The sequence below is a fragment of the Sceloporus occidentalis genome, unplaced genomic scaffold (genome assembly GCF_023333645.1).
Source record: "Sceloporus occidentalis isolate IW3139 unplaced genomic scaffold, rSceOcc1.0.p SCAF_7, whole genome shotgun sequence".
Lineage (NCBI taxonomy): Eukaryota > Metazoa > Chordata > Lepidosauria > Squamata > Phrynosomatidae > Sceloporus > Sceloporus occidentalis.
This window is the reverse complement of record NW_028316987.1, coordinates 95,564,881-95,677,519: the sequence shown is the minus strand read 5'-3', so window position 1 is coordinate 95,677,519 and position 112,639 is coordinate 95,564,881. Positions and strand designations below refer to the sequence as shown.

Sequence of the window (112,639 nt, the reverse complement as noted above, 5' to 3'; positions counted from 1 at the left end):
TCCCTTTGGGAGCTCGAATCCTTATCATGGGCAGAATCCTTTCTGGAGCTTGAGTCCTTGTGCTTAGTCTTGTCCTTTTTGGAGGCCTTGGACTTTGTCTGGCGTGCTCCTTTGGACCCAGCATCCCTTCCAGGGACAGAAACGCCGGTGGCCTTTGGCTCAGTGGCCACAGAAGCCATAGGTACCGACTCCAAGGCAGCGAGAGGCTGGTGGAGGCAAGAGAGCCTGTTGGTACAAGGCAGCCTTCAGGCGAGAGTGGCGGTTCTTCCTTGCCTGGGGAGTCAGAGACTTCCTGTCCGGGGATCTTACCACCGCAGACGTTGCGCTTCTTGAACGGAGCTGGAGACATCATAAGCCGAATCTTTCATGCATATTTTTGACTTAAGCTACACATATAAATGTGTGTGTACAGTATATAATGTTATTATCATTTTTGTTGTATTTATTTCTATCACTGATTGTTGCGGTTTCTCGTCCTCTTTCGCACTTCGTCCTAAGCTTCCTTCCATTGCAAACCCTCTAATCATTATCCCAATTAACCCTTTTAAAAGCAATCAAGAAAGTGGGAAGAGGAAGGATTAATTGGGAGAAATAGCGGGTTTGCAGTGGAAGGAAGCTGAGGACGAAGGAGGAAGAAGAAAGAGAAACTGGGGCATTCTTAAAAGCAGCTGAGAAAGTAGTAAGTTTTAGAGGGTTCAAAGAGAAAACACAGCAAAGTGCATGAACACACAAGTTACTATTTAACATAAGGGTTTATTATTAGAAAATTCATTAAAGCAAAGGTTCAGTAATAACGGCTATAACAAAAGGCTAGCAGTGAATGACACAGTCTAAACATTAAACGTTACACTAATTAAAAATGCTACTATACCATACAGATGCAATAATAATAATCACAACAATAATAAAAGACAGACCAATACAGTAATGCAATACTTCAAATATGGTAATAACTTTAAAAACAATAACAGCAGTAAGCTTCCTGGGCTCTGCTGCCTCCTCTTCCTCCTCCTCCATTCATGGAAGCCTGGCCTGGTTTTGCTGGCCTTGTCCCGCTGGGAGCTGGTTCCAGCCATTCTCTGCAGAAGGCCAGGCGGAAGGAAGGAAGGAAGGAAGGAAGGAAGGAAGGAAGGGAAAGGACATTTCCTCTGGAGGCTGTGGCTGCCTGGGCAGAGAGGAGGAGTGTGTGCCATGCCAGCCTCAGGCAGCAGCATCAGCATCAGAAGGGCAGCAGAGACACCCCCATAGCTTTGCCTGTGGCTCCCAGAGTCCTGGGTCTGGGGTCTGCCTCTTCCATGAGAAAGACATGGGGATGAAGGGACAGGGAAGGAGGAAGGGAAGAGGAGGGGAGGGGAAGGGGAAGAAGGGAAGGGGAAGGGGGAAGGGGAAGAGGGAAAGGAGAACAGGGGAAGGAAAGAGGGGAAGGGGAAGAGGGAAACGAGAAGAAGGGAAGGAAAGAGGGGAAGGAGAAGAAGGGGGAAGGAGAATGGAGGGAGGATGGAAAGAAGGAAAGGAAGGAGGAAGGAAGGAAGGGGAGGAAGGAAAGAAAGAGGGAAGGAATGATGGAAAGAAGGAAGGAAGAGAAAGAGGGAAGCATGGAAGGAGGGAAGGAAGGAAGGAAGGGGGAGGGAAGCATCAAGGAAGGAGGGAGAGAAGGAAAGAAAAAAGGGAATGAAGGAAGGAAGCAAGAAGTAAGGGAGGAAGGAAGGAGGGAAGGAAGGAAGGAAGGAAGGAAGGTGGTAGAAAGGGAGGGAGGGAGAATGGAAGAGGGAAGGGAGGAAGGAAGGAAGACAAGGAAAGAAAGAAAGATAGAGAAGAGGGAGGGAAGAAAGAAAGAAAGAAAGAAGAGAGAAGCAAGGAAAGGAAGAAAGGAGGGAACAGGGAAGGAAGGGAGGAAGGAAGGAAGCGAGGGAGGGATGAAGGTAGAAAGGAAGGGAGGGAGGGAGGATGGGAAGAAGGAAGGAAGGAAAGAAAGAAAGAAAGAGGGAAGGGACAGAGGGAGGGAGGACAGAGAGAAGCAAGGAAAGGAAGGAAGGAGGGAGGTTGGTAAGAAGTAAAAGAGGGAGGAAGGAAGCGAGGGAGGGAGGGAGGAAAAAGGGGGAGGAAGGAAGGAAAGAGGGAAGGAACGATGAAAAGAAAGAAGGAATGAAGGGAAGGAGGGAAGGTGGTAGAAAGGAAGGGACGGAGGGAGGGAAGAGGGAAGGAAGGAAGGAAGGGAGGTTGGGGAGGAAGGAAGGAGTGAAGACAGGAAGTAAAAAAGGAAGGGAGGGAGGGAGGGATTGAGAGAGAAGAAGGAGAAAAAAGAAGGAAGGAGGATAGGAAGGAAGGAAGGAAGGAAGGAAGGAAGGAAGGAAGGAAAGAAAGTAAGAGATAAGGAAGGGAAGAAGGAAGGAAGGAAGGAAGGAAGGAAGGAAGGGGGAAGGAAGGCAGTAGAAAGGAAGGGAGGGAGGGAAGATGGGAAGAGAGGAGGAAGGAAAGAAGAAGGGAAGGAAGGAAGGAAAAAAGAAAGCAAGCCAGGAAGGAAGAACTAAGAGAGGGAAGGAGAGAGGGAGGGAAGAGAGAAGCAAGGAAAGCGGAAGGAAGGGAGGGAGGGAGGGAGGGAGGGAGGGAGGGAGGGAGGAAGGAAGGAAGGAAGGAAGGAAGGAAGGAAGGAAGGCAGGCAGGCAGGCAGGCAGGCAGGCAGGCAGGCAGGCAGGCAGGCAGGCAGGATGGGTAGAGGGAAGGGAGGAAGGAAGGAGGTTGAAAGGAAGGAAAGGAAAGAAAGAAGGAAGGAAGGAGGGAAAGAAGGCAGTAGAAAGGAAGGGAGGGAGGATGGAAAAGGAAGGAAGGGAGGAAAGAGGGAAGGGAGAAAGGAAGGGAGGAAAGAAAGAAGCAAGGGAAGTAAGCAAGGAAGAGAAGAAGGAAGGAAGGAAGGAAGGTGCTAGAAAGGGAGGGAGGGAGGGAAGAGGGAAAGTACGGAAAGAAAGAAAGAAAGAAAGAGGGAAGGAGGAAAGGGAAGGAAGGAACAAAGGGATAGGAAGGAGGGAAGGAATGATAGAAAGAAGGAAGCAAGGAAGAGAGGGAGGAAGGTGGTAGAAATGGAGAAAAGGAGGGAAGAGGAAAGGGAGGAAGGAAAGAAAGATAGAAGAAAGGAAGGGAAGAAAGGAAGGAGAGAAGGAAGAAGGAAGGACGGAAGAGAGGAAGGAAAGGAGGGAAGGTGGTAGAAAGGAATGGAAGGAGGGAGGGAGGGAAAAGGGAAGGAGGGGAGGAAGGAAAGGAAGGGAGGAAGGAAGGAAGGAAGGAGTGAAGGCAGGCAGGAAGTAAAAAGGTAGTAATGAGGGAAGGAAGGGAGGGATGGAGAGAGAGAGAGGAAGAAGAAAGAAAGAAAGAAAGAAAGAAAGAAAGAAAGAGATAAGGAAGGAAAGAAGAAGGGAATGAAAGAAAGAAAGAGAAAGGAAATAAAGAGGTAAGAAAAGAATGAATGAAAGAAAAGAATGAGGGAAGGAGGGAAAAAAGAAAGGAAAGAGAGCAAAGGAATGAAAGAAAGAGGAAAGGAAAGAGGAAGGAAGGAAGGAAGGAAGGAAGGAAGGAAGGAAAGAAAAAGAGGAAATGAAGGAGGAAGGAAGGTGAAATAAAGAGAAGGGAAAGAAAGAGAAGGAAGAAAGGAGGGAAGAAAGGGGTGAAGGAAAGCAAAAGGGAATGAGGAAAAGGCAGGAAGGAGGAATAAGGGGAGGAAAGAGGGAATGGAAAGGAGGGGGAGGAAAGAGGGAAAAGAAAGGAAGGAGGGGAAGGGAGGAAGGAGGGGAAGGAAGAGGGGGAAGAGGAGGAAGGAAGGGAAGGAAGAGGGGGAAGGGGAGGAAGGAGGGGCTTTGGGGAGCCTGGCTGACTGACCAGCAGTGGCAGGAAGGGGATGTTGGGCGGGGGCTGCTGGGACATGTACTCATCTCTTCCTTCCTCACTCCCTCTCTCTGGCTTCCTTCCTTGGTAGAGCAGAGATTTGAACCCAGCCAGCGCTCAGAGCACCCGGCTGGATTCTGGGAGTTGAAGTCCCAGAGCTCCATCCAGATGGGGCTTTGGCTGCTAGCGCTCACTGTCACTGGAACCTGGAACAGGCGGCTCGACGTGGATGGGACATTTTAACCCTGGGGAGAACTGGGATTGTCCCGCCCCAAATGGGGAAATGGCTGCACTCAGTGTCCGAGTGGCGGCAGCATGGGAAGGCCACGCGATGGCATCCTTGCCTTCGCCCGGAGCAGCAGGGAATGCGGAGGGGAGTCTTCTGGGGAGTTTTCAGATCTCGGCTGGAGGCTGGGGATGGAGGTCCTTTCGGTCAGAGCCACGGTGCAGGTAGAAGCGACGGCCGTTCAGTCCTGCAGGGGGAAGGAGAGATGGAGGGAAACCAGACTTTTGAAGGGAAGGCCATACCCCAAAGAGAGAGAGGGAGGGAGGGAGATGGAGGGAAACCAGACTCACCGCATTCATATGTGGTGCATGCTGGACTTCATGCTGTGCACCAGGTCCAGCCTCTGGAGCAGGATCGCCAAGATATCAATTGCTTCCCTGCAGGAAAAAGAGAGGGAACAGAAAAAAGGGTTGGTTCAGGGCTGGTTTGTATCCCTGGGTCTGGCCCCACTGGCCACTCCTGCCCCAGCCCTGCCTCGCAGCCAACTGACCCTGGCACCAGGTACGTTTTGGCCTTCCCGTTGGACCCCTGCTCCTTGGGTTGGAACTGGCTGACCAAGACGTTGGACAGGGTCACCAAGTGGTACTGCAGCCACTCCTTCAGGCTCTGGATGTTGCTGTGGTCCTTTACAATGGTCCTGATCCCTTTGAGTGCCTTTACCTGAGGAGAGAAGCAGGTTTTCTGGTGAACAAGCCGGAAGGAGGGAGGGTCACCCACAGATGGGGAACGACCTTGGGTTTCCTGCCTTGTGGATGGGCCACGCGAGGGTCAGTCCCTTACCTTGGCCAAAGGCAGTTCTTTGCTGTCCTGAATCTGACTTGCATTCAGCTCCCTGATGAACTCATCCAGGCAGATGTTGCGGCTGCACTTGGGTGAAGCCAAGACTTCATACATGAGCTCATCGCAGGCCCTAGAGAAAGGGAAGGAGAGCCAATGGCATCCCTGCCGGACCCCCATGTCAGGAAAAAGCCACATGGGATATATAGTCACAAGAAATATAATATGTATATGAATGTATTTGAAAGTAACATGACACAGCAAAAGTTATTGAATTGTCACACAGGTGTTGTAAGTAATGTAATTAGAAGGTCCTGAAAGCCAAGGACATATGAGGCAATGACAAAGTGAAAAGGTGCAAATTGATATCACCTGAGAGTCATTGAGTGGACAGTAATGTATGATGCAATGTGAGGTCTAGATTGAGCCAAGTATGGTATGTCAATCATAATGTATGTACACGCCCAGGAGGTAGCAACTGTATAATGAATAGAGAGACAAATGTCTATATAAACAATAATGTATGGCAATACTTTTTGTGGGTATTGAGGAGTATAGTAGTGTGGGTATTGAGGAGTATAGTAGTGTGGGTATTGAGGAGTATAGTAGTGAGAGTTTTGTGAGTAGTGAATTGTTTTGTGCATAGTGTATATAGTAGAATAAAAGTAGATCTTTTTAAGAAGACTACTGTGTTGACTGGTGTCTTGAGAGCTGAACAAGAACCAGCAGACTCCAGAGAAGATTGGAAGACATCTTCAGCCAATTCTCAGAGCTACTGGTCAAACTGGTTGTTCTTCCGCTGACCAAGGGGGTGAGAGTGAAAGCCAGGAGAAGAGCTGCAACTCCCATCATCCCTAACAAGGGTTATGGGCCCAGCGCCAGTTACTGGAACACCCAGCATCCACAGAAGCTGAACTTTCCTGGAAGAGAAAGAAAGTTTTGTGGACGACCGATCAGAGCAAGCTGTGTACGCTGCACTGGTAAGCTCGTGAGTGAAGTGTTTTGTGTTTTGGAAAAGCCCGAGACGAGGCAGCTGTGCAAACTCAGGAAGGACTTTGCCAAATTGAGTCACTGCACAAGATAAGATGGAAGTGTTGAAGTTTAGCAAGTTAAACTCCCACAATTACTCCACCTGGAAAGTTTATGCACAGTCACTACTGATTAAAGAAGGTTTATGGGCCACAGTCGAGACGGGGCTAACAGCCGATGCAAATGCAGCCGCCAAAGAAAGAGATAGCAAGGCAAAAGCATGCTTGTATTTGATGCTCGAGGAGGACATGATAAACGATGTGAGAGATAAGGGCTCCGCAAAAGAAGTTTGGGAGACTCTTGAAAGGCTACATACTCCAACTACAGCTTTTGCCAAAATGCTTTGGTCTAAAAGAATCTATAGACAAAAGATGACTAAGGGACAGTGTGTGGTTGAACATTTAAAGAAAATGCAAAACCTGTTTGTGGAGGCAGAATTAAGAGGTGTCCAAATAAACAAAGAACAGCAATGTTACATCCTAATAGAGTCTTTAGACAGTTCATGGGACTCCATCACTAACAGTCTTCAGAATCTGCCTGAGGCTGAACTAAGCAGAGACTTAATAGTAGCAAGAATTTTGGAGGAAAATCAGAGAAGATTGTCTGAAAAAGAAGACTCACAGAAATCAGCACCAAGACTGCACCAGGCTCCTGAGTTAAGAGAACACCAAGCAGCAGCTCCCGTGAGAGAAAAACGACGTTGTTACCACTGTGGAAAGGCAGGACATTTGCAAAGAAACTGTCAACAATTGGCTGCTGACCAGTACAGACAGAGAGATAACAGACCGCAGACGCGGAACTTTCAGCAACAGAGACAGAACAAGCCGACATTTTTCAGGGGCAGTTACAACAAGAAGGAACGTGCAACAATGATAAAAGAGAAACATAGAAAAGATTCTAAATGGTTAATAGATTCTGGTGCAACTAGTAATATGTGTAATGACATTGAGTTGATTGAAAATAGGAAATCTGCCAATATTAATGCAGTAATTCTAGCTAATGGCAATGAAGTAAGTTCAGTAAAAGAAATGGGATCTGTTTACATTCCGGGGTTAAAACAAGAATTTAATAATGTGCTACATGTGAGAGAGTTGGAAAACAATTTATTATCAGTCAGTAGATTAACAGACCAGGACTACACTGTAATTTTTGAAAAGAATTTTTGCAAGATAAAGTTAAATGGTGAGCTTTGCGGAATAGGGCTAAAGAAAGATAAGCTTTATTTTCTAGAGGAAAATGTTGATCATTACAAAGTAGAGAATGTAAACAATGTTGATAATGTTCCGTTACACAAGGATTGTATACATGAGTTACATAGAAAATTTGGTCATGCAAGCTTTAAATGCTTAAAGAACCTAATCAGTATGTGCCCTGATCTGAGAGTGGCAGACTGTAAAAATCATTTGGATTGTACCATTTGTAGTCAAGTGAAAATTAAGTCATATCCTGTAGCAAAAAAGACAAAAAGAATTGCACGAAGACCTTTTGAATTTGTACATGCTGACGTTGCCCACGCAAACTGTTTATCTATAGGAGGTTGCAAGTATTATTTGGTAATTGTGGACAGATACACTAGATTTACATTTGTCAGAATACTGAAAAATAAGTCAGACGCTGGGCAAAGCTTAAAATCTTGGATAAGAATGGTTGAAAGAAAATTTGATTTCAGAGTAGACACAATTATAACTGATAAAGGCGGGGAATTTTTATCTAATGAATTGTTTTATTGGTTTCAAAAGGTTGGCATAACACACCACACAACAAATCCTGCATGTCCTAGTGAGGATGGGCTTGCAGAGAGAAAGATTCAAGAAATCAAAAAGTTAACTGCTTGTATGATGGCTGACGCGGGTGTAAGTGATAATTTTTGGGGTGAAGCTGTTTTGACAGCTGTACACATAACCAATAGACTCTATCATTCAGTAATAGATGATATTCCTTATAGAGTTCTATATGGTAGAATTCCTAATTTTAAATACCTAAGAATCTTTGGTCAATATGCATATGTGTACACACCTGCATGCTTTAGAAACAAAGGTGAACCCAAGAGTAGAAGAATGATGTTTTTGGGGTATTCTGGAAACAGTTACAAATTCTATTTAGGAGGAAAAGAAGTGAGACATTCGAGATCTGCCAATTTTGAAAGATATGCTGGTTGGGAAAAACTCCATGCAAATAAGGAAGTGTTTGTGAAGTTAGGCAACTCAAGTGAGGCAGAGACTCAGACCCAAAGCCAAGCATCTCCAGGAAATGGAGGGGTTATAGTAAAACCAGAAGAACCATCCACGAGTAGCAGTGATAGCTCCTCAGATAGTGAAATGTCCAGACCAAAAACCACACGCATGACAGAGGACAAGAGATTCAGTAAGAAAGCCACAACTTCCAGTGTAGACAGAGATGAGGAAGAGAGAGGCAGAACAACAGAGTTAGTACCTAGACGTAGTCAAAGAACTAGAAAATCTCCTGACAGATTTGTGGTGACCAATGCAAAAGCTTGTTTGGTTTTTGAAGAACCAGAAAGTTTTGCTGAAATAGAAAATTTTCCTAAAGAGGAACAGGAGAAGTGGTGTGAAGCAATGGAGTGTGAATTTGATTGCTTAGAAAGGAAAGATGTTTTTGAAATAGTAGGAAGACCCAAGGATAAAAAAGTCATTGGTTGCAAGTGGGTTTATAAAAGGAAAGACATGCCTGATGGTAGTGTGAAATATAAGGCAAGGTTGGTAGCAAAAGGCTTTTCACAGGAACAGTTTGAAAATTATGACAAAACTTTTTCTCCAACCGCAAAAGCAGAGAGTTTAAGAATGGTATTAGCAGTTGCAGGAAAGAGAGATCTGTTAGTAAAGCATTTTGATTTTGAAACGGCTTATTTAAATGCCAATTTAGAAGAAGAAATTTTCATGGAGCAACCTCAAGGTTTTGAAGTAGGTGGTAGTCAGAATGTATACAGGTTGAAGAAAGCATTGTACGGTCTCAAGCAAAGTGCAAGAGCTTGGAATATATGCATCAATGATGAATTGGAGAAGTTAGGTTACAAGAGAAGTGTTGCAGATGCTTGTGTATACACAAAAGGAGATGTAATTTTGTTGATCTATGTGGATGATTTGTGCGTTGCAGCCAAATCAAAGAAAGAAATTGAGTTGGTGAAAAATGAATTGTCAAAGAAATTTGTGTTGAAAGATTTAGGTATGTTGAAGTCTTACTTAGGGATAAATGTAGAATGGACTGAAGAAGGGCATTGTTTGCTGAGTCAAAGCAAGAAAATTGAAAGGTTAATTGAGAAATGTGGTTTACATAGTGCAAAGGTTGTGAAAACTCCGATGACTACAAGTTTTGTGTCAGAGGAAGTTACAAGAGCTTTTGAGGATAAAAGATTGTTTAGAAGTGTTGTTGGATCTTTACAGTTTATTTCTAGCCATACCAGACCAGACATCTCGTACGCGGTTCATGTTTTGGCCAGAAGAGTAAACGACCCGAGAATTGAGGATTGGACAGCAGTGAAACAGTTGATTAGGTATCTGAAAGGAACCATAGACAAGAGGTTGATAATTAGAAAAAGCAATGCTGATTTGGATTGTTATGTAGATAGTTCATTTGCTTCGGAATCAGGGGACAAAAAGTCAGTGACTGGAATGATTATAAGATACAGCGAAAGTCCCATTGTGTGGAGAAGTAGAAAACAGACAAACGTAGCATTGAGCACTAGTGAGGCTGAGTTCGCAGCTTTGAATGAAGTCACAAATGAGGTACAGTGGATAGAACAATTATTGATTGATTTGAATGAAAGCTTTAAAATTCCTGTAGAAATTCATGAAGATTCGCAGTCCTGTATAGCAATGGCAGAAACAGAAAGTCTGAAAAACAGAACAAAGTACGTAGGTGTAAGATACCAGAACGTAAGAGAAATGGTCCAGAAAGGAGAAATAGAGTTAAAGTACATAGAGACACAACACAACATAGCAGACATTTTTACAAAGGCTTTGACAGTTGAAAAACACGAGAGATTGTCTCAGTTGATTGGAATGACAATATAATTCACATACAATATTCTATTTCGGAGGGGATTGTCAGGAAAAAGCCACATGGGATATATAGTCACAAGAAATATAATATGTATATGAATGTATTTGAAAGTAACATGACACAGCAAAAGTTATTGAATTGTCACACAGGTGTTGTAAGTAATGTAATTAGAAGGTCCTGAAAGCCAAGGACATATGAGGCAATGACAAAGTGAAAAGGTGCAAATTGATATCACCTGAGAGTCATTGAGTGGACAGTAATGTATGATGCAATGTGAGGTCTAGATTGAGCCAAGTATGGTATGTCAATCATAATGTATGTACACGCCCAGGAGGTGGCAACTGTATAATGAATAGAGAGACAAATGTCTATATAAACAATAATGTATGGCAATACTTTTTGTGGGTATTGAGGAGTATAGTAGTGTGGGTATTGAGGAGTATAGTAGTGTGGGTATTGAGGAGTATAGTAGTGAGAGTTTTGTGAGTAGTGAATTGTTTTGTGCATAGTGTATATAGTAGAATAAAAGTAGATCTTTTTAAGAAGACTACTGTGTTGACTGGTGTCTTGAGAGCTGAACAAGAACCAGCAGACTCCAGAGAAGATTGGAAGACATCTTCAGCCAATTCTCAGAGCTACTGGTCAAACTGGTTGTTCTTCCGCTGACCAAGGGGGTGAGAGTGAAAGCCAGGAGAAGAGCTGCAACTCCCATCATCCCTAACACCCCAGACCCCCCGGGAGGGAAAATGGAGTGCTCCTGGGAGGAGGAAGCCACCTACGTTTCTTCCGTTTTCAGGAAATGCTCCAGAATCAGGAACAAATGCTTGGATGCAACGGTGTCTGCAAACTTCCACTTCTCTTCTTTGGATAATTCGGGGAACATCTTGCATTGCAGATGTAGGGTTTCCTTTGACTGTCAGGAGGAGAAAAGACAGCAGGAAAAATGAGGCGACAAAATCCAAAACAGAGAGGAATATAGCTGAAGAGGGGGTCATCTGTCCCTGGTTTCCTTACAGACAGTTAGCAGAGAGATTCAGAATGGACCTGAAATTAGAGGGTTTTGAAGAGACAAGTTTGGCATTTGAAGATTTAACAACAACAGGATATAAAAATATAATAGCCAGAGTATATAAAATTTTACTAAAATTAGAGCAAGAGCAGGAAGGAATAAAAGATAACATGAACAAATGGACTCAAAACATTGGACATACTATTAAACTTGAAGATTGGGAAAGACTAGGGAATAAATCTCTATAATTTACAAATAGGTGTACATTAAAAGAAAAATGTTATAAGCTATATTTTAGGTTCCACCCAAAGAATTGCTAAAATGTCAAAAAATACAAAAGATACATGTTGGAAACGTGATCTTTCTTGCCATTACACTAACACTCTTAAGCTAGTTATTGTTGTGGTTTTTAATGTTTGTAATGTTTATCTTGTTTTTAAAATGTGATGTATTTTTATGAGATTTTATAATGTAGATACTGTTGTAAATTGTACATTGTTTAATACCCTTGTTGTAACCCGCTTTGATCTGCTTGGAAAAGCGGGCTATTATTATTAAACAGTACTATTATTATTATTATTATTATTATCATTATTATACCATACACAGACACATATGGTGGCAATGTGTGACAACTAAAAAATTCTGGAAAGAAGTAGACAAAAGCAATGAATTGATCTCCAATATCAGTTTCCCCATGAACCCAGGACTATATTGCCTGAATATGAGACAGGGAGAAGAAAGGCAATTTGGGAAGAAACCTTGGAGAATCGGCCGCAAGATTAATCATAGCGAAAAACTAGGCACAAAAAGATAACCTTCAAATAAAGGATTGGCAGATAAAACTTTGAGAGATGTATGAGATGGAAAACCTAGAAGCTCTTGGCAAGAAGATTGGAAGGAGGCAGTCCAGGATTGGGAGGGAAACTGGACAATTGTAATAATAGTAATAATGATAATAATAATAATGGACTAATGATGAAGAAGGGAAACATGAAGAAGGGAAATCTAGGAAAGAGGAACGAAGGACATGCAAAACAGGATAGAAGATGGGATGAATATATTCTAGTATGGGGAGAGTAGAGAAGAGAAGAGGGGAAAGAAGGGAAAAGGAAAGGGGAAGAGGAAGAGAAGAGAAGGAGATCAAGGGAGCAGGAGGGTGGAAGGGAGAGAAATGAAGGAGAGAGACTGAAGGAGAGAGAAAGGATCTTGAGAGAGAAATAAGAACAAAGAGAGAGAGTTTGATAGGGAGAGGTGAGGAAGTATGTGAGAGTGTGAGAAGGTAGGAAGGTAAAAAGGGAGAAGGATCTGAGTAAGTATGAAAAGGGTGTGGAAAATATGAGAAGAAGGCCAGAGGAAGTAGGAAAGAGCTTTTAAGAAGGATATAAAAGTAAGTGTAGAGTTTAGAAAGATTGAGGAGATGAATTAAGGAAGGAGAACGAAGGGGAAGGAGAGGGAAGAGATGAGCGGCAGAAGAACAGGGGAGATGGAATGTGGGCAGAAGGAAGAAAGTAGTGGAAAGGATATGGAATGGGAGGAAAAGAAGAGAAGAGGAAAAGGTGGGTAATTCATGGGAGGAAGACCCCCCAATAAAACAACCAGACATTGCCCCTCACCTCTCTCCATCTCTATCTCTGTGTCTTTCATTTTTGTCTTCTCCTCCCCCCCCCCCTTTTACACGAAAGGCTTTCTATGTTCCTAGAAAGCATAGAACGTTATTTTTGAACGGTAACTTTTAATTTTAGGCTTTTTGTTTATATATACACACACATAAAATAATAGACAAAGTAATATTAGTAGAAACGTGGGACAGGAATGTATAGAAAAGAGAAAAGAGAAAGAAACAAAAGAAGAAGGAAAAGAAAGAAGACAGAAAAGAGTAAGGAGAACACAGAGGAAGAAGAAATCCAAGAGAGGACAAGGCATTGTATTAGAGAGGTGTCCTGACATTCGGATGTATGAGATTGTCAACACAAGGATAACTAAGGGGTGTGTGTGCAGACAATGAAATAAGCCAATGTTTCTTTAAGGGTCTCCTTTCTTCCTTCCTTACCAGGGGAGGGTTACTAGGATTCCCATGAAAGTCCTGACCAGTCGGCTGTTCATCAGAGGTTCTCTCCTGAGGTTCTGGGACCCTGAAAAGGAGCAGGAAAAGGCCATGAGACAAATGCACTGCTGGTCATTCGGCCCTTTGGACAGAAGAACTTACCTGTCTGCTCTGGGCCCAGGATCAGCCTCTGGGGGACAAGGGCCGGCGTTTGAATCCTGGAAACAAACAGAAGGGGGAGAGAAGTGAGAGGGAGAACATGGGGTACAAGGGGGTCTTCTTGGGGTGGCCCTTTTGTTACCTATTTATAGGATTTGCTAATTAGCTTACTTGCTGTTCACCGCTATGATCTTTGGAATAGCGGTATATATAAAACAAAAACAAAACAAAAAAAACCAACCTATGAGTTCTTCAGAGTTCTTTAGCGTGGAACAATGAAATGCACAAATATAGAATCATAGACTCATAGAATCATAGAGTTGGAAGAGACCCCAAGAAGGGCCCTGATCAAGTCCAACACCATTCTGCCATGCAGGAAATGCAAATCAAGGCATCCCTGAAAGATGGCCATCCAGCTTCTGCTTAAAGACCTCCAAGGAAGGAGACTCCACCACAATCGGCGAGGAAGGAGTGTGTTCCACTATCAAACAGCCCTTATTCTCAGGAAGTTTCTCCTGATGTTGAGCTGGAATCCCTTTTCCTGTAGTTTGCATCCATTGTTCTGTGTTCTAGTCTCTGGAGCAGCAGAAAACAAGCTTGCTCCCTCTTCAAGATGACATCCCTTCAAATATTTAAATAGGATGGGAAACACCTGGCTTAAGGAGACTTATACCTGTGAAATGGATCTAGGAATTCTAGATTAGACCACAAGTTGAATGTGAGTCTACAGTGCGATGCAGCAGCTAAAAAGGCCAATGCAATTTTAGGCTGCATCAATAGAAGTATAGTCTCTAGATCAAGAGAAGTCATAATGCCACTCTATTCTGCTTCGGTCAAGCCCCACCTGGAATAGCACTGTGTCCAGTTCTGGGCAAAATAATTCAAGAAGGACATTGAGAAATTGGAGCCATGTGTCCAAAGGAGGGCGAGTGAAATGGTGATGGGTCTGGAAACCATGAAGCCCTCTGAGGAGAGACTTAAGGTGCTGGGGATGTTTAGCCTGGAGAAGAGCAGGTTAAGAGGTGATATGACAGTCCTGTTTAAATATTAAAGGGATGCCCTATTGAAGAGGGTGCAAGCTTATTTTCTGCTGCTCCAGAGAATAGGACCCAATGGAGCAATGGAGGCAAGGTACAGGAAAAGGGATTCCAGCTCAACATTAGGAGTAGTAAGGGCTGTTTGACAGTGGAACACACTCCTTCCTCAGAGATTGTGGTGAAGTCTCCTTCCTTAGAGGTCTTTAAACAGAGGCTGCATGGCCATCTATCTGTCAATGGGCCTGCTTTGATAGAGAGTTCCTGCATGGCAGAAGAAGGGGGTTGGACTGGATCAAGGCCCTTGGGTTCTATGACTCCCCTGCTCCCCATCTTTTTCTTTCCCTGCGGCCCCCATTGGGGCTTCCTTAACTTCATGGTCATCGTATTAAGATGAAAGAAGAATAGATTTGGACAGAATTTGGACAGAAAAGGGGGGGGAAGGGGGGACTCTTTAATTACCATCAAAGAGGAAAGGCTCTCTAGTACAAGCGTCTCAGGGATGGTGTCCTCTGCATGGGTCACCTGTGGTTGTGGCGAACTGAAATAGGGACAGGAAAAGCATATCATCATCATCATCATCATCATCATCATCATCATCATCATCCCTCAGTCACAGTAAGAAGGAAGGAAGGAAAGAAAGAAAGAGGGCAGGAAGGAAGGAAGAAGGAGAGAAGGGGAAAGAGAGAGAAAGAGAAGGAAGCAGGGAAGAAGGAAGAAAGGAGGGTGGGAGAGAGAGAAGGGTTCAAGGAAAAGAAAGGAAGGGAAGGGGAAAAGGAAGAAAAATAAGGGAGAGAGGGAGGAAAGAGGTGGAAAAGAAAGGGAGGGGAAAAGAAGGAAGGAAAGAGGGAGGGAGGAATGAAAGGAAGGAGTGAAGTAAAAAAGGAAGGAAAAGAGGAAGGAGGGGAAGGAAAGGGAAAGGAAGGAAGGAAGGAAACAAGGAAAGTAAGAAAAAGGAAGCAAAGAAAGAAGGAAGGAAAGAAGGAGGGGATGGGGAATGATAGAAGGGAAGGGAAGGAAGGAAGGAAGGAAGGAAGGGAAAAAAACATGAAATAACTGGGGCCAGAATGATGCTCTGGAAAGGCAACTTGTGGGGACATAAGAAGTTACCTGTCCGAAGCAGGCCCAGGATTAGGTTCTGCCTGCGCAGGACAGGGATCATGGCTGCCCAAATCCTATAAATAAAGAGAAGTGAAAGAGAGAACATGGGACACAAGAGATGGCTTTGGGGTGGCCATGGCCCTAAAAGCCTCCCCCCCCCCCAGTTTTGCCCTTTTGTTATCCATGAGCCCAAAGAGTTATTCACCTTCTCTTCATCTTTTCCTTTCCCTGCGGCTTCCTTCTCTTCCTATCAAGGGAAAAGAAGAATGAGTTTGGACAGTACTCCAATAAAGAGGGAAAAGAGGGAAAGGACTTTATTACATTACCATCACAGAGGGAAGGCTCTCTGCCATAAGCATCTCAGGGAACCCCTCCAAACTGAAATACAGACAGGAATATGATATCATCATCACCATCATCGTCGTCATCATTGTCATCACCCTCTCAGTCCCAGTAGGAAGAAAGAGGGAAAGAAGGAAGGGAAGGGAAGGGAGAAGGATGGAAGGGAAAGGGAAAGAAACAAGGAAAGAAGGAAAGAAACTATGAAATAACTGGGGCCAGAATGATGCTCTGGAAAGGCTGCTTGCGGGGACATAAGAAGTTACCTGTCCGAAGCGGGCCCAGGATTAGGTTCTGCCTGCGCAGGATAGGGATCATGGCTGCCCAAATCCTATAAATAAAGAGAAGTGAAAGAGAGACCATGGGCCACAAGGGATGGCCTTGGGGTGGCTCTGACCCTAAAAGGCTCCCCCCCAGTTTCGCCATTTTGTTATCCATGAGCCCAAAGAGTTATTCACATTCTCCTCATCTTTTCCTTTCCCTGCGGCTTCCTTCTCTTCCTATCAAGGGAAAAGAAGAATGAGTTTGGACAGTCCTCCAATAAAGAGGGAAAAGGGGGAAAGGACTTTATTACATTACCATCAAAGAGGGAAGGCTCTCTGCCTCAAGCATTTCAGGGATCCCCTCCAAACTGAAACACAGACAGGAATATGATATCATCATCATCATCATCATCATCATCATCATCATCATCATCATCATCATCACCCTCTCAGTCCCAGTAGGAAGAAAGAGGGAAAGAAGGAAGGAAGGGAAGGGAAGGGAGAAGGATGGAAGGGAAAGGGAAAGAAACAAGAAAGGAAGGACAGACAGAAAAAACAAAGTAAAAAAGGAAGGAAGGAAAGAAAGAAAGAAAGAAAGAAAGACAGGAAAAGGCCATGGAACAAAGTGGAAAGACCACTTGCAGAGACTTCTTCATGCGCCTGTCATTCCGTCCCCATCCAGGACCCAAACGGAGAAGACCGTACCTGTCTGACCTGGGCCCAAGATCAGCCTCTGCAGGACAGCCATCGCTTTCCGAATCCTACAAAAGAAGGAGAGAAGTGAAGGACAGTCCATGGGCCACAAAGGGATGCTCTTGGGTTGGCCTTGAGCCTAAAAGTCTTTATTTAAAAAGGGGGAGAAGGGAGATGCGTCCGCCAACAGTTTTGCCCTTTTGTTACCCATGAGTTGAAAGGTCTATTCACCTGCTATCCTATGAAGATAAAAGAAGAATGAATTTGGACAGACTTTGGGCAGGAAAGGTGAGGAAAAGGGGGGGGGGTTGCCTGTATTTCCTTACCGTTAAAGAGATACAACTCCGCGATGCAAGTGACTCAGGGATGTCCTCGTCAATATAGCTGATCTTGACTTCTGGGAGACTGAGAGAGGGACAGGAGAAGGAGATTATTATTGACCATAAGGATATTATTATTTTCTTGCCAATACAGAAACCATTCTTGCCCATAGAGAATCACTGGTAAATATTTGCCCATTGGGAATCACTGGGGAACACCTAGCCATAAAGAAACCATACTGGCCCATAGGGAGTCATTGGGAGATATTTTCCCTGATAGGGAAACCATACTTGGCCACAGAGAATCATTGAAGAGTAGTTGCGATGGGCAAGTATATTGTAACAGTTCTCTATGGCAGGATGGTTTCTCTCTGGGAAAATACAGTGCACTCATTTGTTTTAGTATGCCCCAAAAGGAAGGAAGGAAGGTAAGAACAAGAAAGAAAGAAAGACAGAAAGACAGAGGACAGGAAGCAAGCGAGCAAGGAAGGAAACGGGGCCTTACTCTGGACAATCGTCCTCATTCTTTTGGCGCTTTAAGCATGGCAACATCGAAAGGAAAGGTTTCACAGCGGCCTGGAAGCAAAGGAAAGAAATGATGAAGGAGAGCCAGGGAGGAAGAAGAAGGGGCGCCCTGGCTGTCCTCCCACCACTTGGCCTCTGCCCTTGGGCCCTCACTCACTCTGACAAAGCCCTTGGGGTCAGGCTTCATCCATGTAGGACGCTTGATGCATTCCTTGATGGTCTGGAAGCAAAGGAAAGAGGCGATGAAGGAGAGCCAGGGGAGAAGAAGAAGGGGCGCCCTGACTGTCCTCCCACCACTTAGCCTCTGCCCTTCAGCCGTCACTCACTTTGAAGCAGCCCTTGGACTCAGGCTTGGTCTGTGTAGGAGGCTTGATATGTTCCCCGGTGGCCTGGAAGCAAAGGAGAGAGGCAATGAAGGAGAGCCAGGGGAGAAGAAGAAGGGGCGCCCTGGCTGTCCTCCCACCGCTTGGCCTCTGCCCTTCGGCCCTCACTCACTTCCAAGCAGCCCTTGGGGTCAGGCTTGGTCCGTTTGGGAGGCTTGAAATGTTCCTTGATGGCCTGGAAGCAAAGGAGAGATAAGATGAAGGAGACCAGGGGAGAAGAAGAAGGGGCGCCCTGACTGTCCTCCCACCGCTTGGCCTCTGCCCTTTAGCCCTCACTCACTTTCATGCGGTCCTTGAAGCCAGGCATGGTCAATGGAGGAGGCCTGAGACCTGAGTCCAGGCCAAGGAGCCTCACAGAAAGCAGCCACTGGTCTCCAACGGCCGGGTTCCAGAATGGAGTCAAGCAGGTTCCAGAGCAGATACGGAACCTTTGTGAGGGAAAGCAAGGCTAGATAGAGGGTTCTCTGGGCTTTGCTGCCTAGAAGCCCTGAACATGCTCCAGATATAACAATATTCCCTGCAAAGATAGTGATATTCCCTCCATAATAAGCCTCCCTGAGGCCTCAATGCCCTTCAATGGAGGCATTAACTGAGTATTTGGTGAGGAGGAGAGGCAGCGCTGGCTGTTGGGGCCTTGATAGCATTTGGAAGGGGTTCTGAGGCCGTCCGTCATCAACATTTAAAATAATGTTTACATTTATATTAAATGCCAGAATTATAAAGTTTTAATACAATTAAATACACCCTGGGAGTGTAGTGGCGCCTCCTTCCTTGGAGGTCTTTAAGCAGAGGCTAGATGGCCATCTGCTGGGGATGCTTTGATTGGGAGTTCCTGCATGGCAGGCCCTTGCGGTCTCTTCCAACTCTTCTGATTCTGATTCTATGAACATTTATTTTGAAGTGTATATTAAATTTCAACTGTCTACATTTTTTAAACGTAAGGGAAGCCTTCTGACTCGCCTCTTGAGAGACGCTATGATTTTAATTTCTTGGCTTTGCTTTTAGGCTGCAAAGGCAGGCTTTTGCTGGGAATTTGGGTTGCTTCACTTTGTAAAGAGCAGTGTAAGGTTTCAGGGAGCAGCCTTGCAGGGCTGTTGTTTTCTGAGGGTGGGACCTTTGGGGAAATTGCTTGCCATTCTCTTTTTAAAATGGAGGGAGAAGGCCTGAAAGTGCTCCTCTCTTCGAGGCTGGATGGGAAAGGAGAGTCCATTTGGAGAAGGAAGAGCCAAGCCAGATTCCTGGGAGAAGAGGGGGGGAAAGAGGGCAAAAGGGGGAAATGGGATTTTCCCTCTTCCCATCATGCTCAGCGAGGACTCATTTGCATGGCCACGCCCCCTGCGAGTCTGCTTGGCTGCTTTATTCTCCCTCTCCCCGCCCCAGCGGAGAGCCGCGTTGCTAGGGGCAACGGGGCCGGTACATCGCACTTGGAGTCCGGTGACGTCATCAGGAGGCGCCCGAGAGTTTCCCGCGTGGCTAAAAGGCCCCAAGGAGGGCTGTCCTTCTAGCTGCCAGAGTCGCCGTCCCCAAGTCATTTCTTTCCCCTTTTTACAAAAAGGGCCCATTCCGAGCTGGGGCCACAAGAGTTAACACTGTGGGGACTACCACTCCCAGCAGGCCAGGTTTGGGGAATTCTGAGAGTTATAGTCCCAGACAAAGGGCGCCTACGTTGAGGTCTGGCTCCTTTTTGAGCAGAACTGGGTTGGGGCGGGATGGAAAGAAAACGTTACTTTTTAAGGGGGGGAACTATAAATCACAGAATGCGGCTCGTGGAGGTTCTGGCAAATGTAGACCCTCCAAAGGAATTTTTTCAAGCTCCAAGGTAGTCTGAATTGGGGGGGGGGGGGAGGTTCTGTGAATTGTAGTTCCAAAAAAGGGGGGGCTCTAAAGTAAGCAGAGCAACGGGGGGAAGTTACTTTTGAGGGAGGGACAATGAACCCCAGAATCCCCTTCCTCAGGAAGGCTGCAGGTGGTTCTGGGACTTGTAAAGGTCCTTCCCCTCAAAGTAACTTTTCTAAGCCCAGGGAAAGCCAATTTGATAGACTGAGGGATTCTGGGTGTTGTAGTCCCCCAAAGTGTGTTGGCCTTAGCAGAGCAAAGAGGAAAACCTATGGTCTAGTTGAGGGGGGACTGCAGGTCCCAGAATCCACCCCTCCTCCTACGGTTCTTGGAGGTTCTGGCAAATGTAGACCCTCCAAAGTAATTTTTTCAAGCTCCAAGGTAGTCTGAATTTGGGGGGGGGGGGGGAGGTTCTGAGAGTTGTAGTTCAAAAAAAGGGGGGGCGCTCTAAAGTAAGCAGAGCAACGGGGGGAAGTTACTTTTGAGGGGGGGACAATGAACTCCAGAATCCCCTTCCTCAGGAAGGCTGCAGGTGGTTCTGGGACTTGTAAAGGTCCTTCCCCTCAAAGTAACTTTTCTAAGCCCTAGGAAAGCCCATTTGATATACTGAGGGATTCTGGGTGTTGTAGTCCCCCAAAGTGTGTTGGCCTTAGCAGAGCAAAGAGGAAAACCTATGGTCTAGTTGAGGGGGGACTGCAGGTCCCAGAATCCACCCCTCCTCCTACGGTTCTTGGAGGTTCTGGGAAACATGAGCCCAGAAAAGTAACTTTTCCAAGCTGTGGGCTGAACCCTCCACCAGGGAGTTATAATGTCTTTAGACGTAGGATTGCATGATGCAAAGGTTTGGGACCTCTAAGCAAACATTACTTTTAAAAGGCTTTACCTAATTCAAGGTCCAAGACACACTGCAGGAATGATCCAGTTTGAGACTGCTTTAACTGCCATGTCTCAGTGCTAGGGAATCCTGGGAATTGTATTGCTAGCACTGAGCCAGGGCAGTTAAAGCGGTCTCAAACTGGATTATTTCTGCAGTGTGATTTGGACCCTTGTTGAATAAAGAGGTGGGAGAGGAGAGGAAAGGGAATTTCACCCTTCCCAGTAGGTAGAGGTAAAAGCAAACTGCTGCAGCCTCTGCTAGGCTGTGTCTTCTTCCTTGTTCCTGCCATCTTAATTTAATTAATTTGTTTTATTTATATACCGCTATTCCAAAGATCATAGCGGTGAACAGCAAGTAAGCTAATTTGCCCCCAACAGTCTGGGTACTCATTTTAGCTCCCTCCTCGGAAGGATGCAAGCCTGAGTCGAGCTTGGGCCCTTTTGCTGGTCTTGAACTCGCAACCTTGTGGTTTTGAATGAATGGCTGCAGTACAGGCTTTTAACCACTGCGCCACCAGGGCTCCATCTTGACCACATTCTGATATTGCTGGTCACACGTGTCTTGGTTTTCAAATGTTAGAAGTTATAAACATGGTGAAAAGCCCATGCAAAACTTGGGGCAAACAATTTCTTTATTGCATGGGAGATTTGTGGCAGGAGTATGGTGCTCCAAGTCTCATGAGGGGGGGGGGGGGCTAAGGCAGCCTCCTGGCTTCCAAAAGACCACCCAATTGAGAACAATGCAAGCCTCCAAGGATGACCCAAGGTGGAGCTGTGACAGTTCAAATGGGGAGAAACACAGCCATGTAGCACAAGTACAAGCCAGGGACGTAGCCAAGTGGGGGGGGGGGTGTCTGTGGTGTCTGGACCCCCCCCTTCCGTTAGATACAATGAATGGTGCGTGTTGCCACACCGCCGCACCCAAGCCCCATTATAATGGTGGCACTTAGTCTGGACCCCCCCCCCCCCCGCTTCCCAAAATCCTGGCTACATTCCTGCACAAGCTGATGCAACTCCATACTTGTGACCAGGCAACATCAAACTGTGGTCAAGCTAATAGAATCTTCATCCTGGAGAGAAGTGACCAGTGGGATGTCCAGTGGGGTTCTGTCCTGGGCCCAATGCTATTCAACATCTTGATCAATGCCTTGAATGAAGGAATAGAAGGTATGCTTATCAAATTTGCAGATGACACCAAATCAGGAGGAGTAACTAATACGCCAGAGGAGAGGATCAAAATTCAAAATGACGTCAATACAATAGATTAGAAAAATGGGCCAAAACTAACAAAACAAACTTCAACACAGAGAAAGATAAAGTACTGCCCTTAGGTAGAAAATTTGAAATGCATAAATAAAGGATGCGGGACACCTGGCATAAGGAGACTACGTGTGAAAGGGATCTAGGAGTCCAAGTGGACCACAAGCTGAACATGAGTCAACAGTGGGATGTGGCAGCTAAAAAAGACAATGTGATTCTAGGCTGCATCAATAGAAGTATAGTGTCTAGATCAAGAGAAGAAATAGTGCCACTATATTCTGCTTTGTTTTAGTTCTCATTTGGAATAATCCTGTGTCCAGTTCTGGGCATCACAATTCAAAAAGGATGTTGAGAAGCTGGAGCATGTTTTGCCTGGAGAAGAGATAGTTAAGGAGGGGACATGTTATCCATACTTAAATATTTGAAGGGATGCCATACTGAGGATGCAGCAAGCTTATTTTCTGCTGTTCCAGAAAACAGGACACAATGGAGCAATGGATTCAAGGTACAGGAAAAGAGATTCCACCAAAACATTAGGAGGAATTTCATGATGGTAAGATGTGTTTGACAGTGGAACACACTCCCTTGGATTACATTGGAGTCTCCTTCTTTGGAGGCTGTTTTTAAACAGAGGCTGGATGGCCATCTGTTGGGGCTCCTTTGGTTGTGAGTTCCTGCATGGCAGAATAGAGGTGAACTGGATGACCTTTGTAGTCTCTTCCAGTTCTATGATTCTATGAAAGCGCTCCTTGTGACTGATGGCCATTCGGTCTCTGTCTAAACACCTCCAAAGAAGGAGACTCCACCGCTCTCCTGAGCATCCGTAAAGTGAACCTGAATCCAAATACAATGGAGGTTCATGTTGAAGATGTAACCATCCTTGGTGAAGTAACAGTTGGAGTGGAAAGGGGTAGTAGAGTGTCATCGGCATATTGATGACACCGCATCCCAGTAATCCGGATTACTTTTCCCAGCGGTTTCATGTATATGTGAAACAGCATTGAGGACAGCACAGACCCCTGAGGGACCCTCACAGGTCAATGGCCAGGGGGTTGAAGAGAGTCCCCCAGTATCACCTTCTGGGTTCGCCCCTCCAGGAAGGAACGGAGCCACTGTAGAACAGTACCTCCAAGCCCCATCCCAGAGAGGCAGTCCAGAAGGCTACCATGATCGATGGTATCAAAAGCCGCTGAGAGTTCCAGGAGAACCAACAGGGACACACTCCCTCTGTCCAAATCCCTGCGTAGGTCATCCACCAAGGCAATCAAGGCTGTCTCTGTTCCATAGCCAGGCCTGAAACCAGATTGAAATGGATCTAGATAATCTGTTTCATCCAGAAACCCCTGGAGTTGGCAAGCCACCACCCATTGAACAGAATGCTAGAGTTGGAAGAGACTGCAAGGGCCATCTAGTCCCTTTTAGGAAAGGTGATCGAGAGAGCGGTTGCCTCCCAGCTGCAGGGGATCTTGGAGGATACGGATTTTCTAGACCCATTTCAAACCGGCTTCCAGGCGGGCTATGGGGTTGAGACTGCCAGGGTCGCCTTAGTCGATGATCTCCGTCTGGGCATGGACAGGGGTAGCGTGTCCCTGTTAGTGCTTTTGGACATTTCAGCGGCTTTCGATACCATCGACCATGGTATCCTTCTGGATCGCCTGGGGGAGTTGGGTATCGGGGGCACTGCTTTGCAGTGGTTCCGTTCCTACCTCTCAGGTAGATTCCAGATGGTGGAGCTGGGGGACTGTCGCTCCGATAAGAGGGCCCTCACATCTGGGGTCCCTCAGGGAGCGATTTTGTCCCCTATGCTATTTAACATTTACATGAAGCCGCTGGGAGAGATCATCCGGAGACACGGGGCGCGGTGTTATCAGTATGCTGATGACACCCAAATAATTTTCTCTGTGTCTCCGACTGATGCAGTAACTAAGGATGGCATCTCTCCTCTAGATGCCTGCTTGGCGTCGGTAATGGGCTGGATGAGGGAGAACAAACTCAGTGTGAATCCAGGGAAAACGGAAGTACTGGTGATAGGTCCCTCGGTTCCGGGTGGTGAGATTTGTCAGCCTGTCCTGAATGGGGTCACGCTCCCCTTGAGGGACTCGGTGCGCAGCTTGGGAGTACTCCTTGATTCGTCGCTTCATCTGACATCTCAGGTGGACGCGACGATCAGGAGTGCGTGTTATCAGCTTCGGCTGATACGCCAGCTGCGCCCCTACCTGGGCCGTCGGGACCTTGAAACTGTTGTACATGCTTTGGTAACCTCTCGATTGGATTTCTGCAATGCGCTCTACATAGGGCAACCCTTGTACCAAACCCGGAAGCTTCAATTGGTGCAGAATATGGCAGCCAGACTGGTCGCTGGTAGTTCCAGGACAGACCACATAACACCTATTTTAAAAGATCTCCACTGGCTACCCATTCGCTTCCGAGCTCAATACAAGGTGTTGGTTTTGACCTATAAAGCCCTAAATGGCTTGGGCCCAGGGTACTTGGAGGACCGCCTCTCCCCATACAATCCGCCCCGCACACTCAGAACATCTGGGACCAATTTGTTAGAGGTCCCTAAATCCCATTTGGTGAGGACCTCACAGAGGGCTTTCACTATCGCCGCCCCCTCATTGTGGAATAAGCTCCCTGTAGAGCTCCGTTCCTCTGCATCTTTAGTTTCTTTTAAGAAACAATTAAAAACGCATCTATTCCAGTTGGCTTTTTCACTTTAGGTAATAGTGTTTTTTCTCTGCTCCTTGCCCTCTGTTTTTCGACCCCGGATTAGTGCAATATATTGTCTTTTTCTTGCCCCTAGTGAATTGTGATTTGTATAGATTCCCATTCCTACCCCTAGTAATGATGTTTTTAAACTTTTTATATTGTGATGTTTTACTTGTATTTTATCGTTTTTTGTCTTGTAAGCCGCCTTGATCATGCAATTGGAAAGGCGGGATATAAATAAAAATTATTATTATTATTATTATTATTATTATTATTATTATTATTATCCGGAGACACGGGGCGCGGTGTTATCAGTACGCTGATGACACCCAAATAGTCTTCTCTGTGTCTCCGACTGATGCAGTGACTAGGGATGGCATCTCTCCACTCAATGCCTGTCTGGAGTCGGTAATGGGCTGGATGAGGAAAAACAGACTCAGCCTGAATCCAGAGAAAACGGAAGTACTTGTGATAGGTTCCCCTGGTCCGGGGATGGAAATTTTTCCACCTGTCCTAAATGGGGTCACGCTCCCCGTGAAGGACACAGTTCGCAGCCTGGGGGTGCTTCTGGACTCGTCGCTTCACCTGACTCCTCAGGTGGATGCGACAGTTAGAAGTGCCTGTTATCAGCTTCAGCTGATACGCCAGCTGCGACCCTTCCTGGGCCGGGGGGACCTTGAAACAGTGGTACATGCTCTGGTAACCTGTCGACTCGACTTCTGTAATGCACTCTACATGGGGCAACCCTTGTACCAAACTCGGAAGCTACAATTGGTCCAGAATATGGCAGCTAGGCTGGTCACTGGCAACTCCAGAGCCAGCCATATAACACCGGTATTGAAAGATCTTCATTGGCTGCCAATCCGCTTTCGGGCGCAATACAAGGTGTTGGTTATTACCTATAAAGCCCTAAATGGCTTGGGCCCAGGGTACTTGGAGGACTGCCTCTCTCCATATAATCTGCCCCGTACACTCAGGTCGGGCGGGAAACAACTTTTGAGAGTCCCTGATACAAGATATGTGCACATAGGGCTTTTTCTGCTTCGGCCCCGCAGACCTGGAACTCTCTGCCGGATGAGCTCTGCTCAGCCCCCTCCCTGGAGTCTTTCAGGAAAAATCTAAAGACTCGCCTCTTTCGTCAAGCTTTCCCCCATGTTCCCTAATTCCATTCTTCTCTCCTTGTGTTGTTGTATTGTATTGGATGTAATTGGTGCTTTGGTTTTTAACTGTTTTTAACTGTGATTGAATGATGGATATTTTTATTGCTGTACTGTATTGTTTAATGTGGGGGGGATTTCTTTCTATTGGATTTTGTAGTTTCGGTATGTTTTTATTACTGTTGTAAACCGCTGTGATCATGGGAATAGTGGTATACAAATAAAGATTCATTCATTCATTCATTCATTCTGCCATGCAGGAAATCTCAATCAAAGCACTCCTGACAGATGGCCATCCAGCCTCTATTTGAAGACCTCCAAGGAGGGAGACCCCACCACTCTCCATTGAGGGAGTGTGTTCTACAGTCAAACAGCTCTTACTCTCAGGAAGTTCCTCCTAATGTTGAGCTGGAATCTCTTTTCCTGGAGCTTGCATCCATTGCTGCTCCATTGTGCCCTAGTCTCTGGAGCAGCTGAAATCAAGTCAGCTCCCTCCTCAGAATGACATCCCTTCAAATATTGACACAGGGCTATCATCATATCACCTCTTAGCCTTTTCTTCTCCAGGCTAAACATCCTCCCTAAGTCTTTTCTCATAGGGCTTCATGGTTTCCAGGCCCTTCACCATTTTAGCCACACTACAGTTTCCCCCAGAACTCCCTAGCCCTGAGCCAGGGCAGTTAAATAGGTCTCAGAATTGGATTATTTTCCCAGTGTGGGGTTTTTTTGGGGGGGGCACCTTGAAAGCTGGAACCAAACCCTCTGTAAATCTGGAGTGGAGGGAGGGGGCATCCTACAAGTGTCTCCTTTGCAAAAATATACAAAGGTAAAGGGGAGGCTAGGGGTGGGATGGATGGGGCTCATGGGAGGATCCCTTTCCTAGAGCATCATCATCATCATCATCATCAGCAGCAGCAGCAGCAGCAGCCTTCCTCCTCTTCCTCCTCTTTCCCCTGGTGGGACTACATTTCCCAGCATGCACTGCTCCCCAGGCCAGAGCGAGCGAGCGCCGAGTGAAGTCGTTTGCTCCTCCTCGGGCATCGACTGCTTCGGCCTGGCTGAGGAGGAGTGCAGGGAGCCTAAGAAGCCCCCTCAAACCCCAAAGCCAGCTCCAGCTCCAGCTGCTGCAGCCAGCCTTTGTTCCTCCCTGGCCTTGGCCTCCATGGCTTTCCCTGCTGCCCAGGTAAGGAAGGAAGCATCTCCCCAAGGAAAGAAAGGGTCCCCCCTCTTTGCAATCAGATCATGGGAGGCGGAGGGAAAGACCCCCCCAAAAAGGGTGCCTCTGAGCACATGCAGAGGGCAGCCCTCCCCTTGCCCCCTCTTTCATGGGTGTGTGTGCAGGGAGCACACCCCCTTTGGGCACCCTATGGAGTGTCTCTGTGTCTGTGTTGCACTCTGCACATGCTCAGAGGCACCTTTCCTGGTGGTACTTTGAAGGTGGTTAACAACAGCAACAATAACCACAACAACACGAGGGAGAAGTACCACCTGTGTGTGTGTGTGTGTGTGTGTGTTGCACTCTGTGTATGCTCAGAGGCACCTTTCTAGGCAGTATTTTGAAGCCGAAGTGGAAAGTAATCCGGGGGCAAAAGGAAACATAGGAGAGACGTGGCCCTCTCATATTTGTTGCTGTTGTGTGTTTGTTTTGTTGTGTGTTTCTTAATGTTGTTGTTGTGTGTCTTCCTGAAGTCATTTCCAAATTAATGGCAACCCTAAGGCAAGCCTTTGTTGTTGTTGTTGTTGTGTGCCTCCAAGGGATCTTTTGATTTGTGGTGACCCTAACATAGGGCTTTCTTGGCAGGTTTCTTCAGAGGAGCTTCGCTGGCAGAGGCTGAGAGAGTGCAGCCGGACCAAGGCCACTCATCCATGGCCAAGCCAGGATTCGAACCCTGGTCTCCAGAGTCTCAAACCACTATGCCACCCATAGTCTTTCTTGGCAGGGGAATTGCCACGGATATCCTCTGAGGCCAAAAGTGTGACTTGCCAATGGGTTTCCATGGCTGAACGGGGATTCGAACCCTGGTCTCCAGAGTTGCAGTCCAACGCTCCAACGCTGGCTCTACAAATCCTCAACACACTTTTGATTGCCTTCCACCTCCTGTTGGAAATGTGACAGTATTTGGCATCTTTTTGCATTTCAAAGTGCCTCTATTTGCATCCAAATACCTTGGAAATGGGTCCCAAGCCTAAAGACAACATTCATTTATGCTTCATAGGCTGCAAATGGCGGTCTACAGGCACCTGTTTTTACTCCGGAGGGACACCGCGCACCATCACTCCGGAGTAAAAAGAGCCTGGGAAAACCTGGTTCTTTTTGCGCCGCCATAGTTATGTAGCAAGTGTGCCAATGGCGTACTCATGACATAACTGGTGTGGCGCAACGTGTGGACGCTATGCATCTGTTACGTCATAATGGCGGCACCTGTGTACACAGGACACCACCATTATTGTGCTGCTGACAGGTATTATGGTTAGGGACCATGTGTTTGCCGCGTGGTCCCTAACATTAAAATGGGCACCGGCATGGCGCATTTGGGCCGTCTGTTTCAGCCCATAGACACCTTTTTAGAGCCAGCGCAGTGTAGCGGATTGAGTGCTGGACTCTGACTCTGAAGACCAGGGTTCGATTCCCTGTTCAGCCGTGGAAACCCACTGGGAGACCCTGGTCAAGGCACACTCTCTCAGCCTCAGAGGAAGGCAAAGGACAAACCCCTTCTGAACACATCTGGCCAAGAAAACCCTGCAATAGGTTGGCCTTAGAGCCACAGTACTGTATTGGTTTGAGTGTTGGACTACAGCTGTAGAGATCTGGGTTCGGTTCCTCGCTCAGCCATGTAAACCCACTGGGTGAACTTGGGAGAGTCACACTCTCTCAGCCTCAGAAAACCCTGCTATAGCTCTGCCTTAGGTCCCTGTAGTGGTTTGAGTTAGAATATTATTGTTACGGTTTATATATATACTGTATATCATATTATTATTATTTAATGTTAATAACATTATTATGTTATTTATTATTATTATTTATGTAATATTATTATTATTATTTAAATAATAAAAATAAATATAATATAAAATATAATTTATATACTAATATATTATTATTATTTAATAATAACAATAATAATAATAATAATATTATAATAATTTATTTGTATCTTGCTTTTCCTCCAAACATTTGGGATCAAAGTGGCTTACTGTCTAAAATCACAGCACACTAGGACACCTTGAGACCAGAGTTCAAATCCCAGCTCAACCGTGGAAATCCATTCTATGACCTTGGCCAAGTCACACTCTCTCAGCCTCAAACCCCCTCTGAACAAATCTTGCCAAGAAAAACCCATAAGTCAGAAAAACATTGCTGCACTGTGGAAGGCACACAGTGCAGCAATGCTCCGCCTGTGCGCATAGCCCAAGGGTAATTTTATACAACATTTCTAATAACTTTGTGCATGAAACAAAGTTTTTGTGTATATCTGAAAGCAAAAGTATCACTGTCTCAGCCGCTCAGGAAAAAGGCTTCATGTTTCTCTGAGTGAATAGGAAGAATGAAGGATAGTTTTTTGGATGCAACAGTAGCTGTTTCTATTTCTTGGGAAGAGCAGTTGTCTTGTGGCTTGTTATAAAAGACTGGAGGAGAATGACTTTTTTCTGGACTACACCTCCCAGAATCCACCAGCCAGCCTGAGCTAGGCTTTGGGTCTAGCACCCTCCTGTGGGTACCAAAATCTGGGGATGCTTAAGTCCCATTAAATACAATGGCATAGTAAAATGGTAGAGCCACCTTGGCATAGTGGTTTGAGTGTTGGGTTACGACTTTGGAGACCAGGGTTCGAATCTGGATCAGACATGGAACCCACTGGGTGACTTTGGGCAAGTCACACTCTCTCAGCCTCCTCAGGGGAAGGAAGGCAAAGGCAACCTCCTCCAAATGTATAGCACCGCATCCAGGAACCACCTCCCTAAACACCGATAGACTGTCTCTTCTCTTGTTGGCTTTGAATCCAAATTAAAGACTTCGTTGTTCTCCAAAGGATTTGGAACTTCATTTTTTAATATTGTTTTATAACTTAGGTTTGATTATCTGTATTACCAGTTTTTACCATTTTGTATTACAGTCGTATAATTTGCTTAATTACTGTATGGTCTTAGACTCTGTGGTTTTTAGACTGTACGCCATTGGCAGGTTTTAATGTTGGAATTGATGGTGTCTGTAAAGTGCCATGTAAATAAACATTAATCTTATTATTATGTTTATCCCACCTTCCTCCCAGTACAGGGACTCAAGTCTAAAACGGTCCAAGTTAAAACACTATAAAACATGCAAAATACAATTTGAAGAAACAATTAAAACGTTACGTGATTCAAATTTAAAGTTTAAAAACTCTTAAAAGCAAAAGCGCACCCATGGCATGTGAAAGCCTGGCGGCATAAAACATTATAATGGTAATAATAATAGTAGCAACAAATCTTGCCAAGAAAACTCTGTGATCGGTCTTTTCTGCCAAAGCCATTGGTGTTTATAGGAAGATTGCCGAAGTGCATGCGTTTCTCTTGGCTTTGGTTTTGAACAGAACGACTTGAAAGAAATAAAATCTCTCTTGAAATAAAAAGCTTTAGCTGATAACTGAACAAGGAAACCTGACTAGTGCAAGAAAGCAGCAGCGTTCGTATCCATCTTATAAAAATCTGGGGCGGATATAGATTAAAACTGAGCCCTTCAGCTTCCCGACTATCCTTTAAGCCGTCCTGAGGAATTTAATTGGAATGGCGAATTGTGCAATTACGTCACGCATGGAAAAGGCAGATCCTGAAGGATAAGGGCTCCTATTTGGGGCAGGCAAAGCCTTTCTGCAAAGCATTTTGCAAGCATTAGCAACATTGGTGTCTGCTGGGCACTCAGCATTTTCAGCTGACTGCCATCCCCAGAGAATGTAAGGAGTCTGAACCCATTGTCCCCAAACGATTAAACTAGGTCCCATGAAAATTCAGTTGTATGATGTTCGCCGGAGAAAATGGAGGAGTTTAATTACGGAAGGCTTTGTGCAGAGAGACTGGGGAGAGAGATTTAATACTCTCTTCTTACTGTTTTGCAGGGAAAGCAATTATTGAACTCTTTACAGATGGCATCGATTGCCTTTCATTTGGAAGACGGGGCTGTCTCAAAAACGTACTCGATGCCGCTCCAAAAACCCAATAACGTCGAGAGCGGTTCTTAACGTTCTTCCTTAATGGTCTTTTTGGCAAAAAGCCACCCATGTTCTGAGAAATATGGTTTCTCCAATCTGCTGCAAAGGCCCTGCGGGCATTAACTTCCATGACATGGTTTTCAGATTCCTTTTAGTTGTTTTATTAAAATATCGTATAATGCTGCTTTTATGGTTATATTAATTTTTTTCTTACCAATTTCTCAGCCATTTAAATGTCTCCTTCAGAGCCCAATTAGTCTTCCTTCAGCTTTTTGAAGTCCTGCTCTCTAGGAAGAGTTTATACTACGCTTTCAAAGGGGTTGCCTAAGACCATCGGAAAACGCATATTTTATATTATTATATTAATAACTGTATGGTTGGAGGTCACCGCAGCATTAGCTGTATTAAAAAGTTGCGGCATTAGGAAGGTTACGAACCACTGGTTGATAGTATGTATAGTATATCATAGGCACAGCCTAAATGTATTTGCATGTACATGGTCTCTTGCGGTTAAAGAGTCTAATTTGGTAAGATGTGATTTTTAAAAAGCATTTCCTTCCACTGAGCCTCATCCCATTCATCCCATCTTTTCCATTGAGCTCCGCAGTTTTAAAGGGATGCAAGTGAAAACCTCAGACCCTTTCTGCCAAAAGACAGATGTTTGGGGAGCAGTGGTTTCACCTGGTGTGGTCCCTACTCCCCACATCCCCTATTAACACTATTTATTATTATTATTCTTATTATTCTTATTATTATTATTTACCCGCCTCTTCCCTTCCATGGGGCAGTGGATAGCAACAATTAACATACAAACAGCGTCAGTTAAAACACACATCAATTTAAAAGGACAAATCAGATGTACACATATTAAAACAATCCCCATCTAACATTCACCATTTGAAATTCTCAATTCACAGGCGGCACTGAGATTGCATCTGCATCTGTTAAGTCTTGGGAAAAGACAGAAATCCCTTCTCTTGAAGAATGGCTGGTGAAACTGAGAGAAAAGATGAGAATGGACATTCTAACTGCGTTAATGCAGGATAGATCAATAGATTTGATAGAGGAAGAAGAGTGGAATAAAAAGTAGCAAACCGTAGAGAGAATTGTTTAATAGGGAAACATTAAAGAAAGGATTAATTGGATAAAGTAGAGGAAGATTAAGAACTAAATTGGAAATATAGGTTATAGATACAAATCAAAAAGAGTAAAGTGGATAATGATATTTGGTAGGAAATAAAAATTATGTATAAGAGGTAGTAAATAGGAAGAATAAGAAGATATAGCAGCCCCCCTTGAAATGTTCTGTTAGAAAGAGACAAATAAATACATGGTAAAAATATTAAGGTGGACTCTACCGGGAAGGAAACATCAATGTGATTTTTCAGTTTATTAGTGGCTAGTTGAAAATAATGTACGTATTGTATTGTATTGTATGTATGTATTGTGATAGGTTTGTTGTCTGTGGTTTATGTTTGGTAATATATTTTAAATTTGTAAATAAAGTTGAAAAAAATATTAAAATAATACGTCAAAGACCTCTGGCTGACGGTTGCCAACCCAGGATACTCTGTCCTTTCTTAATGATTGTGTCCCCCAGCGATGGAGCAAACCCTTGCAAAACGAGGCTGGAAGACGTTTCTTGCACTTTGGGAAGGTCAGCCAAGATCCTGATTCATTTTATTGTTTCCATAGGTGATGTTTGAGGACGTGGCGGTCTATTTTTCCCCAGCCGAGTGGGCAGAACTGGCAGAATGGCAGAAGGACCTGTACCGAGCTGTTATGGTGGAGAACTACGAGGCAGTGGCCTCCTTGGGTAAGCGTCTCTTTCCGTCCGTCTCTTGGAGGGCTTTCCTGGTTCAAAAAAAGCCCCTTGGACGCATTGGGTCGAAGGATGGAGGACAGGGGCAATCCCTCGGAGATGCTCAGGGCTGGATCTGTGTTGCAGAAATAATCCCGTTTGACACCGCTATAACTGCCGTGGCTCATTGCTGTGGAACCTTAGAATTTGTAGTTTGTCGTGACACCAGAGCTCTCTCGTTTATCTATATGGTGCCATCTATGTGCATGGTGCTTTACAAAGAGAATAAGACTATTTAAGTAATATAAAATACTAAAACACAATACTGAAATGCAATGCAAAAACACACACACACACACAAAGACGCAAAATGCAGAATAAAACAATAGTCAGTACAATTTCAGTAAAAAATATAAAGCATTAATCTGAAATTCCTAAACCTTCAAAACATGGATTTCAGAGAAACAAGTCATGCCAGACAAATCTAATCTCTTTCTTTGATAAAATTACCAGCTTGGTAGATGAAGGGAATGCTGTGGATATAGTATATCTTGATTTCAGTAAGGCCTTTGACAAGGTTTCCCATGACATTCTTGCAAACAAGCTTGTAAAATGTGTGCTAGACAAAGGAACTGTTACATGGATCTGTAATTGGTTGACCGGCCGAACGCAAGGGGTGTTCAACAATGGCTCCTTTTCATCCTGGAGAGAAGTGACCAGTGGGGTCCCACAGGGCTCTGTCCTGGGCCCAGTGCTATTCAACATCTTTATCAGTGACTTGGAGGACAGAATTGGGGGAATACTTATCAAATTTGCAGATGACACCAAATTAGGAGGAATAGCTAATACCCCAGAGGACAGGATCAACATTCAAAATGGTCTGAATAGACTAGAAAGCTGGGCCAAAGCTAACAAAATGAAATTCAACACAGAGAAATGTAAGGTACTGCACTTAGGGCGGAAAAATGAAATGCACAGATATAGGATGGGAGACACATGGCTGAATGAAAGTACATGTGAAAGGGATCTGGGAGTCCAAATAGACCACAAATTGAACATGAGTCAACAGTGCGATGCGGCAGCTAAAAAGGCCAATGCAATTTTAGACTGCATCAATAGAAGTATAGTGTCTAGATCAAGAGAAGTAATAGTGCCACTGTATTCTGCTTTGGTCAGACCCCACCTAGAATATTGTGTCCAGTTCTGGGCGCCACACTTCAAAAAGGACATTGAGAAACTGGAGTGTGTCCAAAGGAGGGCGACTGAAATGGTGAAGGGTCTGGAAACCATGTCCTATGAGGAACGACTCAGGGAGCTGGGGATGTTTAGCCTGGAGAAGAGAAGGTTAAGAGGTGATATGATAGCCCTGTTTAAACATTTGAAAGGATGTCATATTGAGGAGGGAGCAAGCTTGTTTTCTGCTGCTCCGGAGAACAGGACCCTGATAAATGGATGCAAGCTCCAGGAAAAGAGATTCCAGCTCAACATTAGGAAGAACTTCCTGACAGTAAGGGCTGTTCGACAGTGGAACACACTCCTTCCGCAGAGATTATAGTGGAGTCTCCTTCTTTGGAGGTCTTTAAGCAGAGGCTGGATCTGTCAATGGGGATACTTTGATTTAGATTTCCTGCATGGCAGGAGGTTGGACTGGATGGCCCTTGTGGTCTCTTCCAACTCTATGATTCTATGATTTGAGATATCTTGCAAAACTATAAATCCCAGGATTCCATAGGGCTGAGCCATGAAAAGTAAAGCAGTGCCAAACTGCATTATTTCTGCAGTTCAGATGCTGTCCAGGTTGAAGGGATGAGGAACTCTTTCAAATTATGAGTTAACAAAAAGGTGTCACGCCTTTAAACAGAAAATTTGTCACCAGCGGCAGAAATAACCTGGAAAGAATAGGGAGATTTACTCTCTCCTTTTCTGTCAGTTCTGCTCATTGTATATGCTCAGTAAGGGATTCTGGTCCAATCCACACTGCAGAAATAATCCAGTTTGAGACCGCTTTAACTACCCTGGCTCAATGTTAGTGAATTTTGCTTTGATCCCTTGGGAGAGGTGGAAAAATAGAAATAAAACCTATTATTATTATTATTATTATTATTATTATTATTAAATCTGGGAATTTTGCCTTCTCTGTCAGAGAGCTCTGGTGCCACAGTAAGCCAAATTCCCAGGATTCCTTTGCACTGAGCAAGGGGCAGTTAAAGTGGTCTCAAACTGGATTATTTCTGCAGTATGGACTGGCCCTCTGCTGAAGTCTGTTCTGTCTGTTGTGGGCAGGTACACACATTTAGAGCAGGGTCGAGGAGAATCCCACTCTTTCCCAGCTTGAGCTTTATTGCGTTGTTTCCGGTAGACACACACTGTTGCAAACCAACCGTAAACACCTGTGCTTCTCTGGGCCTTCTTCACAATCCTCTGAATGCTGATGCTGCTGAAAAACATCCAGCCAGATGGAGGAGATGGTGGGGAAAGGGAGCACCCCACACCGGGTGACACCTTCACTGGTGATGCCACACTGGCCAGGAGGTGGCCCCCAGAAGGTGGCCAACCTGAGAAGTTCTGGGGAGGGATATAGGGCCAGAAGATGGGAGGAAAGGGGGCAACGTGCCTTGGATGGGCGCAAAGGTGTTGCTTCATGTTCTCTCCTTCTTCTCCCTTCCCTGGCAGGGCATCTGGCTGCCAAACCGGAGCTCATCTTCAAGATTGAGCAAGAAGACGACCCATGCCTTCTGGAGACCCCAGAGACCCACAAGTGGAGGAGGCCCCCCAGCCCCTGGCTGGGTGAGTAGGTGGGGGGCATTTTGGGGGACCAGAACCAGCAATGGGGAGTTGGGGGCAGTGCATGACAATGTTGAAAGACCATTTTAGTTCCCCCAAAGTCCTGTAACTACCAAACTGTGTGTGTATCTCTGATTAAAAACTGGAGCGTTCCTGGGGAAGACTTTCCTTATGGTGCTTTCATTATGGTGGCAATTTAAAATTATTATATAATAGCTGTATATTATTATAGTGAGAGCCAGCACAGAACAGTGGTTTGAGTGTTTGGTTTAGGATTCTGGGAGACCAGGATTCGAATCCCTACTCAGCTGTAGAGACTCCCTGGATGAACCTGGGCAAAGTCACACACTCTCAGCCTCAAGAGAAGGACATTGCAAACCCTCTCTGAACAAATCTTGCCAAGGAAACCCTATGACAGGGTCACCATAAGTTAAAGTTAAGTGAAAGGCACACAGTAAATAATTACTACAACTTATAGTATTGCTACATAAATGTATAATATATTATATATATATATAATATTTTATATACAATACATACATATATATGTGTTTGTGTGTGTATAAATGTATAAAACACATATATATTTATAATAATGTATGCTTTATAAAGATAATATAAATAAATATTTGTAAAAATAATGTATAATATATAAAGATATATACATAGATAACTCTATCTCTACCCAGAAGGACGAAGTTCGCAGTTTAGGAGTACTTCTGGACTCGTCTCTGCAGTTGACATCTCAAATAGATGCAACGGTCAGAAGTGCTTGCTATCAACTTCGGTTGATACGCCAACTGCGACCCTATCTGGGCCAAAGGGACCTTGAAACTGTGGTAAACGCTCTGGTAACCTCTCGTCTAGATTTCTGTAATGCGCTCTACATGAGGCTACCCTTGTACCAAGCCCGGAAGCTTCAGCTAGTACAGAATACTGCAGCCAGATTGATCACCAGAGCATCCAGGTTTGACCATATAACACCTATTCTGAAAGATCTCCACTGGCTGCCTATTGGCTTCCGAGCGCAATACAAGGTGTTGGTTATCACCTATAAAGCCCTATATGGCTTGGGCCCGAGTTACTTGAGGGACCGCATCTCCCCATATAATCCGCCCCACACACTTAGGACATCCGGGAAGAACCTGTTGGAAATTCCATCTTCCAAATACGTTGTTACATCCCAGATGGCCTTTTCAGTGGTGGCCCCACAAATCTGGAATGGTCTTTCCGAGGAACTCCGTCTTGTGACCCCCCTGGAAACATTTAAAAAGAGGCTCAAAACCTTCCTCTTCTGTCTAGCCTTCCCCGCTGAAAAATGAAGTTGTGCACTCCGAATCCCATTGACTCTCTGCCTTACTCTCTTGAATGATTGTTTTTTAGATTTTATATAATTTGTATTTTGCATTTTATCTATTTTATGAGATGTTGTAACGGTTTTATTGGTCTGTTAACCGCTTTGATCTATGGAAAAGCGGTATACAAATAAAATTTATTATTATTATTATTATTGCCAACACACACACATACATCTATATATATATATATATGCATATAATAATGTATAATAATTATACATTATATAATAAATAAAATGATGTAATACAAGTTGCTATGAGCCAGTGTGGCGTAGCAGTTTAAGCATAGGACTAGGATTCTGGTGACTGGGGTTCGAGTCCCCACTCAGCCATGGAAACCCACTGTGACCTTGAGTAAGTCACCCCTCTCAGCCCCAGAATACTTGTGATAGGGTTGCGATAAGTTGCAAATGACCTGAAGACACACAGCAACAAAAACAACAAGTACAGGTTGAGTATCTCTTATCCAAAATGCTCAGGAACAGGTGTGTTTTGGTATTTGGAGGTTGCTGGGACTAAATTTCCATTTCATTTTAACTTGGCCACGGCACCTCTATGAAGAGTGTGGGTGGCCCTGCAGGTTGTAAATCCCACCTCCTCTCACTTTAATGTCCCTGTCTTACGTGTGCCAGATCCTACCTCTGCTCTTTCAACCCTTTTTGACGACCCACTCTTTTGTTCTAAATTAGAACTAGAACCCATTAATTCTATACCCATTAAACCTATTAAAACTGTACCCAGGTTCTGGGTATAGTTTAGAGCAGTTGGAAGAGTGGGTCATCAAAAAGCACATCATTGAAAAGCAAGGGGCATCTGTTGTCAAAAAAAAAGGAAATTTTCCAATCTGTGGATTGGGCTGTTTGCTCTGGAAGATACTTTTAGTCTCTGAGGGTCTTTTCCAATCCGTGATAGTGGGATTCTCTTTCTTTCTCTCGTTCCCTTCCTTTCCAGCAGGAGATGGGATCAGGATGGAAGATGAAGAAGAAAGCGAAGGGCCAGGAATGAAACAGCTGCCTATAGCACACCGAAAGAGGGGGAGGAAGTCCCGCCCTTCCGGAACGGAGAAGCCTGTGACACGTGCCACAAATGCCATTCCCAAACCTCAGGACACTAGCCTCCCACGGATGCCGCTGAAGGCAAACCCACCCAAATGCCCCGAGTGCGGGAAGAGCTTCTTAAGCAACGTGGCCATGACCATCCACATCCGGACCCACACAGGCGAGCGCCCCTTCAAGTGCCACCTCTGCCCCAAGGGTTTTCCCTCCATGGGAGACCTCAAGCGCCACATCAAGACCCACTTGCGCAAGAAGGACCTCCCGCCAAGCAGTGCCAGCCCCAAGACCAAGAAATGCCTCACCGCCAAGTTGCAGCTTCTGCGCCAGTTGGGGGCTGCCCCAGGCCCCAAGAAGCCGCACATCTGCGACCAGTGCGGGAAGAGCTTCAGCAAGAAGCGGGACTTGCGGAAACACCACGGGATCCACTCAACGGAGAGGCCCTTCTCCTGCCTGGAGTGTGGAAGAAGTTTCCGGCTGAAGCAGATCCTGGTGGCCCACATGAAGGTCCATGCTGGGGAGCGGCCTTTCTCCTGCGATCAGTGCGGGAAGCGCTTCATCCAGAAGCACCACGTGGAGAGCCACCAGCGGGTCCACACAGGCGAGAAGCCCTTTGCCTGCACCACCTGCGGGAAGCGCTATGCCCAGAAACAGCCCCTCATCAGCCACTTGCGGGTCCACACCGGAGAGCGGCCCTATGCCTGTGGCGAGTGCGGGAAGACCTTCCGGAACCAGCCGACCTTGACCATCCATAACCGGATGCACACTGGCGAGCGGCCCTACCGCTGCTTGCTGTGCGGCAAGACCTGCAGCCAGATGCAGCATCTGAAGAGCCACCAGCGGGTCCACCGCGGAGAACAACATCTCCTGGTATCTGGTGACATGAAAGCCCTGGCCTTGAAGAAAGCCCGGGAGATGCAGGAGAAACCCTACCAGTGTCCCAAGTGCGAGAAACGCTTCCGGGACAAGATGATCATGCAGACCCACCTGCAAACCCACGAGGAAAAGACTCCACTGAGATGTGGGCCCATTTCAAGCAAAACAGGTCCTGGACTGAACATGCCTCTTTCTGTCCAGACATTAATGCCCCTATCACTAGACTCAAAATCCTCTGGCAAAGGGACGGGTGCGAGACAGAAGCATCATCAGAAGCAGGTGTAACAGAGATGCTGCATTGGGCAAATGTTCTGTCAACTGCACTGACTGCAGCTGGAAATTCACACAGGTGATATATCTCACCCTGCATCAGAGGAGCCATACATGAGAGGACCCTGCTTCTGTTGGTGGAGAAGGACATAGTGGTGCATTTAAGGAAATCCTTGTAGCCCTGGCATTTTGTGTAGAGCTAAGTAAGTCCTCAAGTGCATGATGCAACGTTTCAGGTTACACAACTATCTTAGAATCGTAGAATCATAGAGGTGGAAGAGACTCAAGGGCCATCTTCTTCTGATGAGGTGCAGAAAAGCCTTTATATCCATTGCTGGGAAGAGAAAAGTACAGTCGGCCCTCCATATCCACAAATTCTGCATCCATAAATTCCATCATCCACGGCTTGAAAATATTCTGGGGGTTTTGGCCCAAGAAAGTAACCTTTCCAAGAACTATGTCCGCTCTTTGTCTACAGTGGAGTCAGTCCACAAGGTTTGAAGAGGCATGTTGTGGCCTCCAGTCTAATACAGATGGCCCTCCATATCCACGCATTTATCATCCATGGATTCAAGCATCCACATATTGAAAATATTGCAAAAAGTATAAATTCCAAAAAGCAAGCATTGATTTTGCTATTTTATGTAAGGGACACCATTTTACTATGCCACTGTATTTAATTGAACCTGACTATCCACAGATTTTAGTATCCATGGAGGGTCCTGGGACCAAACTGCAGCGGACTGAATGTTTTGACCTAGGGCTTATAAACTTATTTTTCAAATTTATTTCCAAATAAACACACATACATACTCATATAAAACCCTTCATCCTGTGTTGGGATTCCAGTTGATCCAAACTCAATAGATTGACACCTTTTCTCTCCTCCTTCCACTCTTTTAAAATTCTCTGGATCTGGTATGGTTACTATGAACAGGGAAATCTTCTAAGCTCTGGAACTAGCAGGGTTTCATCCAGCAATCCTGAATTACTCTTACAAAAGGGTTTTTATCGCAGACTGTCTTACATGGAGAAATGCCCTGCAGGAACAGAAAACATGTATGTTTGGTAGGAAAGAACATGTATGGAAAGAAAGAAGAGCAGCATCCAGCTAGGTAGACTTTCTAGCCAAGAAACTGGGAATTTGTGGCCTGGTGGTATGGCTCCCAGCATCCCCCCATTGGCTAGGGCTGATGGGAGCTGCAGTCCCTCACCTATACCTGCTTTAGCCTCACTGAAATGTATTTTAAGAGGGCCATTGGGTAGCTGAAGGCCTTACCCTCCAAAGACCCTGTAGTCAATTGGCTTTTTAAATTCCATGTGGAAGTTGATCATTTGCAAGTGTGTCAGAGAGGCTTTTGTGATATTATAATCTGTGATTATATAAAACCTTCTCTTTGCAATGCTTCAAGGAAGTTTTGTCTTATACTGCGATATGACCATGCCTCCAAGATGCCCAGGGTTTACATTTTTCCAAAGGATAATTCGAGCAAATCAGCACCCATTAGTTCACATTTTCTACAGCAAGGGAGGACAAAGTGTGGCCCCCAGGGAATAATCCCCCCCAAAAAAAACTAATTTGCCCCAAATTCCTTCTCTAGGGGATGATAGCATTTTTATCACACTTTGTGGCTCTCTAGGACTACATCTGCACTGGAGAAATAATGCAGTTTGACACTGCTTTAATTGAAAATTTCTCAGTGCTATAGATTTCTGGGATCTGTGGTTAATGAAGAAGAAAATACTAACTAGGAGAGGCTGCAGCATTTTGCTTTTGCTTGACCCTGCTGGGAAAGGCAAGGCCCCACTTACTCCTTTCCCCCTTGCTGGGTAAAGTGAGTGCAAAGCGCTGTGCTTTTTGTGTTTTAAACTCAGTTTGCAGCCATTGAGAAAAGCCAAGAGAAATTGAGAAAGTTGGAGGAGAAAGTAGGACATTTTAAAAGCATTTTTAAAAGTGGGAAGACAAAAGATTACCCAGGTCTGTTCCTGCCAAATCAGGTCACTTGGTGGGTATATATTTCCCATTTTTTTGCAGCTTCTTTCAGCTCAGAGACACTGGGAAGAAGAACACAATTCTGCAGTCAAACATGGATACACAGACACAGACACACACACCTCTGATAGCTCTCTTATCTATAATTTGGAAGGAATGCATTACAGAGAATGTAGTTAACTGTAGCATTTTGGGTCATGAGAGTTTAATGAAGTTACATTTCAAGTGTAAAATAATAAAAGCAGAATTGCTTTATTGCTCTCAAAAATATGTTTACAGCCTTGGTTTAAACTGAGCGTTCTTTTTAAAGCTTTTACATGATGGTAAAATATCCTCTTGGACCTAATAAAGCTATCTGAACTTGCCGTTGCAATTGTGGTGCATTGTTTTTTCAGTCTGAAGATTTAAAAGCAAAGCAAGAAAAATGCAAAGGATTCTTGGTAGGAAACTTTACCAGTTTATTGGCTCTCAGTGGCCTTGGAGCTCAGAGATGAATTGGTTTATAGACTCCGTGGGAGACGGAAAATTCAGAAAATATGGCAGGTAGGTATCTTGGACCTCTTCCCAGTATGTTTTCCTTTCCACTTTGAAACCATGCGATTCTTGCTGTTGTCTGTCTGTGATGAGATATTTTGGGTTTTATTGCCAGTGGCATACCTAGAATATTTGACACTTGGGGCAATTGCTTTTAGCACACACTCCTCCTCTCTTCAACAGCTTTTTCCCTGTCTGGTGAAGCTGCTGGCCAGGCAGCAAAGGCAGGAGATGCGCTTTCCCACCTGGACAGCAGGAAGCCAAACACAGAAGGCAGCCCTCAATCTTTCACACCAGCATGGTCCACACTCCCCAAATAACACCCTTGCCTTTAGCTTGGTTCCTACCATTGGCTCCTGTAAGAAAGAAGGTTCAGATTTGTGACCAGCAGGAATGTATCTAAGAGATGTAGGGGATTATTATTATTATTATTATTATTATTATTATTATTATTAAACTTTATTTCTAAAGCGCTGTAATTATACACATATGAGAATCATAGGATCATAGAGTTGGAAGAGACCCTCAAGGGGCCATCCAGTCCAACCCCCTTTTGCTATGCAGGAAGACACAAAGCATCCCCAAGAGATGGCCATCCAGCCTCTGTTTAAAGACCTTCAAAGAAGGAGACTCCACCACTCTCCAAGGGAGTGTCTTCCGTTTTCCAAACAGCTCTTACTGTCAGATAGTTCCTCCTAATGTTGAGTTGGAATCTCTTTTCCTGGAGCTTGCATCCATTGTTCATTATTCTCTGGAGCCACAGAAAACAAGGTTGCTCCCTCCTCAGTATGACATCCCTTCAAGTATTTAAACAGGGCTATCCTATTACCCTAAGGGTAACCTTCTCTTCTCCAGGCTAAACATTCCCAGCTCCCTAAGTCGTTTATGGTTTCCAGACCCTTCACCATTTTAGTTGCCCTCCTTTGGACACGCTCCATCTTCTCAACATCCAGGACTGGACACAGTATTCCAGGTGAGGCCTGACCAAAGCAGAATAGAGGGGCAGTATTACTTCCCTCCATCTAGATACTATGCTCCTATTGATGCAACTTAAAATTGCATTGGCTTTCTTAGCTGCCGCATTACACTGTTGGCTCATGTTGAAAGATTTCCCTTTTGGTCACCTTCCTCTGGACATCCAGCAGCTTCTCAACATCCTTTGTGAATTGTGGTGCCCAGAACTGGTAATAGTATCCCATTGCTCTTCAAATGAAAATTCTTGTTCCCCAATTAAATTTCCCTACAGTCTGCAAACATCTAGTATTGCAAAGTGTGAAACATTGAAACCCATTCACCCAAAAAGTCTTAAGTTTGCTGTGTTTGCCTTCCTTTATTTACTTTGCCCAGCCCTTTTCTTTGGATGCCTAAACATTGCCCAAAATCCCATTAGGGACTTGCATCTTTGAAATTGGACTTCTATCTACACAGACTAGGAGTGAACAGTTTTACAATATCTGTATGCAGCAAGAGGTTGCTGTTATGTTACTATGTAGGGGAGCCAGTAAAGTGACCAATGTGCATTGGAACACAACTAGGGAGTACCAATGTGCAAGAGTAGAGCCCAATGTACATTGGAGCACTCCTGCCAGTGTCTCACTATGCATTTTCACAATTTGCTGAGATTCCCTAGCATTTCTGCTACATAGCTAAGTGAACCAGAGCAGGAGGGGGTTCCAGAGCCATACGTCTCAGACAGAGCAATGCAGGAAAGGCTCTGGCAGAGAGTCCTGCTGCCCATCCAGATACAGAAGACCCCTTACCCCTATCTACCTTCACCAAGCGGAGACACAAAGGGAGGGCTTGAGGAGGTCTCAGAGGATTTGTAGGAAGCAGCAATTAATTCTGCTGATCTATACATTCTCAGCCATGTCCTCAAGGAGTTGTTGGAGATTATTGGACCTCCCTGGCTCCCCATCATGGTCCTGAACTCTCTGCTTGACCTGGACTGCGGAGGATATTTGGGCCGACTGGCTACAACTCTTTATTTGCTATAAACTTTCAAGGAGCAGCACGGGTCCATCAACCACGACTTAGAGAGTATAAGGAGATCATTGTTTGTGAGAGTAAACAGTCCATCACCAATCTAGATTTTTAAACCAGTGCTTTTGGTGAGTTAACTAATACGCTGTGTTCTTCCCACAGTAGAAGAAGCTATGACAAAGGTGTGTCTGCACTCTGTATGTGCAATTTATCACTTTAACTGCGATGGCTCCATCCTACAAAATCCTGGGATTAGTAGTTTTGTCAGGCTCCAGCACTCTTTGGGAAGGCAAAAAAACTTTGTAAAACTATAAATCCCAGGTTTCTTTAGGATGAAGCTTCAGCACTTGGAAGTGTCCAACTGCGTCATTTTGACAGTGTAGATCAGTGATTCCCAAACTTTGGTCTTCCAGGTGTTTTGGACTTCAACTCCCAGGAGACCCAGACACCTTGGCCAACAGTCAGGAGTTCTGGGAGCTGAAGTCCAAAACACCTGCATATGTTGAACCAGGATGCTATTCGTCTAAAGTTTTTTGGGATTTAAGGTTTGTATTTACTAAAGCAAAGTAAGTGCTCAGCCGTAAACTTTTCTGTGACTGCGCTTGTATCAGCTGCGTAGCAATCAGTCTTTGGCTGTCTTTGGGACAGATGCGTTCCTCCCAAAGCAATTCCAACATGCAGGCAGCCACATGGCATCAATGGCCATGATTCTGCTTCTCTGCCTCGCTATTCCCAAGCAGACTGTTTTTCTTTTCTTTTTTTCAGTTTATTTTCTTTTATTTAATGGATTGCCATAATTGCACAATTGTGCTAAAAGTAAAAATAAATAAAAATACAGACTGAAAGGCATGCAAGGAAGGGCATAGGGCAGGGAAGCAGGGCTATGGAGGGCAGTGGGTGGAACAGAAGCTGCACCGTGGCAATTTGGAAGAGATGCGCAATATAATGACCATTCCCAACCCAGTATGTTTGCATTGCCTAGACTAACATGGTTATGGCCCTTTATGTGTGATAAAGTCCGTAGAGGGCAATGCCCCTATTTTGCCCCCTTCCTGGTGTCCAGTGCACATCTCAGCTGTTGAAAATCCATTGGGAGTGTGAACAAAATATGCATCAGCCATAAAACAAAATAGAACACTATAGTATTTGGAAGGTGGACTGTTGCCAAGCTGAAAAAGTAACTTGCTACATCACTTTTTGTGCTTCTCATTTGGTTTTCTGTTAGTTGCTCTTACTTTTTCAGAGAAAAATTCTAGGATGTTAAGAAAGCAAAAAAATAAAAATAAAATCCATTTAAAAGTAACCTTTGAAAATACCTTGAAGCCATTAATCACAATGGCAGCTGGTGGCTTTGCAATGGCAGCTAGAGCGTTGAATCCTCTCTGCATTCTACTCTGAAATTTAAAGGCGCTAAATCTATTTTGGGGGTGATTTTCCACCCCTTAGGTATCACCTTTAGAGTTCAGGCCAAAAAGTGGTGTATATTAATTTCTTTACTGATGTGGAAACCACCAGCCACTTCTGACTGCAACTCCTAGCATCCCTCACCACTGTCAATGCTTGCTAGCTGTTGATGGGAGTTGCGATCCTGTAATATCTGGAGAGCTGCAGAGTTCCCATCCCTGCTGCAAAGAGAAGTTGCAAAGACATATCATGCAATGCAATTCTTTCCATGTTTTCTGCTAACACCCAGGAGAGGTGGAGACATTTGGGAATTAGAAAACCAATCTCCCCAGCGTTATTTCCCGAAATTATTTATTCACAGTACATTTGTTTTTTAAAAAAGAAAGAAAAACCACCACCACCACCACCACTACTAGTGCATTAAATTTCTCTCCGGATTCCTATCAGGCTCTACCTAAGATTCAAGACTCTCATGTCCGGTGATATATCTCATTCTTGGCTCAAGGCCTTGGACCTTAGGGTTTGCATTCTGGACAGAAACATCCCATGCACCATGTCTTCCAGCTTGTAGAAAGCCTGGAACATGTTGGAGGATGCGGAGTGACACTCGAAACAGCGTCTCAGTTTGGCTAAACTCTCCATGACTTCTGCCTGAGTGGGGCAGGGCACCAAAGAGAAGCTGTCCATCTTCTCCTCCTCCTCCTCTTCTTCCTCCGGCTCTTCTCCCATTTCACACACAACTTCCTGACCCTCCTGGATCTCAGGTCCTTCTTGGTCCCCAAAACACTCCAGCCCTTCATCCATCGAAACAAACTGCTTGAACTGTTCTTGGTTCTTGAACCCCAGAGCTCGAACCACGTCTGCGGAAGGAGCCAGGAGTCTGCTTGGATTTGCGACAAAACCAGCCACTTGGTAACCACTCGTGATAGTCTGCGGGCAAACCTCGGACCAGGCTTGGACAGCCAAATGCACAGCATCCAGAAGCGTCAGGCGCTCAGAGAGCCTGCTCCTCGACATGGAAGCTCTTCCGTTGAATGCCACGACCAGACGGGTGAGCATTCTCCGCCGATAGTGGCACTTAAAGGCCTGGATCACCCCTTGCTCGAGAGGATGGCATCTGGAAGGGTTCGGAGGCATGAAAACCATCTTGACGTTGGAGAGCTCAGCCGGCAGATGCGCAGCGCATGGGGCTAAGAAAAGCACCACGTGCCTCTGTGTGCTTTTCACGTCTTCGTTGAAAGCCCAGAGCCATTCACTGAAAATGGTGGCCGTCATCCAAGCCTTGTGGTGGGTTCTGTACGTTGTTGGCGGCAAGTCCTGCGGGACACCAAACCCTGGGCAGCCCGACGGTCTTCGCGCCTTGCCCACAATCAGGGGGTCCCTTTTATCGGAGGCGTCCATGTTGGCACAGAGCAGAACCGTGAGCCTGTCTTTGTCTTCTTCCTTTTTCTCTGAAGCCAAACCCTCTGGGGTTGCTCTGAACAAGAGGCCAACCTCACTACAAGCATAGACATTGGGGGGATCATACTTTCTCAGGATATCAGGGAGGATGGTGCTTTTCCAGCACTCTTCCTCCATTGCTTCGCCATTCGGTTTCTCTACTGGAGGCTGCTCAACCTTCTGCCTTGGTTTGCAGCTGCTCAGCCAACCCAAATTTGCACCCAGCGGCGGCCTCCTGACCGCATCGGCCAAAAGTCTGGACTTCTCTTGCAATTGCATCCCGTTGGCAGATCCGCCGCTCCTCTCAAACCATTGTAAAAGGGAGGCGTCACCATGCAGGCCCTTCTCCTCCATCTTGCGTTTGCGCCCTGGGTTGCCATTCTTGAACCATTCGGCCAGGATGCGCTCTTTGTTCTTGATGATGCGGCAGATCTGGGGCTGGGAGACCCCGAATCTTTTGGCGAGTTCGCTCTGGGAGACTTTGGGCCCTTCTAACATCTCCAGCACCCGGACTTTCTCCTGCAAGGACAGCTCCTTCCTCTCCTTCCTCGGCACAGCGGTTTCGTTCGAGGGGGGCAAGGGTCTCCTCCTGCACCCCACGTGGCTGAAGCAGTGCCCCGCTGAGGATGTTCCGTGGCGGGTGGTGAGGGCCACGTGGTCCAGAAAACTTCTCCCACAGTCGCTGCAGATGTATGAATGGCGTCTGGTGTGGTTCAACTGATGCTTTTCTAACTCTGCTTTTTGGTCAAAGTTCTTCCCACATTCCAGGCACCAGTGCGCCATCTCTTCCATTGAGGGTCTACAAATCCCAAAGTTAGGGGGTGTCCTGGGGTCTGGCCCCCTTCTGCAGACCAACCTTTGTCCTTCCTTGTTGCTTAGTCCAGATTCAGGCGGCAGAGGTTTGGAGATGTTCTGCCGAAGGACAGGGTGACGGGGTCCATTTTCTCTGCCTTTATTGAGCAAAGTCCCACTAGGAGTTTCGGGCGTCTTGGGATGAATCTCCAGCAGTCCCTCCTCAGCTTCTTCCTCCTTGATTCTTTTTGGATGCTGATCCCCACCTGAGGAAAAATTAAATGAAGGGGGAACAGAAAGTGTTAATTATGTGGCCAGTTGTTATTGTGTGCCTTGCAACTTATGGCAACAAGGCAGCCCTATCATGGAGTTTTCTTGGCATGTTTTGTTCAGAGAGGTTTTTACCATTGCCATCCTCTGAGGCTGAGAGAGTGTGATTTGCCCAGAGTCACCCAGTTGGTTTCCATGGCCAAGCCAGGATTCGAAACCTGGGCTCCAGCTCAACATTCAAACCACTATGCCAAGCTGGCTTTCATGTGGCCAACTGGAGGATTAAAAATAAGAGTGTAGTTACAGGAGGAATAAGGGTATAAAAGTTCTGCCCAGAGCAGATCCACAACTCCATTGACATGGACCCATTGTGCAGATATACACTTGGGATCAAATGTTATACTCCACACACTGGAAGCAGCGAGTTCCAGTCCGCAGGAGCCCATACTAAAATTAACCTGTTAATCTTAAATGTGCCACAAACAGTTATTTGTAGACTACTCACACTGAATGTGTTCTTATCCAGTTTTAAACAGCATTCTGTATCTTTGTTGCTGCTGTGTGCCTTCAAGTTATTTCTGACTTTTCTGACTGACTAGCACAAACAAATTAGATTGAAATTAGTTTGGTGGAACAGTCTATGATATATAATAGATAATATGATATATCATATATCATATACTATAAACTATAGGTAATATTATAGTATAAAGTATATACTATATTTACAGACAATAGGTAATATCATATAATATTAAGAGATTGTGATGATGGGATATTCATTTGTATAAATCTTATGGTATTTCATTGTGTCTTGAAAATATTTTTTAAAAAACAATTTATTTCTGACTTATGGCATCCCCATCCCAGGGTTTTCTGGGGCTGAGAGTGTGTGACTCACCCAAAGTCACCCAGTGAGTTTCCATGGCTCAGCAGGGAATCGAACCCAGATCTCTAGTCCAGCACTCAAACCACTCTACCACACTGTCTATCATCATCATCATCATCATCATCATCATCATCATCATCATCATCTCCTGCTTTCCCCCAAGAATTGGGACTCAAAGCAGCCTGCAATTTAAAAGAACAATACAGTGTTGTTATTGTTTATTCTTTATCAATTAAAACTACTATTCCTGCAACATATTAGTAAATCGACTTGAATCAGTGGGTGCACTTTAGTTATGAGTAACAAGGCACACAGAAGTTAGACTGAACACTTTTGTGCAAGAGTTGCACAATCCTACAAACACACACGCAAGCGCCCCACACTTTGTGTGGAGAGGCAGTGTTCCCAGCAAAGGGCAAGCCATTGTGGCAGTGCTCTCCCTTGCTCCTTCAGAGGAAAGCCAGGAAAATTCCCATCCTGCAGGTTAACCATGCAGATAACGCCTTCCCTGCCTCCATGCCTGTGCCCAGGGGGCTGAGGCACTCGGCCCATGTTCAGAGACACTGTTCTGCTTTCATATTGCAGTAATTCTATTTCAATGCATCACTTTTGTATGGTTTTAATTGTACTGTTCTTTTAAACCGTAAGCTGCTCTGAGTCCCAGTTTTTTGGGGAAAGTGGGATACAATTAAATATGACAACAATAATAATTTATTACTACAGTACAGACATCACGGCATCAAGAATAGGCTCCAGGAGAGTCATCCCCATCATCAGCCTCCCTGCTCCAAAGCTATCCCTCTTGACTGAATGTGCCCCCCTTTCCTCTCTTTCTATGACAGAGACCCAGCCCTGGCTGCCCTGACTCTGAGCCCCTCTTACCTGAGCCTGGGTCAGCCTGGGACTTGCCTTTGGGACTCATGGCTCCCTTGCAATCTGCCAAGAGGACACTGGCCTTGGGCTTGAATTTGCCCCAATTTAGTCTCTCATGGGGTCTCCTGCCAACCCCTCAGTGCTGGGCCTTCAAGAAAAGATGGGCTTCCGAGAGGATGGAGGAGGAAAGGGAGCATCTTTGGAAGAGGAGGCCCCAACCCACCCCAAAGGCCCAGCAGCTGAGCTGCAGCTCAAGTGATGCTCAGAGCCAGCATCCTCCTGCTGCTGCTGCTGCTGCATCCCTCCCTTCCTCCTGCCTGGTCCTTTCCTCTGCCTGCTCTATGTCGGCCTCCCTGATTGGTCCCCCATTTCCATTCAGGATCTTATCTCAATGGGGATTGGAGGCATCCTTCCAGTGGGCAAGGGATGTGGGAAGCAGACAATGGTCCATTGAAGTGCCAGCCTTTGGCATCCCTGGCTGCAAGCCTTTCCTGGCAGAGGATGCAAGAAGGAGACCTAAGATGGAGCCCTAGAGCCAGCAAAGAGGGAAGAGACCAGGGCCCCAGGTGCAAGTCCTAGGCTGGCCTGGCCTTGCCTTATTCCAGGCTGCAGCTCCGAGAAGTGTACAAAATAAAATTAAAAATGCAAATAAACCATATAGCAGGGAATCAATCTCCAATGTCGCCCTTTTACACAGGATGACCAAATGTTCTCCTTTTCCAGGACAGGTCTTACATTTCAACCTTCAGGCCAGGAGGGATTTCAAAGGTCCTCCATTCTGAGCATGACAAAGAAGGTCTCTGTGTTTAGCTTTTATTTGGGAATGTCTGACATTTTTTCTTGCCTGTCCTCCATTTCCAGCATGACTAAGATGCAAGGCCAAGGCTGGCCTGGGTTTGCATTTCTCCAGGCTGCAGCCCTGAGAGATGTAAAAAGAAGGGGAAATGCAAATAAGTAATAGAGGAGCAGGGAACCCCCAGTGTCCCCTGGATGACCAGATGTCCTCCTTTTCCAGGATCTGTCCTACGTTTCGAGCTTTCGTCCAGGAGGAATTCCCAAAATGTCTTCTGTTTGGAGCACGACTGAGAAGCATGAATTTATATTTCTGTCTTGACTCTTGAGTGTTTGGAGCTTTCATTTGGTCATGTCCTACATTTTTTTCTTGCATGCCCTACATTTTGCAGTGCCTTGTCTTCCTTTGTGGTGATGGCATCTAGCCATCCTGCCTTTGTCCTGATTTGGCAGAGACAGGGCCAAGGAATCCTCAGCTGCTTTTAAAATGTCCCAGTTCCAATCTCCTGCTCCTATTTCCTCCCTTTGTCCTCAGTTTCCTAATGTTGAGCTGGAACCTCTTTTCCTGTAGATTGAATCCATTGTTCCATGTTCTAGTCTCTGGAGCAGCAGAAAACAAGCTTGCTCCCTCCTCAATATGACATCCCTTCAACTATTTAAATCGGGTAGGCAATCTTTTTGAGCCGGGGGCCGGGTTGCTGTCCCTCAGACAACTGGAGGGCCGAAGCCAAAAAATAAATAATTAAATATTTTTTTTAAAAAATGAAATATATAAATAAACCAGGACAAATGTAGGACAAAATTTTCAAATGGAAGACACTTTTTTTAAAAAATGGAGGACACGCGAAAAAAATTGCTGATTTTTTAAAAAAATGTTAATATAAATGCATGTTTCGGAGGCTTCTATAGACAATTGCTCCCCAAAGGCCCCGGCGGCAATCGGTGGCAGGAACAGTCTGGAGCCGGTCCCAAGGCCTCGCCGGGCCGCATCCGGCCCGCGGGCCGCAGGTTGCCTACCCCTGATTTAAATAGAGCTATTGTATCACTTCTTAACCTTCTCTTTTCCAGGCTGAACAGCCCCAGCTCCCTAAGTCTCTCCTCATAAGGAATGGATTCCAGACCCTTCACCATTTTAGCCGCTGTCCTTTGGACACATGGCTCCAGTTTCTCAACATACTTTTTGAATTGTGGGGCCCAGAACTGGACACAGTATTCCAGGTGCAAAATAGAGTGGCACTATTCCTTCCCTTGATCTAGACACTATTCTTCTATTGAGGCAGACTAAAATCGCATTGGCCTTGTTAGCTGCTGCATCACACTGTTGGCTCATGTTCAATTTGTGGTCTACTGGGACTATGACTACCAGGTCAAGCCAGAAGCCCCCCATAATTCTATATCTGTGTGTTTCATTTTTACTGCCCAAGTGTAGTATCCTACATTTCTCTTTGTTGAAATTAATTTAGTTAGTTTTGGCCTATCTTTCTAATCTGTTACTGTCATTTTAATGCTGATCCTTCCTCTGGGATATTAGCTACCCTTCCTAAATTAGTGTCATCTGGAAATTTTAGAAGCATGCTCTTATCAAGATTGTGTCACATAGGCTCATAGCAGCTAAAGTGGTATCAAACTGCTTTAAATCTGCAGTGTGGATACGCCCAACTGCTACAACAACAATAACAAGCACTTCTCCCCTGCTCCATCTTCTTCCTCCTACAATGGGGATTATGATTAGGATATTATTAATAATAATACTATCATAAGTGTAGTAATAATGATAAGTACCTGCCCCATCTTCTTCCTTGATGATGATAATGATAGTAATAACAATATTAATATTAATATTAATAATAAGTTTTATTTATAGACCGCTATTCCGTGTTGATCATAGCGGTGTACAGTAAAAATTGCAATGACAAATACAAAATACAGGATAAAAATTGCAATACATAAATAAAACTTATTAACAACATTCCAAAAATACACGTTAAAACCATACATCAAAACCAGGCCAGCTGATACGCTCGATAATGTTGTACATATGGGGGGGAGTCCCAATATCAAGGGACATTGGGGAAGGCTTGCTGAAACAGGAAGGTCTTAAGTCTCTTTTTGAAGAGGTCCAGGGAGGTGGCGGTGCGGAGTTCCTCGGGAAGGGTGTTCCAGATCCCAGGGGCCGAGATGGAAAAGGCCCTTTGTGAGGTTGACACATATCTCGTTGTTGGGATCCTCAACAAACTCTTCCCAGATGACCTGAGTGTGCAGGTCGGATTATATGCGGAGAGGCGGTCCTCCAAGTACCCTGGGCCCAAGCCATTTAGGGCTTTATAGGTTATAACCAACACCTTGTATTGTGCTCGGAAGTGAACAGGCAGCCAATGGAGATCATACAGAGTTGGCGTTATATGATCGGCCCTGGAATGTCCAGTGACCAACCTAGCTGCCATATTCTGTACTAGCTGAAGCTTCTGGGTTTGGTACAAGGGTTGCCCCATTTAGAGCGCATTACAGAAATTCAACCGAGAGGTTACCAGGGCATGTACCACTGTTTCAAGGTCCCCCCGGCCAAGGTAGGGTCGCAGTTGGCATATCAGCTGAAGCTGGTAACAGGTGTTTCTGACCGTCGCATCCACTTGAGAAGTCAACTGGAGCGATGAGTCCAAAAGCACCCCCAAACTGTGAACTGAGTCCTTCAGGGGGAGTGTGACCCCATTCAAGACAGGTGGACAAATTTCACCACCCGGACTGGGAGAACCTATCACTAGCACTTCCGTTTTCTCTGGATTCAAGCTGACTTTGTTTTCCCTCATCCAGCCCATTACCGACTCCAAGCAGGCATTTAGCGGAGAGACGCCATCCTTAGTCACTGCATCAGTCGGGGACACAGAGAAGCATATTTGGGTGTCATCAGCGTACTGATAACACCGTGCTCCGTGTCTCCGGATGATCTCTCCCAGCAGCTTCATGTAAATGTTAAATAGCATGGGGGACAGATGTCATAAGTGTGGTAATAATAATAATAATAATAATAAGCATCTCCCACCTGCCACATCTTGTTCCTCCCTGATGATAATGATGGTAATAATAATAATAATAATATTAACAATAATAATATTGTGCTTTGTTATTCCTCCGTGATGATAAGGATGGTAATAATCATATTAATAATACTAATGTTGTAAGTGTAATATTGGTATTAATAATAGTAATAATAATAAGCATCTCCTCCTGCTCCTTCTTCTTCCTCCTTGATTATAATGATGGTAATCATCATCATCATCATCATCATCATCTCTCTCCCCGCCACATCTTTTTCTTCCCTTGTTCCTGCAGGATGATGATGGTAATAATAGCAAGAAGATGGGGGCAGGTGAGGTGCTTATTATTGTTATTATTATTATTAAGCACACCCCATCTTCTTCTTCTGGTGATGATGATGAGGGTAGTAATAATAATACTACTATCAATAATAGTAGTAATAATAATAACAATGAAAGAGTAGTAATAATACTAACCACCTCCCCTGCCCCACCTTTTTCCTACCCCGATGATGATGATGATGATGGTAACAATAATAGTAATAATAATAATAATAATAATAAATGGCATAATAATGAGAGCCATGCTGGTGCAGTGACTTGGGCCTTGGGCTGTGACTCTAGGAGACCAGGGTTCAATTCCCTTCTCTTGCATTAAGAAGTCACACTCTCTCAGCCTCAGAGACATGGCCATGGCAAAAAAGAAAAGACAACCCTCTCTGAGCCAGCCTTGCCAGGAGCACCTGGGGACGGGGCTGCTGGGTTGTTCCAAGTCCCACGCGCGAGGAGGAGGAGGAGGAGGAGGAGGATGCTGATGATGCTGATGATGCTCTGTCCCTCTGAATGGTCCCCTGCGGGCGCGGCCTCCGACCGCCAGGTGTCGCTGCTGCGAGCCGGCGTGGCTCTTGCCTGGGCTGGCGCTGCGAGGGCGGCTTCCTGGGCCGGCTTCCCTGCCGCTCTGGCCCTGGGCCTCGCTGCCCTCGTCCCTGCTGTCAGCCATCCAGAGAGCCCTCCATCCTTCGCTCGCTGTCAGCCGCCGCCGGGCTCCCTTGCCTCCCTCTCCGGCCCCAGAAGCCCCGCCGAGGCCAGGAGCAGGAGGACCAAGGAAGGAAGGCAGGCAGGCAGGCAGGCAGGGGCCATGGCGGAGTGGAGCCCAGCCCAGGTGAGCACCAGGGTCCTCCGGGGGAGAAGGCCAGCTCCCAAAATGGAGGAAGAGGAGGAGGAGGAGGAGGAGGAGGAGGAGGAAGGGCTGGCCCTCTCCTGGGGCCTCTGCTCCTCCTTTTGGGGATCCCTCTGGGGGGAAGGGGGCTGGGGCTGGGGCTGGGGCTGGGGCTGGGGAGGCCGAGGCCTCGGGGAGCGGGAGGGAGGGAGGCCCAGGGACACGGCTCCAGCAGAAGGAGAAGGAGAAGCAAGGCTGCATGGCCATCGCAGCATCCCCATCCCCATCCTCATCCTCATCCTGGTCATTCTTGGGGTGGAGGGGCAGGCCCACAGTCCCTTGGCTGCACACACACAACACACAACACACAACACACACACACACCCCTCGTCTGGGGAAGCCAGCTTTCCTCCCCCTCCCAAGCCTTATTATTAGTAGCAGTAGTAGTAGTAGTGGTAACAAGAATGATATTGCTAGTACTAAGTACTGTTACTGCTGTTATTACCACGTTGGAGGGGCTGTTCCTGGCCAGAGGGGCAGCGCCTTTACTGCAAAAGGGGGGAAATACCCTTCATTTCTGCAGGGCCAGTGTGTTGTTGTTGTTGTTGTTGTTGTTGTTGTCGTTGTTGTTGTCGTGGTGGAGGGGGATGTCTTTGACAAGATGGACAGCTCCTCTTTCTGCAAAAGGAGGGAAACATCCCTCATTTGTTCAGATCTAGCTTTGCCTCTCCTCCCTCCCCTTGTTATTATTAGTATTATTATTAGCATTGCTATGCTGTTGTTGTTGTTGTTGTTGTTGTTGTTGTTGATTGTGGAGGGGGCCTTCCTGGCCAGATGGACAGTTCCTTTTTCTGCTCAGAGGGGAAACATCTCTCTCATTTGTTCAGGGCCAGGTTTTATTCACCTTCCTCCCCTCCTCAAGCATTGGAGGATAGTATTTTTGTTGTTGTTATTGTTATTATTTCTATTCCTGGCAAGATGGCCAGCTCCTTTTCTTCCCAAGGGGGGCCATATCCCTCCCTTGCACTGGGCCAGCTTTTCCTCTCTTGCCTGCCTTTGCCAGGGCTTGCAGGTGAATACTAGCACTGGATGCCCTGATTTCTGCCAGCAAACTGAATGAGGCCAGAGCCACTCGGCTGCCATTTCTCTTCCCCCAAAGTCCCTCCAACTCCCCAGAGAGGATCTTCCTGAACAGCATTTCTAATCATGAATACTAACCAGGCAGTTTCTAGTTTCTCTTTCTTGCAAACATGTCTCCTTTTGCTCCTCTTTCCTCAGCCTCAAGGGCAAAGAGGGCTGGGGAACCAAGTATTTAATGCTGAGGTGATGTCTGGCTGCTTTATCTCTTGTCACCCCAACCTGGGAAGAAGGAAGGGCTGCTGGGACTGCAGACCCTGCAGAGCAGCCATTGGGATGACTGCAGCTTTGTGTGCTTTTAACTGTGTTTTGTGTTTTAATACATTGTCCCCTGCCTCCCAAAGAGCCAGAGGGGTGTAGTGGTTTCAGCAACTCTGGAGACCAGGGTTCAAATCCCATGTAAACCCCTGGCTGCAGTTCACATTCTCTCAGCCTCATAGGATGGCAATGGCAAACCCCTTGGAAGAAACTTGCCAAGAAAACCCCATGGGGTCACCATAAGTTGGAAATGACTTGAAAACACAACAACAACAACAACAACCTCACCCTGAAGAGAGCTGGGGAAAGAAATATTTGTTTATTCTTGTTGTTGTGCAAATCTTGGTTAGTTGAGGCTCATCCAGGAGGTAAAGCACATCTTCAAATTCCATCAAACCACAGTAAGCATTGAAGTAAAGTATTTGTGTATCTTGCATTTCTTCCACAAAATCCGTGGCGGACTAAGCCAGGCTCCCAATCCGTCTGGGCCCCGGAGGCTGTGGCTCGGCTGCTGCTTCGTGTGCTTCCCAACTGAGTCCTGGGAGGCTGAGTGTGCGATGAAACAAGGCATAAAAAGATGCTGCTCTTTGCTTCTAACTATAGGCCTGACATTTTTCACTCTTTGTGCTGGGAGGCTGCGCAGGTTGTTCAGTGCTGCCTCTTGCTTAGTGCCAGGGCCTTGAAAATAGCTTCACGTTGCTTAATAAAATGGAAAAGTAGGGATCCCCCCTCATCCCCAACTGTGTATAAATATCCTCTGTGGAAATGCATCAGCATTATAGAATCAGTTCAGTTTGACACTGCTTTAACTGCCATGGCTCAATGCTATTGAAATATGGGATTGGTAGTTTTGTGAGATATGCAGCCTTCTCTCTCAGTGAGCTCTGGCGCCACAACAACTACAAATCCCAGGATTACATAGAATGGAGCTATGGCAATTAAAGTGGTGTCAAACTGCATTAACTCTGCAGCAGCCTGTGTTTTTCCTTGCAAGTACAGTCAGCCCTCTGCAGCCACAGATTTCTTTTGTCCATGGAGACAAGCATCCACAGCTTGAACATATTTTTAAAATATATAAATTCCAAAAACCTAACCTTGATTTTGCCATTTGATATAAGGGACACCATTTTCCTATGCCATTATATTTAATGGGACTTGAGCATCCACGGATTTTGTTATCCACAGGGAAACCTGGAACTAAACCCCAGCAGATGGCAAAGGCCCACTGTACTGCAGTCCCTTATTCCCTTGTAAAACTACATCTGTCAAGATACAAATGTTTCCAAATGTTTAACCCCAAACTTCCCTTCTATTATCTGAACCTTCTGTTTCTTATCCTATAGAATTCTTAGAGAGAACATATTAATCAAATCCGCAAATAATCAAAACCGCAAAAGTTAAAGCCGTAAATATGGACAGCCAACTGTATTTCATTTGGATTCGCCTTGCCTTGATACTTCCTCAGAATTCTTTCCATGTTTTGTAGTGCTCTTATCTTGAATTGTACTAGCCAAAATAGAAATGAGTGAGTCTGTGCTTCAGTATCAGAGCAGGTGATTTATATTCAGGACCCAGCCATCTCTGCATAGAAAAGATCTTGGAACCAGACTGGAGAACTTCTGCCAGTCAGGTAGCACTGATGTAGATGGACAAGTAATGTACATTGATAAAAGCTTAATGGGGTAATTGCTGTTCCCAATGAAAGCCACTGCACTGAACATAGGGAATTCATAAAAGGGTTGACATACCATCCAGCAGTTGATTCAGTGGGCCTCCTATCTCCATGTCCTCTGAGGGAGCTGGAGAGGTTTAGCCTGGGCAAGAAAAGATTAAGAGGAAATGATAGCCATGTTCGAACAATTGAAGGCATCGCAAAATCCTAGAGTTGGAAGAGACCCCAAGGGCCATCCAGTCCAACCCATTCCGTCATGCAGGAACTCACAATCAAAGCACCCCCATTGACAGATGGCCATCCAGCTTCTGTCTAAAAACAGCCTCCAAAGAAGGAGACTCCGCCACCCTCCAAAGTAGTGTCTCCCACTGTTGAACAGCTCTTATTGTCAGAAAGTTCTTGCTAATGTTGAGCTGGAATCTCTTTTCCTGTATTTTGAATCCATTGCTCCAGGTCCTATTCTCTGGAGCAGCAGAAAACAAGCTTTCTCCATCCTCAGTATGACATCCTTTCAAATATTTAAACAGGGTTATTGTATCACCTCTTAACCTTCTATTTTCCAGGCTAAACATATCCAGCTTCCTAAGCCACTCCTCATAGGGCCTGGTAGTTTCCAGACCTTTCACCATTTTGGTGGCCCTCCTCTGGACACATTCCAGCCTGTCAATCTCTCTCTTGAATTGTGGTGCCCACAGCTGGACGCAGTACTCCAGGTGAGACCTGACCAAAACCGAACAGAGTGGTGCTCTTACTTCCCTCGATCTACACATTATATTCTTATTGACGCATCCTGGGATCACATCGGCTTTTTTACCTGCTGTGTCACTTTGTTGGCTCATATTCAGCTTGTGGTCTACTAAGACTCCTAGATCCCTTTCATATGTACTATTTTCAAGCCAAGTGTCACCTATTATAACTCAGCCTTTACTTTTTTTTCTGCCTAAGTGTAGTACCTAATATTTCTCCCTGTTTAAATTTATTTTCATCAGGATTGCTAATATGCTTTGATCTGATTCCTTCTCATTCTCTGTGATCTTCATGATGTTCAAAACATTTTCCGTAGAGAGATGAGATCTCAATTTAGATTTCTTTCCACTGTATTTCTGATGTGCCCTAAAAGCACTACCTGTGCTCTCGCTTTGTGTCTGCCTGTTGTTTGAGGAGGAACACAACAAGTGAGAAGGACTGTTACAGCATTGAAGATCTCAGATATGAGTTTATGAGAATCCATTTAGTAAGGGTGGTGGCGAGCTGTAATTCTTGGCTCACTTCCGATTGAAAGAGGAAAGAAACAAAGAGAATAAACAGCCATCCTTACTCAATGCGGGCCCTTTGCCTGCTTGGCTTTCTTTTCTAGTGAAATCTGCAGCACATCCACCAATTTCAGCTTCATGACTAAAAAGTCACTAGACAAAAAAGCTCCATCAGGAAGCAATGGAAAACCCAAGGACAGCAGTTTCTGTTTTTTAGTCCTTAAAATTCCAAAAGCTCAAACAAGCTTATGTTCTAAGAGATATCCCTCTGTGACAGTGTTCCTTATATGCCTTGGCTTTTTGGCACAGCCTCCTGTTCTGTTTACCACATCTGGCAGGATGCCTGGCACCCACTAGTTTCTGGGATTTAATTTTTTTGCAAAGGATGTCGGGCGAACTAGGGTCCAAAACACACTGCATAAATTATAGAATCATAGAATTAGAAGAAAACACAAGGGCCATCCACCCCAACCCCATTTTGCCATGCAGGAACTCCCAATCAAAGCACTCCCAACAGATAGGAATCCAGCCTCTGTTTAAAAACCTCCAAAGAGGGAGACTCCACCACGCTCCGAGGGAGTGTGTTCTACGGTCGAACAGCTCTTACTCTCAGGAAGTTCATCCTAATGTTGAGGTGGAATCTCTTTTCCTGTAGCTTGCATCTATTGCTCTGGGTCCTAGTCTCTGGAGCAGCAGAAAACAAGCTTGTTCCATTCTCAATATGACATCCCTTCAGACATTTAAACAAGGTTATCTTATCATCTCTTAACCGTCTCTTCTCCAGGCAAAACATATTCAGTTCCCTAAGTCTCTGCTCATAGGGCTTCATGGTTTCCAAACCCTTCATCATTTTGGTTGCCCTCCTCTGGACATGCTCCAGCTTCTCAACATCCTTTTTGAATTGTTTTGCCCAGAACTGGATGCAGCATTATTCCAAGTGAGTCCTGACCAAAGCAGAATAGAGTGGCACCATTCCTTCCCTTGATCTAGAAATTATACTTCTATTGATGCAGCCTGGAATCACATTGGCTTTTTTAGCTGCCACATCGCACTGTTGACTCATGTTCAACTTGTGGTCTACTAGGACTCCTAGATCCCTTTCACATGTTGTCTTGTTAAGCCAGGTGTCCCACATCCTATATCAGTGCATTTTATTTTTCTGCCTAAGTGCAGTACCCCACATTTCTCCATGTTGAAATTCATTTTGTTAGCTTTGGTCGAGCTTTCTAATATTTTCAAGTCTTCTTGAAGTTTGATCCTGTCCTCTGGGGTATTAACTACTCCTCCTAATTTGGTGTCAGATAATCCAGTTTGAGGCCGCTTTAACTGCCCTGGCTCAGTGCTAGGGAATTCTAGGAATTGTAGTTTTGTGAAACATTAATCTTCTCTATCTCAGAGACCTCTGATGCAACAATAATCTCCAATTCCCAGGATTCCCTAACACTGAGCCAGGGCAGTTAAAATGGTCTCAAACTGGGTTACTTCTGCAGTGGTTTTGGACCTAAGTGAGCCCTTTGTGTGATCCACAAAGGCCCTTCGTACATTCTTCAGCCAGAGAAGGTATTTCCACATAGTGTAACATGGATTCATTATTTGTTTTTATTTTTTAAAAATTAATCCTGTCTTTTGACTTTAAATTTCCAAAGCAGCTTAGGAAAAAACACACAGCCCCCCCCCCCCCAAAAAAAAATTGATGACAACAACAACAGATAAACTGCCACACAACACCCAAAATTAGAACACCATATAAAAACCATCTAAACTAACGAAAAATGTTACAGCTAACAACAGATTTATCAGGAGCAGCATTCGGGTACTAAACTGTCAGAATGTCCTGAAGACTCTTTAGTGAATAAATACTATAGTTTCTGTGGCAGCCCAGGGAAGGTTGGTCCTGCATTGCCCACTGTATTCCAGATTGTGGGGGCTCACAGGACAAGGTATCTGACAAACTGGGGGGCTTCTCTGGGTCTAGGCAGCCCTTGCAGTATCCTGGATCCAGACATAGAGAAGTGCTAACAGTCAAGTTGTGGAAGTCAAAAGCAGATAGAAAGGCAAAGTAAAAAGGGAGAAAAACCTGGTGTACTTCAGTGGTATGTGCTTAGACGTAAGTATGGCAGGGTGTGGGGACCACCACAGCCTTCAAAGAAGTGAGTTTTTAAAGAAGGATTTGAAAGAGGGCAGGGACCATCCTGGCTGGGAGATTCCAGGAGGCGTAGTCCAACAAAGGAACTTCTCCAAGCTGCAGCTGGTAGAGTTGGCTGAGGAGAGAGGCTTTATTCCCATTCCCACTAATTTGACTGCATTCCCCTTTCTGTTCTTGCCAACAGACTCTTCAGTGGGACATGGAGGCCCAGCCCATGGCAGCAGCTGCCCAGCCCCTTAGCATCTCTGAGGCACCCCCCATGGGGGACATGCTTCCTGAAACAGCAGAGCTCTCTCTGACGGTGGTCGCCGAAATCCAGGCCGTGGAGAGCAAGGTGGATTCTTATGCTGCCCAGCTCATGAGCCTGGAAGGGAGAATGGGAATGGCCGAGACAAAGCTGGACGGCTGCGAGAAGACGGCCGTGGAGTTCGGTAACCAGCTGGAGAGCAAGTGGGCTGCCCTGGGCACCCTGATCCAGGAGTATGGACAGCTCCAGAGGCGGCTGGAGAACATGGAGAACCTGCTCAAGAACCGGAACTTCTGGATCCTCCGATTCCCTCCTGGCTCCAAGGGGGAGACCCCCAAGGTGAGTGTGCACTGCAATAGAGATGGTCTGAACCACTCATGAGCAGTTGTCAGGCTCATCCATAACCACAGAGGGTTTATACACCCTGCCAGCTGGACGTATTTTACTGCTTGGTGAAGGAAAGACTAAGGGGTGACAAGATAACACTTTTTCACTACTTCAGGGGGTGCCAGAAAGAGGAGAGGGCAGGCTTGTTCTCCGCTGCCCCTGAGGATAGGACCAGGTCTGTTTTTAAGTTGAAGGACGGTAGATATCAGTTGAACGTTAGAAGGAATATCTTCTCAGTGAGAGTGGTTTGGCAGTGGAACTAGTGACACCAGAGAGGTGGTGAGCTCTCCTTCTCTGGATGTCTTCAAAATGAGGCTGGGCAACAAGATTGTCTGGGAATTTGAAGAGAGAAGTCCCTAGCCTGGATTTAAGATGTCAGTACCTGAAAGAAGCCCTCCAGTTCTTTCTTCTCTCCAGAGAGGAGAGAAGATTCATTTTGGAGCAGGGAAGCAATCCAATTACCTGGTGCGTAGCCATATGTAGACAAGTTGAAAATGCTCAAAATTGTAACCCACTTAGGGAAGGGAAGGGGGTGTTCTGCTGGTCCCCACCAGCTGATAACCTGGTTGCCTTACTGTGGAGTTTCAAGTTCAGTTATGCAACCATTAAACCTGACACAACAGCCCCATTTTGATCTTTGCTTCCTCAGTCAAAGCAGAAATGATGGATGCCTGAACAATTAAGAGAATTACTGCCTCATTTCTGCTCTGAGTGGTGATAAAAGATGGTATTTAAAGGCTCTTCATGGGGAGAAGAATTTCCCAAAGCGAATAACCTCAGGGATATTTTAGTTTGACATTTCATGAGTGCCTTTAATACTTGTGTTTTAAAAGGGTTGCTCCTCAGCAGCACAAGAATTTAGTTTTAGAGAAGGAAAAGACACCATTAAATCAACTCCCAGTGGGCCAACAAAGAATGTATTTTATTTAATATATTAAAATGTTTCTATCCTGCCCTAAATCCAAGGATCTTAGGGAGGAGTACAATAAAATCAGTTTTAACAGTGTAAAATGATTAGAGCAATTTAAATAGGCAAAAGATGTGTTAAACAATATGACAAGTTAAAACTAATTTAAAACCTGTTGAGATAGTTTAAGGCCATTCAAAATCCAACACATAATAATAATAATAATAATAATAATAATAATAATAATAATAGGTTTTATTTATATACCGCCCAATCACTGGGAATCCGAGCGGTTTACAATAGAGGGGATAACAGACAGTTCCCTGCCCACAGGCTTACAATCTAAAAGACACGACACAAAAGGAGAAGGGAATGGTGAGGGAGGGAGGGAATCAGGTCCAGCATTCTTCTCTCCCTTTGAGGCCTGGACCAAGGCAGATGGACCGGAGGGAGGGCTCTGCTTCTTCAGGCTAGCCCCTGATGGAACTGGGCCAGCCTACTCTCCCTCAGAGGCCGAAAGATGACAGTTGGGGAGGGAGGAGCCTCTTTCTTCAGGCTAGCCCCTGATGGCACTGGGCCAGCCTTCTCTCTCCCTCAGAGGCCGAAAGATGACAGTTAGGGAGGGAGGAGCCTCTTTCTTCAGGCTAGCCCCTGATGGTACTGGGCCAGCCTTCTCTCTCCCTCAGAGGCCGAACGATGACAGTTAGGGAGGGAGGAGCCTCTTTCTTCAGGCTAGCCCCTGATGGTACTGGGCCAGCCTTCTCTCTCCCTCAGAGGCCGAACGATGACAGTTAGGGAGGGAGGAGCCTCTTTCTTCAGGCCAGCCCCTGATGGTACTGGGCCAGCCTTCTCTCTCCCTCAGAGGCCGAAAGATGACAGTTAGGGAGGGAGGAGCCTCTTTCTTCAGGCTAGCCCCTGATGGTACTGGGCCAGCCTTCTCTCTCCCTCAGAGGCCGAAAGATGACAGTTAGGGAGGGAGGAGCCTCTTTCTTCAGGCTAGCCCCTGATGGTACTGGGCCAGCCTTCTCTCCCCCTCAGAGGCCGAAAGATGACAGTTAGGGAGGGAGGAGCCTCTTTCTTCAGGCTAGCCCCTGATGGAACTGGGCCAGCCTACTCTCTCCCTCAGATGTACAAAGCTGAATTAAATCAACTGAGCCCCATTGTTATTGATCACCAACATCTCCTTGTTCAATTCGAGAGAGCAAATCAGGTTTGGAAATGGCGGCATCTAAAGATGGGGAAAGCGCATGATTACAGGGGTGTCTGGCCAGAAAAACCCAACCCATGTGTTTTCATTTGGCGATGGAATGACAACAGTGTTGGGCCAGTCTGGCCTTTAAGGGGAGGCATTCCATACAAGCCGTGCGAGAACAGAGAAGGCTCTCTCTTACATTCTCTACAGCGTATTACCCTCAAAGGAGGAGTCCTCCAACAGACCTTAGACCACAGGCAGCTCTTTCTAGGGAGAGAGAGCCCTTTATGTTTCAAAGTCTCCAGCTGCTTAAGGCTTCAGATGTGATCACCAGTACCTTGACTTTGGACTGGAGGCATTTCAGCAGGCAGAAGAAGTAGTGGGTTTCATTACCTCCTAGACCAACAGGAATCAATTGTCTTGAGGTCCTTTCACTCTACACAATTATACCACTTTGATTGCACTTTAACTGCCAGGGCCATGACCTCTCACACTGTTGGGTGCGATTTCAGGTCCCTTTGCTGTTTGATGACACCTCCTGTAGTTTCTCTGAGGAAGAGTGGCGGAGTTTGGATGAAGGGCAGAAGGACCTATACCGGCATATCATGAAGTGCAACTACAAGGCTGTCGTCTCCATGGGTAAGAGCTGAGCTTTGAATAACATGTTCAAATGGTGTGTGAGTCAGGCATAAGATTATCTCCCAGATGCTGGGGCTCTTGAACCTCCCAGCCATACAGCAGACATACAAGGCTGCCATCTGTTGACTGAGGTCCTCCCTCTGGCTCAGCATTTTGTCTGCTTCACTCAGCAGCCACTATCCAGATTCTCAGGTTGGAGTCTCTGCCGAGCCATCTTCAGCAGACCAGGGATTCAGAAGTGGGCTATGTGAAGGTGAAGCAGGTGGACTAGCACTGAGCTCTTATGGGTCCTCTGTGCAAAGGGACTCAGAATAAAAGAGTCTCTTGACACCCCTGTAATCATGCGCTTTCCCCATCTTTAGATGCCGCCATTTCCAAACCTGATTTGCTCTCTCGAATTGAACAAGGAGATGTTGGTGATCAGAGAGACTGTGAGGAAAGAGAACCCCTGAAAGAGTCCACTCTGGGTGAGTAATCAAGCTGGCAACTCTAAAGTGGTAGGTGCATGGGGCACAGAGAGACAAAAAGAGTGATTGAATGAATGATTTGTCAGGACTAAAAACTGGGTGTTTTTCCCTTATTGTTGTTAACTGCCATCAAGTCAGCTTGGAGTTACGATGACTCTTTGAATGAGAGTTCTCCCAGTTGCCCTGCTCAGATCTTGCAGATTCAAAGCCATGGCTTCCTTGATTGAGTTCATCCACCTGGGATGCAGTCTTCTTCTTTTCCTTTTGGCTTCTGTATTACTAAGTATTATTGTCATTTATGGTGATTCATGTTTTCTCACAGTATGGCCAAAGTATGACAATCTCAGTTCAGTCGTTTTGGCTTCTAGGGAGAGTTCAGGCTTACTTTGCTCTGGGACCCATTCATTAGTCTTTTTAGCTGTCCACGATGTCCACAGTATATCTTCTGGTATCTTCTCCAATGCCACATCTCCAATTATTATTAATATTAATATCCCACCCTTTTCTCAAAACAATATTATTAATATTATTATTAATAATAATAATATTCTCTTTCTAAGCACTTTCTTCAGTGTCCAGTTTTCAGGTCCATAGATAGAGATGTGAAATATGATGGCATGTACAATCCTAACTAGCATTCAATGACATAGCTTTCCCTCCAAATAAAGCCAGCTTTTCAGGATGTTGAATTCTTCACCCAAGGTGTGTGCTTTTCTTGCTGAATACACACAGGCTTTGTTGCGATGAGGGAGACAAGGAGAGCTGTGGTTCTCTTTGGTGGAGAGTTGGATACTGCATCTTGGCTTTGAATCACCTTGGCCTTTTGAAAACCTGCCTGACATGGTGGTGATGATGTGCGGTTGTTCTGCTTTTCTTCTTCTCCTCCTTGAAACAGGCTCCCCAATTTCTGCCCTCAACGATAGTTCCTGGATGGAACAGGAGGAGATGTCTCTTGTCAAAGGCATGGGGGATTTGGAAGAAAGAGAAATGCCTGGTGACTCTGCCATGGGTAGGTTGGGCAAGGGTCAATGACTTGTGCTGCTTCAGCTGGGGAGGAATGGAGAGTGATTCTGCTGCTCAAGGGCAGGGCAAGCCCCATGGAGAAAATGACATTGATGGAGGATAAGACAGAGATGCTACTTTTAAAAATGATAATTCTTGAGTCATTTGAAGATTAACATTCAAAGTGCAGGTTGAGTATCCATTATCCAGAATTCCAAAATCCAAAATACTCCAAAATCCAAAATGTTTTGATCTACATTCCTGTACTCTATTTGCAAGCCTGGTGAGAGACGCGGCCAGCGAGAGATGTGAAGATGTTTGAAATGGCAGCAGGTGTGGATTTATGCCAGGCACTATGCTTGGATTCTTGCTGTTTCACAGATCCTCAGTCTCTCTCCTGCCTCATTGTGTCTCATTATGTATATGCAAATACAGGTATTCCAAATAAATAAATAAATATCCAAAATATGAAACATTTCTGGTTCCAAGCATTTTGGTTAAGGAATACTCAACCTGTATGAGATACTTATCACAGTCAGCTTCAGCTGTTCTAATATGCAGTTCCATTTGATGGAAAGGCAGCAGGCCTTGCAGAGTTCAAAGACCTAAATCCAATTGCTAGGCTTGGGGCTGGCAACTGGATTTTGGCCAGAATCTCTGGAGGAAGGGTCACACCAGTGTTCCTCCTGGTCTTTTCTCAACTCAGATCCAAACTATCAGCTGTAGAAAGGTTGAGAAGGTGTAGAACCAGAGATCTGATGGCCTCCCTAGCTAACTCTACATGCAGCACTGGGCACCCATGAAAGCTGTGTCAGATGTACAAACTGGGGTGGCATACGGTCAGTGATAGGTGGAGGCACAGCACTATCTTATGTCTACATATGTCTTTGGGGGTGTTGTTGTTGTTGTTGTTGTTGTTGTTGTTGTTGTTGCAGAGATTGGTATTCTTTTCCACCCTCTGCAATGACCAAAGCCTCCTCTTGATTCATGGTTTTACTGTAGTAGCCCACCTGAAAAGCCATTCCATGGCTGGTGGAGAGCCTGCGCCATTTGAGGAGTAACTGGCTGTGTACTTGTAGCTAGGTGCCAAATGATTACATCATCTACTGAGAGCTCTGGAAGATCCTTGCAGTTCTCAGCAGATGATATATTAATTCTGCATCTGGCTATGAGGGCATAGCCAGACCCTTCTCCATTCTCACCCGCCACTCTCCACCGGTCACAGAATGGCTGTGGATGAGTTGAGGTTGTTCTTGAAAGGAGAACTATTACACAACACTGTTCTCTTCAGGGCCTTGGCCAGGATGTGCACTTCCCCCCTCCCCACTTCGTTGGTCGAAAATAATTTTTTAAGGAAGCTGGATTACTAGCCATTTCTGTTTCAAGGCAATGATATGATCCACATCGTGTCTCAGGGTGGAAATGCTGGCTCAGTCATGTTGAACTTGCTGCACAATACTGACCTCCTTCCCCCCCACCCTGTTCCCCTTGCCCTCTCTGGCTTTCTCTGTTACTAGGTGCTCCACAGCTTCTGGAGGAAGATCCCGAAAGCTTAGAACTTCCTGGCATGTTCCCCAGAAAATGGACAGAGGTTTTTCAGGGCCCGGGTGAAGAACTGCTCTGCGAGAGCCAGCCCATCTCGGTCGCTCCACTGAGAAAGCCTCCAGGAAACAGCCTGCGACGGTCCACTCGCTGCATGGGGGACTCAAAGAAGGAAGCGGCTTCCACATTAGCAGTGGAAGCTCACACTGGCCCGTACATCTGCTGCGAATGCGGGGAAGGATTCTTGGACAAGCAGCTCTTCACCAGCCACCAAAAGAGTCATGGTGGAGGAGGCAGTTACCCAGCCCTAGACCCTGGAGGGGGCTCAAAGGCCAGGCCTGCTCCTTTGGTCCTCCAGAGAGCTCCGACTACAGCCCGGGCCAGAGCCCCCAAACGTCCCGAGCCCCAGAGGAGTCCCGCTGTCCGGACTGGGACTGGGAAACGCCCAGGGAACCACATGGTGGAGCGTCCATACACTTGTACTCAATGCAAAGAGAGCTTCAAACTGGAGGTGAGTTTGCTCCTTCACCAGAAACTCCATACGGGAAAAGGCGATGGGCCCCTGACCTGCACCTACTGTGGCAAAGACTTCCGTGACCTCTCCAAAGCTGTCCGGCACCAGCGGATCCACACGGGTGAGCGGCCGTACCAGTGCACCGAGTGCGGGAAGAGCTTCATCCGGCGAGATCACCTCCTCAAGCACTGGCGTGTCCACACTGGCGAGACCCCTTACCAGTGTGCCACCTGTGGGAAGAACTTCCGCTACAAGGAGTCTCTGAACTGCCACCAGAAAATCCACACCCGCAACCCCATGACGACGACGCACCACTTTGCCCTGGGGACCCCCACCAGCCTCCTGGGCTTGAAGCAAGAGCAGCCGTAGCAGTCCCTCGCACTCATGCGGGAATTGCCCATCTCTGGCAAAATGCTGAAAAAGTGGACCCAATTTGCTTCCTTGCTCATACCAGGGCATGCTGGGAGATGAAAGAAGAGGCCTCTGTCTCGGCAACTCTTAGAACCTGATTCGCCCCGCACTGCACAAGGGGATTAAGATCAGGCCTAGACATAAGCTACATCCTGGATGGGACCCAGTTTGCACTTGAGTGGGCCTTTGTGGTGTTCCAGGGGTCTACCACTCCTGAGTTTGTTCCATCCGGGAAGAGGACTGAGTTGTGGGCTTTCTGGGGAGAGCAGCATCAAGCGATAATTCACAGCTTCTCTCTTGGGCACGCACTAGACTGGAGTTTCTCAGATTTCATATTTCTGCCTCATTCAGTTGCTCCCTGAGCCTTCTTGAGGTGGATGTTCACACAGAGAGATGCGGACACATACGCAAATATACACACATGCATGCATGCAGAGCAAGGGTCAGGAATTTGGAAAATGGACATGCAAGATGGCACCATCTAAATTAGTTCCCCCTTCTCTCCCTCTCCCTTAATCCTACTTGGGAAGAGCAGAGCTCCCGGCCCTGTTAAGCACCTCTTCTACAGAGCTGAAATCGAATCCATCCTTTTCCAGTTAACTGTTGTTAGTAAAGGTGTGTGTGCGTGTGTGTGGTCCCCCCCTTTCAATTTGGTTTCTTGAGTTTTAAAATGCATTTGGTTACATGCCCAGGTAAACGTGTACAAGTTGAGAGCAGCTTCAACCAGACTCCATAATAGGTTGTTTCTGGTTGTCCTAAGCCAATGCCAAGAGCTTGTTGTAGTGTTGTGTCACTGTATGATGTTCCAGCAGGATTTGCCACCTGTATCATCCCACCCCAGTTCTCATACACTCCAAGGCATCCCAGAACTGTCCTCCTCGCCGCTGCTGCTGTCGTCTTGTTATTGTTGTTGTTGCTATTTTTTTTATTTGCAAGAGGCACCTTTGTAAATATTGGTTGAATTATCTATGAATTTCAGTGTTGTTGAGCTAAGTGTCAGCTGAGGTGACCGTAATGAACTTGCTTTTTTCCCTCCGTGTTGATGTCAGGTGTTTGGTCTGTGCCTGCTGCCTTCAGTTTTGATTTTCATATTCTTTTGGTAACATCTAGTTTTGCAAAACCTGTCAATACAAGTGTGTCTCTTCTGAAGTCCTTGTCGTCTCTGGGGAGGATGTGAGATGCAGCCATGTGTGGCATGGTCAGGTCTCTCCTTGGCCTGAGACTCTTGTTGGCAAGTCTGCTTCCTAGCACTGTGAATGCATTGGCAGGAATGCCAGGGAGAGGGGTGGGATGCCCAAACCGTGGCATAAGGGGGAGGTGTCTAACATTCTTGAGTGGCAGGAGGGGATCATGCCCAGATCTTGTGGAGCACCAACGTTATGAAAGGTAGCATTATGTACCATCATCTAGTAGGCTCACATATTCCCTATGTTTCTGATTGAACCCCAGACATATTTTATCAAGGGAAACAAAGAACATTCTATTATTTGCTGCCTGCAAGTGTTACATACATTTTAACAGGGTGTTAACATTTTTAAAAAATGGGGCATGAGAAGAGCAGTCCCCCCAAATCCATTGAGAAAGGTACTGGCAGTCCCCAGATCTCAAGCAGTTGTATCTTTTACAGCGGCACAAAACCATGTTGTGTTCCATCATGTCTGATGTTCTATCACAGGCACCGACCTACCACAGCTTTTGTGATGGGGAAGCCAACTTGGTTGGGGTTGATCTTGTATCCTTGGTACACAGGCATGGTGAGAGCTGCTTTTCTGACCATTTGACTCTGTACTGTGAGTCCCCTGTCTCTGCCACTGTTTTGGTCCTCTTTTCCCACCATGATCCATAGACCACACTGATGTGGTCAAAGGAAACAGATGGTCCCTGTTTTCTCAAGATAATGATGGGGACAGCATGGCTCAAAGGTTGCATGTGGCACCTCAGTGCCCTCCAATATTTTTCTGGGGGGAAATTGGCTTGAAAGGCCATTGCTACCACCACCACCACCACCACCACTACTACTACAATGGGCCCTTGGTATCTGCTGAAGTTTGGTTCCAGGACCCTCCGTGGATACCAACATCCATGGCTGCTCAAGTCCCATTAAATATAATATGTGTTGTGAAATGGTGTCCTATATGTAAAATAACAAAAGCGGGGTTTGGTTTTTGGAATGTACAGTGAGTCTTTGTTATCTGCCGGGGTTTGGTTCCAGGATCCCCCGTGAATGACAAAATCCGTTGATGCTCAAGTCCCATTAAATATAATGGCATAGCAAAATGGTGTCACTTATATAAAATGGAAAATCAAGGTTTGCTATTTGGAACTGACACTTTTTAAAAATATTTTCAAGCTGTGGATGCTTGAATTTGTAGATAAAAAAAATCTGTGGATAAAGAGGACCGACAGTATATAATTTTAAAATATTTTCAAGCCATGGGTAAAGCATCTGTGAGTAATGGGGGAGGGCAATTGTTGTTGTTGTTGTTGTTATTATTTCTTATCTGCATCTCTCCAATGATTGAGGCAAGGTACAACATAAATTCTAAGGCAATGTATAACTGAACACATAAACCATTTAAACACATAGGTTGAAACACATAGAGAATTACGGTAAGAAAACCATCTCACAGTAAAAATTAGGACTGAAGTGTGGCTTTGGCATGGCTTCTGGACTCTGAGGACACATGCATCATTTAAACAGCATACCTCCAAAGTGACCCGAAGCAGCTTTATTTTGTCCTGTCTGTACGGGGCCATAGAACCATAGAGTTGGAAGAGACCACAGGTCAAGATTGGCTAGACTTTGGGTGGGAGGTTACCAGGAAGGGAATAGCAAGGTGGTTTAGGAAAAGAATCCAGACTGATACACCTGAGGAGTCTTGTCTGCCAGTCAGAGCTGGCAGATGAGCCAGTGAGCTGACTCAGTAAAAGGCCTCTTCCTAAAACTGCCTTTTCTAAAACCAAGAACTCAAAGCCTGTCTTATCTAAAACTAAGAACCTAAAGTATTTCCCGATACTGTTTGCCAGGTGGATTTTCAACTGAGGGAGAGCAGAGAGCTCTGATTTTACAGAGGAGCAAGATGAAGGTCTCTCCCAGTCCTCTATTGTTCTGTGGTTTTTGCTAAGGCTTCCTGAGGTCAGATCTACGCAAGGCCCCCAGGTCCTTCTAGGGCAGCAGTTCTCAAGCTGTGGGCCACAACCCTTTCACAGGGGTCGCCTAAGACCCTGGGTTGGCACCATAATCTATAATAAAGCAGCGGTTCTCAACCTGTGGGTCGCAATCCCTTTGTGGTTCTCAACCTATGGGTCGTGGCATTAGGAAGGTTGAGAACCACTGTTCTAGGGCCTTGTTTTGATGTTTGCAGACTAAGGCAAAGCCACTATCTCTCTTTGTTAAATATTATTTTACCCAGGGAACAGGTGGGGTGTCTTCTTGAGAAGACTCCTGTTCAACGGTCGCTCTTTTTTCTCCAACTACAAGCGAATTGTACTTCTAGAGGGAGAGTGGGCAAGTATTTTTCATGTTGGCTGGGGGATTTTGGGAACTGTAATCCAAAACAGTAACTTTCCCCAAGCTCTGCTGTCTTGACTACTTGCTGTCCAGTTGACTTTGACTTGTGGAGACCCCTGGAATGAGAGACCTCCGTGAGTGCCATCAACAGCTCAGGCCGTGCAAATGGATTGCGCTGTGGTCTTCCTCTTCCTCTCATGATATGACCAAAGTCTGACAGGCTCTGTTTAGCTGACTTGACTTCCAGGGGAAGCTCAGGCCTGATTTCCTCTTAGACCCATTTCTTTGCCTTTTTAGCAGTCCGTGGTATATGCAGAACGCTCCTCCGACACCAAAGCTCAAATACTGGTAAGTTCATCTCTTTTTGCCAGGTTTCTTCATTCTCCAGCTTTCACAATCATACATTGAAAGTCTTGATAGAACTGGGGTGGGCAAATTGTAGTTTACAGGCCACATGTGGCTCTTGTGGCCCCTGAAACCCTCCAGAAGACCACCCCAATATATAAATATTTAATTCAATCTGCTTTTCAAGTGTGGGGGTGTTTTGTTTTCTGCCTAAAAACCACCCCAAAGCTGCCAAAGCCTACCTGAAAATGTGTCAATTTGCCCCAAAGCCTCCCCAAACAAACAACAAAACATTGTCCAAAATGGCAGCCAGAAGTCATGTTACATTATTTTGGGCACACCAAAATGTACCATAAGGCCTGGGGGGCAGATGTGGGAGGGAATGGCCTCTGGCCTTTGCGCAGTTGCCCACCTGGTGCGAGAAACTATAGTTTATCTCTGGAAAATGATGGCTTTTTTGCTAGGTGAGCAAAGTACAATCCATGGGTCACCTGCAGCCCCCCTAAGCTCTCCTTGTGGCACGTGGAAGGACCCCTGTCCCCTTCCCAAATGGGTGTGCATGGGGGGATTCATCACATTTTTTGCCCCCAGGTCACCCATTATTATGGTTGTGTGCCTTCAAGTTGTTTCTGACTTATGGCTTTCCCCCTGTTATGGGGTTTTCTTCCAAGATTTGTGCAGAGGAGTTTTGCCTTTGCCCTGAGGCTGAGAGTCTGTGACTTGCCCAAGGCCAGCCGGGGTTTCATGGCTGAGCCGGGAATTGAGCCCAGGTCTCTAGAGACGTAGTCCAAGGCTCAAACCACTAGGCCATGCTGGCTCAAATTATTCATTGATTTGATTTTGATCCTGCCTTTCTCCCCAAAGGGACCCAAAGCGGCTCACAAATAACATTCTAAAAACATATGACAGTAAAGCAATTAAAATTATAATCTAAAACAGCGGTTCTCCACCTGTGGGTCGCAACCCTTTTGGGGGTCGGACGACTCTTTCACAGGGGTCGCCTAAGACCATCACAAAACCCATATTTCTGATGGTCTTAGGAACCGGGACGAAAATAATTGTATGGATGGGGGTCACCACAATATGAAGAACTGTATTAAAGGGTTGCGGCATTAGGAAGATTGAGAACCACTGATCTAAAAGCAATATAAATTACAAACATTAAAACCAAACGAAAACAGTAAAACTCAAATCATCCATAGCTCCCCCAATGAGAATGCAGTATGAGACGTCACCATATCAAAAATGGGTTTATCGGTGGTATCATGGGTTGGCGTCACCCGGTGTGGGGATGTGGTCAGCAGCAGGCTCCTTCCCAGGAGGGCCGCACCAGGTGTCCAGCCCCGCTCTGGGGTATAAGCCGTTGAGGTTTGAACCCATTGCACTTCCCTATTGATGCCCCTTGGGCTTGTTATCCCAAAGCAAACTGACCAAGCCTAAAAGGAGAAGGGGACATATACCACACATTGCCCCCAAATGGTCCGCACTTGCCCCTTGGGAGGGTTATGGGGCCACTATGGACCACTTAGGGCAAATTAAACCCACCCACCCACCACCATTTTGAGATGGCAGGGAAGAAAATGGAGGTTTGTATGGTTCCACCAGGATCTTGTGCCCTTTGCTGTTCATTTGGTTTCCAAGAACCAGTGTTGGGTAGAGACTACAAAATCCCTCAGCCTACTGCTTAACAGCTGGGGGATGGTGGGGTTTGTAGTGCATCACATATGGAAACAATGTCACGCAAAGGAAGGCCATTAATGAAACCTTGTTAACATTCATTTTATTTGGCTTCTGTCTCAGCCTGCTGGAGGGCTGGGGATGGTGGGATATGTAGTACAACATGTCTGAAAACCATACCAGGCGAAGGAAGGCAGTGGAAAGGTCCTAGTGAAAGCCTTGCTATTATGAACTATTGTTCTGTTTCTACTGTGGAAAAACGAGAAACCTCCCTCAATTTATAGTGCCATTGCAACTTCCAATGGAATCTTGGGATTTGTAGTTTGGTAATGCATAACAGCTCCCTGACTGAGACTCTAAAGTGGAAAAGTACATAGTAACAGTGCTATGAATCCACTTTAGCTGCCATGGCTCCATCCTATGGAATCCTGGGATGTGTAGGGAAGAGCCCAAGGGATGGAATAATAGAACATGCACATGTATAGTGCCATAGGCTCCCAGGATGTATAGTGTGGGGATGCAGTGAGAGCTCCCTGGCTGAGAATCCGAAATGTTTCCCTTAAACTGCAAATCCCATGAGTTCAAGGGATGGAATAATGGCAATTATAGTGGGGAAACGGACATAGTGCCATAGGTTCCTGGGATTTATAGTTTGGGGGTGCAATGAGACCTCCCTCCCTGGCTTGGAATCCCAAACTCTCCCCAGGTCCTAAACTGCAAATTCCATGAGCCCAAGGGATGGAATAATGTCAATTACAGTGGGTAAATGCCCATTGATAGAGCCACGGACTCCTGGAAAATATAGTTTGAAGATGCAGTGAGACCCCTCTGTCTGAGAATCCCAAACTGCAAATCCCAAGAGCCCAAGGGATAGACTCATGCCACTTACAGTGGGGAAATGCCCATCTATGGTGCTATGGCCTCCTGGGATGCATAGGTTTGGGATACAATGATGAGACCTCTCTGTTTGAGAACCCCAAACTCCCCCCAGGTCCTAAACTGCAAATCCCAAGAGTCCAAGGGATGGACTAATGTCACTGACAGTGGGGAAATGCACCCTGTGGTGCTATGGGCTCCTGGGATTTGTAGTTGGGGGGGGTCCTGGAGGCCTGGGAGCCTTGCAGTTGTGTGGCTGTGTAGCACTATTGTGTGCACCAGCTGCAAGCAAGCAGCCCTTCTTCCTGCTTCTTGTGCTGAGAGTGCGCAGCTCCTCCTCCTGCTGCTGCTCCTGCTCCAGGCAGCTCCCTCTTCCTTCCTTTTCCTTTCTCGAATCTCGACCCAGAATTCGATCCAGGGATTTTCCTGCAGCAGCAGCTGCTGCTTCTCCTCCTCCTCCTCCTCTTCCTCTTCCTTTTGCAAGAGCAGCCATGGCCGCAGCCGCCCAATGGGGGACCCCCTCTGACCAGGTAAGGCCAGGCAAAGTGGGGCTTGCATTGCAAAGGGAGGGACCTTTGCAAAACCCCAACACCTTTGCACTCCTCCTGCAAGAGGTCCTGGGTTCAAGAGTGTCCCCTCCTCTCTCTCCTCCTCCTCTTCTTCTTCCAAGCTCCCTTCCCCTTCTCTTGAGCTTGCAAGGCTCACCCCCAGCCACCATTTTATATTTATGGTGTGTGTGTGTGTGTGTGTGTGTGCGCGCGCGCGCATTGTGGTTAGGGCACTCTGCACAAGCTCAGAGGGCTGCAGCACCAGCAGCAAAAGAGCAAGGTTTCTTGCATGAGGTCTTCCTCTTCTCTCCACACTCCTCTATGGTTGGAAAAGATGGATAATTGGTCTTCAGCATTATTATTATTATTATTATTATTATTCATTATCATTAGCCCCAGGATAGGTGTGTCTTAGGGTTGCCATAACCAGAAGCAACTTGAAGGTACACAACAACAGCTATTATTATTATTATTATCTATTTATTACTTTCACATCAAATATGAGTAAATATGAGTAAAAGCTTGTCTGCAGTTGGAATATACAATACATCCACGTTACCAATATATAAAGCCTTTTGAAACAAAGATTTGAAAAAGGGTCTGTGATAATTTGGTGGCAGCGGTGGGACATAAGGCCCAGGGGGCTGTCATCCAAAAAATATAGTGGTTTTATGTGACACACATTTCTCTGGGCCTTATATCCCACCGCTGCCATCAAAGAAATTTGCCAAGAAAAACCCCATGATAGGTTTGGCTTCAGGTCACTATAAGTCGGAAACAGTTGGAAGACACACAACAACAACAAACTTATCCATATTCACTTTCCATGTTATTTCTCTCTCTACCAGATTTTCTGTCCAAGAGGTCATGCTCAGGAACACATTGCGTTTGTGTGTGGCGACCCTAAGGCAAACCTATCAAACCTCCATAGGTATCGAGTGCTGACTGTATATGTATATAGGTATATGTAGATATAAATATATATTTGTGTGTGTGTGTGCTTGTGTACATAATTTTATACACACACACACACACACGTATAATATATATATGTGTACACACACGCACACACAAAATATCATTATATATATATGCCTATGTATACGTTTTCATTGTGTGCCTTCATGTCATTCCCAACTTATGGTGACCCTATCACTGGGTTTTCTTGGCACTTTTCATCAAAGGAGGTTTCCCATTGCCTTCCCCTGAGGCTGAGAGAGTGTGACTTGCCCAAGGTGGGTTTCATGCCTGAGTGGGGAATCGAACCCTGGTCTCCAGAGTCATAGTCTGACACACTGGCTCCCTGTGACTGCAGTCCCACCTGTAATAATCAGAATAAAGATAATGCATGCATATACCTAGGAATCTCTTTCCTCTTCCTTCCCACTTTTGGAAATGATGATGATGATGGTCAATTCATGCCATGCTGTTGATTCTTCCTATTCTTGATCTCTACTCTTCCACTGTGCACAGGGTTTGGACTGGCGCATGGCCCCCTTGCCACCCGCCTACTTCCGTCCCAAGGGCCGGTGCGACTTGGATGAAAAGGATGAAGCAACAGCCCACCGCCAGGCCACAGAGATCTCCCTCTGGACAGTGGTGGCCGCCATCCAGGCGGTGGAGAGGAAGGTGGACCTCCATGCGGGGCGTCTCCTGAGCCTGGAACGGAGGACCGGCTCAGCTGAAAAGAAGCTCTCCGGCACGGACAAGACACTGGTGGACTTCAGCAACAGCCTGACCGCTCTGGGGACCCTCATCCAGGAGTATGGGCAGCTCCAGAAGAGGCTGGAGAACATGGAGAACCTGCTCAAGAACCGGAACTTCTGGATCCTCCGGCTCCCTCCGGGCTCCAAGGGGGAGACCCCCAAGGTGAGTGGATTCAGATATGGAGACAGCTTCTCTATGGACCTCTTGGCCAGCGTGGCGTAGTGGTTTGAGCATTGGACTGTGACTTGGGAGACCATGGTTTGAATTCCAGCTCAGCCATGGAAACCCATTGGGTGACCTTGAACAAGCCATATGCTCTCAGCCTCAGGCCATGCCTCGGAACAAATCTTGCCAAGAAAACCCCATGATAGGATCACCACCTTAGGGTTACCATTAGTTGGAAATGAAGGCACAAATACACACAGTGCTCTGATCATTGGACATCTGACTCTGGAGATCATGGTTCAATTCCTACTTGGTCATGGGTGACTTTGGGTAAGCTGCACTCTCTCAGCCTCAGAAAACTCCGTAGTAGGTTTGCCTTAGGGTCGCCATAGGCCCAAGGTGTTGAACCCAATGGCCTCCAAAGTAGGTTTGGGACTTTAGAATATAACCTTTAAATCTCTAGATCTTTGGAACTGTTGTTACATGCCTTAGACTTGACGCTTGACTTATAGCACTTCTTGTATGGTTAGAAAAAGTCTCTCCTGGGCCTGAAATGGCTCTTTCTGAGGGGGCCAAAAATGCTCCCCATCCTGATACTACTATTACTATCATTGTTATTATTACAGTCAACCCTCCTCATTTGCAGCTTTGACTTTTGCAAATTTGATTATTCATGGATTTGATTTAGTTCTCTGCTGGAATTTGACCATAGAGTCACATGGGAGGACCTAGAGATTCCTAGAGAAAACACTTCTCTGGGCATTTGTACTGTATTTTCTGGCGTATAAGACTACTTTTTAACCCAGGAAAATCTTCTCAAAAGTCGGGGGTCGTCTTATAAGGCTGGGTGTCATCTTATAGGGCAGGTGCTGAAACTTCTGAGCCAGACTGGAGAATCTGCGGTCGCCGCATATGGTGGGGGGAGCTCAAAAATGGCTGCGGCCACATCCCCACCGTATGCGACGATCATATGAAAGCAGTTACCGCTCTGATAGTCTTGGAGACAGGAAGGTCTGGGCAGGCAGGGAGAGCTGACCAATCCAAGCAGGCTTTGTATACAACAAGGTTTCCTGCTAAGTACCTACATATCATTTGAATTAAAATTACCATATTGAAATCAAATCTGATGTTTTTTTAATTTTTATTTGGTGTGCATTGGAAGAGGGGTAGTCTTATACGGTGAATATATCCCAAACTCTATATTTTAACTGGAAAAGTTGGGGATCGTCTTATATGTCCAGTCGTCTTATATGCCGGAAGATACGGTAGATCCCCCAACACAATTCTGTGGTCCAAATCTGCCAGAAGTGGACCATAGAATAGTGCTGGGGGACCTACAGATTCCTAGAGAATCCCAGGTTAAACAGATTTTTTTAATTTGCGTTTTTTCTTCTTCCGTGGGAATCCTGTGCCCTTAACCCCAGTGAATGTGGAGGTTTATTATATTTATTTGCATCCTGCTTTCCCCCCAAAATTGGGGCTGAAAGCAGTTTATGATCTAAAAGCACAGTACACTTGAAAAATTACATAATTGACAATTAAAATGGAATGAAACAATTTCAGTATTAAAACAGATAATTGGTTTAAAAGTCCAGTACAATTAAAAAAAGATAAAAACACTTATGGTATGGAACTATGATGTTGAATAATAAGAATAAATTGTATTTCTTTCCTGCCTCTCCTCAAAGCTCGAGGCAGAGTAGGGTACAACATGTTAAAATAGAAAGCACAATTAAAAATACTTAAACTCACAGTTAAAATGCAATAGTATAAAATCATCAAAATACACTCATAAGAGTACATATTCAGATTTTACAATATCATGATTTACAATTGTCTGCTGGAAGAGATCTGTATTTAATGCCGTTTGAAATGCAGTTGGCATTTTCAGCTATTGTATTGCTGAGTTTGAACTACTGACGCCTGAATTTCTGAACTTGGTTAGTTGCCGGACTCGATGCAAACACTAAGTAGGATCTCGACTTTCGCCTTCCAAAGCTGGAAAGACTTAAAATTTTTGGATTCCCAGAACCCTCCACTGTCTGACAGCTTCCAAAAATTAGCATTTCCCAGCTTATTTTTGGTTTGTTACAAAATGCAACTTGGCACCATGATCTGAGTCAGTTTGCAATTTCAGGTGCCGGTGACTTTCGACGAGGTTTCCGTCTGCTTCTCCGAGCGAGAATGGGAGAACCTGGCCGAGTGGCAGCGGGAGCTCTACAAGAACATCATGAGAGGGAACTACGAATCCCTGGTCTCCATGGGTAAAGAGAAAATCAAGCAGCTTCAAAAGCTGGGCAGTTTTGGGTGGTGATGGTGGACGGTGAGCCCTAAGGATATGTGAAAATGGCAGCCATTTAATTAACAGTTTGGATTAATAAAAACAATCAACAAAATGCTGGGAAAAGAATTGGAAGCCCATGGTAAAATATTTGAATAGCGTTGGGACGTAAAGGAAACTCTGTTGTAGATTACGATAAGACGAATGAAACAGGAAAATACAAGGTCAAGAAGGAATATTTAGTAGTGAAGGGTGAATAGAAAAGAAGGATGAAAGACTATGATTTGACTTGCTGTGTATATATAGGCATGAGAGTAAATACAGTGCACCCGCGTCATACATGGACACACCATACGTGGCTTTCAGCATATGCTGAAAGCCGCCAGGGAGCCCGCAGGAGTTCGCGTGGTTCAAGGGGCGGCGCATCCCATTAAGAGTAATGGGGCGCACGCCCGTGACACAAGCGCTACGCTGTGCACCGCACCATGCACGAGACCCATTATTTTCAATGGGGTTCGAGCATACACTTTTTTTACGCGGGGGGGTGTTCTGGAATGGATACCCCACGTAAAAAAGGGCACACTGTATACACCAGTTTTTGGCTGGTATGCATATATACCTATAATTCATATAAGCAATAAAATGGTGGCCGTTGGACTGAAATTAAGCAGAACTGCCTCTGGATGTATCAGCAGTGCAAAAATAAAGCAGTTTTGAACCATTTTAACTGCCATGGCTCAGTGCTATGGAGTCCTGGGAATTTGTGGTTTGTTGTCACACTTGAGCTCTCTGACAGAACGCTAAATGTCTCACAGAATGACAAATCCCAGAATTTCATAGCATTGAGCCACGGCAGTTTCAGTGGTGTCAGACTGCATTATCTCTGCAGTGCGAATATAGCCCTTGTGCCACCTGCTTATAATGGTTCAACCCCAGTTTGCCTGTCAAGGTAATAGACTCAGAATTCTCTCTGCTGGGGAACTCAAGTCCAGTAGTTCTCAAACTTTGGTCCTCTAGATATTTGGTACTTTCTATCCCGGAAACCTTCACACTTAGTCAAGTAGGCCAGAATGTTTAGACATCCCAGTATCCGGGGGACCAAAGGTTGTCTTCAGAGAGTCAGTTTTAGCGTTGGACTAGGTTTGAGCATTGTACTAGGACTCTGGAGGGTTCGAATCTCTGCTCAGCCATGAAACACACTTGGTGACCCTGGACAAGTCGCACTCTCTCAGCCTCAGAGGAAGGCAACGGCAAACCTCCTCTGAACAAACCTTGCCAAGAAAACTCCATGATAGGTCCTTAGGGTCACCATAAGTTGAAAACAACTTGGAGCTACATGGCAGTAATAAAGGTTGACTTCACACTGTACAGAGTGCTGGGATTTGTAGTTTAGGCAAGGAATTCTTGGCTGGAGAGCTATGCTTCACCCCACCCCAAACTACAGAACTATGTGATCCTAGCAAATAGCACAAAATCTCCATGTTTTGGTACATCCCCTTTTTTGCTGCATTTTAGGCAAATCTGCCATGACTTTTTTGACTGCAAATTTGGAGGGGGGTGTCTTAAGTTCTTGGGGGTGACTCCCAAAATGTTTGGAGGTCACCTATAGCCTGTGGGGTGCACTTTACTTGCCCCCTTCCCTAAAACCTTTCTAATAATAATAATAAAATAAATAAAATTTTTATTTATATCCTGCCCTTCTAGAAATCAGGGCGGCTTACAACATAGATTAAAATACAATCATGTACACATCAAAAGATTAAAAATACAATACAGTGATTATACAGAAAAATAACCAATAAAAGCCCCATAGCCCAACCTCTTGGCCACGGAAGAGGAGGGAGGCCCACAGGATTTTATTCGGGGATTTTATTCTCTGCTACCCAGCCATGCTGCCCTGTTTGTAGGAAGAAGTTAGCAAATATAAAAACAAGGAGAATTAGTTCGTAAAAGCATGAATGTTACCATCAAAGTTGAGTCAGAAAGCAGCCGTAGTTTTCACTTGGTTTCAATCTATGCTTTGAAGGATCTGCCAAAAGGGCTGGACCTACCATGGGGAGAATCTTAGACAAACCCATTAAAGTTTGGATTAAAACACGGAGCAGATTTGTCACCCCACGGACATGGGCGCCAATAGCCACCATATTTAGTGCCTCTCTCAAACCTTTGCAATTCCTGCTTTGACTTCCAAAGTGCCATCAGCTGCTCCTCGGTTGCTTTTGGTGTATTTTCTTCATCCTTGTGAACAATAGGGACTATTGTCTCAGTGTTCTCTGTGCAAAGTATCATGGATTTAGGTAGTTCCTTAATATATCTGTGCCTTGCTCCCCAACCAGATGACGCCATTGCCAAGCCTGAGGTGTTGTCCCGTATCGAACGTGGGGAGAAAATGTGTATTGAGGACCAGGGCCGTTCAGAGGAAGAAGAGGCCACTGGGGAAATCAGCACAGGTGAGTTCTGGGGATGATGGGCCATCCATTCTCCATTTGCTGGAGGGACAGGCCTAGGAAGCAAAACTTTCCTCAGATCTCAAGAAGAACAGACAGATGAGGTCATAGTGAGGATAGAGCAAGCTTGTTTTCTGCTGCTCCAGAGACTAGGACCCAATGGAGCAATGGATGCAAGCTCCAGGAAAAGAGATTCCAGCTCAACATTAGGAGGAGCTTCCTGACAGTAAGGGCTGTTTGACAGTGGAACACACTCCTTCCTTGGATATTTTGGTGGAGTCTCCTTCCTTGGAGGTCTTTAAGCAGAGGCAGGATGGCCATCTGTCAGGTATGCTTTGATAAGATTTCCTGCATGGCAGAAGCAGGGTTGGAATGGATGGCCCTTAGGGTCTCTTCCAGCTCTATGGTTCTAGATGCCCTTTTGCTCACTTAAATTGAAACTATCTCAAGAGATGGTAGGTCTCCAATAAATATGGGCTGGAGAAGGTGTTGGAAAATCGTTGCATTCTCTCTCCCCCTCCTCAGATAGATAGGATTTTCCTACATGCATCTCTACTGTCTTCTGTCTCTATTTGCATGCCATTTGGTCCTGCTAAATTCCAGGGGCAATAAATACCTTTGTAAGTTGGTAAACAGATCATGTGATCTAAGTAACTTCCTTAGGAAGTTCTCTCACACAATAGACCTCTCCTGCTTTCCCTTCGGTCTCTCCATCCCCATGCATTGCTCTCTCAACTTTCCTCCCAAAGATGGTGAGATACAAACTCCTTCTTTTACCTAAACTATTCACTAGATAGGTTAGGATGTAGCTTCCATGTATGTGTAGATTTAAGCCATTAGTAAAGTTTTGTTTTTTAAACTACAAGCTATTTGTGTCAGCCTCAGTTCTTACAGAAGCATCTTAAGGCAAAAGACCGTTTCTGCTGCTCTGCTAATTTACAAGCAAGACCCGCACAGCCTTGGCTTTGATAGTTTTGATAGTTTTGTTTCCTTACCAAGGGCTGAAGCCTTAGGAAACTTGAATTCCCCTACAGAAGGCTGTACCAAACCTGCATACTTTTACATGCATTTTTGTGGCATAGGAGTGGCAATCACAGAGCCCTCCAGATATTGATAGACTGCAGCTCCCATCATCCACAGGCAGCTAGGCCAATGGAGAGGAGTGCTGGGAGTTGCAGTCCAACCATGTCCGGAGGGCCTCATGATTCTCAACCGCAGCTGTAGTATACAGTCGACCCTCTGCATCCATGGAATTTTTATCCATGGATTCAACCATCCATGGCTTAAAAATATTTTTAAAATATATAAATTCCAAAACACAAACCTTGATTTTTCCATTTTAGATTAGGGACACCATTTTACTATGCCATGTTATTTAATGTTAGTTAGTTTTTGGTGCATAATGATTTCATCCAGACCTTTATATGTACATGATTTAAAACGTTTTAAAAAAGTTTTGCATGTTTTAGGATGCTTCAGTTATTTTACTGTTCTAAAATTGAAAGTGTATTGCACACTGATTTATTGCTCCTGATTTTATTGAACACTGTCTGAAGATCTTATGATACAGGGTGAGATATCAATATTTTAATAAACAAAGGAATAAATCTGAATGTATTTCCACTCTCTTATTAACACACAGAATTCCCAGCAACCGTCAATGACAACATGGTCACATTTATCCAACGCGAAGTTGTTCCATCTATGATGGACAAGTGGGATGCAGCAGAACAGGGAGCTCCCACAGACAACAGCCCTGGTAGGTTGACAACATCTGGGGCAGGCAAAGGCAAAGACAGGCCCATCTTGACCCTTCTTCCTCTGCAGATTCTCATTTTAACTGGTCAACCTTTCCCTGGAGGCTTAGGGAGGGCAGCTGGCTAGGCAGAAGGAAATTGCAGTGTCGCTCTATTCTGCTTTGGTCAGACCTCACCTGGAAAACTGTCCAGTTCTGGGCACTACAGTTTGAAAAAGCATGTTATTCGTATTCTTATAGTGTTTTAACGTAATGAGTTGTTTTTATGATGTTTATACTGTATGTTTTGTATTCTGTTTTGTATTCCCTTTTGCTTTGCTGTAACCCGCTTTGATCTACCCTGGAAAAGCGGGCTATAAATAAATATTATTATTATTATTATTATTATTATTATTATTATTATTATTATGTTGAGAAGCTGGAGCCTGTCCAGAGAAAGGGGACAAAATAGTGAAGGATCTGGAAACCATGCCTTATGAGGGGAGACTTAGGGAGCTGGGGATGTTTAGACTGGAGAAGAGGAGGTTAAGAGTGGATATGATAATAATAAAATACAGTGGTACCTCGGGATACGAATTACCCAGGTTACGAAATTTTCAGGATACGAAAAAAATTAATTTAAAAAAACTGTTTCGGGTTAAGAAAGTTTTTTCGGGTTACGAAAAAACTTTTGGTGCTTTTCGGCGCGATTTTACACCAAATCGCGGCTTTTCCCCATTAGCGCCTATGGGGATTCGGCTTGCGAAAGCCTTTCGGGTTACGAAATTGACAGCGGAACAAATTAATTTCGTAACCCGAGGCACCACTGTAATAATAAAAATTTTATTTTTATACCGCCCTTCTATAAACCAAGGTGGTGTACAACATACATAAAATGCATGGCATATCATATACTTCTACAAAGCACATATACCATATAACTAAAAACACAGTCCATTGAACCATTCCAGCCAGCTGCCACTGCTGACGTGGGGGGGGAGGGTTAATCGGGGCTTGTATCAGGGAACGCTTGCTTAAATAAAAAGGTCTTCAGCCCCTTTCTAAACTGGGCCAGGGAGGTGGCCGAGCGGAGCTCAATGGGCAGAGAATTCCAGAGGGTAGAGGCCGAGATGGAAAAAGTCCTCTTAGAGGTAGAGGTTAGTCTGGCCCCTGGAACCCTCAATAGCTGCTGCCCTGATGTTCTGAGAGTGCGGGGCGGATTGTATGGGGAGAGGCGGTCCTCCAGATATCCTGGGCCCAAGCCATTTAGGGCTTTATAGGTAATGACCAACACCTTGTATTGCGCCCGGAAGCGAATAGGCAGCCAGTGCAGATCTTTAAGCACTGGTGTTATATGGCTGGCTCTGGATATGCCAGTAACCAGTCTGGCTGCCATATTCTGTACTATTTGTAGCTTCCGGGTATGATACAAGGGTTGCCCCATGTAGAGCGCATTGCAGAAATGCAAGCGAGAGGTTACCAGAGCATGTACTACCATTTCAAGGTCCCTCTGGCCCAGGTAGGGACGCAGCTGGCGTATCAGCCGAAGCTGATAACAGGTGCTCCTGACCGTCGCATCCACCTGAGATGTAAGGTGAAGCGACGAGTCAAGGAGCACCCCCAGACTGCGTACCGAGTCCTTCACAGGAAGCGTGATCCCGTTCAGGACAGGTGGAACCACCGCCATCCCCGGGCCAGGAGAACCCTAAGTATTTGAAGTGATGTCACATTGAGGATAGAGCAAGCTTTTTTTTTTTGCTGCTTCAGAGAATAGGACCTGAAGCAATGAATGCAAACTAGAAGAAAAGAGATTCCACCTCAACATTAGGAGGAACTTCCTGACAGTAAGGATGGATGGCCATCTGCCAGGGGTGCTTGGATTGTGTCTTCCTGCATGGCAAAATGGGGTTGGCCTGGACGGTCCTTGGGGTTTCTTCTAAGACTATGATTCTATGATTCTAAAAAGCGAACCTTGATTTTGCCATTTTATATGAGGGGCATCATTTTACTGTGCTATTGTACTTCATGGGGCTTGAACATCCATAAGTTTTGGTATCCACACAGGGCTGTGGATCCAAACTCTAGTGGATATCAAGGGCCCACTGTATTAATTTCTGTGTGTGCCCTTTCACCTCTGAGATGCTTCTCCTTTTTGCACAGATGCTGCCCACTTTGCCCGCTCTCCTCCAAGGGCCGAGACAAGGACCGGAGACATGGTGGTCTATAGCACCCTCCCGGAAGCACCGGATCGGACCATCTTTCACGTCCCGGAGGAAGGCTTGGCGTGTGTGGACGGGCAGCCAATTGGCATTGGAAGCCTGGATGAGGCGTCCGAATGCCGGCGAGACTTTGGCGACTTCACCACCATCATTGTCCAGGAAGGGGCCCTCCCTGGTGAGGCCCCGTACGTTTGCCCCGAATGCGGGAAAAGCTTCCTGTACGAGGAACAGCGGGCGCTGCATCAGCAGACCCATCCACAAAACTCTCCAGAAGCTCCCGGAAGCCCCGCTATGAACCTGCAGCCTGATGGGAAGCTTTACGCCTGTCCTGAGTGCAAACGGTGCTTCCCTCACCAGGCCAGCCTCAGCAAGCATCGCCTGTGGCACTCGGGTGAGCGACCCCACACTTGCGCCGAGTGCAAGAAGAGCTTCCGGCTGAAGATCAACCTTCACCTCCACCAGCGGACTCACGCAGCCGGCGCCAAGGTCGGGTCCTACATCTGTGGGGAGTGCGGCCGGGGGTTCAACCACCACTCCAATTTCCTCCGTCACCAGATGATCCACACGGGGGAGAGGCCATACGCCTGCGGTGAATGTGGGAAGACCTTCATCCGTAAGGAGCACCTGGCCACCCACGGGCGCCTCCACACTGGCGAACGGCCGTACCAGTGCCCTCTCTGCCAGAAAAGCTTCACCCGGAAGCAGCATCTGGTGGGGCACCAGCGTCTCCATGAGGCCGAGACAGTATGGCTCGAACACGGCCTGCCCCAGAGACCTCCTCAGGGCCCACGGGGCAGGATGAAGGCACAGACTGAAGACGGGGTGTCCCATCTGAGACCAGAGATGTTCCCCACATAAACATTTGGCTAGACTGGAGAGCCCTTGCTAGGACAGAGATTTGGGGGCTGGAGAAGTTGGGTGACGGCAGTGGCCCTCTTGGGCTGCCCCGTTGGGTCATTTCTGACAACGCCATAAGGAGAGATTGCTCGTTTTTTCAGTCTACAGATCCCAGAATCTCCCAGGCCACTGGCTGTTTCTGATTATGGTAGTCCAAAGAAAGGAACTACCCCAGAGGATGACCAGGTGTCCTAACCACCAAGTAGGACAAGGCACTGCAAAATGGAAAAGAAAATGGAGGATGTTATCAAATAAAAGCTAAAAATACTCCTATCAATATAAAGGTTTGCTTCTTAGTCATGCTTGAAAAGGAGAACATTTTAGGATTCCTCCTGGACAGAAGTTTGAAATGGAGGACATGTCCCAGAAAAGGAGGGCATCTGGTCACCCTTCTTCTCCAAGATCCTGCCAACCTGATGTTATTGACTGGGGGATTCTGGGAGTTGCAGTCCAAAGTCATGGGGCAAATTAGCGGACTTTGTGGGTTAGTGGTTTCTTTTGCCTTCTCACAGAAATTCAGATTTCTGGCCACTTTCGTGACTTTGCTGTATGATGTTTGCTAAAGCCAAGAAAATAATGGTCTTCTGTGTAGGTTTTTTTGGGTGTTATCTCTGAGTGGTAAAGTGCTGGATCTGCTTCTTGGCTTTCTCTGTGTCTTTTCTTGAAACAGGCTTTTAGTCCGAACTATGATCCTTGCTGCCTAGTCTGCTCTCACCCTCAAACACCCTTTGCCCTGGTAAAGTATAGAAATAAATATTGCCCCTGTATCTGTAGGGGATATGTTCCTGGGACTTAACATTTGTAAACGAAAGTGTGGATAACAGCAAAGCCCCATATAATGCAATATAATTGCACTGGAGGATCTAAAAAATGCCTAGAGTGGATGCCTTTCTAGGCATCTGGAGGTCCTCCAGTGTGACTCTATGGCCAAATTCCTATGGAAAGTTAACCATAGAGTCACACTGGAAGACCTCCAGATGTCTAGAGACCTTTTTAAATGAAACTACTTTTACTGATCTTGTGGATATGTTTTATGGTTTTATCTCTGAATGGTAAAGTGCTGGACTTGCTTGATGGCTTTCTCCATGTGTTTCTTGAGATAGATTTTTAGTCCAAGGAGTAAACAGATCGTGATCCTCGCTGCCTCGGCTCTCACCATTAAGCACTCCTTGCCCTTTAAAGGTATGGAAAGACACATCACCTCCTGTATCTGCAAGGGATTCAGTCCCAGATTTACCATTTGTGAATGAAACTGGAAAATAGCAAACTGCCATAGAATGGCATGTAATTGCGCAGGAGGACCTAGGAAATGGCTAGAGGGGTGCCTCTCTAGGCACCAGGAGCTCCTCCAGCATGACTCTATGGTCAAATTCTAGGGGAAAGTGTGACATAGAGTCATTCTGGAGGGCTCCAAGATGCCTAGAGAGACCTTTTTTTCCTGGACGTAGGAAAGTGAAACCATGGTTACTGATACTGTCTTATTTTTGAATGGTAAAGTGCTGGACCAGCTTGTTGGTTTTTCTCTTGAGATAGGTTTTTAGCCCAAATTATGAACTTTGCCACCTCTGCTCTCGTTCTCTAACTGCCACAGAGTGACATGTAATGGCGCTGGAGGACCTAGGAAATTCCAAGAAGAAATGCCGGTCTAGGCACTTGGAGGTCCTCCAATATGACTCTATGGCCAAATTCTAGTGGGAAGTGGACCGTAGAGTCTTTGACCTGGCAAACGCATAGAAATACCGGTCGGCCCCTGTATCTACTACGTTCCTGGACTTAACCATCTATAAATGAAACTGCAGTAATAGCAACCTGCCTTGTAATGGCGCTGGAGGACCTAAATGCCTAGAAGGGATGCCTCTTTGGACAGAACGGGCTTCCCATCCCTTCCTTTGAGGCTGAGAGAGCGTGACTTGCCCAAGGTCACCCAGGGGGTCTCCAGGGCTGAGTGAAGTGTATCCACAACACACAATTACACCCTCCCTTGGGGTTTTTGTCTTTTGGACTTCAACTCCCAGAAGTCCTAGCCAGCTTGGCCATTAGGAGGAATTCTGGGAGCGGAAGTCCAAAACATCTGGAGGACCAAAGTCTGGGGCCCCGTTTTGTGGGAAAGGCAGGAAGCAAAGACGATGAAGAACACGGTCGAAAAGTCCTCCCTCCGGCCTGCAGGGGGCGCCAACAGACCATAGAGGTGTGAAGAAATACTGCTCTAGGCCAAGGAGTGCGAGGAAGCGTCGCAGCACTTCCGGGTTCCATTGAAACGCAGTGGGCGGAGCCACAGATGAGACGAAGAGCAGAGGGAGGGAAAGCCATAGAGATAGAAGGGAATGGAAGGAGCGGGTCAACTTTTTTCCGGATCAGCAAAGGAGGCATTGGCTGACTGGCTACTCCGCCCCCTGCTGGGCGGAAGAGGCAACGCAGGAGGATGGCAAAAACAAGGAGCAGGATGTCTTTGTTTGTTTATGTATGTATCTATAAACCTCGATCAGGTTACTGGAAAGGCGGGTTACAAATAAAACCTATTATTATTATTATTATTATTATTATATAATTTTATAATAGTATATAATACTCTATAGTTGTATAATTATAGAATAATTATATAAAATAACTATATATATATATATATATATATATATATAAAATTATAAATTCTTATAAAATTTATAACTTTTTCTTCTTAAATTCTTATAAAATATGTAGTAATAATAAATAAAATGACTATATATTATTATTATATAAATTTATAATAGTATATAATATATAATTTTATAATAATTATATAAAATAACTATAAATATATAATATATTTTTTATTATAATTATAAATCCTTATATTATTATCATTATATATTATAATATAATATAATGTGTTATTTATTTATTTATTTATTTGCATATATCCCAATATAAAGACTCAAGGCAACAAACAGCAAATTTAAAACAATAAGATTTAAAAACGACACAGAAAGCATTAAAATGTATAAATACAAAAAAATTAACATAATTTAAAAAATGTAAAAGTAAATGGACCCTAAAAAGCGTTTGTTGTTGTTGTTGTTGTTGTTATTACATTATTTAATAATGCAATTATTACATACATTATTTAATGTATATTAAACATTAATTATATTAACTATTAACAGTAATTATAAACGTAGTAGTCATTAATATATTATGTTAGTCGTGTTTGTATATACAGTGTGTATATATATATATATATATGATATGTAAAATATTTGAAATTATAATGCATAAAAATATATAGAGGCATAACATATCAGTCATAAATATATCTAAGGTGTGTGTGTGTGCATATATCCATTTACATAAACAGGTATTACATAGCACTCATAAATATATCAAATATATATATATAGATCCATATATGTGTGTGTGTGTGTATATAAATGTGTATATACAGGTGTAACATCAGTCATAAATAAACATATACGTATACATAAATATATTCACATTGAAATAAGTAAATATCAGTCATAAATATAACATACATATATATATATATGTACACATACACATATATATACATATATATATGGCTGCAGGTCCTGCGTCTCTTCCTCCAGTTTCCACTCAGAGGCCTCCGCATGAGATCCGGAAGTGCAGCTGGGTCGAGTGACTGACATCCCTTCCTTCTCTCTCTCTCTCTAGAAGGCGGCCATTGCGCAGGCGCAGCAGCAGCAAAAGCATCTTCCGTCCGGAGGCGCCTCGCCCTTGTGCGCAGGCGCGGCGTCGGCGTCTGGCGCAGAATGGCGCCTGTGGGCCTGCGGAGTGATTGACAGGGAGCGAGGCTCCTCCCCTTGCCGGTGTGCGGCGGGCGCGAGGACCCAGCGGAGCCCTGCCCGGGGAGGCTGGTGGTGCGTCTGTCTGTCTGTCTGTCTGTCTGTCGGCGGCGGCGGCGGCGGAGCCCCTTCTGTTCTGAGGGAGGGGCAACAAAGGAGCATGGCGGAGGGGGCCCCCCAGGCCCAGGTGAGCCCTTGGCAGCAGCAGCAGCAGCAGCAGCACATACAGAAGCACCACCTCAGAGGCACCTGGAGGGGATGATGGGAGCTGCAGTCGCCCTGGACTGAGTCAGGGATATAAGGGGGTGGGGGTCCTCCTTTTTTCTGGGGATCTCTCTTGTAGCATTGGGGGGTCTGACCCCCTCTCTCTACCTCCCCCCCAATACACAAGAATTGTCACTCCCAGGGTGAGGGGCCTGTCAAGAGCCAGACCTGGGGGGAAGGGGGGTCTCCCCTTTTTGGGGAGGGGCATGGTTTGAGTCCCCATCTGCAATACGATGGGGTGGGTTTCCTGCTCCTGACCAGGGGGGCATCCCCCAAATAAGAGGACCCCCATATCTCCCCCTCAATTCAAGGCTGCCTTTTGACAGGCCCATCACCATGGGAGTTGCAGTCCTTGCGGGGAGTGACCTCCACAAGGACTGCAACTCCCATGGTGATGGGCCTGTCAAAAGGCAGCCTTCAGGTGGGATGAAGAGAATGGGGGCTTTCCCTTTTGGGGGGGTATGTTTTGAATCCCCATCTGCATGGGGGTTCTGCCTGCTTGAGGACCCCCCAGCAGGACTGCAACTCCCATGGTGGGCCTGTCAAAAGACAGCCTTCAGGTGGGGTGGAGGGGATGGGGGTCCCTCCTTTTTGGGGGCATGTTCTGAGTCCCCATCTGTATTGGGGGGTTTCCTGGGTGGGTGGGGTTCTGCTGCTTGAGGCCCCCCTCTTCCTGCCAAGGACTACAGCTCCCATGGTGGGCCTGCCAAAAGCCAGCCTTGAGGTGGGGTGAAGGTGTTGGAAGAGAACGGGTGTCCAGCATGGCTTGAGTCCCTACCTGCGTTAGGGAGGTATCCTGGGTGGGGGCCCTGCGTGTTTGAGCCTCCCCCAGAGGGACTGCAACTCCCATGGTGATGGGCCTGTCAAAAGACAGCCTTTAGGTGGGCTGGAGGAGAATAGTGGTCTATCTTTTTGGGGGGGGGGGTACAATTCAAGTTCCTACCCAAATTGGGCTCAGTATTTGGGGGGGGTCTTCCTGCTCCTGGGTCCCTTCTGCCCCCTCCCCAGGTGGGCCTGTCAAAAGCTTGGCTTGAGTTAGGGTGGGGGGAATGGGGGGTCTGCCTCTTTCAGCGGGGGCAGTTTATCCTTCAAGGCGCTGTCCACATTGGACAGACACAAGGACCTGACTCCCATGGGGATGGGCCTGTCAAAAGCCCCCCAGCCCCCCAGCTGCGCTTGCTGCAGTCCCAGGCTGCGGTTGCCAGTGGGCCAGGTTGGCACCTCCAGTCCCTTCCCCTCCTTGTGGGGGGCAGGTGTGCTCCTGCGCAGCCCCTCATTCCTCCCCCCTCAAATTAGGTTCACCCCCTTCTTTCCTTTGCTTGTGGGCCACCAGGGGCATGTGCACAAGGGGCCATTTCTGGCCTTAGAATAAAGCCAGGCCGGCAGAAGGGATGGAGTTGGGGGGAGAGATTTGTTTACATCAGGCTTTGTTTTCGGCCATCATTGGGGCCTCTGGGCCTTTGGAGGGCTCTCAAGCCCCACAGGCCTGGTCTAGGTCTCCCAGGCCCAAGGCATCCCCCCAGCCTTGCAAAGGAGCCTTTCATCCCAAGAGGTGATGGGGGTTTGATCATTGTGGGGGGGAGGCTTTTATCTCTGCTTATTTGTCTTGCGCCCAGCCCTTAATCTCTCTCCTCCTGCCTTGTCAGAGAAAGAGACTTGCGTGGATTCCGGATCTTAAAAAACGCACCGGCGGCGTTTGCCTTGTTTCTTTCATTCTTTCTTGCGGAGCCTTTCATAGAAATTAGTCCCATCTTCTACCGTAAGTTGCTTTTTTAAATTAGCCGTAAGCCAGAGCGCAGCAAAACAGCAAGAAAGAAGACACAATTATTATTGTTATTGTTATTATTATTATTATTATTATTATTATTATTATTATTATTTCATATCAACTCATTGGTCTTTGAACTCCTCTGGGTTCAGCTAATTTTAAGATTACAGGAAGTCTTTTCTCTCCTTTCCCCAAACCAAAAAAATATAACTGCCAAATGTTTAGGGGGTTCACCTAGGCCTGCCTTTGTTATTGCAAGATTTCTGCCTCCCATCAGTTATTTCAGGCCTTGTGTTTAAAGCAAGAGTGAAGAGTTGTGTAAAAAGAAAGAAAATCCAGAGTGATAGATAGTTGTGATGGTTTTGTTGGTGTCCTTGCAGATCTTGAATAATGGACCTGGAAACAGGACCATGGTCAGTGCATGGGAAGGATCCCACAGTCTCTAGCAAATCCTTCTAGCCATCTGCCCATCGCTCCTTTCAAGGACAGGGGGATCATAGATGTGGGATGGGGTTCGGTGCATTTAAATTGGGGGCAAGGCTGGGGGGTCTTTAATAGGAACTCAGCTTCTGTCTTTGGCCCTGTTCAGTCCTGAAGCTCTTGGCTTGTTTGGTGGCTTTGTGGCGTATGCAGAAGTCTCATATCTTGGTATACCCAGAATAGGAGACACAAGAGAGATGTAGTTCTGAACTTCTGAGAACATGAGACGACCTAGAATTGCTGTACAGTGGGCCCTTGGTACCCACTTGGGTTTTTTCCCAGAGTCCCCCGGCTACCAAAATCCATGGGTGCTCAAGTCCCATTAAATACAATGGCTTAGTAAAATGATGTCCCTTGTATAAAATGGCAAGATCAAGCATTGCTTTGTATATACCATATATACTCAACTATAAGTCAGGTGATAGGTGTTGTTCCAGCAAAGAACAGACTGCCTCTAAAGAGAGATGGGTTAGAGGGCCTTTGAGGCCCCTTCCATTTCTATATTTATTTGGTTTTTAAAATGCTCCCAAGGATCAGGCCGAAGGTCTGCTTAGGCCAACCTTCTGTTCCTGCAGGGTGTAACTACACTGCAGACATAAAGCAGTTTGACAGCAGTTTTAATTGCCGTGACTTAGTGCTATGGAATCCTGGGAAGTGTAGTTTTATGAGATATTTAGCTTTCCCTGTTAGAGAACTCTGGTGCCCCACCAAACTACTACTCCCATGGCATTGAGCCGTGGAAGTTAAAATAGTGTCAGAGGGCTTTATTTCTGCAGTGTGGTAGCAGTGGAGAAATCAGAAGACTAGGTCTGGTGAATTCAAAATGCCTCACAAAACTACAAATCCCATGGCTCTATAAAAATGGAACCATGGGCCTTTTCACACTACATGTTTATAGTGCTATGATTCTACTTCAGCTACTATGGCTACATCCTATGGACTCCTGGTTGCTGTTTGTTGTTGCTGTTGTTGTTGTGTGCCTCCAAGTCATTTCTGACTTATGGCAACCCTAGGGAGAGTTATTTTGAATTCTAAGCCAGAGAACTCTAGTCCTTTCTCTTACGACAAACCTCAGGATTTGTAGCACTACAATTGTGCTACAGTCATAGAGATATAATAGTGTTGTGTAGAAGGGCCATAGTAGCCACTGATGTCCATAATTTTCATTGAATCATAAAGCTGGAAGGCACCCTGAGGACCATCCAAAGTCCAGATATTCCCAAAATTTTATTCTCCAAGTATTTTGGACTTTAATTCCCAGAAACCCTAGTCCCCATGCTAATGCCCAGGAATCCTGGGAGTTGAAGTCCAAAAACCTGGGGGGGTGTGTCAAAGTTTGGGTATTGCTGATCTGATCCAATCCCCGCCATGCAGTACTCCACAGATTTCTAAGAGATGGGCATTTAACCTCTGCTTAAAAACCTCCAAAGAAAGAGAATTCACTATTCCATGAGGCATTTTGTCCTACTGTCAAACAACAATTACTGTCAAGAAGTTCTTCCTAATATTTGGAATCTCTTTCCTTGTAACTTGAATCCTAGTCTCTGGAGTGGCAAAAATATATATATTTAAGTTAAGTTATTTAAGTCAGGAATTATACAGCCCTCCAGATGCAGTGGGACTGCATCTCCCAGCATTCCTCACCATGGACTATGCTAACTAAGGCTGATTGGAGTTGTAATCCAGTCACATCTAGATGGCTACAGTGATTCATTCTTTGATCTAAAAGGATGTGGGATTAAAAGTGCAAGTAGCCCACTTGGGTAGCCAGTTGTTGCCTGGAAGCAGCCTAAGTGGTTAGCCAGGAAGTGTAGTGTGTAGGCCATCCTTGCAGCAACCCGAGACTCCCCTTGCAACTGGCTGGAGATAAACAAGTACAGCCAGAACTCTTGTGCAAAATCTGTTTATCTAATCATGATGCAAAGGGATCTTGTAGCACCTTTGAGACTATAAAAGCTGTTGTAGCACAAGCTTCTGTAGACTTGGTCTGAGGAAGTAGTCCAAGTTCAAGCAGACCAAGTCTATGGAAGCTTATTATTGTTGTGATAAACTGCCCTTGAGTCAACCTTGACTCATGGCAACCATGTGGACGAGACGTCTCCAAGACCATCTGTCTTCTACCGCTCTGCTTAGGTCCTGCAGACTCAAGTCTAACCATCTGGCATGTGGTCTTCTTCTCTTTCTACCGGCCTCCAACTTTCTTAGCATCATTGTCTTTTCCAGTGATTCATGCCTTATCATGCTATGGCCAGAGCATCTGTTCTAGAACCCCTTTGTTTGTCATCTTGGCCATCCACAGTATCCTCAGCACTCTTCTCACGTCTCAAATGAGTTTATTTTCTTCCTATCAGCTTTTTTCCAGTGTCTAGCTCTCACATCCATCCATCCATCCATGCATGGTGATGGGGGATACAGTGGCTTGGATTATCTTCATTTTAGTGTTCAGAGTTCATGTCTTTAGGATCCTGTCCAGTTCTTTTGTAGTTGCCCCTCCAAATCAGATTTCTTGACTGCAGTCTCCGTTCTGATCAATATCGGATCCAAGGTATAGGGACTCTGACTATTTCAATTTTCTTCTTATCTAGGATGAATTCTTGTAGATCTCCTGTGGTCATTGTTTTTGTTTTCTGAAAGCTTGCTCTACAACTTATTTCACACAGTTCATCTCAAAGATCTTACAAGACCCCTTTGCATACTGATATTCCAGGTTAACAGCAGTATGTGTCTGAATTCTGTCTAATCATGCTAATTTCTGTCCTTTGTCTTCTCAGGTGAAATCGTGAGTAGCGTTACAAAGAGCCATCACAGTTTCCAAAGCCAGTGCAGGTAGTTTCCTTAGGTTTGGGGACAGCTTATCTGAAACCCTGTACAATTGGCCCTCCACTCTTGCCACTGCGACTTTTGTGGATTTGATTAATTGCGGTTTTGGTCAGTATGTTCTCTCTAGGAATCTCTAGCTCCTCCAGGGCAACTCTGCTGGAAGATGACCGCAGAGTTGTGCTGGAGAACCTACATTTCCCTACAGAAAACACTCTCTATGCATTTGCAGATCCTCCAGCATGATTCTGTGATCAACGTCTGGCAGATGTTGGCCATAGAGCTGCACTGGAGGACCTGGAGATTCCTAGAGAGGTGTTCTTAGGTAAAAAGAATAGTGTTTTGTTACTAGCAGTTTTTCCACATTTATGGAGGTCCTGCACCCCTAACCCTAGTGAATGTGGAAGAACCACTGTAACTCTTGTCATGATCCTGCATGAGTTTTAAGATCCTCAGAGGAAGCCCAAGATCCTCACAGGTACAGTTGATGAAGATCTGGGGTAGAGTCCTTTTGGTGGCAGCCCCCAGGCAATGGAATTCCCTCCCATTGAAAGCTAGGTGGGCCCTTCTCTGCTTTCTTTCCTCAGGCAGGATAAGACTTCCCCATAACCGTCTTTGATGGTTAACTGACTCTTGCAAAAGGTCTTTCAGTTGGGATGGGCTGTATTTTTAAAATCAGAATCATTATGTTTTAACTGCCTTTTTAACTGTTCTAAATTAATATTTTCAAGGTGGAGGTTCAATTGCTTTGGAACTTTTGTATTATTTATTTTGTAAATTCTATTAGATTTTAATTCAAACTGTGATATGCGTCAGTCTTCTATTGGGAAAAGGGGAGGATGGAAATGAATCAATCCTGTCTCCCAGCCCAGCCCTAGGCATCTTGTGGGGCTGAATGTCGGATGGGGAGCCTGGGGAGGAGACTCCAGCATTGGAGCCAATTGAGCGCAGCAAGGCTTTTTAAAACTTATTTTAAGGATTTATGTCCCACCTTTCTCCCTCAATGGCATTCAATGGCAAGTTGTAGGAATATGATTTCTTGTCGTTTTCAATGTAGGAATTGTAACTTAGAAATAAACAAAATATCAGTGAAAATACAGATGTATGTGCTACTTGTGATAATTTGGCCTCTTTTGTGGTGGTTGTTTTGTGCTTTTCAAGTCATTTCCAACTTAAGGCAACCCTAGGACAAACATATCATGGGGTTTTTGTGATAAGATTTGTTCAGAGGGGTTCTTAAGGGTCTCCTGAAAGCCTACAGGAGTGTTGACTTGTAAATTGGCCTTGTATTTTGTTGTTGTTGTCTTGTCTTCAAGTGAACGCCACCTTAAGGTAACCCCTTCCAAAGGTTTTTTTGACAAGAGGTTTCCCTTTGCCATCCTCTGAGGCTGAGAGAGTGTGACATGCCCAAGTAGGTTTGCATGGCCAAGCAGGGATTTGAAACCTGGTCCCCAGAGTCCTAGTCCAGTATTCAAACCACTATGCCAAGCCAGCTCTTTTGGGTTGTATCAGCAGTGCAGAAATAATGCAGTTTGACTCTGTTTTACCTGCCATAATTCTATGGAATTGTGGATTTGTAGTTTTGTCAGGGAGTTTTGGTGCCACAGCAAACTACAGGATTCCACAGGATTAATCCGTGGCAGTTAAAGCAGTGTCAGACTGTACTATCTCTGCAGTGCGGATGCAGCCTTGGTCTCTTTTAAACCTGCAAACCTATAATTTGTAAATTTTTGGAAAACCACTTTGGAGTAGGTTGCCTGTCATAGTTTTAGAGGGATCTTATTTGGAAATGGATGCTGGCTGAAGGTTGTCTTGGCCATTTCCATTCCTGCAATGAGTTTGGTGAGGAGTGTAATGAGATATTAACTTACTGGGCTTTGATAAAAACAAGTTGAATTGCCGTTTCTTTAACGTTTGTGTACATGCTGCGATGAGACCTTCCTTTCTGTGTAACATACTCCTAGCAATTTACAAGGAATGCTGATACGAAACCAGCAGTTTAAATAAATAACAAATCAGTTCTAAGAACAAATCAATAAGGGCAGTGTGTGTCACAGGGATATTTTTGCTCCCTCATTTCTGTTCCAGATCTTTCTTCTGAGGGGTTTGGAAGCAAACAAGGCAGTCCAGACTCCTGTCCAGTTCCTGCGGCCAGAGGCCAGAGATAAGCACTAGAAGGTCATCTCCTTTCATCCAGCTTGTGAGGGTCAAAGGGCATTAGGCCTGCTGCTGGAATAGTAGACTGGATTGGCAGTCAACCCTCCAGGTATTTTGCACTTCAAGTCCCAGATGCCCCAGCCAACATGACCGACAGCCACAGCTTCTGGGAGCTGAAGTCCAAAACAGTAGGAAGGCCAAAGATTGAGAACAACAAGACTGAACAGTATTGGGTTTGCCCATTAAGGCAACACTGTTGTTGCTGTTGTTGCAGAGTATTAACTTTGCCCATCAAGGCAATGCTGTTGTTGTTTTTGTAGACTCATAGACTTGAAAAGAACCACAAAGCCCATTTAGTCCAACCCTCGCCATATTGTTGTTGATGTTGTTATTTTTTTGTTTATTTCTTCTTTCTGTCCTTATTTATTCTGATCCAAAAACAGTTTACAGTAACATCATAAAGTATAGATGGAATAATTTAAAACAGACACACACAATCTGATGATGGTTGTTGTTGTTACTATTATTTCCCTTCTCCCTCTTCCCATAGTTCTCAGTTCCCAAAATGGTTTTATGATAATACCGTAAAAAGTAGAAGTCAATTAAAACACACCTTTGTGTTGTTGTTGTTGTTGTGTACCTTCAAATCATTTCAATGTATTGTGACCCTAAGGTGGCAAGATTTGTTTAAAGGAGGTTTGCCATTTCTTTCCCAGTGGGTTTCCATGGCTGTGCTGGGAGATCCTCCAAAATTTCACCAGGATACATGTGGCCAAGCTAGGAGTGACTGCAGCTGTTTGCTTTTGCCTAAGCCTACTGGGAAGAACAAGATGGCATCCCTTCCTCTCCCTTCTGCTGAATTAACTGAATGCAAAAATACTTTTGCATTTTGAACTCAGGTTGCAGCAGTTGAAGTAAGTGGAGGAAAAAGGAGGAGGAGGAGAGAGAAACTGGGACATTTCAAAAGCAGCTGAAAAAGTGGGATGCCAGGGGATGAATCAGGACTGTCCATGCCAGACTGGGTCAGTTGAAGGATATGCCAGTGTAGATGCAACACATGTGTATTATGTCTGTAGCATGGCATTCCAGTGGTGTGGTGTAGTGTTTGAGTCTTCGACTAAGACACTTGGTAACCGGGGTTCGAATCCCCACTCAGCCATGTAAACTCATTGGGTATCCTTGGGCAAGTCACAGCCTCAGAGGAAGGCAAAAGCAACCCCCTTCCAAACAATCTTACCAAGAATATTCTTCTAGGGTCCCCTTAGGATTGCCATAAGTCAGAAATTACTTGAAGGCACACAACAACATCAGAAACAACAAGGACATGCCAGTGAGTCACCTAGGTGTTGTATCTTTTTGTTAAAGCCCCGGTGCATCTTGTGAAGGCCCTCTCTCTGGGTGGGGATGTGTGCAGTCTACTTTGTGCTGTGGCTATGAATTATGTTTGTGTGTCTGCCCGCGTGTGAGTTGGCAAAGTGCGTGCCCTGCTTTTCTGTTACCCCTCACCCAAATTGTATTCCTTCCACATGCAACTTACCCGCAGAGCCATTTGCACAAAATGTTTGTGAGTTTGCCTGATATAGAGGGGCCACTTGTGTTGAGTCGAGTATTTTAATGCTGGAGATAAATACCCCAAAAGAGGTGCCTCTTTTGTTGTGGAATCTGCTCTTGACCTGCTGTAACCAGGGGCCGCCTTGCATATATTATCTCAATCATTCTTTCAAAATGTTCCGTAAATTCTCTTGCGTTTGCTATGCCCGTATTGCAGAAGACGTGTGGAGAGATGGTGGTTTGCCAAAGACCACATACTGAATCCATGAGTGAGATAAGATTTGACTCAGGAATACTCAGTGACCATTCTTTTATCCTTGTCACCAATGCATCCACCCTTCCAAACATCCAGAGGAAGGTAGCTGCAAACCAGGTGTGGGCAACTGCAAAGGGATTAATGTACACTTTTCCTTCCTAGACCTCCCCCCCCCCCCCATGGGCTGCAAATACCCAACAAATACCCCTGTTTTTCTCTGCAGTCCCCCTCAAAATGGTGATAGGGTGTGTTATATCACTTCCTCTCACCATTTTGAGAGGGCCTACAGAAGAAAACAGCCATTTGGATAGCAGAACAGGGGCCTAGGAGGTTTGTGAGGGTGGGGTTTTAGTGCACTTGGGGGCTTTCTATGTGATTTGGGGGGGAGTTGCCTGACAATGGTGACATTTTTTAAACTGGGGTTTTAGAGGGCTGGTGGAGGCTTCAGAGGGCATAAAAGTGGGATAATAATAATGATGATGATGATGATGATGATGATATTTTTATTCTGCCTCTCCGACAGGATTGAAGGGGCTTACAACACACTAAAATACAACAATACAAAATAAAATAAAGCCCATTATCCCTCCTTCTAAAACCACAACATTATAATTCTCACAAACAGTAATAAAATATCATCTAGGTTATTAAAACAGCCGGACAGCGACAGAGAGATGGGCGCCCTGGGGTATTCCGTGAGATGGTCCGTATTAGCGGGTGACCAAGTGCGTTACTCAGGGAAGGCCTGTCAGAAAAGATCCATCCTGACAGCCTTTTTAAAGCTGTCAAGATTGGTAATGTTTTGGATCTCTTCCAGCAGGCCATTCTATAATTATTATCTCTTAACCCAGCAGGGCCCCCATGATCATGTACAACAGACAATTAAAACATTAAATACATGAATAAAAACATTTAAAAACAAGTTAGAACAGATCAGGGATCACATGTGGCCCTCAGACTGCACTGTGCCAAACCGTGCCATAGACTTGGTCTGAAATACTAAGTAATCTGTCTCTCTGGCCTGCATTTGGATGAGTTTATGTTGCCTTAGTAGTGTTCAATATTCTCAGCTGCCTTTGGTTGTCCATTTTGACAAAATCAGAAAACGATCATTATTACTTTGCAGCATGCCATGCTATTAAACCAGCTTGAAACTGTGGTTTAATATCCTGGGCTTCTCTGAGGCTCACTTGACAGAAAGAGCAAAGGGGCTGAATGGGTTTGGGAAAAGGCTCATTCATCTCTTGGCTTAATATCAGGCCATATTTAAATTTTGGTGTCCCTTTCCATGTCCAACAACATCTGGAACACTGCATGAATTCCATCGCTGGTCTAAACCAATGCTATAGTTTGCTTGTCTTCCACACCTTGGGTGGACCTTGGGTACACTCCTGCCTAGTTCCTTTCAAGTCACGTTCAAGCGCCCCTGAGAGATGGCCATCCAACCCCTCTTGAAAAATCTCCAATGAAGGAGGGTCCACCATCCTCCAAGGCTGGCCATTCCACTGTGGAGTAGCTCTTTCCTTCTGGAAAGTCTTTCTAATGTTTAGGTGGAGCTCATTGCTCCTGACCTGACTTTGCCCAGGTGAGTGAGGGCAGACCATTCATACCTCTAACTTTTGTCCTTGTCAGCAGGGGCCAGAACTCGATGTGGAGTCTGACCAACGGTTGCCTTCATGCCTCCCCACCGATCCTGACCAAACAGCTGAGATCTCACTCACCTTAGTAGCCTCCTTCCAGGCGATGGAGAAGAAGGTGGATTCTCACGCAACGCGGCTGCTGGACTTGGAAGGCAGGGCAGGGACCGCTGAGAAGAGGATCATAGACTGTGAGAAAACTGCTGTGGAAATTGGGAACCAACTGGAGAGCAAGTGGGCTGCTTTGGGGACTTTGATCCAGGAGTATGGGCTGCTTCAGAGGCGACTGGAGAACATGGAGAACTTACTCAAGAACCGGAATTTCTGGATCCTCCGGCTCCCCCCAGGCTCCAAAGGGGAGACTCCCAAGGTAAGTGTCCCACTGGTTCTGTGGAATAATGATTTACTCTCCAGACCTACTTCCAGGGGTGCAGCCACTGAGTGGGAGGCAAAATGAAGGCATTGCTCTGCCAAAATAGAAATTCTGATCCCAAGGTAAAATTTTACTTTGGTTTCCAAATTTCTAACATTGCTGTAACTTAAAACTTTAGTTGAGCATGTGATAAAACACAGTTTAGCATCCATAGAAAAGGGGCAAGGAAAGGGAATACAAACACAGCAAATACGAGAGTTCCTGGTGGATAAGGTTTTCAGTGTCTCACTCTCTGCAATACTAGATAATAATAAGGATTTATAATAATAAGCCCGCCCAATCACAAGGAATCAGGGCAGGTTACAACAATAAAGAAAGTACAAAGCAAATAAACAATGACAATAAAAGAACGAAGCAATTCACAATAGCATTGAATAGCAAAAAATAGATATTAGAGAACTGAAAGGAAATTTCATTTGGGGTGGCATAATTCTTAATTGGGAATGCCTTCATTTTGCTCCCTGGGGAGGTATACTCCTGCTTAGTTCTGTAATCTCTGTGTTTTTGGCTCTTGATTCCCTGCTTCAGGCTGAGGCAATGATGGCTGCTGAGTTAGAAAAATAAAATTATTGTAGTTATTTATCCCTTGTTGTAGCTGTGTTGTCGTACTTTTGCCTTATGGTTTGTTAACTGTAATAAAGGCTTTGATTGATTGATTTATTGATTGGTTGGTTATTTATCCATTAAAAATTTATATCCCAACATATATTAACGAGAAAGCCAGCGTGGCCTGGTGGTTTCAGTGATGGACTATGACTCTAGAGATCAGGGTTCGATTCCCAGCTTGGTCTTGTAAACCCACTGGGTGACCTTGGGGAAGGCATGCACTCTTAGCCACATGGGAAGGCAATGGCAAAACCCTTATAAATAAATCTTGCTAAGAAAACCTCATGAAAGGTTTGCCTTAAAGTTGAAATAAGTTGTAAACAACTTGAAAGCACACAGCAACAATATTCATGAGTCTTAGGGTTGTTGTTGTGTGCCTTCAAGTCACTTCCCACTTAGGGCATCCCTAAGGTGAACCTATTGTGGGGTTATCACAATATCACAGTTTGAATTAAGTTTTATTCAGAGGCAGGGTTTGCCGTTCCCTTCTTCTGAGGCTGAGATTGTGTGCCTTGCCCAAGGTTACCCAGTGGACTTCCATTTCTGAGTGGGGATTCAAATCTTGGTCTCCAGAGTTGTAATCCAATGCTCAAAGCACTACTCCTCTCTTGTTCTTAGGGTAGCATCCAATAAAATCAGGTGAATGAGTTCACAACAATTTACAACAGCATGAAGAAACTGAAACGGGCTAAAATCATATTAGAGAGCCAGAAACCCAGAGATGTGTCTGTCACTCAGAGCTGCAAGTACAGGGCTAGCTGGACCAAGGATCAGATTCTCAATATAAGGCAGCTTCTCATGTAACTGTGATACTTGTAATAAGGAAACTGGCCATGATTTCTTTTGGCCCAGAGCTTTCCATCCCGGCTTAGATAAGTAGGTACAAAAGCCGAGTTTGACTGTGAGTGCCGATGAGACCTCTGAATTAAGCATGCAATTTTTATGGTTCCAGGTACCAGTGACGTTCGATGATGTGTCCGTCTATTTCAATGACAAGGAGTGGGAGAAGCTGGAGGAATGGCAGAAGGAGCTCTACAAAAACTTAATGAAGGGAAACCACGAGTCATTGATCTCTCTGGGTAATTCTGCATGAGGCATTAATGGCTTCTTTGCTACGGAGCCTTCCTCACCCTCTTGGGTCAAGGTGGATTGTGCTGGTGTGTCCAGCCATCCTCAAATTTGGGCAGTTTTTGTGTCCCTGAGTCCAGATAATCAGACCCTGTGTATGGTGTCCCTTCATAATCCTGACCGTTGGTTTAATCTGCTCAAAGCTGTTTCCATTCTCATTAGTTTAACATTCTGAACCACTTTCTGGGCAGCTGACTCTTTAATTGGGAAATTAGGAGTTTGAAAGCAATGGGGAGAGAGATGCTGCCCATGTTGACAGGCCATTGAAGCTGCAATAGGCACTAGGAGGAATATGCATTAACCGGCTAAAAGCAGCTTGTGCTTTGTGACATTCAAGGAAATTCTTCAAGGGAGAAACTGAAATTAGACAATTTCTGAGTTCTTTTCATCTGTATAAACATTGCCAAGTTGGATTATTGATGTGACTGTTCCTAAGGGAACGTGCTTCCAATGGGTCAGAGCTAGGAGATGTTACTTTATGGACTAAAACTACCAGTGGCCATGCTGGCATGGGGATTTTGGGAGTTATAGTCCAAAGAAGTAACTTTTCCCAGCTCTGAAGTGATTATAGGCTGCAGCATGAATGCAGTTTGGCATTGCTTTAACTATCATGGCTCCACTCTATGGGAATCCTGAAATTTGTAGTTTGTTGTGGCACCAGAGCACTCTAACAGAGAGAGAAGGCTCACTATCTCACCAAACTACACATTCCAGGATTCCATAGCTTGGAGCCATGGCAGCTTAAATGGTGTCAAACTGCATTAATCCACCACAACCCCACTGCAAACAAAAAACAAAAGATTGCCCCCAAATACCATCTATGGTGTGAGGGAGGCATTTTCTCCATGTTTATAGGCTCCTGGAGCATTTTAGAACCAGGAGAGTGATTGATAGTCACTTCCTGTTTTTAAAAGTCCTTTTCTGGCCCTTAGATTGCTGGGAGGGGGACAAAAGGTGATTTAAAAAGCCCACAACACTATTTGGGGCATTACAGGGCATTTTTGACCCATGGAGGCCACAAAAATGCCTCTAGGGCAGTGGTTCCCAATCTTGTGTCCTTCATTTGTTTTGGACTTCAGAGCCCAAAAGTCCCACCAACTGGGCCAACACTCAGGAAATATGGGAGCTGAAGTGAAAAATACTGAGACTTAAGGAGCTGAGTATGTTTGGCCTGGAGAAGAGATGGTTAAGAGGTGATATGCTAGCCCTGTTTAAGTATTTGAAGGGATGTCACATTGAGGATGGAGCAAGCTTGTTTTCTGCTGCTCCAGAGAATAGGAAACGGAACAATGGATGCAAGCTCCAGGAAAAGAGATTCCACCTAAACATTAGGAAGAAATTTCTGATAAAAAGATAGTGGAAGATGCTGCTGCCTCAGAGGGCGATGGAGTCTTCTCCTTTTGAGACTGTTTTTAAACAGAGGCTGGATGGCCATCTGTCCCAGGGGGGTGCTTTCATTGTGAGTTCCTGCATGGCAGGGGGGTTGGACTGGATGACCCTTGGTATCTCTTCCAACTCCACAATTCTGTGAACATCTGGAGGACCAAGGTTGGGAACCATTGCCCTTCAGACTGAACTTTGTCCACTCCTGAGTTAGATGTTACATGTTCAGGGACTATGAATTAAAGGGTTCCCCATCTTTCTTCTCTTTTGTTTGGAAGCTGGTTGTTTTTCTGACATTGGGCATGCAGCTCCTGTCTTCCAGCGCAGGCTTCTGCTTGCTACATGCCCTTCCTTCCAGATGTCTCTTTTGAGCCAGAACCCTCAAGGGGAATGAAACTAATCTGCAGCAACCTCCTGTGTACAACCTCCTTAGAAATGGGTTTCTCTCACATGAGAGGCTGTTGCTAATTCGGGTGTCCTTGGTTTTTCAGTGGACAATCCACTCTTTTGACACTATTACATTATTACCAGAACCCATTTATTCAACATGTGGTTTGCTTTTTTGACAAATATGAACACAAATGTATGTTTGAATATCTGTTCCCGTGCTGTATTACAGGTTCAGTATCCCTTATCCTGAAATCTGAAATGCTCCAAAATCTGAAACCTTTCCCATGAGTGGCTGAGATAGTGACACTTTTCCTTTCTGATGCTTCGGGATACACAAACTTTGGTGCATGCACAAAATTATTAAAAATAGCGTATACAGTGTATAAAATTACATGAAACATAAATGAATTTTGTGTTTAGACTTGGGTCCCATCTCCAAGGTATCACATTATGTACAGTATACACAAACATTCTAGAATCTGAAAAAAGCAGAAATCCAAAACACTTCTGGCCCAAGTATTTAAGATAAGGGAGACTCAACCTACTGTATATAAGCACACAACAACCCACCCCACAAATGGCTTCTACAATATACACTACAGAGTGAACAAAAATATGGCACTTCGAGTGATGCTTTTGCAACGAAGTGCTGCCTTCCTCCCCAAATCAGCGCCATCGTTTCATGCAGTGTGTGTACTTTATATCATAGAAGTTGTCTGTAGTGTCATTGTGTGCTTACAATACATCACTGTACAGGTATTCATACAGTGGGCCCTTGGTATCCCCAGGGGTTTTGTTCAAGGATCCCCCCTGGGGGGGGGGGATAACAAAATTCATGGATGCTCAAATCCCATTAAATACAATGGCATAATAAAATGGTGCCCCTTATATAAAATCGAGGTTTGCTATTTGGAATTTATACTTTTTTGGAATATTTTCAAGCTGTGGATGCTTGAATCCATAAATAAAGAATCCGTGGATACGGAGGGCAAACTGTACTTATATTTGGGCTTGTGCAGTAATATAATATAATATACAGTAATGTGGGTCTACATTTCAACGATTTCTGGTCTCTAACTTGCTGAATAAGCGGGAGACTACTGTAGTTGTAGAAAATGTAACCTGGCCCTCTTTTTTTCTCCTTCCCACAGACTATGCAATTTCTAAACCAGGCGTTTTGGCCCAGACGGAGCCAGGTGCCGATTCATGTCTTGGAGATGAGCAGGACTCGGAAGAGCAGGGGAGCCTTCCTGATCCCACTGCAGGTAGGCCATATCCCACTGCAGCTTGGTGGTGGGGCTCATGAGAAATCTAGTTGCTGTGAGATTTGCTTTGCAAGTCACTCTTTGGGCAGGCTGTAACTGTGGCAGTTAAGTTATTTTAAAGTCAAATGCAGAGATGTCAAAGCTTAGGAAATAAAAAAAACCCAAAACCAGAAAAATTCAGGTGGAAAGGCATCCCCCCTCCGGCCCAGAAAAACTGAAATAACATTGCATTTTCCAGAGATCCCTGGCAGCAATACAGCTGTAGGAAAATAGCTGAGTGCTTTTCTGTTGTCCCCACCTTCTTTCCACTGGGAGGGGACTAATGGCAGATTCAAAGATGGCTTGGGGAGGGAGGGAGTTGGGCTGTTGCACAGTGGACAGGGAATTCCACGCTACACAGTGACCCAAAAAGTGAGTTACGCAGGTATGAGTTGGACTTAATGCCTCCATAGGTCACTATAAGGATGTTAACTGAGGTTTTTTCTGGCCTCTCTAAATGCCAAGCTTTCTGTGGAATGGGACACCAGTCCACTCCTCGAGTAGCTCTGGCTCCATGCTTTGCTCAGTTCTTTGTGGAGACGTTAGGCAGAAGGTATGGGCCATGCACTGGTCTTTGTCCACTTCTGCCCACTCCTCACCACAGTAGCTGCTCCTTTTTCTGAGGTCTGAACTCTCTTTAGCCATCTATGGTGTGATCAAGAATGGGCCATCGACACACACTCTTCATTCTGTTCTGACTTGCAGTCCTAATGAATCCTGTTTCCTCATTTTTTCAGCTGCTCTTAAAATGTCCCAATTTCTCTCTTCTCATCCCACTTTCCTCCTTTGTCCTTATCTTATTTCAACTGCTGCATACTGAATTCAAAGCCCAAAAGTAGTTTGCACTTGATAAACTTAGCAGTTTATGGGTGGGACGGGTGGAGTTTTGCCTTTTCCAGTAGATTTAGGCAAAAGTAAATTGCTGCAGGCTTTCTAGCCTATGTGTTCCTCCTTTTGCCATCTTGACCACACTCTGATGTGATTTGGCCACATGTGTCCCAGTTTTCATTTGTGAAATGTTGGAGGGTGTTTTTTTTTACATCCTAATATGGTGTTGTCAGAGAAAATTTACCTAAGATTATGTTTGGTGAATGATAATAATTCTGAGGAATAATGAAAGCTGCCCTCAGTCCCAGTCCTGGATAGATCAGGATAATAAAGTATTTCCTGCAGCCTTTCAGTCTAACATAGAGGGCTGCTCTTACCCACTTCTCTTCCCATTGCAGCAGGACTCAGGGTGGTGATCAAAACGGAGGAGCCCCATTCAGACGACTGTCCGGAAGATCTGGAGCAGCACCAGATGTCTGGGAGCTCTGAAGGGGATTTCCAAGGCCTGGACCAAGAGGCCCCCTGTGGAAGTCCATACAGTGCAGCAACACCTCTGGGAAACTTTGCCGGAAACAACTTAGAAGAAGGCAGCGAGTATGACGTGGGCTTTGGGGAAATCAAGAGGGTCACTGTCCAACATGGCAGCTGTGCAGGTAAGGAATTGCAGAGCATCTTAGGGGCTTCTCTCTCTCACCCTCATCTCATTCCTAGGCCAAGGATGGGCATGTTCTGAGGGCATCAGGGCCATTTTGGGACCCTCACAAACCTCATTGGGCTACACTACTGCCATTTGCTCCAACCTAGAGGTGATTTCCAGGATCTTAAAAGCTACATCTGCACTGCAGAATTAATGCAGTTTGACACTGTGCTAAGTGTCATGGCTCCATGCTGTGGAATCCTGGGATCTGTCAGAGCTCTCTGACAGAGAAGGCTGTCTCTCAAAATTGCAAATCCAAGAATTCCACGGCATGGAGCCATGGCAGTTAAAGTGGTGTCAACCTGCATTAATTCTGCAGTGCAGATGCAGTCAAAGCCACTTCCAGGTGGCTGAGGGAGTTATTTCCTGCCCTTTCAGGGTGGTGTTTGAGAAAAACTGTGTGCCCCAGAGAAATTTTTCAGTCCCACAAAATGGGTGGGTTGGGAGCCTTTGAGGGGCTCAAGGCCACCAGAACTGGAACTGGCCTTCAGGCTGCCTGCTTCCCAGCTGTGTTCTGGACTGTCATAGACATCTGGTTCCAGTCAGGTGACATTACTAATTTCCGCACCTCTGAATGGGGTAGTGAGACATGTCAGGACCCCAATATAGGTGGAGACCTGAGGCTGTGAGAGGGATTTTCAAGGGGCCATTAAAGGCCTGTTTGGCTGAGGTGGTGGGTTTTAAATTCAGGCCTCGCAGCCCTACCAATCTTATTATTGCCTGGAGAAGGTACATCTTTAGACATTCAGCTCCCAGAATCTTCCAGCCAAAATGCATATGGCTACAGCTATGACAACTGGGTAGTTCTTGGAGTTGTAGTCCTTAAAAAGTAACTTTTAGCTCCAGTTTGTTCAGGGTATTTTCTGGCTCCAGGTATCCATTTGTGGACATCTGATGGCAAACATCTGGACAATAAGAGGGTACCTCTGCTTTGGGCTGACCATCCTATACAGCCGTCCTTATTCCATCTCTCCTTGATCACTCCTGTACTTGGCAATTTTATCCACTTTTTACACACACCCCTACTGTGTATTGCTGATGGGAGAAATTTGGTAGTTCTCTGAAACCCAGTACAGAGTCAGAACAAGGAATTGCATGAAGATTGCAGAATATCCAATCTCAGTCTTTTAAAATGCTGAATTCCAGAGCTTCAGCAACTCATGCTGAAATCAGCCTTTCAACTCAGCCTTTGAACTCCAAGCAGTCTTGGATGAAGCTGATTATCTGGACCCATTTCAAACTGGCTTCAGAGCGGGACACGGAGTCGAGACTGCCATGGTCGCCTTAGTCGATGATCTCCGTCTGGGCATTGACAGGGGAAATGTGACCCTGTTAGTGCTTTTGGACATCTCAGCGGCCTTCGATACCATCGACCATGGTATCCTTCTGGAACGCCTGGGAGAGTTGGGTATCGGGGGCACTGTGCTCCAGTGGTTCCGATCCTACCTCTCGGGAAGGTTCCAGTTGGTGAGGCTGGGGGATAGTTGCTCTCGTAATAGAGAGCTGACATCTGGCATTCTTCAGGGCGCCATTCTATCCCCCACACTGTTTAACATTTACATGAAGCCGCTGGGAGAGATAATCTGGAAGCATGGGGCTCGGTGTTATCAGTACGCTGCTGACACCCAGATCTCCATGTCTCTGACTGACACAGTGACTAAGGATGGCACCTCCGCTCTGGATGCCTGCCTGGGGTCAGTAATGGGCTGGATGAGGGAAAACAAACTCAAGCTGAATCCAGAGAAAACAGAGGTACTTGTGATAGGTGCCCCAAATCCAGACAGGGAAATTTGCCACCCAGTCCTGGACGGGGTTACACTCCCCTTGAAGGACAAAGTCCGCAGTTTCGGAGTACTCCTGGACTCATCTCTACAGTTATCATCTCAAGTGGATGCGATGGCCAGGAGTGCTTGGTCCCAGCTTCGGCTGATACGCCAACTGCGTCCCTGTCTGGACCGAAAGGACCTTGAAACTGTAGTACATGCATTGGTAACCTCTCGCTTGGATTTCTGTAATGCGCTCTACATGGGGCTACTTTTGTACCAGGTTCGGAAGCTTCAGTTAGTTCAGAACGCTGCAGCCAGATTGGTCACGGGTACTTCAAGATCGGACCATATAACACCTATATTAAAATCTCTCCACTGGCTGCCTATTAGCTTCCGGGTGCAATACAAAGTGTTGGTCGTTACCTATAAAGCCCTACATGGCTTGGGCCCAAGTTACTTGAGGGAGCGCTTCTCCCTACATCAGTGGTTCCCAACCTTCCTAATGCCGCAACCCTTTAATACAGTTGCTCATGTTGTAGTGACCCAAGCTCATGAAATTATTTCCGTTGCTACTTCATAACTGTAATTAAATAGGTGTTTTCCAATGGTCTTAGGCGACCCCCATGAAAGGGTCGTTCGACCCCCAAAGGGGTCCCGACCCACAGGTTGGGAAGCACTGCCCTACATAATCCACCCCGCACCCTCAGAACAACAGGGAAATATTTACTTGAATACCCCAGGGTAAAATTAGCAGCAGCTTATCAGAGAGCCTATACGGCGACAGCCCCTACCCACTGGAATGCACTTCCGGAAAAGATCCGACTCTGCCCCACATTGGAAGCCTTCAAGAAGGCATTGAAAACCTACCTCTTTCAGGTAGCATACCCTCCTGATTCTCTTTAGAGATAGTATCCTAATTAAGATCAGGATGTCCAGCCACAACTGATAGTTTTAACTGCTTTGTATATGGTTTTTAGCTTTTTATTGAATTGTATGAAATTGCTGATGTAATTGTTGATGTTATTGTATTGCTTTGTACTGTGACAGGTGTCACATAGCTTGTATAGTGTGAACCGCTTTGATCTGGAGGAAAAGCGGTATACAAATAAAAGTTTTATTATTTTATTTATTATGATAGTCTGCAAAATAGTTAGCCAGTTTTCAAGAATGTTTTAAAAATGATGCCCTAGCATTTTCTTTGTCTTGCCAAGTGATACTTGTAATGTCATTTTTTAAAATTTTATCCTCCAACAAGAAGATGGCATCGTGATCAAAATGGAGGAGGAAGAGGAGGAGGAAGAAGAAGAAGAAGAGGAAGAAGAGGAGGAGGAGCAGGAAGACCCTGTCAGCTTAGAGCCACGGGGGCTGTTCTCTTCAAGGGCTGAACCCCCATGCTCTTTGAATTGCAATGTGGACGTCCTACGGGAAGACCAGCGTGTCACCAAGCCCACCAGGGTCACCAGGGCCACAGTGGGGATCTGTGCCCCATTGTGTGAGAGAGACAATAGTGTTGAGGCGCGGCCTGTCACTTTCCAGCAGAGGAATCGGACGCGCGAGAGGCCGTACATCTGTCCAGAGTGCGGCAAGAGTTTCATGCTGCGTATCAACTACATCATCCACCAGCGGAACCACCTCAAGGAAGGGCCCTACGAATGCCACACTTGTGACCTCAGCTTCCGCATCAAACAACAGTTCCTACTGCACCAGCGGCTCCACACTGCACGGCGGGGGGTAGCCCCTTCGTCTCGCCGTGGGCAAACCTACCCAGACAAACGCAGCCTCAAGCCACAGCCCCGGCCCCCACCAGCCCCAGGGAAGCCCTACAAGTGCAACGAGTGCGAGAGCAGCTTCAGCCACAAGTCGAGCCTGAGCAAGCACCAGATCACACATGTGGGTGAGAGGCCGTACTCGTGCAGCGAGTGCCGGAAAAGTTTCCGGCTGCAAATCTCACTGGCGATGCACCAGCGGGTGCATGCTGGCAAAAGTGAGCTTTCCTTCATCTGCCCGCAGTGCGGCAAGGCCTTCAGCCGTCCGTCGCATCTCCTGCGGCACCAGCGGACTCACACCGGTGAGCGGCCCTACAAGTGCACCCAGTGCGAGAAGACCTTCAGCGAGAAGTCCAAGCTGACCAACCATTACCGAGTCCACACCCGGGAGCGGCCTCATGCATGCAGCGAGTGCGGGAAGGGCTTCATCCGGAAGCACCACCTCTTGGAGCATCAACGCATCCACACTGGAGAGCGGCCATACCACTGTGCCGAGTGCGGGAAGAATTTCACGCAGAAGCACCACTTGCTGGAGCACCAGCGAGCGCACACTGGCGAGAGGCCCTATCCCTGCACGGAATGCGCCAAGTGCTTCCGCTACAAGCAGTCCCTTAAGTACCACTTGCGGACACATATGGGGGAATGAGGCTCGCTCCCCCACCATTGCTCTCACCCATCATCCAACGCCCTGGCAACCGGGGGACAGATGACTGATTGACTGATCAGGGGTGGGGTGGGGAAGGAAATCCTTCACATGTACCCCTCTGCCGCCCTCCTGCCCCCTTCAGCCCAGGAGTACAGACTTCTGGTCTCTTCCTTTAAGTAAATAACGGGTTTCAGAATCAAACTAACCGCACTTGTTGGCACCATGACACTTGCCAGACCTGAACTCTTTGCCTTGCTTCTGCCTTCCTTCCCCAGTCTGTTCTTTTTGATAATAAATGTGGAATCTGATTTTATTTGGTAACCAAATGGTTAAAGTTTTGGGTTCTTTCATTCACTCACTGGATGTTTTCTCCCAGATGACAGCAGGCAAGAAATGCGGGTGGTAACAGCGCAAACTCTGAGAGTGCCATTGCGCATTAAGGCTGGCATCCTGTTAGTGACAACAGAGGTGCAAGTTCACTCGTCATTTGCATATGTATTTTCTGGGGCATTACGGAGATTGGTATTTCCTTCCATTCTTTTGCAATGCGCATCATGCCCCATGGCCATTCTGTCGCTGCTGGAGAGCAATGC

The 112,639-nt window shown here is 45.6% G+C and overlaps 4 protein-coding genes and 1 pseudogene across 11 annotated transcripts; 4 read left to right on the top strand and 1 right to left on the bottom strand.

Annotated features, from left to right (window-relative positions):
* Positions 1-3,892: 3,892 nt before the first annotated feature.
* On the bottom strand, positions 3,893-18,168 carry LOC149310161 (uncharacterized). Its single transcript, XM_089534029.1, has 20 exons — positions 18,142-18,168; positions 17,974-18,036; positions 17,805-17,867; positions 17,636-17,698; positions 17,459-17,529; positions 16,960-17,038; positions 16,646-16,701; positions 16,257-16,308; positions 15,944-16,008; positions 15,665-15,716; positions 15,544-15,585; positions 15,348-15,412; positions 14,700-14,778; positions 13,207-13,262; positions 13,051-13,132; positions 10,768-10,901; positions 4,943-5,072; positions 4,653-4,822; positions 4,453-4,539; positions 3,893-4,349 (listed from the first exon to the last, which is right to left on the bottom strand). The coding sequence occupies exons 1-19, from the start codon at positions 18,166-18,168 to the stop codon at positions 4,458-4,460; spliced, it is 1,431 nt and encodes a 476-aa protein (XP_089390155.1). The 3' UTR covers positions 3,893-4,349; positions 4,453-4,457.
* An 8,599-nt stretch (positions 18,169-26,767) lies between these two features.
* On the top strand, positions 26,768-41,351 carry LOC149310160 (uncharacterized; annotated as a pseudogene). The gene is made up of 4 exons (XR_016281984.1): positions 26,768-26,882; positions 32,581-32,701; positions 35,360-35,473; positions 37,780-41,351. The product of XR_016281984.1 is annotated as an uncharacterized LOC149310160 (transcript).
* Positions 41,352-53,996: 12,645 nt separating this feature from the next.
* LOC149310159 (zinc finger protein 783-like) lies at positions 53,997-68,996 on the top strand. The gene is made up of 6 exons (XM_089533822.1): positions 53,997-54,190; positions 60,838-61,239; positions 63,899-64,025; positions 64,388-64,492; positions 65,388-65,501; positions 67,012-68,996. Exons 1-6 carry the CDS (start codon positions 54,167-54,169, stop codon positions 67,917-67,919), a joined length of 1,680 nt encoding a protein of 559 aa, XP_089389948.1. The 5' UTR covers positions 53,997-54,166; the 3' UTR covers positions 67,920-68,996.
* On the top strand, positions 64,412-87,006 carry LOC149310158 (zinc finger protein 212-like). Of its 3 annotated transcripts, none has more exons than XM_089533821.1 (6): positions 64,412-64,492; positions 76,392-76,787; positions 78,928-79,054; positions 81,408-81,521; positions 83,161-83,277; positions 85,414-87,006. In XM_089533821.1, the coding sequence occupies exons 2-6, from the start codon at positions 76,407-76,409 to the stop codon at positions 86,328-86,330; spliced, it is 1,656 nt and encodes a 551-aa protein (XP_089389947.1). In that variant the 5' UTR covers positions 64,412-64,492; positions 76,392-76,406; the 3' UTR covers positions 86,331-87,006. The 3 variants fall into 3 exon arrangements, with proteins under 3 accessions (XP_089389947.1, XP_089389946.1, XP_089389945.1); XM_089533820.1 differs by lacking the exon at positions 64,412-64,492 and adding an exon at positions 71,653-71,820; XM_089533819.1 differs by lacking the exon at positions 64,412-64,492 and adding an exon at positions 74,740-74,900.
* Positions 87,007-90,261: 3,255 nt separating this feature from the next.
* ZNF777 (zinc finger protein 777) lies at positions 90,262-112,372 on the top strand. 5 transcript variants are annotated; one of them, XM_089533818.1, is made up of 6 exons: positions 90,262-90,356; positions 101,098-101,469; positions 103,091-103,217; positions 106,191-106,304; positions 107,570-107,824; positions 110,890-112,372. In XM_089533818.1, exons 1-6 carry the CDS (start codon positions 90,330-90,332, stop codon positions 112,044-112,046), a joined length of 2,052 nt encoding a protein of 683 aa, XP_089389944.1. In that variant the 5' UTR covers positions 90,262-90,329; the 3' UTR covers positions 112,047-112,372. The 5 variants fall into 5 exon arrangements, with proteins under 5 accessions (XP_089389944.1, XP_089389942.1, XP_089389940.1 ...); XM_089533816.1 differs by having other exon boundaries at positions 90,263-90,356; positions 101,095-101,469; XM_089533814.1 differs by lacking the exon at positions 90,262-90,356 and adding an exon at positions 99,445-99,579.
* The last annotated feature ends 267 nt before the right edge of the window (positions 112,373-112,639 follow it).

Coding starts and splice junctions, on each gene's coding strand:
- LOC149310161 (XM_089534029.1), bottom strand. CDS start 18,168: ATGCCTGGCTTCAAGGACCGCATGAAA. Junction 18,037..18,141: donor GCTTCAAGGACCGCATGAAA/GTGAGTGAGGGC, acceptor CTTTGCTTCCAG/GCCATCAAGGAACATTTCAA. Junction 17,868..17,973: donor ACCCCAAGGGCTGCTTGGAA/GTGAGTGAGGGC, acceptor CTTTGCTTCCAG/GCCACCGGGGAACATATCAA.
- LOC149310158 (XM_089533819.1), top strand. CDS start 74,862: ATGGCCGCAGCCGCCCAATGGGGGACCCCCTCTGACCAG. Junction 74,901..76,391: donor GGGGGACCCCCTCTGACCAG/GTAAGGCCAGGC, acceptor CACTGTGCACAG/GGTTTGGACTGGCGCATGGC. Junction 79,055..81,407: donor CGAATCCCTGGTCTCCATGG/GTAAAGAGAAAA, acceptor CTCCCCAACCAG/ATGACGCCATTGCCAAGCCT.
- LOC149310159 (XM_089533822.1), top strand. CDS start 54,167: ATGGCGGAGTGGAGCCCAGCCCAG. Junction 64,026..64,387: donor CAAGGCTGTCGTCTCCATGG/GTAAGAGCTGAG, acceptor CCCCATCTTTAG/ATGCCGCCATTTCCAAACCT. Junction 64,493..65,387: donor CCTGAAAGAGTCCACTCTGG/GTGAGTAATCAA, acceptor TCCTTGAAACAG/GCTCCCCAATTTCTGCCCTC.
- ZNF777 (XM_089533813.1), top strand. CDS start 99,472: ATGAGTGAGATAAGATTTGACTCAGGAATACTCAGTGACCATTCTTTT. Junction 99,580..101,094: donor GGAAGGTAGCTGCAAACCAG/GTGTGGGCAACT, acceptor TGTCCTTGTCAG/CAGGGGCCAGAACTCGATGT. Junction 106,305..107,569: donor CCTTCCTGATCCCACTGCAG/GTAGGCCATATC, acceptor TTCCCATTGCAG/CAGGACTCAGGGTGGTGATC.